This window comes from Gobio gobio, assembly GCF_949357685.1.
Source record: "Gobio gobio genome assembly, chromosome: 5".
NCBI lineage: Eukaryota > Metazoa > Chordata > Actinopteri > Cypriniformes > Gobionidae > Gobio > Gobio gobio.
This window is the reverse complement of record NC_137101.1, coordinates 10,666,608-10,810,786: the sequence shown is the minus strand read 5'-3', so window position 1 is coordinate 10,810,786 and position 144,179 is coordinate 10,666,608. Positions and strand designations below refer to the sequence as shown.

The 144,179-nt window shown below is 41.2% G+C and overlaps 2 protein-coding genes across 3 annotated transcripts in view; one reads left to right on the top strand and one right to left on the bottom strand.

Annotated features, from left to right (window-relative positions):
* Nucleotides 1-37,074: 37,074 nt before the first annotated feature.
* Nucleotides 37,075-79,958, bottom strand: LOC307126137 (uncharacterized protein). Its single transcript, XM_079816531.1, has 3 exons — nt 79,707-79,958; nt 45,546-45,894; nt 37,075-41,192 (listed from the first exon to the last, which is right to left on the bottom strand). The coding sequence occupies exon 3, from the start codon at nt 38,310-38,312 to the stop codon at nt 37,251-37,253; it is 1,062 nt and encodes a 353-aa protein (XP_079672657.1). The 5' UTR covers nt 38,313-41,192; nt 45,546-45,894; nt 79,707-79,958; the 3' UTR covers nt 37,075-37,250.
* Nucleotides 79,959-128,754: 48,796 nt separating this feature from the next.
* lrrn3b (leucine rich repeat neuronal 3b) overlaps nt 128,755-144,179 on the top strand; it is a 16,030-nt gene continuing 605 nt past the window's right edge. The window contains exons 1-2 of one of the 2 annotated variants that reach the window (XM_079818157.1): nt 128,755-129,068; nt 141,192-144,179. The exon at nt 141,192-144,179 is cut by the window's right edge and continues 605 nt beyond it. In XM_079818157.1, the coding sequence (XP_079674283.1) occupies nt 141,530-143,650 (2,121 nt within the window). In that variant the 5' untranslated portion in view covers nt 128,755-129,068; nt 141,192-141,529 and the 3' untranslated portion in view covers nt 143,651-144,179. The remainder of the gene's footprint in view (nt 129,069-141,191) is intronic. The other variant, XM_079818158.1, reaches the window with a different exon arrangement.

The window sequence follows — 144,179 nt, the reverse complement described above, 5'->3', positions numbered from 1 at the left end:
CTACAAGAAATGCTAGAGTAAGACACTCTTCTCCACTCCTCAAATACATAAAACATATAAAGTGTTTCTTGAGTAAAGAAAACGCTGACTAGTGTAAAAGCAGTGAACCAATAAAGAACCAGCTCTTAATACTTTTCATTGGTTAGATATATGCAATAACCAATAGTAATGATTTACGAAAAAAAGGACGTAAAATGGAGATACGAGAAATGGAGATTAGGGTTTCTGCCCAACAGCGACGATATTTAATTCATATATTTGTATAAAATACTACTAAAAAGCTCATTATGTGCCTCTTTGACTACATGTTGTCATATACTAAACAACCAGTACTAAACTGATTGAAATCTCAACATAACACAGTAAGAACCAACTCATTAGAATAATTAGTTTGGGAGACTATAGTTACTGTATTTTTAATTTATTAAAAAGGATAGGCGCATAATAATCATTGTAATATGATGTCACACTCTGTGGCATCTTTAAAAAAAAACAAAAAAAACAATGTATAATTCATCCAAAATCTACAAATATATACAATCTACTCGACTTTAATGCAACACTGCATTTATCTATTTATCAATCTTCTATTGGCCACCCGTCTCTATGTGATACGCATTCGCAGTTCACCAAAACGTTAACGCAGGAATACACCAAACCCATTCAGATGGTTATATGGAAGTCAAGGAACAAAAAGTGAAGTCTTTATTCATTCGGTAGTCGGATTGGTTAATATGTTCGTATTGATTCACTAAATAGAACCGACTCAGAGTCATTTGTTGGGAGTCATACTACACTGGTTGGGTTTTATGTTTCTGATCCACCAAAAAATAGGAGCATTTGTTAAGTGGACTACTCCCACTGTCATTTTTGCACTGTTGATTCTGTAACTCTGTTTTGGAGATTATATACTGTATATATTGCAGGAAACCATGTATTGTAGTACGCATCAGTGCAAAAATGCATGTGCAAGGACCATTAACGCAGCCGAATGCCATTCGGAAATGGTATTTTTATTTAAATGAATCAATTATTATTCAGTTCTTGGTTTAGGCTGTAAAACTAATACATTTAGCTCATAAACCTCAAACATTCTCTGATCAGAGAACTATCCCGTGTTCCTCTGTCTTGCTTAAAGGCAATTTTATTTCTGCCAATATATTGTCTATACAGCTGTGCAGTGCCGTTTCCGCATTTGCGGGCTGCCTCTGGCACGGATACGTCTTATAGAGCATTTTCTTTTATCACCCAGCACTTATTTCACCATGGAGTAATACACCTCAAGGGAACAAGTGTGACGTAGTGACACTTACGAGCAATTCCAATAAAGTCAGGGCCCTGAACCGGGACAGTTTTTCACCCATAATGACTGCCTTGGCTCCACAGCCGAGGCCACTGTGCCAAAGGAAATGTGTCTTAGAAGAAGACGACTTAACTTTTTTATCATGCCAATGTATATCTTTATATGTCACCTTTATCTTCTGCTCCTTGTCTTTCTCTGAAAGAGCTACATTTAAGGTGGGTGTGTTGAGCAACACGAATGTGGAGCTGTGAAACAATGTGGCGTTTCACTTTCTGTTCTTCATTAAGCTAAGTGCAATGTTGTGTTAACCTCCGAATTACCTCCCTCTTGTTTTTTATAGGACTGAAAATTGTTTTTGCACCCAACTGCTAACAATAGTTCTTAAACGGTTTGAGCAAAAAAACAATAGAGAAGGATGGCGCTTCAAGCAGCAGGCATCTTGGGACTTGGCTCTTCTTTGACACAATGCAATTGAATTTCAGATCAGCATCAAAGCCATTTGGAAGGAGCGTCGTTCTCTCTGAACACTTTGAGTCGACAGCTTCATGAGGCATTGTAATAAACTGTATGCACTGCAGCGGAACTCTATATGAGATATGAGGCGATGATGAATTTGACTGCTATCTATTCTGGCTCTCTAGACACCCCCGATTGAAAGGGACAGGGTTTATCAAAGGATAAATAGGACTCTTTTTTGAATCGTGGTCTTCTGGTTTGTCCCTTTTGCTGTTTGTGCAGTGATAATCGTGTCTAATAATGGGCCGCCGGTGTGGAAACCACTGATGCAATCAGTTGTGCACACAAGAATGTCCTTAGGGTTATTCTCATTCAAATGACGCGTCACATCACAAGATAAACATGTCCAATGAACTGATATAATATTAATACCTTTTACAAAAAGATAAGGACAGATATTATATGTGTTAAAGGGACGGTTCACCCAAATATTATGGCTTTATTTACTCACCTGTCATGACTTTCTTTCTGAAGCAGCACAATTTCTTTATGATAAACAAAGCAAAATAGAAGAGGTTGTCACTCAAAATTAAACGAGGATCCAAATTAAACACATCTAAACACAGACTAAAAGGCATGACGTCATAACACAAGCACCAATAAGGTTTCACGGTGTTGATGTTTTGTTATATGTGACCCGTGCTGGCAAGAGGATTCTGAATGCACATGGGATCATTTTGAGCTACAGGCAAAACAAGTGAAACATGTAGATTTTGAGGATATCACAAAAATGAGTTCATTAAGTCCTCGTCTAGCAATCCCATTGCTCCAAAAAGCAATTAAACATCTAAAAGTATCTTTATTTGTACGTTTTCGGAGAGGAGTACCTTTCCCATGTCCATGAAAACGATCTTACTCGTGCTCGATCTTACTAGTTCTTGGTTTAGGCTGTAAAACTAATACATTTAGCTCATAAACCTCACAGCACGATCTTACTCGTGCTGACTGACAGATCTGACGCGTGTGCACAAAGACGCTCAGACAATTGCAATTCCGATATACATATACAAAGAATTATATTATCAAAATATCTGTCTTGACGAGTATTCACGCAAACATTATCTGTATGTCTAATGTAAACGTTTGGAAAACATCTGATATGTGGCATTATTTTAGATGCGTGCGGTACAGGTCTTAATATATAGGCTGTCCATTTAATTTAAACAATTTAGGGTATCATGGAAAAAAGTTGAATATATATATTTTTCCTATAGATATTTGGTGTTATTAGCAGGGATTTTAATATATGGTTGCTAGGTGATTTTGTTTTGGAACCTTCAGAAAACTTTAACTGGATTTTTATCAAAACTTACTTTGCTGACTCTAACAACTTCACTCAAAAAAAAAAAAAGGTTCTATATGGCACCAAAAATGGTTCTTGGCTCGTAATCATAGGGGAACCTTTTTAGTGCTATATAGCACCATTTTTGGTGCTTCAGTGGTTCTTCAGCAGTTCTTCAGAGGTGCTATATAGCACCTTAGTCAAAGAACCGGTGAAGAACCGCTGAAGAACCACTGAAGCACCAAAATTGGTGCTATATAGCACTAAAAAAGGTTCCCCTATGATTACAAGCCAAGAACCATTTTTGGTGCCATATAGAACCTTTTTTTTTAAGAGTGTTCAAACGTGTAGCTCAGTCATTTTTGTCAGATTTTGAAGGTTTTGTAGGTTTTATTAGAGAATGTGAAAATAACAAGAACTTGTTTTTTTTTTTTTTGCTCATTGCGGCTCATTTTTCCAGCATGGGTCACATATTTGTGGTTATGTGTGGTTAGACTGACAAAAATATTTAAAAAAAATTTCATGAATTGCACCCAGACAGCAACATAGTGTCTTCCCACATCTGGTACGCATGGAATCCACATGTACCCGATGTGGCCCGGATCTGGGCCGTTGCTATGTTGCTGTCTGGCCATGCATTTCAAAGTTTGTTAAAACAAACAGATTGTAGTATACAGTATTTACTGCACATTATACAGTTTGAAGTACCCTGGCATTGCTTTCCAAAGCAACTGTCAGATAGAGTTTTAATGAAGCTGGGATATTTCAGGGATTAATCTGTAATAAGAAGGATTGGATATTGATCTCCTAAAAGCGCAGAAGTAAGGCCACAGAACAAGTGAGACATGTTTTGATGAGGATGTTTTTAACCTTTAACTGTCCGCGTTTTAGTTTGCCGCGTTTTAACAGTTGGAAACAAACACAGGTGGTTCATTCCACGTAATTACCCGTCTGAACATCAGGATTAACATTTATGTCATTATTCTAACGAAACATCTCCTGTAGCTGCCATTTCAGGAGCGCAAGGGAGCAGTACATCATGTGAATCTCTCTCTCTGACCGACTCATGAATAATGAGTAATTATGAGACGCTGATCCACCAGTAGCGCTCCGCTGTGATGTGATTATAGATAAAGGGGGTGACCTTCGCGTCCCTGCTCTCTTCTGCCCTCAGTTCAACCTTAATCAACACAGATCAGTTCAATTTACTCCGCCTGCCATCTCTACGTAGGCCGGGACAGCAGACAGGCTGAAGGCGAGTCTGACACCCACAGCTAGTCTTCAGTATTGTACCGCAGTATAAGTGATATCCGTGGTGCTTCCAGGGCTATTCGATTTCAAAGCACACTGATAGTTTTGTTGAAAACACTTCGAGCAAAACGTCCTAGGCAAATTCGCTTAGTCAAATGCTATTTAAGGTGTCCACCCTTGTAGGAAAGAAAAATCACGGACGAGATATTTTTAACATCTCTATTGTTTCTCCAACAATGACATTAAATGGATAGCAACTGGAGACTTATCTCTCCTGTTTCTCTGATTTTTTTCCCGTGAGAAAATAAAAAATTTAATACGACTTATCTGAAGTTTCAGAAGACATCTCAACAACTATTCTCAGATCTGCCAAGATGCCAAGATCAGAGATTTCAGTAAGAATTCAAACTTTTCTTCCTAGAGCAAATTTTTCTGTCCATCAGAGGATGTTTGATGTTTAATATACACCTATGTGGAGTGAGATTTTGGACCAATGAGATTTTACCGTGAGCGAAGCTACTCAGCACAACACTGCATTTTTAGAAACCAATCGCTTGACATGTCTTGGCACCTGCCCTCTGCCATATTATTTGTCAACAATTTTATTTCTATTTTTACTTCTCCCAAGTCATTTTAGGCCTAGGTGAAACCAGGGTGACTATTGGTAACTAAAATGAAAACCATAACAATGTTCACTAATTGAAATGAAATGTATTTTTGTCTCATGTGGATGAAAGACAACAACTCCCAGAATGCACTTGCTTCGCTGCCCTACGAGGCCACTCCCAAAGCCACGGCTACTGGTTTATCACTTGCCCACCATTACAACGCCCCCCACCGTCGTTTTGATTTTCATAGTAATATAGTCATTTCGTTCAGTTAGAGAATAAACACTACAAGTAAAAACTGAACGTGTCTTTACGATAAAGTGTGAGTGAGCCGAACGAAAGTCACAGCACAGACGCAGCAGGAGTCCGATTTCATTCATCACGAGAGCGAAGAGCTGAGCAGAGCTGAGGTAAGCGTGGCAGTCATTCCCGGAGTGTGTCCAGTCTGGCGCGTTTTCAGATCGCATATGGAAGCTTGACTTTCATAGGAATTCATTGAACAGTTGAAACGTCTTTAGCCTCTGGCCAAAAAATCCTCAGATGACGCAAAATGTCGATATTTGTCTCATTGAAGGATTTTTTCCAGAAATAAATTGCATAATTCTCTCGTCTCAGGGGGATATGAGGGGGGAAAGTTCCATAATTTGAATATACTACCGGTTTTCTACTGATACAAAGCTTAATGCTAAATCGCTGAAGTAACCCTTTAAACTTATTTTTTCAGTTAAAGGGTAACTTCAGTGATTTAGCATTAGGCTTTGTATCAGTAGAAACCCCGTAGTATATTTGAATTATGGTACTTTCTCCCTCATATCCCTCTGAGACGAGAGAATTATGCATTTTATTTCTGGAAAATTCCTCCGATGATGCAAATATCGTCATTTTGCGTCGTCTGAGGATTTTTTGGCCAGAGGCTAAAGACTACAGCCACTAGATGGAGCTGTTCTGCGTGTTATCAACCCGCCCACAGAGGAGAGATCTCACTCACAGAATGTAAGACACAGACGGCCACACGGACAATCATAATAACGGAGTGCCTTGCAGAGTAAAGTGTGTTTCAACTTTTCAATGAATTCCTATGATAGTTTAGCTTCCATATGCGATCTGAAAATGTGCCAGACTGTTGTTTAACGTTACCTCAGCTCTTCGTGATGAATGAAATCTGACACTGCTGCATCTGTGCTGTGACTTTCGTTCGGCTCACACACTTTAGTGGAAAGACACGTTCAGTTTTTAATTGTAGTGTTTATTCTCTAACTGATCGAAATTATTGTATTACTATGAAGATCAAAACGACGGTGTACGGAGTGGCCTCATAGGGCAGCGAAGCAAGTGCATTCTGGGAGTTGTTGTCTTTCATCCACATGAGACAAAAATACATTTTCTGTCTTTTCTCAGTCTAGAAGGCACCAAATTCAAAAATTATTTCACATTTCTACTGCATAAATGACCCAGTTTAAATACAAAGCTTAATGCTAAATCACTGAAGTTACCCTAATGATTTCATTTCAATTAGTGAACATTTTTATGTTTTTTTTTTTGTAAAACTATATAGGCATAACTAATAAAAATGACAAAAACACAAAAAAATGACAAATTTAACTAAAAATTTAACTAAAATTAAATGAAAATGCAAAATACAAAAATATATATATAAAATATTTCAAAATATTAACAAAAACTAAAATAGTTGCTATATGACTAATATGCTACTAGTAACTGTTAACTAAATAATAAAAAGGACAAAAGGACATCACTAAAATTAAAGTGAAAACTAAAACTATAAAAACGAAACAAATGAACACATAATTTAATAGTATATGAAGACTTCAGATGCAAAAGCCTCTAAGTCCGTCTGACGTTTTTCTTTAAAATAAGCATTTTTGTCAGGCTCCTATGTATAGGTTTCTACCTAAGTACCGGTACTTCTGAATGGGCTGAGGCTGGGATTTAGTGGGTTTGAAGTGAAAGTATTTTATGAACGTATACTATATGCGGAGAGCATTCACTCAGTATCGTTATCTCAATTTTGACCGAAGTGGCTTTTAGAGGCTTTTGCATCTGAATTCTTCATATATAAATAACACTAAATGAAATACCCATTACATTTTCTGATCAATCTCTAAGCAATACGGTATGCATTTCCATAGTTATAGCATGCTTTGGCTGGACAGTAGTGGGTGCCACATCAAATGATAACTAGCGATATTGTACTAGAGAAAAAAGCCGGGTTTTCAGCACAGCCTCGAGGCATTTGAAATTTTAATGGCGGACGAACCGCTCCTTGTAACGAGCACGTTTGCGCTTGAAATTAAAATCTGAGCATTATTCCTCCTTCCATGTTTGCTTTAACATGCCCTGTAAGTAAACAGATCAGAGGGATGATACGTGCGGCAGACGCTTATGAAGGTGCAGGCTTTTTTTGAAGCACTGAAGTCTGAAGAGTGCGAGACCCTCCTCCGTCATGTGTCTGCACACGCCAGTTTGTGTGTGTTTGTGCGTGATGCCTTCCTCTGTCACAGATAAAGTCACGCCATACGTCTGCTGCCACAGCTGCTGATAAGATGCTCGCAAATAACTCGCCTTCCTGAAGCTGTCAGAAGCCTCTGATCTGATATTGCTTTCTTCTCACAATAAAAGCAAAAATCTAGCTCATCTGAATTCATGGAAGAGGAGAGGCAACAGAAACAGAGAACTAGAACCTTGTTCACTAACACATGCTTTATTGGCTTGCAACATTTACCTGCACGCCTTTTAAAAAGGTCACATGACATGTACCTGGCACTGATAGCCAGCTGGCCTTTTGAAAATGCTTATTACTTAAATCAGATTTGATATAAGCGCTCTATTCGTCTTAACACCTCGCCTCGAGGCACCGGCTCTTTTCTGCTTACAATCCGCGACCAATTAGCTGTGTGGCAGCAAAGCTAATTAAAATAAGCTAAGCATAATGAATCACCTGCGCTGACAGCGAACTGCCACCAGTGACGAATGCTTCCATTTGACGCTATCGGCTTTAGCGTTAATCATTGTTACCTTTATCCATGGATGTTAATGGTGGGATTTAGAGGGTGTGCTCTGAGACCTCCTGGACGGGCTTAATGCTTAAATCCACTCTTTTCAGCTGAGACGTCGTCTGCCGCTTTAAAAGCGTTGAGCTTGAACGCTCGCCTCTCTTTGCTGACTGACACTAGTCTTATGAGACAGCATTAATGCATTAGTGCCAATCGAGAGAGTTTTAGTTGTATTTGAGTGAAAAGCATGAGTGCTTTTTGAAGGTTGATGCCCAGCAGTTTGATGAATGATAACTAGCTTTACAATTCAAATGTCAATTTTTGAAAAGTGGTGGCTATGATTTTGGGTGTATATAAACTTTGTTTTTTTCCCTTGCTGTCCTAAACTTTATCAGAACACTTGCTACCCAGTGATGAGCCAAAACATTATTAACATTATGGTCCACTGAAATCAAAATAAAGTTTTTTAGCCTTTAATATGATTATCTTAGCCTTAAGGTTATGAATAAGCTGGTGTGTTCCAAAACAATGACAAAATTTGCATTTAGGAGATATAAGCATTCAAAACTTACAGTCTCTCACTTCCGTTAAAACGAATCACAGATTTTGATGACATCATCGCAGACTTCACCTTCTCATCAAATCTTCTGTCCAATCAAATGCGCTCTAGAATCTGAAGTCCCGCCCCCTGCATTATAAATAGACCCTGAGCTCCATCTGAAAACGGTCAGTTGTTCACACATTTTTCTATTTTCTACATGGTGAATGGCACATAGCGCACTATATATGCGATAGGAAACGATTCAGACAGTGTGAATATGTTTTCAATTGAAGCAAATGAATTCTGGGTTCACGATAGTTTCACGCACCGCAGCAGCTCGCACACATAGTCTAGACCAGAGCCGTTGACTACATACACGAGAGCGCAGCGCGGATCATATGCGCGAGTCGGCGCAGACAACAAAACACATCGGACCCATTTAAATGCTGCACAGAATGCTGTATTTCAAGGAGATATGGAGGAGATTATGATGATAAACGGTTAGATTCGGAGGAAACTGGCTTTAAAAAAACCAGAAAGGCTCTAGTCAAACTGTGGTAATAACGGAACGCTATTGGCTGTTTTAAAAAAGGGGAGGAGCTGCTTACAGCTGCAGCCGTTTCAGGGGGAATTACGTCAACACATTGAATAATGCTGCGCGTTCCAAGGCACTTCAGTGGGCCTTTAAGGTTTTGAGCATCTGAGGGATGCTGTGCTGGACCAACAAGTTCAATCCACGGTGGCTCCTCCCAGAGACGTACAATTGGATTAGGATCTGGGGAATTTGGAGGCAAGGGCAACACCTTGGACTCTTCATCATGGTCCTCAAACCAACCAGTGTGGCAGGGCGCATTATCCTGCTAAAAGAGGACACTTCCACCAGGGAACACCATTGTCATGAAGGGGTGTACCTGGCCTGCAACAATGTTTAGGTAAGTGGCACGTGTCAAATTGAAATCCTCATGAATGGCCGGACCCAGGGTTTACCAACAGGACATTACCCAGAGCATTGCACTCTCTGCTCTGGCTTGTCGTCGTCCCACAGTGCATCCTGCGTCATCACTTCCCCAGGTAAACAGTGCACATATACACAGCCGTCCATGTGATGTAAAAGAAAATGGGATTCATCTGACCAGACAACCTTAATCCACTGCTCCAAGGTCCAGTTCCGATGCTCACGTGCCTATTGTAGGTGCATTCGACGGTGGACAGAGGTCATCATAGGCACTGCGTGTTGTGACACACTCATCCCATAACCATTATTAAAATTTTCTGTGACTTGTGCCACAGTAGACCTTCTGTTGGCTCAGATGGGATAGCCTTAATTTCCCTCGTGCATCGATGAGCCTTGGCCACCCAACACCCTGTCACCGGATTGTGGATTGTCCCTCCTTTGAACACTGTTGGTAAATTCTCACAACTGCTGACCGGGAGCAACACACAAACCCTGCTATTTCAGAGATACTTTGACCCAAGTGCCTTGCCATAACAGTTTGGCATGTATTTAAGTCACTCAGATCTTTATTCCTGCCCATTTCCCCTTCATCCAACATGTTGACTACAAGTCTTTATTAATTAAAACAATCCTAAATGCTAACATTAAAATGCAGCTAGCCATTTAATTGTGCATTGGTTATGACAGAAAAATAAATACACTCACCAGCTTTAACATTTTTTCCATTTCTTTTGCTGCTGAAGTCATAGGCTGCATTTCTGGTGAAAATTCTGCTATAAGGGAGAAGATAATCAAGGTTTACAGATGCCGTTGCATATACCTTCATCGTCAAAAACTGTAAAACAAAAGCATACAAGTTAAAAGAAAATACGTCACAGGATCACTTGCGAGTGTGCATTAACCACGATGTGTTTTAGCTGCAAATTGGTGGCTGCCGCAGGCATGAAACTATTGAATCATATCAGATGGGAAACCAGGGTTTATATGGATGCTTTTTGCATGTTCTAAAATTAAATGTTGGTTGACTCTTGTGACCCCAGGATGATTGACTTCCAAAGCAACATATGCACAGTAGCCTAAAGCCCAATCGTGTCTTAATCAGCACATATTTTTAGTGATTGCATCAAGTTCTTTTGATGGCCTGACCTCAGCTTCTATATGCTGGGTGCATCTTCACGGCATATCAAGAGTCCTGTTGATGATACATTACGTTCCCCAGAGAGCAGCAATTACCATGACTCCGTTAGAGAGGGGTGACATATCACCAAAGCAGAAGATCACATTCATCTAAATGCCTGTCACAACAGGAAATGATTGGTCATTCCTGAAAGGAGACTGGACAAATGCCACGATATCACGGGGAGCTCAAGGGAATTACCTTGCTGAACTATATTGCGCATAATGAAAAATCACTCATACTGTATGTGTGCCGCTTTTATCATGTTAACATGCTTAGGAAGATGACTGAGGTAAAGCAGGAGGAAAGTGATAAAAGCAAAGCTCGCAGATTTCTAAATGTGCCAAATTCCCATGATTATTCTTCCTCATGTCTATCTACAGATGCCAGCACTTTTTTCACTTATGTAACATCTGGTATTGTAGGGAAAAGATATGATTAATTCTGTTGAGACTTGGTTTATCCCTAGATATAGAGATAGAATAAGACATTACTGAAAGATATGAGTAATTTAAGTTTTGTTTAACCGAAAAACTTGAATAGTCAGTAGTATCATGATGGATGTCCAATGACAGAATTATATTATTCTTAATCCTTCATGCCCAACGCCCTTATCAGGCAACAGATAAATCGTAAGTCATTTGATTTATATTCTTGATGGTGTATATATGCACAGAATCATATCTTCTTACAGTACAAAGTTGTAAAGCCTTTCAGAGTGGGGAAAGTCACTCTGTGACCTTCTTTTTCGCACACTTTTCATTTTTAATGCAGAATTTAATCAATCCCCTCTCTCTCTCATCTGCACAAAGGAAATTGCCATCACTAATGAATGGGAACAAAAAATGACTAAGTTAGTTTTTAAGCCAAAGTAAACACTGTTTAATTTCTCAGTTAGATTAAGGGGAAGCGTGGACCTGCATTATAATGGAAGACAGACTGACGGTTAGCATTAACGCCTGAGGTTAAAATTCAATGCTTGAAAGTTATGCATAATACAGATCAGATTTCATGAATACACATTTCTGGGTTGGCACTGTGCTTTAGTTTGGTTTTCCCTGCTTCCTGATTTCCTGTGGGTTTTATTCCTTGTTCATTTCTGATTAATTACATCTGTGTATCTTTTAGCTCCCTTGTTTGCTTCTCTGTTTATATGCTCCCTGTTTGTTCATCGTCCGGTATCGTCAGTGTTATACATGGTTGTTATTTTTTCCTCCTGCGATCTCCTGAGTTTTCTGTTTCTTTAATAAAGACTGTTCTTGTTATCTACTCCTTTCGCCGCGCGCTTCACTGCAACAACCCACTGTGACACTCTGTATGTGGGTTGTAATATATTAGGAGAGTTACCATGAAAATTCAAGCAGTGAAAGAAGTGTTGTGTTGTATTTTAAATAATACATTTCAAATTATTAGGATAAAATTAAGTAAATTAGTAAACATTTAGACAGTCATCACACTATCAAAAGTAGTGCAATTGACCTGAATTCACTATACTTCATTTTTTAATTTGTTTTGTGCTTTTTTATGACCTCCTGATAATTGAAGGTCTACATGGACTATTTGTACAATAAACTATTCATTTAAATATATTTGTCACTCCGCAAAACTAATTAAGTACACTACAAAAGATTTAAAAACGTATCTTTTATTCATATGACAGATGCTTCTACTCAGAGTATGTCTGTTGCCTGGAAACTGAATACACGACTAGAAATAGTGACCATAATTTAGCACCTAAAATAGACACCTCATATGTTTATACATTTTTACGGAGCCCCTAAAGGTACATGACGATTGGAAAAAATATATAAGGTGGGAGGGAAAGTTATGTCAATGCTTTTGAAACTTTGAAAATGCTAGTTTCTCAGGGGAGAGTAAACATTTTGCCAACTAGCGCAATGTTTCTTGGGGAAACACAAATGTTTTGCGAACAAACGCAATGTTTCTTGGGGGAATGTAAATGTTTTGAGAATGAATGCAATGTTTCTTGGGGGAGGGTAAATTTTTTTGTGAGCGAACACAAATGTTTCTCAGGGGAACGTAGATATTTTGTGAATGAACACAATGTTTCATGGGGGAACGCAAATGTTATACAAGCAAACACAAAATTTTCTCGGGAATGCAAATGCTTTGTGAGCGAATGCAAACGTTTTTAAGGGAAACGCAAATGTTTTGCAAACGAACGCAAACGTTTCTCAGGGAACGCAAATACACTATATTGCCAAAAGTTTTGGGACGCCTGCCTTTACATGCACATGAAATTTAATGACATCCCATTCTTAATCCGTAGGGTTTAATACGGAGTTGGCCCACCCTTTGCAGCTATAACAGCTTCAACTCTTCTGGGAAGGCTTTCCACAAGGTTTAGGAGTGTGTTTATAGGAATTTTTGACCGTTCTTCTAGAAGCGCATTTGTGAGGTCAGGCACTGATGTTGGACGAGAAGGCCTGGCTCGCAGTCTCCGCTCTAATTCATCCCAAAGCTGTTCTATCGGGTTAAGGTCAGGACTCTGTGCAGGCCAGTCAAGTTCCTCCACACCAAACTCACTCATCTCATCTTTATGGACCTTGCTTTGTGCAGCGGTCATGTTGGAACAGGAAGAGGCCATCCCCAAACTGTTCCTGGCAACCACCAAACCCAGACTCATTCATCGGATTTCCAGACAGAGAAGTGTAATTGGTCACTCCAGAGTCCAGTGGCGGCGTGCTTTACACCACTGCATCCAACGCTTTGCATTGCACTTGGTGATGTAAGGCTTGGATGCAGCTGCTCGGCCATTGAAACCCATTCCATGAAGCTCTCTACGCACTGTTCCTAAGCTAAGCTAATGAAGGCTGAAGTTTGGAGGTCTGTAGCTATTGACTCTGCAGAAAGTTGGCGACTTCTGCACACTGTGTGCCTCAGCATGCGTTGAACCCGCTCTGTGATTTTACGTGGACTACCACTTCGTGGCTGAGTTGCTGTTGTTCCCAATTGCTTCCAGTTTGTTATAATACCACTAACAGTTTACCGAATGGTCTTGCTGCACAAGTGGCAACCTATCACTGTACCACGCTTGAATTCACTGAGCTCCTGAGAGTGACCCATTCTTTTACAAATATTTGTAGAAGCGTCTGCATGCCTAGATGCTTGATTTTATACACCTGTGGCCATGGAAGTGATTGGAACACCTGGATTCAATGATTTGGAGGGGTGTCCCAATACATTTGGCGATATAGTGTATTTTGCGAAGGAATGCAATGATTCTCGGGGGAACGCAAATATTTTGCGAATGAACGCAATGTTTCTCAGGGGAACACAAATGTTTTTTGAGCGAATGCAAAAGTTTCTCATGGCAAAACAAATATTTTGTGGGGGGATGCAAATATTTTGCGAACAAAGGCAAAGTGTTTTGGGGGAATACAAATGTTTTGCAAGCGAACGCAAAGATTAATATGGGAAACACAAATGTTTTGCGAACCAATGCAATGTGTCTTGGGTAGGGCTGGAACTATTTGACCTAAAATAAAAATCTCGATTAATTGAACATTTTACCTCGATTACAATTATTGAACGATCATTTTAAACTTACAAATACGTTTTTCAGGGGGACGCAAAATATTTTTTCTTCCCATCATATTTTTATCCACCGACATGTCCCTTTAGGGGCTCTGGTCATTTTAATGTAAAATACTAGTGTAAATAAAATAAATGAATGCATATATATATATTTATTTATTAAATTTTTTACAAGTTCATGTTTTTGGTCAACAACCCATTAAAATTAGAAACAGCAGGATATTTAACTCAAGACCCAACAGGTGTCCTATGATCCGCTGATCTTCACATTGTCCATCATTTCAGAATATTAGGGAGTCTGCAAATTATTGTTTGATCTCAAAATAATCTCTCATAATTTCTACAGCAATAAAAAACAAAAACAAACCGTGTGTTTTTTCTCACACTTGTCATAATCACTACAATCATCCTCATGCTAATTAAAATCCACACAAGCTTAAACACGGAGAGTCCAAACATCTTTAGCGCTCAGTTGACTAGTGATACTGACAATGGCAGCCGTTCTGGCATGGTAAGCTCCTTTTTTTCATTTCAGACTAATCAGTTAATTAACTTAGAATACAGATGTTGAAGCTTACAGAGGGTGATGAAGAGGCGAAGAAGGGTTTAGCATGTTTCTCACAGCTGTCAATTTGCATAGTTGGTCCTGTTGCACCTTTCGACCCTATTCTATTCGCTTGACGTGCAATGCATGATTTCATATGCGGCATGGCACAACAGCACACGGAACAGCTGACGGATCCTACATTTCTGAGATCAGACAGTAAGTCAGTTAACAGAATTTGTTTTCATGTGTGCAAGGTTTACTTAAAATCAGAATAACATTATGACGCATAGAGGCTTATTGTACCCCTTTGCATCTCCTCGTGAGCACGCTGTCATTGCCGAGGGTTTAGAAATATTTATCATAGGTTCCTGTTAATTAAAACAGAGAAGGAGGCTTCAAATGTCCTTAATGCTAATCCAATTCACTGAACCTCTGTCAGTGTTACAGCATCTGTCACTCACTAGTAACCTAAAGCATCATGGGTATCAGCTACGTCCCTCCATCTGAGCTTGGCAAGGGTTAGGACGGTTTGTTCTGCCTGTCGTTTGCAGTAGTTGTGCTGCAGAGAAAAACAATTTGGGGTGAAATGGCAAACTAGAACGCAAGAAACTGACTGACTGCAGAAAATAAAGTGTTGAATTAGAAAAGGAAGCCTCTTAAAGGAACGTTAAAGGGTTCATAGCAAGTTGAGCTGAACTGAAAGCACTTATTATAATATAAAAATGATACTATTTAATACATTTGAAACATTATATTACAGTATATACAACATTTTACAAAAGCTCTGTCAACTAAGCTTAACCTGTATTGAATCGGGGTAATTTTTTAGTTGTGGGCTGAGTGGTCATGTTTACAGTTGCACAGTATATACTGTATAACCTACAATTAGTTTTTTTCCCCCTTCCATTTCAGTTGGTTATGTAACTTATTTACCGCCCATGAACCCACACAACCCCCCCTGCCCATAGTAACTCCACTATATTGTGGAAAAAAGTAATTATAGATAAAGACAATCTATGAACAAAAGGTCAACACAGGATTATTGGTACAATTGTCCCTCTTTTGAGAGCAAAATGTCCCTTCAAAGGTGAATGGACATTTCTAAAGTTAAAGTCCAGGCAGACAGTAAACAGCCTCTGGACGAACTACGGATATATGTGTGAAAGAGGCAGAGAGAGAAAAGAGAACGGTTTACTCATATCCGCTAAGCTAATTTGTGCATACATCCACTTCTACGCTTTGTTAGATACGCTGCTTTGATGAAAGAATGGTCAAAGAAAAAGCGAATCACATTAACTTAGTTTCCCGCACCTCATCTTTAGAAAATATGTGTGGTGTGGATTATGAAATACTGTCATAAGCTTTTAAATGTTGGCTCTAACTTGCGCTGTACTCTTTATAAAGTAATTTAGATTATATTTACGCATTGTGTGGTGTATATCTCAAAGCCTGAAAGCAAACAGAAGAATTCGAGTGCCTAGAAATTCTGAATATTCTCAAGCTCCCACAGCAGATGTGAAGCTCAGAAACAGTTTCAAAAATTGAGATGGAAAAAAAAACATGAAAAGCTCATTTCAACTGAAATATAGAACAAAATGAACACACTGCTGTGAAGTCACATCTGCCCATCTGTCTCGCTGGAGTCTGTCCGTCCATCACTGATCTTCCACACTTGTGCTAAATAAAACTCCGGTCTTGGATCCACGAAAGTAACAGCAGTTCTAAGGAGACTAGGACATAAAACAAAAAAGCCGTAATAAAATACAACATGACAGAGTACTGAGAACTTTGTTGATTTGTCATTCACACACTATGTTATAACAAGGCATGCCGCAATAAAACATCAAGCAGTAAATCCCTTTCATATTAATTTCATGTCTGAATCATCCCTGACCGCCAACAAGGTCATGTGTCAAGGCACTTTGACAGATGTTGGGTTTCCACTCTGACATGCTGTGCTGGATCATACCGAACACTGTCACACCAATAGTATATAGGAAATGGTGTTAGATTAAATGTAAATTGATCTCAGGGATATGATTTAAAAAAAAAAAGAAAATTCTATAAGAACAATTTAGATAGATATACAGTGCTTCCGGAAAGTATTCACAGCGCTTCACTTTTCCCACATTTTGTTATTTTACAGCCTTATTCGAAAATGGATTAAATTCATAATTTTTTTTCTAAATTCTACAAACAATACCTCATAATGACAACATGAAAGAAGTTTGTTTGAAATCTTTGAAAATGTATTAAAAATAAAAAACAAAAGAATCACATGTTCACACTCAAAATTGTGCTCAGGCGCATACTGTTTCCACTGATCATCCTTGAGATGTTTCTACAACTTGATTGGAGTCCACCTGTGAGCACAGTGGCCTCCATCATCCATAAATGGAAGAAGTTTGGAACCACCAGGACTCTTCCTAGAGCTGGCCGCCCAGCCAAACTGAGTGATGGTCAATCTGACAGAGCTCCAGTGTTTCTCTGTGGAGAGAGGAGAACCTTCCAGAAGAACAACCATCTCTGCAGCACTCCACCAATCAAGCCTGTATGGTAAAGTAGCCAGATGGCACATGACAGCCTGCCTGGAGTTTGCCAAAAGGCACCTGAAGGACCCTCAGACCATGAGAAACAAAATTCTCTGGTCTGATGAAACAAGATTGAACTCTTTGGCCTAAATGGCAAGCGTCATGTCTGGAGGAATCCAGGCACTGCTCATCACCTGGCCAATACCATCCCTACAGTGAAATGGTGGTGGCAGCATCATGCTGTGGGGATGTTTTTCAGCAGCAGGAACTGGGAGACTAGTCAGGATCGAGGGAAAGATGAATGCATCCATGTAGACATCCTTGAACCTGCTCCAAAGCGCTCTGGACCTCAGACTGAGGCGAAGGTTCATCTTCCAACAGGACAATGACCCTGAGCACACAGCCAAGATAACAAAGGAGTGGCTCCGGGACAATACTGTGAATGTCCTTCAGTCAGAGCCCAGACTTGAACCCGATTGAACATCTCTCCCCATCCAACCTGATGGAGCTTGAGAGGTCCTGCAAAGAAGAATGGGAGAAACTGCCCAAAAATAGGTGTGCCAAGCTCGTAGCATCATATTCAAAAAGACTTGAGGCTGTATCAGGCAAAGGCATGTGTGGTAAACAATATGTGGTATTGTTTGTAGAATTGAGGAAAAAATTATTAATTTAATCAATTTTAGAATAAGGCTGTAACGTAACAAAATGTGGAAAAAGTGAAACGCTACTATATCTATGAATGACGGATGCCCATTCCTGCCTCAAAGCAAAAAATAAAATAAAAAAGGATTGTGAATGCAATTCATCACACTAAAATCATCATGTCTCACAATTGCAAGTTTTTGTTTCATAATCGTGACTTTACTTTTCAAAACTGATATTTTACTTCTTGCAATTTCCTTGTCAAAATGTGTCTTTATATCTTCAAACGGCAAATGTATTACTTTTTTTGAAATTGAAACTCCCAATTACCTGTTTATGAGCTTCCAAAATCTGAATGATTGTATTTATACAATGGTATTAAAGTTAAAGTTTTTGTTGGGGGTATTTCTTTTTTTGATTACTCAATAAATCAGAAAATACTGTCAACAGCCAGAAAATAAAATAAAATACAATTTCACCATATTTTTAGAAATAAAATGCTGTATAAATCAGGTGAATGTGAACAAACCCCTCTATAAAAACCTTCAGAATATAGATAGGAATACAACTGTAAAGTTTTGGTGTATGTAAGTGATTTTGAAGTGAAGTGGAGAAAAGAAAAGGTCATGTTTCACAAAAAAGCCTTTAAATATATGTTTTGTAATTGAATTCTACAGACACAAATAGACAAAGTGCAAAAAAATATGTGGCTTAAATGTGTATTTTGGATGTTTTCTTTCCACTACTCTGAAAGAAGAAGAGTGCCAATAAAGCTCAAAACTGACCAGTGCATGAAAAAAACAATGGTTTTACTTGTACACTGTCCTGCCTTAAATCAACTTTGAGTAACCAACCATATTAAAATACAACAGTATACATTATTCTACGCACATTCTGATTTTACCAAGTTAGGCACGTTCTGGGGTTAACATATTTTGTTGATCCTGGAACAATGTTCCTGTCTGAAAATGTAATCATAACCATATCCCTACCACTAAAGCTAACTCTACCCATAACTTATCCATTATGATGAATAACACTAATGTAGAAGCACCTAACTCTGGTTGTAAGCGTAAACTTGACTTAAACTGTAAAAATGTATCCCTCAATTCTCGTTGTTCCAGGATCGACAAAGATGTTGATCCAAGAACATGCTGCACTTGGTCAAATCCGGTTCTGCTCATTGTCCCAAGACACCATCACTTTTTATTGTAAGGGACTGAATGTTTCTAATTTCCTGTGATGATCATCTTGTGGTCCAATCAGATTCGGGGTTATGCTAGGCGACAGTCCGATGATAAATGTCCTTTGAGTAGATCATCTGTTACAACACACTGTATTCTCAAACTTACATTTTCTTGGACAGCAAAATAAAAGAAAGTCCTCAAAGTCACCCATTTTCCAACACAGCACCGTCGCACCCTTGATGTGGGCCGTAATTACTGCTGTGACATTTCCTATTAATTAGGTTACCGGTGAGTCCTCGCTCGGATTTCTTTGTAGCAAAGGTCAACCTCTGCAAAAGTCAAAGGAATGCCATGCTGCACTTTGCAACGGGGGCGACTATGAAGGTAATTGCTTCAATTGTCAATAGTTCTTGCAACTGCATCACAGATATACGTTCCCTCATCTGCAAGCCACTTAATGCTTCAAAGAAGCCGAATGTGTGGGTTTAACACCCTCCTACGAAGGGTCCTGCTCACAGCGAGGTAAACTTACAGCATACATCAACACTAACACAAATATATAAATAACGTCAAACAAACAGCAGGCATGATGTCTTACGCACATGAGCAACTTTGAGACACGGCGTTCATTAGCGCCATCCTGCTGCGATCTAATCAAGAAATGGTATGTGAAGACGTCTCCATCGACAGCATTTGTGTTGTACGTGATTAATGAATTTATACTTGAAAGCGCAGAGTTGTCTTTGTGATGGGAATCGAACAGACTGCGATGATCAACGCCGCTCCATCTGGCCATTAGTTATTCTCAGTGCTCTGATTCAGTCTCACTAACAGGAGTTAAACTTGGACCGTGAATATCAGATAACGGAGAACTGTCGCCGGCCTTGTTTTGCTGTCTGAATTTCCCTCATTTGCTCTCATTGTGAACAGAGTTACATGTCTATGTGTAACAAAGCCCAGTTGCTATGGAGAAACTTCTCAAGGGAGCAATGCTGCAGTACAGGCAAGACCTTTAGCAGGTAAAATTACAGGAGTGGACTGTTGGCTGCCACCAGCTGAAAGCGTCTTGATTCAAATAACATGGATAATGTGCTTTTCTCTTTAACACCGGTCATTACATTTTCTGTCTGCATAGACTGAGTATATTTGTAATTTGACTGTCGAGAACATGTCCAGATGTCAGTCATAGCTTTGTGGGCAGTGCTTCGACATATGGCGACCAGAGTTTATATTCCGACTCATGGGCTCTTTCTTCCCGATCCTGACCCCCCCCCCCCCCCCCTTCTCCTCTCCAGTCATTTCTTGTCTCTCTTCTTGAACTGTCCTTTAAATACAAAAGCAGAAAGGCCAAAATTATTCCTTAAAAACATAACATGTCCAGTTTATTCTTCACCCCCAAATTCAAAAGAGAGAAAACGGCAATGACATTTAGCAAAAGACAAAAATGAAACCTATTTTTAGTATCATGAAGATGTTTTGCATTGTAATATCATATTGATGATCCCTACTGAGTTAAGAAAATGCACAAAAAAGATTTAATTAATTTTGCCACGTTCATGCCATGTCATAATTGCCATAAGAAAGATAGATAGATAGATAGATAGATAGATAGATAGATAGATAGATAGATAGATAGATGATAGATAGATAGATAGATAGATAGATAGATAGATAGATAGATAGATAGATAGATAGATAGATAGATAGATAGATAGATAGATAGATAGATAGATAGATAGATAGATAGATAGATAGATAGATAGATAGATAGAAGATATAGACAGACAGATAGACAGACAGACAGACAGACAGACAGACAGACAGACAGATAGATAGATAGATAGATAGAGATAGATAGATAGATAGATAGATAGATAGATAGATAGATAGATAGATAGATAGATAGATAGATAGATAGATAGATAGATAGATAGATAGATAGATAGATAGATAGATATAGACAGACAGACAGATAGACAGACAGACAGACAGACAGACAGACAGACAGACAGACAGACAGACAGACAGACAGACAGACAGACAGACAGACAGACAGACAGACAGACAGATAGATAGAGATAGATAGATAGATAGATAGATAGATAGATAGATAGATAGATAGATAGATAGATAGATAGATAGATAGATAGATAGATAGATAGATAGATAGATAGATAGATAGATAGATAGATAGATAGATAGATAGATAGATAGATAGATAGATAGATAGATAGATAGATAGATAGATAGATAGATAGATAGATAGATAGATGTAAACAAATAAACATGGGGGAGAATGCACTTAACTGTCATAGAAATAATACAATGGAAACATTTGTAAGGGTATTTATGCTTCTTTTTCTTTCTTTCTTTGTTTTTTTCTTTTATTTTGAGCACTTTTGAAGAGAGATTTTAGGCACTTTTCAGTTGGTCACTCTGGAAGACCAGCTGGACCAGCTTGAACCACCTAAGCCAAGCAAACAAGTTCATGCTGTTTTTTTATTTTATTTATGAAGCCATTTCTCTGTACAGCTCCTCTGATTGGATACTTTCAGAATGTGGGTTTGTAGTGCCAGATGCTTGTACCATTTGCCTGATTTTTATGTGCTGGGTAGTGGATTTGGTGATTTTACTCAACATTTTGTTTACTTACACAATTAACTAATCAGTACAGCAGCTGTGGGAAGCGACCTCAAGGTGTTGCCTAGCAACTTGTGCGCTGTGGTCTGGCTTCACGCTTGATGTGTGCGACTTACTGCAGCTGTAAAACTGTCTCCCCAACATCTCTGATTTGTGCCTCTCCAGGCCTTACGAGTGTTTGCGGTTCATAACAGCACACGCAGCAAACAGTTCGACAGCACACTCTTAAATCCAATAGCAGGGCGCACACACATACACATGCACACAACCTCGGCATTGTCACAATTTTCCGGATTCAGCTCTGACCTTTGCATTAATAATACGAAACAAAGAGACAGCTCGAGCCGAGATGATGTTCTCATATACCGGCGAATGATTTCAGTAAGCAGTACACAATTCTGTGTTATGGAGCATAAAAAATAAAGGGCTATTATTGCATTCCCCGCAAGCCATAATCACATTTACTGGGCTTTGCTTGCAGTTGGACTTGCTTACAATGCTATATGTTCAAATTAATGAGCAACCGCAGAATCAAATGATCTGTAGATAGATGAGGTTTCAGCGCTTGGCTAAATGGCTCGTAATAAATAACCCAACCCCACAGGTTAACTGAGAATTAAAGGGCTATTTTATTGCATTTGGATGTTATGGCTGCCTCTGTCAATAGAAAATGCTTAAGTGAAGCTCTGTTGACCTTAACGCTTCTATTGAGACATTTGCCATGTACGTTTGGATTCAGTAAGGTCACTTCACCTAATTGAATTAGTTGGAAACCCTTCAGAGAACATTTGCGGCTGCCATTTCACTCAATTTACTGCAGAACGAGAACGAAAGCCCCTTGAGCGATCCACAAACCCGAGGTGATTCATTTTGAAGTTTGCATTAAGCAAGAGAGAGAAAAGAAGAACCATGCGGATACACGCAGTTTAAACCCTCTGTTTCCTGTCTAGAAGCTTCTCCTTCGATGGGCGTCCCTGCTGTGACTGGCACTGTGCTTGGACTGACAAATGGGAGTCGTTCGAGAAATTCCTTCTGGCTTTATCCCCAGTCAGCCTCGGCTGTTTTATTTGGAGATTACAGCGCTTGTTGATGTGATACTCTGTTCCGACATCAAAGTTTGACTGATCTTGCAGGCAGTGTTGAAATCCTCCTGTTAAAAAAACTTTCAAAAGCTCTTGAGTATTGCTCCGGCTGTAAGGTCCCAGGCGGTTTTGCGCCTTCTTTTCTTTTGAGGTGTTCATACGTGCTCAAACATCTCATCTTTGATGAAAACAATTACGAACGGACTGCAGAACTCACAAACAACAGCGAAATGATGAATGAGAAGACAAGAAATTGAATAGTCAGTGAATAGTCGTATTCACACTCCCACGAGTCAGTGATGTTGTATAGAGGCGGGAATGTTGTAGATCATCCCTCAATGCCAATGAACAGAAGTAGAAAGCAATGCCAACGGCACCTCCTGTCACTAGTAAATTTACCTGTACAAGAAGTCCAAAACTGTGAAAAGAGAGAGAGAAAATCACTAATTAAATATCTCAGCTGGTTCTCCTAGACAGCAATTAGGTTAAATGGAGAGCAAATGGAGATTTGGTAAGACTTTATTTTGATGGTCCTTTTTGAACATTATGTTGACTATAAGCAACTAACTACATGTCAACTTACTCTCATTAGAGCATTAGTCTGCTTAATATCTGCTAACTCTTTAGTGTGATGCTCCCCCAAAAGATATTCTATTGATTATAAGTAACTTTACAAGTACATGTCAACTTATTCTAACCATAAACGTACCAGTCTACTAATACTCTACTAACACTCTAATGAGAGTTAGTAGACATGTAGGTGAAATGTTACTTATAGTAAACTGAATGTGTAAAAGGGTTAGTTCAGCCAAAAATGAAAATTCTGTCATTAATAACTCCCCCTTATGTCGTTCCAAACCCATAAGACCTCCGTTCATCGTCTGAACACAAATACAAATATTTTTTCTGAAATCCGAGTGCTTTCATCCCCCTCCCCCACTAATAGACTGCAACGTTATTGGCTCCAGAAAGGTAAAGACAGCATTAATATCGCCAATGTGACTACAGTGGTTCAACCTTTTTGTTATGAAGCGACGAAAATACTTTTTGTGCACAAAAAAACAAAAAACACTTGTCCACTACTGAGCCGGCATTCTGACGTAAAACCCGGAAGCTTTGCACTGTGTTTACATAAAGACTGACACTGAAGAGAAGAAATTGTTGAATAAAGTAGTTTTTTTTTCCACACAAAAAGTATTTTCTTTGCTTCATAACATTAAGTTTGAACCACTGTAACTTCTACCTTTCTGGGCCTTGAAAGTGGTAATAACGTTGCAGTCAGTCGGGGTCAGAGAACTCTCGGATTTCATTAAAAATATCTTAAAGGGTTAGTTCAACCAAAAATTAAAATTAGCCCATGATTTACTCACCCTCAAGTCATCCTTGGTGTATATGACATTCTTCTTTCAGACAAATAAAATCTGAGTTATATTACAAAAGTCCAGGCTAATCAAAGCATTATAATAGCAGTAAAAGTTGCTCTGTTTTTGAAGTTCATCAAAAATGCACCTGTCCGTCAAATAACGTCCTCCACGCGGCTCCAGGGTGTTAATAAAGGCTTTCTGAAGCGAATTGATGCGTTTGTGAAAGAAAAATATCCATATTTAAAACTTTATAAAGTAAAGTTTCGGCCGACCGCCTGCATTACACACGGGACTGAAATGGTAGCTACAAAGAAATCTCAAGCGCTCATTTTGGTCATAGTTTGTCTTGAAAAACGAAGATAATTTGACAGTCGTCGTAGGAGAAGTCACACTGCAAGATTGTTCGCCAAATCTTCTGACACTGACAGAATTTCTTCTGAGGTAAAATTTGATCGCAGCGGTCATTATTCGGAGACTTCAGATTACAAACATACAAATTCTCATCCATATCCTCAAAGAGCAAATTATCTGAGCTATACACCATTTTATAGCTCTATATTCTTAATGTGTTGATAACTGTCTCATTTGTGACTATTTTAGGGGAAATGTCATAATTTTCTTTTGTGAAACAATGGCATAACAATGGCATAACAATGGCATAACAATGAAAGCCAATGGAGTCCAAAATAACATTGGGGTCCATTGACATTCATTGCATGGAGAGCAAAGACATTTTTCAAAATATTTTCTTTTGTGTTCCACAAGTCATACTGGTGAGTAAATGTTGGGAAAACTATTCCATTAAATGAAACATGACTAAAAATGACACAACATAACGACTCCTGACCTATTGAAGAGCAACGTCTGAGCAATGAAATCAAAACCTATTTAAAATTTGCTGACACTCACAGGATGCTAACTGTGTCTTTAACCTAACATCCCTGTATCAAGTGTTTCCTTGCCATTGAATTACAACACAGAGAAGATTACATGCTTGTTGATCCTCTTCATTACCGCTAATCCCAACAAACATACTGATACAATCACCTTGCCATGATCACTACAAAAATCAAAGCTGACTTTTCTTTCTGTGGCCTTGCGCAAAGGATCAGGGGTCTGTATTAAGAAATAATCAAAAGAATCGTTGTGTAAAACAATCATTTGATGGCAAACTGACGGTATGACGGGTGAAACAAGTCTGTTACTGTCGGTCTGCCAGTGCAGTCGGCACAGCTCAAGATTTGACATGTGTCATGCCGGTGCACTCTCCTCTTGTGTCCATAGCAACCAAGCACATCCTAGGATCTACTGCAGTGCTGACAGCTGATTGGTGATAGCGCTCTGATGTTGCGTTGACTCCTCTCATGATTTGAACCTGAGAATTGATTATCATCAGTGAAGTGGAAAGAAAATTCAGCTGTCAGTTTTCCCTGTCTGTGATTTCACATGCAAGCCCTCCTCACAGGTTACGAAAATATATTTTCTTTATTCACTTGAACATGGCATGAGGTTCCAGAATAATTTCAAACAGTACATTAAATGCTAATGCAATTAGTGGTGTTTGCTAAAGCTCATACTTTGAGTTAACAAACCCTACATTTGAAACCTCTCCAAACCATCTAAAACCCTCCAAGAACACCTTAGCAACCTCATAGCAACTTGCTAAAAACCATTCAGAACACCTTTGTGACCACAAAGCAATGCCCTGCCAACTGCCCACAACACTGGCACTGCGGCAATGAGCAGAAAATGTAAAAGTCTAGTTAATTATACAGAAATTCAAACGAGAGGCCAAATGCCAACCCTTCCCTCTGAGATATGACCTGTGTCTGCTGCAGACCACTATTTTTACATCATTTTCAATTATCATCTAAAACAGGCCAGAGCCCCTGAGGAAAGGAGCCCGATTTCCATGCCAAGTCCTTTTTATGGAGACACACTGCAGTTTTCCACTTTCCACCTTTTTTTTGTGTGACTGATGCAAGGGAACAGCACAGCATACATGAATGTGAAAGGTAAGCAGAGTAATGTTAAGTAATATTTAGCTCATGCATCACTATTATTATTATTATTATTATGCGGGATATTGCAAAGCGATTCCAAGGTCATGGGTTTGGTTCCTGGGAAATGCAAGGACTGATAAAACGTGTACCATGAATGCAATCCAATCCCATTGGCTAAAAGCATCTTGCAAATGCACAAATATTATTATTTAGAATACTTAAGTTTACATCGTGTCTATACCCAGTGAAAGGACACACGACTTAGGGGGGCTTTATCATTCTTATGGTGGCTTGCGGTTGAAATCGTGTGAAAGGGGGGATGGGGTGGCGAAGAGCAATTCCATCATTTTGCAAGCAATTGTTGTAAATAAGGCCACGTGTCCACCAAAGCGTTTTTATCCAGCTGAAACGCTAGGTTTTTCACTTGAGACTGCTTGTTATGATACGGAATATCGGCGGAAGTGTTACTAGTATCTCATTTCACAGATAGATTGTTTCTGTATAGCCTAGAAATCTAGACGCACCCTAGCGGCAGAACATTTATTTTGCCGCGAGTGTAGTCTAGCAACTCTCGGTAGACCTGAGAGCTGGAAAAACCAAACTCTGGTCAGGCCAATCACAGTGCGTGTAGAGTCGGTGGGCGGGCTTAACATAATGACGGCACGTCACGGCAGAGTTGCTGATGAACAGCTGTCTTTTGAAACGGCTTTGGCCGTGACTCTTGAAGACTTTGAGTTAAGCTTTTCTTTGAGAAAAGAACAAAGAACGGCACTGAAGTCATTCTTGAGAAAAGAAGATATGTTCGAAGTTTTGCCTACCGGATACGGCGAAAGTCTATCAACTAATGTTAGCTTGGCTTCACCTTCTTCTTCGTTGATTGTGGTACTAATGGCGCTATCCAATTGCGTGCGGAGGGAATTTGAAAGACAACCGTTTATCCCGCCCCTCGGATTGAGACCTGTCAATGGTGAGTTTCCAGATCCAACATCTTGATGTGGGTCTGGCTTGTCAGGCTAGTTTCTGTATTGATTCTATATAAAAATTAGATCACAATGTAAAGTATTTGCTCTGGCTCTTGTTTTAAATTATTTTTCCCCCATTATTATACTGCTTGTTGTCATCCGTTGACGTTGTACAGTACAAGCAGAATGTGGCGGTTGGTTGGTGTTGAATTTGTCCTGCTCCTCCTCCACTCTGATTGGACGGCTGGGTGAAAAGTGACAGTGATGAGCACTGCGCATTCTTCCAGTAAAAAATGCTACTCGCGCAGCGCCTCGTTACACTCATGCCGTTCTAAAAACGTGGCTCTCCCATTGAAAACAATTGAATACACCAGCCAGCCGCGTGGAAAAACACTTTGGTGGACACACAGCCTAAATCATAATAGTTATTCAGATCATCACAGGGGGAGAGAGTTGATGAGGGGGGCCAAGCCCCCCGCCCCCCTTAACACCTGGCCTGTCTATACTAGATTTGAGCTGTGCGATAGAAGCAAATAGAACCTATTATAATCAGCGATGCTGTCTACACTAGATGCAGTGTGGCATGAAACGACAAAATCACGACATGAATGAATAAGGCATTTATATAGTGCTTTACAATGTACTACTGTACACCCAAAGTGCTTTACAATCATATCAGGGGGTCTCCTCTCAACCAGCACCAGTGTGCAGCATCCACTTGGATGATCCGAAAGCATCCACAGAACAACAGCGCCAGTGCACTCACCACACACCAGCTATAGGTGGAGAGAAGAGAGAGTGATAGAGCCAACTCAAGGGATGGGGATTATTATTGATTGATAAAGGCCAGTGGAAGGAATTTGGCCTGCATGGACACCGAGGTTAAACCCCTACTCTGTACGAGAAGTGCTATGGGAACAAATGGATTTGCAACGGTTGTTTTTTCACACCCAGTGTAGGTTTCACAAGTCTCAAGATGTTGCGGCGCGGTGTAATTTCTGTATTCTGTATTCTGTATTCTGCAACTGTCACGTACGGTGTAGAGACAGTGTTAGGAATATGTTCTAAACCCTAAAGCCACCTTTCCACTGAACACGACATGACTTAGACACGATTTGGACACGAATGTCGTAATTCATCCCCTAGTGGCAGTCGTAATGAACTTTCATTATGATCTTGCTCGGCAACATGGGTTAACTGACGCTGTCTCCGAAATCCTCCCCATTTAGGCGCATCTCTTGCACTAAACGATAGTGTTTTGCCCACATTGCCTTGTAATATTTATTTTAGCGTCTCCAGTAAAGGAATGCAAAAGCAAGAGCCTCCGAACTATCACCATGATGGAACGGATAAACGTATGCAAACAATAAACAGATATGAATATAGGACAAATAACCACCAATAATTTGAGTGAAAATATGGTGCTAGACAACATGTATCAAGTGTTTCTGATAAAGTAAAACAAAAACTATTAGTAATTCTCACACTGATCTGAATGAAATACATTGGAATACATCATATCCGGTCAGCGTGTCACATACGGTGTAGTTGCTCAAATTCAACATTTTCAACATATCCGCTTCCAATGTAGACAACATCAATGATTATAATGGCTACTATTGTCTTTTGTCGCGTCGCATCGCATCGTTCTCGTCCGATGTACACACGGTGTAACACTAATTATCAATCTTCAATGTGTAATTGAAGGCATTGGACTTAAAATGTTGGATAACTACATACCTAAAGACCAGAATACCATATAATCTCTATGACTTTGACGTTCAGTAAGCAACCAAAACACCCAGAATATCCACACAGCAACATGTTAGTAATCTAATAGCAAACATCCTGGCAACCGCCCACAACATAGCAACCACTTTTATTTAGACAATGTAATAATCTACTTCTGCTGCATTTCTAATACTCACAAATGTTTGACTTATTTGCCATATATCTAACATCAATGAAAAGTGAATAGTGAGGGGATGGGCCCTCAGACCCCTTCTGCTAAATGTTTTTGAATGCTTGAATGCATAAAGGCATGATAAAGTGCCATTGTCCAGGATAATTACTTTAGAGATGTCCTCTTGTTATGCACTAAATGCTGCAAAGTTTAGTGTGACACTGCCTTAATGATTTGAGACTCAGGGGGTTCATCAAAGTGGCCAGGGCTCCCGGAATGACTGACAGATAAATTAATGTTGTCAAGTCTAGGAGATGAATGATACAATCCCCTTTGAGCCATCGCTGCAGGGCTGAAGGATGAGACAGCCCTCTTCTCTGAGGTTTTGGCCTTTCATCCCATCAACTCGACATCCATGGAACTCGCTCAAAGACGGCAACAATGCTTAAAAACAAACACGAGGGAAAAGGGACTTAAGAGATTCTAGAAGGTTTTGCCGAAGTACCTCTGAAGTGGAGCCGCAGCTATTAAGACACAGCGCACTGACTTTTGAAAAACCCCATCGATACATAAAAAAGAGATCTCGGTAGTAGGCTTGAATAGGTCTATGCACATTTATTAAAACTCCACGGCTTTCTCAGATGGAATACTAAGCAGTTACACATGGGAAATCAGATTGTGAGCACTTCCTTTTAAGAGAATAGCTGTGAAGATAATCCCAGTAGCTTCTAGCACGGCTGGAAGAGTTCATCAGCTACGCGCTACATGCTAGTTGTGCTAATCAAAGAGCTTGATGCAAGCTCTCTTTTCTTAGTTTTAGTGTTAATTTTCCCCACTCCATGGTCTTGTGATAGCGCTTCTCGTAGATTTTTAACTTTATTTGGACTCATTCCTTAAGTATTTAATAAGGAGTTCACTAGCAAGGCTGCATGGTGTGCATGTTATTCTATTTCATCTTAAAGAAACAGTTACCCAAAAATAATAATTCTGTCATCACTTTTACTCATATAGTTACAAACCTCTATGACTTTCTTTCTTTTGTGGAACACAAGGTGACAAATTCTGAAGAATGCAATACAACAATTGGGAAACAAAGCTTTCAAACTCTAGCCCAAACGACTCATGCATGCAATGTTCTGATTTGTGAATGAATCATTCTTTTGAGACAGATCTTTTCAATGAATTATCTGATCCAGTTCACAAAACAATTCTGAATGATTCATTCATGAATCGGGAAAAAAATACAGTAGCATTAGCCCAACTGATGGTGTTATTTTGGAACGTGACTACCTGTTTGTTTGAACAATGGCAGAAGTGGGAAGTGTTTTGGAAAACTGAAAAAAAGAAGAAGCACAGTACAACTTTAAACAGCTGAATTCTATCGAGTTTAAGCAGTGATTTGTCTACGTGTATGATATAAGTGTTACATTTCCATTCCTCCACTTTGAGAGTTTGTATTCTCCAGCACCAAGGTGGATAAGCAACAGTGCATTACTAATGCAATCTGGTAAAAAAAAAAAAAAAAACACTTTATCAGATGAAATGCACATTTCTCCAGACACACTCAGCACACAATTTCCTCATGCCTGGTGCTTCCCTCTAAAAACAAACCATCATAATCCAGCGTAAAACCCAGAGGGGACCATTTCAGATTTAGCACAAACTCTACGGTCAGTCCCCGAATGCCCCATTCGTCCCAGATGGCTGGAGACTTCCTTGGCGCTCCCTGTGAGTCATGTGTTATCTTTTTCTAATTGCTAGTTTATGTTTTAACACTTGAGTCGGTCACAGCTCATTCCAAACGGCTTCGCCTCTAATGACTTTACACCCCTCGATGACGACTGAGTTACACTGCGTCGTAAATCATGGTAATTAAACGTACTCGTCATCACAAATGAGATGGAGATGGAGGTTGAGGAGATGGGGAAAATGGCCATCATTTGTCGGAGGTTGCTTTCTGATTTACAGCGTGTCAAATGTAATATTGGGCGTTGATGATGCCGTGTCGAATGCAATTGAGTGTCCATTACCTCACCATAAACATAATAAAGGGGGTAACACAAGAAAATGGCTCTTGACACAGAAACATAACAATCAGTCATGGTTAAATGGGCTTGTACAGCCATGTTCTCTATGTGTATTAAATTACAGAATATTTATCTGCCAGTATATAGTGAGATTTCATCAGGATTAGCGTTCGGGGGCTCTCAACGGCAGTTCAGCACTCTGCAGCTGTGCTGAAGCCCAATATTGAAGTCCCATTGGCTCTTGGCAGGCTGGAGAGAGAGAGCTTGTGGCTAAATCCCTCCCTGGGCGACCGCTCTGCCCTCAGCCTGACCCAGGACGCCATGGTCATAATACCCCTTATATGTCTACTGCAAAGGGAAATCATTCTTTCCAGTCCCAAAAGATTGTCTAGTAAATTCACACTTGGTTGCTTGATCCAAACTAGAGTTCAATTCCATCTACTCCATCCCTACCGGCCTTGTTTAACATTGTACCTATTACATTCTTAAAAATAAAGGTTTCAAAGGGGCTTTTGGAGCAATGCCATTAAAGAACAGTTTTTGCCTCCCCAAAATAACCTTTCAGAGAGCATTATTTTCTTAGTGTAAAGAACTTTTTAATCTAGAGAACTCGTTGTGCAATGGAAAGATTCCATGGAGATTTATTAAACCATCAATGCTAACAAAGAACCCTTATTTTCAAGAGTTTATGAAAAACAGACTTTATTGAAGTGTTTGTCTAGTAAATTTACACTTGGTTGCCTGATCCAAACTAGTTCGATTAAATCTATTTCTCCCTACCGGCCTTGTTTCATATGGTACTTTATTGAGCTGTTTGACAACAAATATACCATGACAGTTGACATGCACAGAAGGGCACTTGCGTTTGTCTGCCGCAAATTGATTATGCTAATTACAAATTATAGACATCAAAAGCTTCACCTTTTCAACTGGAATTGAATTCAGAAATCAGAATCTTAAACTCAAGGGCCCTGTTTCATAGACAGGGCTTAGATTATAAGCCAGGCTTAGGCCTTAGTTCAATTAGGACGTTAAGGAAGCTTTTTATAAACATGTCTTTCAAAAAACAACATTATAGTGTGTATCTTGAAACAAAACAATGGCACTGACATACAGTATTAGTGTAATAATGTAATAATTTTTATCATTACATCAACTTAATATTGTCTGTAATTTAAACTCAAATTTCTGCGTTAATTGGCTTTTTTAATTAGGTTGTAGTAACTTAATGAAATCAGGCAGTGGGTTTCTAGTTCCCAGCATGCATAGGACTGGATAAGGAGAATAAAGGTTGAAATGAAGTGTTAATTAATTTGTTTTTAGTGAAGGGAAAGACCTGTTAGTGTTTAATGCTGTTATGTTTGACATTTAACAGAGTTTCTGTAATGTTTAAGTTTTTGGTTAGCATTGTGCTGAAAAGTAGATACATGAAGGTAAACACTACATTGACTTTAAATAAGCAATGAATGCGCTAATGCCAGTGACAAGTAATATCTTACTTTTTCATTAAATATACAAGTTAAATGTTATGTTAGCATGTGCTATGATAGCTGTTGATTTGAACTGAAATAGAGAAGATGAATTGGTTCTAGGACTTAATTTTTTTGACTTTCAACTTAAACATTTGCGTTTATGCTACAAATTATTAAGTTCCTCTAACTCAATGTAGCTTGTTGGTTGGACATAAATTCACTCAAAGAATTTATGAGAACCTTTAGTGATATGCAAGTTGCTTTTATTTGAAAAAAAAAGCTCAAACATGTATTTTAGTCTGGGACTAGCTTGAGCCTCTTGTCTGTGAAACTGAGGGAGGATATTGGTTGACAACTGAAGTAAACTGTAAATTATTAGCACCATAATTACACGTGAGAAGCTACAATAACATTCTAAAGATGTAAGAAATAAAGTTACTTTTCCCCAAATTAAATGAGCACAGCGACACCATGGGCGATTGAATCAAAGTGAAATAAAAGACAACTCATTTCTCGCATTGCAATTTATCCTGCCCACCCACAATGCCTAACTTCCCATCAGCGAGCCAAGCCAAGCAGAACAGACAGCTGAGATGAAAGTGACGTAAGAAGAAATCAAGTTAAGTGCGCTTTTCAGTTACCCAAGTTTCTGGATCTCATTACCTCCGCCTAGTCAGTGAGTGTAAAAGTTAGCTTGACTCTTGTAAAGTTAAGCTGCTTTATTGGCGTTTCTCATTGGCTGCTGGGGTTTAATGGCCAATTCCTGACCCGCGATTCACTTCCTCTCAGCAATGTCACTTCTATTGAGGGTAAAGTGAGGACGACTGCACTAATAAGATTTTATCTCAGCTTCCCTCATCAAATACTAGATCACATCTCAAAGTCTTCACTGAGGCAGAAGTACATGCAATGCACCTATATATAAAATACAAAGGGAGAGAGGAAGAGAAAGATCAAGACACGAGCATCATAAAGCATCACGCTTTGAGATGTCCTTCCAATGTCCTCAGCATTATGGCTGATGGTGTCTGAAAAAGCGTGCTTGTAAAAAGTGAAGAAACATTATAATTAATTATACTTAAAATGTAATTATAATTTGACATACTTACCATTTGATATAATTTGAGTGTAATTATATTATGTTGGTACTTTTAATGGAAAGTGACAGAATAGTTACTTACACGTCGCTTTCTGACTATCACGCTCTCTCTCTCTCTCTCTCTCTCTCTCTCTCTCTCTCTCTCTCTCTCTTCCAGAACAGCAGTGCTATGCTTTGCTTGCAAAGATCTTTATTCAAAGTGTTTTTTGACAAGTGTTTGTTCCCAAACTAAAATTGCAAGTAATGACAATCCCTCTAAAGAGGTCACGTCGCTTGCAGTACAGCTTTGTTGCAAAGTTACTTTGAGTCTGTTTGGGGACTATCACAAGTTAGCAGATATTAATATTCTAATGGGAGTTAGTTGACATGTTGACAGAAACTTATGGCTGTGACACACCATAAAGACATAAAATAACTAGTGACGACAAAAGATGGCGCCTCACGTCGGCTGCGTCTGGGCCTAAAAGCTGAACTTCAACACACCAAAAGGACTACAGGTGTGTGTGTGTAAGGAAATAACAATCTATATCAATGGGTATCAATAGCCTATATTCATCGTTCAAAAAGGAGACCAAAACTAGGGCTGCAGATATGCAAACCGTAAACAATGCAGCGCTTGCTTACCATTTTTAATATCAATCATGCTAATCACTTTCTTCCTTAAAGGCAGCTCATGTTGTTATGACAATATTTGCATATTTTAATGCGCAGGTAAGATGATGCAAAATTCTTGTCCTTCTGGATACAACCTTCTGTCTGTGGCGTCTTGACTTCTTTGCTTGCTTTCATCACTTTCGCTTTTATTTCGCTAAGCGGAACAGCCAATCAGAGTTCTGCCTCTCACCGACAGCGCAGATGCACACCAAATCAACATGCTAAATCGGACAAAATACCCCAGACGATGTCCAACTAGCTGATGGTGCAGAACACACCACAAAAACGACACTCTAAAAAGTAATTGGGACCTGTTACCACAACTTAAATAAATGCATGGTTGCAAGTTATTGCTTTAATTTACGTTGCAAACATTCTTTTGTAGAGTACTGTTGACATAATAATGTTGATCATTACATCAACTTAATATTGTCTGTAATTTAAACTCAAATTTCTGCGTTAATTGGCTTTTTTTAATTAGGTGGTAGTAACTTAATGAAATTAGGCAGTGGATTTCTAGTTCCCAGCATGCATAGGACTGGATAAGGAGAATAAAGGTTGAAATGAAGTGTTAATTTATTTGTTTTTAGTGAAGGGAAAGACCTGTTAGTGTTTAAAGCTGTTATGTTTGACATTTAACAGAGTCTCTGTAATGTTGAAGTTTTTGGTTCGCATTGTGCTGAAGAGTAGACATGAAGGTAAACACTACATTGACATATATGCAATGACTGTGCTAATGCCAGTGACAAGTAATATCTTACTTGTTCATTAAATATACAAGTTAAATGCTATGTTAGCATTTGCTATGATAGATGTTGATCTGAACTGAAATAGAGAAGATTAATTGGTTCTAGGACTTAATTTTTTTTACTTTCAACTTAAACATTTGCGTTTATGCTACACATGATTAAGTTACTCTAACTCAATGTAGCTTGTTGGTTGAACATAAATTCACTCAAAGAATTTATGAGAGCCTTTAGAAGCTCTCATCACAGCCAGACTGTGTTTGAACTATTGAATCATCATTATCATCATTCTGATTGTGCTTTGGCCACCCGAATGATTAGTCCTCGCATCTCCAGATGGCACCATGCTCTTGGTACACTGAACAAAAGAGCTTGACCAAGGGCACACAAGCTTCCTCCACTTCAACTCACGGAGAAATCTACTGTAACTCCGTGTAAACCTTCAAAGACGATCACATTACTTTTCGAAATCCTGATCTAACATCACTCATAGTATCGTCAGGCTGTTGATTCGACGACAAAAGCTAGCGCTGTCTTTTAATTGACGCCATCTGCCTTTTCAGGCCTCATTAGAATGCCATTCGATCGGACCGTTATCCGCAGCATCCTCCCTCTCTCGCAGGAAAATTCACAAGCATCCGACTTTTGGCCTGCCTTCAGGGTTGTGGATATCATATCAAATTAAATTCTTTAATTAACATCCTTCGGGGTGAACAATTAAACATAATTTCAGAACAGACCTCAGTTGACTTAACAGGATAAACCCGACGCCAAGAGCTCAAACGCAGCCTGCTGTGTTGTACCCATATATTTCAACATGCTAGGACTCAAACAGCGATAGGGGGTGCGGTTTTGGCTGGCTGTGGAGGTTTGTCTGGTGTGACACGCTGCTCTATTATCCCAGAATAGAACACTTGAAGCTAATTATCGCTGTGTGAGCACAGTGGGCCCTAAGGGGGCCGGTTCCTCTACTTTAGATGTGTGAGTAATGTAGAGGAAGGCTTCAGCTAATCTCTAAAGAACTGACACTCCGATACAGAGCAGCAGTATTTTGTGAGACTCAGCACAGCCAAACTGGGCCACAGGCGGGCAGAGCACTGAAATGAGACGAGTAAATATTTGTTCGCTCGTACTTACTGTAACCAATTAATCAAACCACAAGATAATGCAGGTTATAAAAACAGAGAAATTAGTAATGCATTAACGTTATTGGAGCTCAAGAAATGCAAAACAATGTAATGCAAAACTTCAATTTAAATGTGGCACTGTTTATATTGACCAGTTAATGTATTTGTTTTGGTATAAATATGGAACAAATTCCATGCGTTATAGTGCAGGTGTAGTTCATTTCACATACAAATGGGGATAGCCAATCATGATTTACTTATAAAAGTGTTAAGGCCTGAAACATACTCCTCTAGTTATGCAAGCTCAATTTTGTGCCGCGCTGCATTATGAATGTCCCCGATTGAAATTCATAATGCAACGCATTTTTGGGATCGACAACCGCACTTACTTACAGGTGTGAGTCTTATCACTTTTGACATGACAAGAGTCCAATCGAGCGGAGTTCATCAGTCAAATCTTCATTAACCGACAGCAGCGTTTATATCTGGTGGAGAGCGGAGCAAAACTGACAAGAGCAGCTCCGGTGGAGAACAGTGACTGGATCTAAAACATTAAATTGAGTTCTGAAATTTTACAGGTGTGAAGAATGCAGTTGTCACTCCCGTAAATACCGAACTGTGTGAGAAGGTAACCGTATTACGGACTCAAATATAGGACTGGCAACTGTATTCTGCTGCTGTCAGTAAGGTAGATAAAAAAAAAAAATGTGTTTTTTAATGTCCAAATTTTGGTCCGACTTTATATTAGGTGTCTTTTACTAATGTATAATTAATATTTAATAAAATTAACTGCTTTTACATTGACCTTATATTTTAAAAAACACCTGCATGTGTAAGTATGTTACAAAACTAGGTGTATCAAAACTCACAAAGGCGAAGGAGAACTTGGAACAGGAATCTTTAATAAACTAACTCACAGGGAACACTCAGAAACACCAGTTAACATGAACATCGACGGATAAACACTGAAGAAACACTGAGAACTAAATACACAGGGCTAACGAGGTGATTAACAGGACACAGGTGATAGACATAACTAATTATACAGACAGGGAGAAACTAGGTCACAGGGACTGAACTAAAAGCACAATGAACACGGCAGACAGGGCATACATGTAACATTAGCTCCCCCTCCCGGAAGGTGCGTCCTCGCGACGTAAAACAGTCCGAAAGAGGAGGGTGGGAGGGGGCTCTGGAGGAGGGCGTGTAAACAAAGTCCAAAACAAGGAAAACCAGTGAAAAAAAAAAAAAAAACAAGTCCATAGGGATGCGGAAGGAGGAGCCAGTGGGGAGCCTGGAGCAGGAGCCAGATGGTGCACCAGAGACCAGCCAGGACGAGGCCCCATGGTGTCGACGACTCGGTGGAAGGCACCCTGGGGACGACCGACGAGGAAGCAGCCACCGATGGAGACACTGGAGGAGCAGCTGGGTCGATGAGCCCGGGTGAGACCGGAGACCCAGGAGACCGAGGTGGAGCCGTGGCGACGAGCGTCCAAGGTGGAGCCGGATGACCACAGGACAGAGGCTGAGCCGGTGGGGCCGAGGATGAAGGCGGAGCAGAGGGGAAGGAGGAGCCAGACGAAGCCGAAGGTGCAGGCAGGTCAACGACTGACCGAGGCGGAGCCGGAGAGACGAGGGAGCCCGGGGAAGCCATATGGCGAAGGTGTCCGGTTGAGCCGAGGGAGGGAGGAGCCATGGCGAAGTCGTAGTGTCGACGGGCCGCGGTGAAGTGTAGGGTGAAGAGACTGGCGGTGACGACAGGGGATCCTCTGAGTTAGGTGGAACTGCAGGACTGAAGACCCGAGGCGAGTACACACTGCATTTGGGCGGAGCAGAGAGGCTGAAGGACAGCAGTGTAGCCAGGGCTGAGGAACTGGGTGACTGAGGAGGTGGGAGAGGGAGGCTGGGTGGGAGTTCAGAAGACTCTGGAGATACAGGGGTCGCTGGAGATAGAGGGGTCGCTGGAGAGACAGGGGGCACAGGAAAAACCTCTCCAAAAAAGTAAATCAGGTCCACCTCAAAAATGTCCTTAAGTTCTTCGATATAGCCGCCAGAGGTCCTTGTTTTCTCCACCGCGGCAGGGTGGTGGGCAGGGCTCCCTTCCCTGCCCTCAAGCTCCATGAGGACTCCCTCCACGACGCAGGATGTTGCCGGCTCATGCACTTGTCAGACACTTGCTGTGGTCCGGGCTCCGGGGCGATGACTCCTCTCAACCTCTGCCTGGGTTCGGGCACGTCGATTGCGGCAGGCCGGTCTCCACAGTCTGCGGCGGGCACAGGCAACTTCCTTGTGCCAGTCGTGGTCGGATGGCTGGTCTCTGGCGGTGGTGGAGTGGGACTGGTAACACTGTCCTCCTCAGCGGGGCCGATGGTAAAGGGCAAATTGTTATTTACCAGTACCCACTCCACGAATGCGGGGAAATCGGGATTTCATGGGTTTTATTTTTTTCAAACGCCAAATGATCGCGATGCTAACGTTTACAAGCCAGCGTCATTATAGTAGCCTAGTCTATTGGTTACCGTTTTACGAAATCTATATGATACTTCAATTCAATGTTTGAGTGGTAGGTAATAACCATATATCGTCAATATTATAATATCAAGCTACCATAGATGAATCTGCAAATTTGAAAAATCGATTTGCATTATAGCTTGAGGCAAGACAAATAAACCAATATCACAGACATGTTAGGTATCCTAAAATATGATTTTGTACGTCTTATGTATTTACTTGCAAGAATGTAGCCCCTCCTCCTTCAGCTCACGCCAACGAGCAAACACTGGCCCAATGTTGATCCTCGTCCAGCCTTTAATCTGATCACTCTCTCGTTTCCTCTTTTTGCTTTCCTCCGACAAAACCTTTGCTTCCTTATTTTACTGTGCTGCTTCGGCCATGACTATAACATTCGGCAAACAAATGATAGTTTGGCTCGCATGTCCGAATTTAAGGAAGTGGGGGTGGTGGTGGAAGTGACGTATATGCCGTAAAGCAGTCGAATTTTGTAGTTCTTTTTTTTCTCGGGTTACTACCCGAAACCCGAAGTTTAAAAGTACGATTAAAAACGATACAGACCCCGTCAGGCTATGGCAGACGTGTCATTCAACCTATTGTAAGTCGATGTATCATCACAAGAGGTTTGAAAATATATTATAAAGGTTGAAAAGTTACCTATTGCTGCTTTAAAAATATCATGTAATCTCAAATTTTTTGTACACTGTAAACCCTAACGCTCAAAATGATTTAGTAGTGTTTAATGTTTTGTTAGATTAGAAGAGTTTCTGTTATGTTGGGTTTTTTGTAGGACTACCATCATGATGACCAGTGGAGCATGAGAACAGATATATGATAAATGTATTATATTGCTGTCCTCATTCAAGTGCTAATGCTACCAAAGCATTGTGTAACACATTAGCAAGGTGGCATTTATTGAATTAGCTTGTTAAAACTAAAGTTTCCAAACCTAACCATACAAGACCTGTCTCTAACCTTAACCCGTATCTGACCTCAATAGGAGCAAATGTGTTATGCAATACAACATAAACACAATAAGTACATTATACTTATTTTTTGATGGAAGTGCATAGTAGTTTAAGATAAAGCGTGGCCAAAATTTCTATCACAAAGTCATTTTTCACTCATTTCTTCTGTTTCCAACATAACTTGTAAACACTCAAACTACAATAAACTACAATAACTACAAAAATAACTGCCACAAATGATTGTTCGTTTTTGATACATGGTGTATTATAAAGCGTGAAACCTTTACAATCTGCCAGCATTAAAGATTTAAATTTAGAAATTTAAAGTGTTAAACCCATTAACTTTGGCAACCCTAAAATACAAAGACTGAAATAAAAATTAAATAAACTACAGCTAGAAAATTAAACTAGTAAAAGTAACAATGATACTGACAATGATACTATAAATGAATAAGTGAGATCATGTAACTCTAAATTACAGCTGTTTTTGTGCACGAAACCATCCGCAATATTCTGCATGGACTTTAGGAGGAAAAACTGAAGTGTGAAAAGTGTGGAAAATGTCACGATTTAACATGAAGTATGTAATTGTGTCTATGTTAAAATATTTGATCATATGCCAGATTGACTCCCCTGAAAAATTTAAATATATGAGGTGGGAACAACAATTTAAACAAACATATGCCTTTTTAGTACACTTATTCTAAAAAGGGACAGTACAAGTGAGAGAGAAGGAGTGTGTATTTGACCTCTCTCTCATCCCAGATAGACCTCTGACTGGTAAACATTTTCAAGAGCTCTTTGTCCAATGCAGGCCTTCCTAACCGTCCATCTCACATCTATTAAAGAGCAGGGATGATGTGCTTTTAAGCCTCATTACTCCAATGGTGAAGAGCGTTCGCGGAGTAGTGCCGCGCTGACCCTCAACTCCACTTCCATTAGCATAATTGCATTTCAAACGATCGGGATGTCCAAGAGACAAAACCATCAAACTGATCCTACGCGTTGGGAAGCGTCCAGCTCACCTTCATAAACGACATCTGAACATGAGAGGGAGAAAAGAAGAGAGAATCTGGGAGGCCGCAGGTCACCGTTACCCAAAGTAACGGACTCCTCCATCTCTCCAGGGAGTGACGTCGCAGCCTTCCAGCCCTTCTGATGCTCTTTGTCTGCAAGTGTTCCTCTCCATCCATCTGTCCATCCGTGTCCCCTGTCCAAACTGTCTTTCCGATGGAGTGTATTCTCCAACCAACTGTCCAATTATCTCCCAGCCTCCCTCTGTGATGCACGCCTGCCGACCAGTCGCGGTTTTGTCCGTAGAGTACCATCTCTCTTTTTTTTGCCAGCGCCTCCATCTTTCTCTCTGAGAGTGATTGTGATAAATGGATCCAGAGGCGTGTCTGTGGGTAGGGCGGCTTTTTCCCTAGAGCTCTCAGCCATCAATCAAGCTTGTCTCCCGAGTCCAGGTGTCCATAAACATGCGCATAAAATAGGATTTTTTTTCAGCAGGTGGTAGTCTGTCCTTGGGAGGAAAAGAAAGTCAAATTGGCATACAGTATATTAGAAACATGTTCCTTATGTCCCACAGGCCGCAGTGTTTACAGTTATCTGACAGTAGTTTAAAGACCAGCACAGTCCATCATTTTGTCTTGAAATTGCTTTGAAGGCAAACAGGAGGCCGTTTACAATATGGCCATTATGCAACGTGCCTCGCTTTATACAGAAACGCATACGTTATTCTCTGGAAATATTTTCCAAAGGGAGCGAGTCATAAATAACGGCCCAACGACGTTGTTGCAATACAGTTGTGCACGGTTGCCTTTGACATTTCTGTATCTCTGATCAAAACTGAATCCCTAAACTTTACGGCTTTGTTCCAGGGAAAGGGCAGCTGGTTTTGAAGCCGCTCATAAACAACATATGCTGTGAACAATCCCGGACACCCTAGAGGCAAATCTAACCTTGAGGCTTTGAAGCAGATGTTGGAATAGAAAATACTGGAGAAAACCTGATCATAGTCGCTTTGGAAATATGGCGCAAATGAAGTACGGCATCTACCAGCAAACATTTTGTTTTCCTGTGATAAGAATAAAGCTAACAGGTCCTTATTTTGCAATGTGGAAGTAGGCTACTTTCTGTGAATGTGCGAGACTTCCGATCCATTAGCTGATATAGGTAAATAACTAGAAGAATAGCAAAGTGCAAACGGGACAAACCAGTCTCTTTGTATTTTTATGACAATACATTAAAACTATATGGTAAGAAATACCGGTTTGCAATATCAAGCAGCATAATAAGCTTTTTATTTACAGCTAAAATTAACTGAAAGCGGATGACATGAGAATCCAGGCATATTTAATTTACAAATGGTCGCACAGTCATATCTTATCAATTTGAAAACAGTTGAGGTGTTGATTAATGGAAAGCTTAAAATAACTGCATTTTCTATTTTTTAAAGAGAGAGAAAATAATATTTTGGTTTAAAAAGTGATTGTAAAGACATTTAAAATGTTACAACAGATTTTTTTGTAAAACATTAAATGTCTTTACCATCTCCATTGAGAAATTTAATGCTGAATAAAAGTATTTTAATAAAAATACTGGAGAAAACCTGATCATAGGAAATATGATGTCCATGCAGCATGGCATCTACCAGCAAATAATATTCTTTGGTGGTAACAGTGAAGCACACAGGTCTATACATTGTGAATTTTTAATAAACCTTTCCAGAGGGTTTTTTTTTATTGTCAGATGTTAAAATTTCATGTCACGTTATTACGGCTTTCAACTGACAATTTCAGCTGAAAACAATGCATTTTTAATGGAAATTCTCGTACTGAAAAGGCATTGAGGTGTAAACATAATCTTGTGCAAAGAGTACAAATTATGATACAGCATATACTGCAATACATATGAGCTATTAATTTCATACACATTTATGTTGGTCACATGAAGCACAGAAAAAAGGAGGTTGAAGGTTGGCAGCAAGAGAAAATCTGTGGTTTATATCTCAGTTGGTGTGTGCAATATCAAACTAAAATAGACTCCTTGAGTATTCACTGTGAAGGTGAAACCTCCCCTCAATACCAGAGACGTGATAGATGGATAATGACAGATCCAATGCAAAAAAAAAAAAAAAAAAAACCCATTCAAAACAACAGCACAGCTGACTATTATAGAATGGCACAGGGCCAAGTGTCAATACCCACATTTCCATTCAGACACCAGCTGTATAGTTCAGCATATATACTACGGGTGAAAAATAACTATACAGTTTATACCCACAGTTCGGGTATTCACATCTCCAATTTATTGTCACTTTTGAAATAGAAATATTAAAGCGACATGTATAAATACACGCACATAGTACTGGTCAAATTTTTGCATTTATATTGTGAAATACTAACATAATTAAAACGTTGAACAGTGGTGTGTGTATACTAATAATGTGGGTATACTGTATGCATATATATATATATATATATATATATATATATATATATATATATATATATATATATATATATATATATATATATATATATACACACTGATCAGGCATAACATTATGACAGGTGAAGTGAATAACACTGATAATCTCTTCATCACCTGTTAGTGGGTGGGATATATTAGTTAGCAAGTGAACATTTTGTCCTCATAGTTGATGTGTTAGAATCAAGAAAAAAGGGCAAGCGTAAGGATTTTAGCGAGTTTGACAAGGGCCAATTTGTGATGGCTAGACGACTGGGTCAGAGCATCTCCAAAACTGCAGCTCTTGTGGGGTGTTCCTGGTCTGCAGTGGTCAGTATCTATCAAAAGTGGTCCAAGGAAGGAACAGTGGTGAACCGGCGACAGGGTCATGGGCGGCCAAGGCTCATTGATGCACGTGGGGAGCGAAGGCTGGCCCGTGCGATCGGATCAAACAGATGAGCTACTGTAGCTCAAATTGCTCAAGAAGTTAATGCTGGTTCTAATAGAAAGGTGTCAGAATACACAGTGCATCACAGTTTGTTGCGTATGGGGCTGCATAGCCGCAGACCAGTCAGGGTGCCCATGTTGACCCCTGTCCACCGCTGAAAGCACCAACAGTGGGCATGTGAGCATTAGAACCACAGAGCAATGGAAGAAGGTGGCCTGGTCTGATGAATCCTGTTTTCTTTTACATCACGTGGATGGCGGGGTGCGTGTAGGGAACACAAGGCACAAGGATGCACTATGGGAAATAGGCAAGCCGGCAGAGGCATGTGTGATGCTTTGGGCAATGTTAAAATCAACTGCCATCCATGGATATTACTTTAACAATTACCAACTACACCCTTTCATGGAAATGGCATTCCCTGGTGGCTGTGGCCTCTTTCAGAAGCATAATGCACCCTGCCACAAAGCAAAAATTGTTTGAGGAGCACAACAAGTTTGAGTTGACTTGGCCTCCAAATTCCCCAGATCTCAATCCAATCGAGCATCTGTGGGACGTGCTGAACAAACAAGTCCAATCCATGAAAGCCCCACCGCGCAACTTACAGGACTTTAAGGATCTGCTCCTAACATCTTGGTGCCAGATACCACAGCTCACCTTCAGGGGTATAGAGAAGTCCATGCCTTGACGGGTCAGGGCTGTTTTGGCAGCAAAAGGGGGACCAACACATTATCAGGTCATAATGTTATGCCTGGTCGTTGTATATATATATATATATATGATATATGATTCGAAACATATCATACTGAACTCACGATATGATATTATAGCAATAGGACATATGGTAAAAGGTTAACAAACAATTGACTATTAATTAAAATGCTTAATTTGGGATTACATTGGGGGTTGAAATGAATAGTTTTGGACTGGTGCTGGTTACCCAATGCAAAGGACAATGGTGACACCAGAATAAAAATATTCATGATTCTGACTCTGTCACTGACTATATTTAAAATAATATAGGGCACTTTTTATTTTTTACTAGTAACAAAACATTTGGCATTATCAGGACCCACAAATATTCCCCCATTGCATTATTATACATTATATATAGTAGTTTAATATACTGACACTAAAACTCTGTAAACTTGATTTTTTTCTCACACAGTAATTTTCATTTTGGGTGAACTATACACAATACAGATTGGCACTATCCAAGATACATATTGTTGCATTTTTGTATTGTGATATATTATAACATGATATATTGTTACACCCCTAATCATATATATACAAACCTGAATATACTGTAAATGAAGTAAATTATGTGAACACCAACTTATTTATATGTGTATCCTATATATTCCAATAAAAGTCTTTGTAATTTTACAATGCATAGCCTTTTCCTGTTAGTGAAAGCACATTAAGCCATTTACTGCCGAAATAACTTTTCTGATTGGCTGTGATTTCCATTTTCACATTTGACGTTGATAGAAAAATGGCTTGTTGCTGCTATCTTAGTACACGGTGAAACAGTTCCAAGAATGTCATTGTGTCTCATATAGCGCTAACACTCTCTAAATTGCACTTCGGTCATTTGTGTAATTAGGTTGCTTTCTCACTCAGGCTCATAAAAGCCAAGAGAAGGAAAAAATCTACCATCATTAGACATCACCTAGCACCCCGTATGCAAATGTAATCTTGAAAAACAGAGTATTTATATTTCTATGTAGAGCTTTTGTTCATCTCAGCGGGTGTTTTAGAGGAGCTCTGTTTAGAAAGGTAGAAACACATCAAAAGGTGTTTAGTGCACTATTACAGAGCCTCTAACTGGTTTTACTTTACATATCAAACTCTACTTTCCGTGTTCAATTTCAAGTCTCTGAATCTACCGTGTTCAGCCTTGTCATGATCAAAAACGGCTTGTTTTGTTGTGTGAGTAAACAGTGTTGCACTAACCGGTCTGCTAAGGCGCAGAGTTGTTTGCTTCTCCTCAGACATCAGGTCATTTATCCATTGCATGATAGATGCGAGTCAGCTCTGAACCCTGATTTGCCGCGTTGCAGAATCCACCCATGTAGCTGAGGAATAACATCCTCCATCTCGCGCTGTCTGCACGCCAGACTGTTTGGCCTGCGGGCGATGTATTAAATGGTATATTGATAATTGAAATCTTTTCGGCTGACTCCGTTTTGCTGACGGAGCTTTTTGGAAGCAGATGGCCTCCATTACTCAAGGGTGTAGGTTGCTGTGCGGGGACACGGATCCAGCCTGTTCCCCAGCTCCGATACTCACTCAAACATGGACGCTAAGAGGAAAGAGGAACAAACAAGTAAAATGTCCAGTCAAGTGTTCAAGAAAAGAAAAGATAAGCTCTCATGTATTTCAGTACACTGCGAACGAGTCGTGCAGGTTCCCTGCTTTACAACATCAGGAAAATCAGACCCTTCCTGTCAGAGTATGTGGGGCAGCTTCTTGTCCAAGCTCTTGTCATTTCAAGACTGGATTACTGCAATTCTCTACTGGCAGGCCTTCCAGCATGTGCCGCTGCAGATGATCTAGAATGCGGCAGCACATCTGGTCGTCAATGAGCCAATGAAAACCCATATCACACCCCTCCTGATCTCACTCCACTGGCCCCGTTGTGGCCAGAATCCAATTTAAGGTTGTGACATTGGCTTCCAGAACTGACACTAGAACTGCACTTTCCTACATCAATTCACTCCTACAAGTGTACACTCCCTCCCTCAAGCAAAGGTCACTGAATGAGCAACACCTTCTTGTTCCTTCACAAATGAAAGTCACTCTCCAAAACTTTCACTCTCTGTGTTTCTCTGTGGTGGAATGAGTGCTAACGCTGGAGGACTTTAGCGCTCCCACCTCCCACGCTAGAAACCACGGTTTGAATCCCGCTCGGAGCGGGTCAAGTAGGATCGATTACAAATGCATATACATGTTTTTCCTTGAAAGCCACCACAACTTTCCCAAAATGTCTATAGCTGATATTGGATTTAAGTTTGTGTGCACTTTATTTCATGTTAGAACGTATGGAAATCCAAGTCCGCTAGTTGCCAGTTTGGTTTATTTGGGTAATTAAAAGTGGTTTTCCAAAATCACCAGTGAACTTGAACAGGTGTTCTGGGGTCAGGTTTAGTGTAGTTATTGTTAATTATAACTAAAACTATTTAAATTAACTTGTATTGCAATTAAGCTAAAACTGAATAAAGTATAAATATTAGGTTTAAAACATTTTGCCTTCAAAACTAAATGAAAATGGGTTTAGGTTTAAAAACTAAAATTACTAAAAACTAAAACTGAAATAAAAATCAATTAAATAATAAAAATTAAAGAACATGTAATCTAAAATTAAAATAAAAACGTACAATATAAAAACATCTACTACAATAGAACATAAACAATACTAAAATAACACTGATCCAGTTTATGTGAACTGCAGAAACATATTCACAAAATATGATTAATAAATGAAGAGTTCAGATGCAAAAGCCTCTAAAAGCCACTTCGGTCAAAAATGAGATAACAATACTGAGTGAATGCTCTCCGCATATAGTATACGTTCATAAATTACTTTCACTTCAAACCCACTAAATCCCAGCCTCAGCCCATTCAGAAGTACTGGTACTTAGGTAGAAACCTATACATAAAAGCCTGACAAAAATTATTATTTTAAATAAAAACGTCAGACGGACGCTTTTGCATCTGTGGTCTTCAAATATGTAATCTCATCTAATTCACATTCACAAACTTAATATATTTATGAAACATTACTCACAAATGTGTTTATTCAGATTAAAAAAATATTATTCACAAATTCAAAACACAATTTATCATGTTTTTTTTATTTTTTAACCTGCACTTTCAAATATTCAACAATTAATTCATACATTAAAAATATTAAAAACAATTTGCATAGTGAATAATATATATTTTTTTATGGAAATTGTGAATTGTGAAATTTGTATGTATATATTTTTTTATTTAAATTGTTTTAAATTAATTGTAGGTTTTAAATCATGTTTCACAAAAAATAGCATAAACAGTGCTTTAAAAAGTGAAACAGCTGCCACTATACTCATAGTGATACTCACCATGTTGACAAATGTATCGGACCTAAAAGTACAAGGTGAAAAGAGTACAATAAAGTTGTGGTTCAGACCAAACTGCCTCAGATTCCACTCTAACTCAGGTTCACCCAAAATAAACAATTTAAAAGGCCCTGCACTTTAAAATAACTGTTACTTGTCTTTTCTTTGATTTACAGAATATCTCCTTTAGCATTTCACTGGATGCAGTAAAACAGCGATAAAGAAAATGTCACGCAAACTGCTTCTGAAGGACAAACATCAACCACCTATTTACCTAACCCGAATGTCCTCAATGCATCCGCCATACACAAACCCAGCGGCCATTTCACCTCTGCCCTGAATCACAATGCTGAGCGAACAGATCAGAAGAAAATAGGACAAGTGTGACTATCACACGACTCAAATCTGGAACTGAACACAAGCCTGCAGCAACATCTGGCCCAAATTACCTCCTCCAAACAAATTTGCCGTTCCCATTGTTTGAAGCACTGGTATGATGAGCAGTAATGAAGCATTCTTATAGTTATATTGAGCACTCGCCATCATGTCACACTCACTCAAAGGCAGGAAAGGAAGTCACATCACACAACGCTTGGTCAGCTTTCCTGCCTGGTTTCTTAGTGACATCCACTTTAAAGTCTCTTCTCCAGGAAGACATAAACACGCCGTATGTGCCGCTTCATAATTGCAGTGCACACCTGGGTGAATCAAACATTCATTTCCAAGCCGCTTGAACAGAAATCAATGTTTACGCCCCACCCCGGGCCGCTGATAATGGCCGACTAGAGAGATGCATGCGATTAACATCTCTCAAGTGCAGAACCACTTTGAAAGGCTAAACTGAGGCAAAGTAGCCAACGCTTATTGAAAATGCTAGGTCAGGTATGATGGAGTGGTTAGGATTCAGTAATTATCTGTTTTCGTTGGAAAGGCTGAAGCGGCGTGCCTTTGCTAGATGGCTAACTAAAGTCAAGTGACTTTGCTAGCATGCATAATAAACAGCTCATCTCAAGGAAATTAAAGGGACACGCAAAAATGAAAATGTGACTTCCTTTCTTATTTGTAACAAACCATTGTAACATGTATAAACCCACTGAAGAAAATTTTAATTTAAAAATGATTTGTATAAGCAACTTTCACAATAAATGTTTGTAAGCAGCTTACGTACTGCATTAAGAATACCGCCTTACAGCCCCAGTGAGCAAGATAAAGGGGACTATAGTGAGAAAAACTCACTAGAAAGATACAAAGCAAACATATACTACAATTCTGGACCGTATGTATATGGCAAGAAAGGAGAGAAACATTTAGAAATGAAACCGTTAGAATGTTTGGTAGACTTTATCCATATTTGCTTTGTCTTTTTACTCTCTGAAATTTTCTGGGGACCCCTTAGAGCCTTCTGGACGACCCCTGGGGGTCCCCGGACCCCAGTGTGAAAACCCCTGGTCCAGTAAATATCATATTTATGGTGAACTATCTCTTTAAGATGGCTTTCTCACAACGTGCAAACATTTGAATAATCATACATCTGCATTTCCTGCATTTCCTGCCATCAAGGGCGTAGGAATGATCTGAAAAGTGGGTGGGAACATTATCGCGTTGGTCATGAATATTAATAAGGGACATGACATTTAATAGAACAGCTTCTTCTTGGTTTCTAAAGGCGTTTCTAAAAATATTTAATTGCACTCCCACCAAGCAAAATGTTATGATTGTTTACCAAAAAGTAGGGGAAACATTCTGTATTTGTACGTTCCGGGAGTGTGGAAAATAGTCCCCTTTCCTACAGTCATTTAAAACAAAGTTTTCGGTTCCTAATTCACGCTACAGTTATCATTTGTGGGATCACATCACTTTAACTTCTGAAAGCGTGAGTAAACATTGGGATAGCAATGTTATTAGCCCATTTATTTTAGCAAGGGGGCACAATTCCAATTCCTGTCATCTACCCTTGAGATATCATGGCGCCCGGTTGTTTATGAGCCCACCCAATCTCCAGCAAAGTGGCAATGTGAGAGATTCGTGCAGATGGCAATGAACTGTGTGCTTTGCCGCGATGAGAAGAGAGAAGGATGCAATCTCTGGAATGATGGCTGACTACGGCGTTGCCCAATATGCTTCACTTCGGTTAAATTTACAGCCTCTGTGTCTTCCACGTACGGCTTGGGAAGAGAGGCTGTCCACAATTTCTCTCCTCACTGCTCAATTTTTCCCCTCCCTCCCTCTTCCCCGCACTGAGACGTCCTTGGGAGCAAGCGTACTTTTATATTTCTCCAGAGATGTTTTTAAATATACCGCTGTCATTGTTGTTCTGCCAATAATACAATTTTTACCTGTTCATCTATCATCGGTGACATTGCAAGTGGAGGATCTGCATTTTGTTGTAAAAGCAGACAGGTCTGCCGACGCAGAGCATGTCAGGATTTACCAAGATGAATCAAAGGCTTTTCGACTCTTAAGTGCTCTACTGGGGAGTCAAATGGGGTGTCTGTGCAAGGGCAGGACCCCTGGACACTTATATTTGTCTACAAGAGGAAACCTAAAATAGGCAGAAACAAGTTTAAAAGTTTTAGCATTGGGACTGGCTATTGTCAACTTTCACAGGATATGATACACTTTACAATAACATGTCTGAACAGCCTGAAACTGCAGCAAATGTGAGAATTAGTCATTAAATAATTACATACAAGGACCTTATGTTGCATCCCAATGTGCATACTATCTGTCCTAAATAGTATTTGAATTTAGAATTAGTGTGTCCCAAATTGTAGTATGTTGAAATGAGTAGCCTATTCCAAAGATACCCAGATGGTCTACTTTTTCCGGTTGGAATCCGAAGTCGCCCTTTGTAACCTCAAATATGACATTATTTGAAGGGACAGCCATTTGTAGTGGTGTCTGAAACCATAGTGGGCATTATCGAGTGCACTCATTCAATCCCACGTTGCACTGCAACAACAAGTGTACAGCCGAATTACACTCAGCGGCTGTCTGAATTCACTCACTCGTTTTCATTCACTCCTTCAAGTGGACTAACATAGGGATTCGTGATTGAGGGTTTAGGGGGCGATTTCGGATTCAGCCCAGATCTATGCACACAGGCATAATATAATGACTAATATTGCCCACAACCCATTGGCGTTTAACAAGGATTTGATTAGAACTACAAACACGAGTGTTAAAAACTACAAGCATGGCGGATGTGTGAGACCTACAGTTAAGTAGAGAGGTTTAGATAAAGGGGTTTGAGGTATTAATAATCAGTATCTAACCCGACGAAGATATATTTATTCATTGTCATCCTCATTATACTTAATCTGGAACAGCATCGTGAACTTTTATAAAGATACGTTTGAATCTTTAAATGGATCATTATGCAAACGCACGAGGAGAGTTCTCAGCATGCTACTACATTTCTCACTGAAACAGTAGGAAATTTAGTTCAATTGCATGTGGAGGATTTTCACTGTGACAAGATGATAGACAGGGCAGTTTAAACAGTGAAAGGATGCACAGAGCAGTCTGTTAAAGACGCAATAATGGATTAGTCAAAAGTATGTACTTTTTCTTTACACAAACAACATACTTTTAGGGCAAAGTATAAGAAGACGAATTGGGACACAGCATTAGTGAGAAAAAGAATCACAATATGATTAGCCTATTGAAAAAAATAATAATACGGGTGCCAAAATATATATATAAGCTCCTGTACAAGTGTCATTCACCCTATTTATAAGTTAAAACCAAAAAAGCAACACAAATATATAGATTATATAAATACATAAAGTAAAATATGAAAATTAACATTTAATAAATTAGTCCTTTTTATTTCATTAATATAAATGTATCAATTAATTATTTTAATGTTATATAAATGCGTACGAACAAAGCAAAAACAACATTCTTGTAAGGTGTATGTTCTCTCTAATCTTTTGGGAAATAAAGACGACCTCCTGCTAACGTCCAGCATCCCAATGCTCACCTAAATTGGTTTATACGGTGACACATTTTAGAGGGACAATGCTAAGCCCATTTACCATCATAGTTTCATGGCAAAATGAACAGAAGAGGCAATTACTTGCATTGTGAAAATGACTTGCACTGGTTAATCACAGAGTATTAGCAGGCCTCATTTATCAAAACAGAGGACACGCTCCAGTGTGCTGTTCCAGTGCAGATATGTGTGTCACTGAAACACTGCAGTAACCGTCAGTCCCCTGGGACGACATCTCACGGGAGGGCACATGTACGGAGCAGTACGCTTTCTCTGCCCAATGAGCAATGTCGACCTTTCATGAAATGCACAATAAAACTTCTAAATGGCATTTAAGGCTGTTGAACCCAGAATGAATGGCCGGAAATCTTTCCCACAGACACATTTTGTCCTTTAACACTTAACAATGTTTTGTAAGGAGATTAAGAAAGTGGCCCCTGGAGGGCACCGGTTAGAGTGAATCATGGACAAGAGAAGCCTTTTCAGAGAGCCCCACTTTCAAAGTCATCACATCTATGTTTCATAAACCTGTGTTACATGACAGCACCGCTGCATTTGTCCTGCTCGATTGTTCACCGCAGTCAATGGAGAACGCCTACGAGCTCTTTTGATGAAAGCCGTGCACTGAACTGAGAAACTCAAGGCTAAACGCACATTTTAGTTCAAAGGGACACGCCGTTCAATTAGGATCTTGGCAGAATACTCAAGAAAACCATTTCATTTTTCATTTGAGGTTTTCATGGTTCCTTGGTTGTTGTTCTTTCATTATTAATGCACTCTATATGCAGCCTGATTTATATTGCATATGTATTACAACAATTATTATTTTTATCCTGAAGGACATAAAAGGAAAACAATGATGGGTAATCTACCAATATTATCCACATATTAGTATTTAACCTTACATAAAATTAGGTGGTCAAACAAGTCTAGTTATAAGAAGAAAAAGTTCTATATAGAACATATAGAAAAGGGTTCCATCAGGCACTTAATACAGCCTTTTTCAGACTATGTTTTCAGAAAGACCTTGCATAATAGTGTTAATTGTGTCACCTATTTTTTATTTAGTCTTAGTCTTAATCTTGTGCCAAATGTCCTTGTTAGTTTTAGTCATATTTAGTCATCGACATATCTTTTTTTGTTAGTCAAGTTTTAGTCGACTAAAAGTCTCGTCATTTTAGTCTAGTTTTAGTCAAAGGAAAACTCAATATATTTTGTGCCAAAATAAGTTATATGAAATATATATAACCTGCATAATGTGTGTGCCACAGCACCATAGCTAACTGGTTGATTTACAGCGTAGATGTCAAAAATCAGCATTAGCTTATGAGACAATGGGCACAAATATTGATTTCGATCTTGATTCAGTATGAATTCATATGTGTATAGCCTACTGTACATATAAGGAAAAATACGTTTGCCTTTTAGCACTATTTTAAACTTTTTTGAGGTTATATTATATTTGCTTGCATTCTTTACTACTCAGCACTATTATTAACATTACAAAATTTCACAAATAAGTAAGCAGTTATGATCTGCAATACTTTTTTAAGCAACTAGACTACATGTATATTTATTAAAGAGCCATACAGGCACCAGTAATGGCATTACAAATTATTTTTTTTATTTTCCCAGCCACAAAATTACTCTAATTTGCCTCTTTGCATTGGAATTCTCTATTTTAACCTTAATAAATAGACTAATTGTAATATAAATAATAAAAATATTAGAAGAAAAATGTTTTAAGTGGTCATTAATGAACCAAGTGTTGCACAAATAGTATTTAGTACCAAAAGATCTCCTCAAAATATTCAATAAATATTATTGAACTAAAATAGGCTATTTATTTTAAAAATAGTTAAGGTGTATGGTCACATTTGACCATTAATGAGTGTGACTTAATTAGTAAGGAATACCTGATTGCTAAATACAAGAAAAACATTAACATTAATGTTAACAATGTTGCATCTCTACCACTCTCCATAATAAAATGATACTGTAAATGTGGTTGACGTAATAATCAATGCACACTATGCTGTAGGCTCCTGTTCACCAAAAATTGCTGCAAACACCTGTATAGTGAAGCTGTTGTGTAATTTACGCGGCTTAAGCCATTCAAATGTATTGACACAGCACTAGAAGTATTGAGCGCTCCGGGAACCACGTGACCGCGCGCGCCGCCGCAAGATGACAGGCTTTGCTTTCGTCAACAATAATGCCTGTTAATTTAGTCTTAGTCAGCGTTTTTGGACATTGGTGCAGTCTCGTCATCGTCTCGTCTTCGTCATGGAAAAAAAGGTCGTTGACGAACATATTTAGTCTCGTCTCGTCTGACGAAATTTACACTATTAAATAATTAACCACCGCCAGTCCCCTTACAATGAAATCGCCAAACGCTAGTCCCTCTCTGCTCTCCGACGTTTTTGTCCTGTGTCGGCCCCCTAGCTTCTCTATGTGCTTCGAAAGGAAGGGGAGAACGTTGGTTGATTGCAATTCACAACCTCACCGGTAGATGCCACTAAAATTCACACACTGCACCTTTAAAGAACCAAAAAAGAACCTGTTTGTGCGGTTCATTTGATTAAGTGTGCACGCCATCCAAACCCTGGTACGCACCAAACAAGCGGACCGAGTTCCCTGAAAAGATGGGTCCCGCTTCCAAATGAACTCTGGTGGGGTTTGACTGAAATATGAACGCAACACGGACCAAAGGCATCTTAAAGAACCAAAAACAGGATGTGATGTCACAAGATGCGACCCAGAAGCATCTGTTTTTTCTTGTCACATAGGAGCTACGTTTCCCATTACAGTTTGGTAAATGCGTCAGAAACGCCGTCTCCTTGCAGCAGATCTTCATTTGTGTGCAACAGAGGAATTTGTGCCATTGATTTGACTCCATTACACATTCTATAAACTCTTCACGAGTTCTTAGCTGGTCAAAATACCATCATATGTACGCACACAATGAGCGCATTTAGCCAATAACACAGCATTGTTTTGGATGTTTGTTAAGTTACGTCGCAAAATAAATTTTTTATTGTATCTTTAGCTTCGGTCTTAAAAATGACAGTGTGAACGCTATAAGCGAACCAGGACTAAATGTATTATTTTCTTCTTTTTTTTTGGTCCGGACCGAAATAACCAAGAGAACCGAACTACAATCATCAACACACCCTAAGACATTTCTCCTTATATAGAACCTTTTTGGCATAAAGCCCTATATAGGGCTCTACAACCCCAATTTAACCTTTTTTTTTCTAAGAGTGTACCCTTTATTTTTTATATTTATCTTACATTATGGTTCATGTTGTTCTTGTAAGTTTAAAGGAACTTGTCTGGTTTAGAGTTTGCAAAGAAAAAGCAACGGAAGTATGATTTGAGGTACGGTATATGTCCATAAAGCACAAATAGTGCGTAATATGGTATATACTGTATATATCTCTAACCCTAAAAATGAGCAATAGTAACAATGAGGCTTGCCTTGACAATAACCATTTATAAAATGTATTTATTTCATAACAGACACTGTTTATGACTTGAAAATGAAAACATATGATAATGTCAATGCAAATTATAGAAGGGCCTGAACATCCTGGGATTAAATGTCCTGCTCAAGGGCACAACAGTGACAGAGTAGGATTGTGTTCATAGAAAAGTCACAGACTACTGAACACTGAACTTGCTTTGTTCATGTCATTACAGTATGACCAATAACGTTGCCAAAAAAAAAATTCTTGAAAACAAGCATTTGGCCAATTGGAAAACCACTACTAACCACCCAGAACATCACATAGCAACATGGGGAAAACACCCTGGCAACCACTCACAACACCCTAGCAGCGAATTTTGCACGACACAAAATTTCCCCATAAACCCTCAATCACTATTTCTTAAATTAGTCAACTAATACGGTTCACTTGAAGGAGTGAATGAAAAGGAGTGAGTGAATTCGGACAGCCGAGTGCAATTCAGCTGTACACTCGCTATTGCGGTGCATTATGGGATTGAATGAGTGCACTTGATAACGCCCACTAAGGTTTCGGACACCTCTACAATGCCCTATTTGAGGGTATAGGGGCCGTTTTCGGATTCAGCCCTGCACTTCGGATAGTTACCATAATCACTGCCTCCATAACAATCACTTCTTTATACATTAACCAGTATTTCAAGACTGTTTAATTAATATATTTGCATATAAAAATGCATCTTTGTCATGCTTATAATTCACAGTAGCTTCAGTGCATTAATAGCTTCATCATCATCTTATATAACTACATTTTGAATACATTCCAATTAAGGCATGTATGAAATGCATTTAGTCACATAACATTTTTGTTGCCTTCATTTCTTGATTAATTACTGTATCTTCATTGGTTATTTTGTAAACGCTCTTTTATGATGATGTTCTGACTAAATTCCCTCTTGTAGACAACTGAGAAAAATCATGTTTTAATGTAAAGTAACACATTATGTTTTAATTCCCTGAACAATGTAAATCTCGACAAACACCACAGCTTTCCGTCCCACATGCAGAGAAAAGAGACAACTGTCACTTCCTTCACAATCTGAATAATGCATTTAGTGTGGAGTGTGTGGAGTGTGTGTGGACCACCCCCCTCCCCCCGTTCCTTATTCTAGTGTTGTGATCTCTCTTTCTCGAGCACATCACTCAAAGTCAATCAATCATAAAGAGTGGTACTGCAGCATATGAAGAAGAATATTATAAAATGTTTCTTGTCACTTAAAGCAGTCAAGTATTAAAACACTGCTTTTGCATTATATACAGTTTGGACATCTGTGACTGTTGTGTTACCAGTTGGAAATGTAATCGCAACAGTCGGATTGCATACGTCCAGAATCGCTCATATTTTGAATGAGTAATTACTTCATGACCTCTAAAAAAGTATGTTCTATATAGAATACAGTGTGAATGTCTGGACGCACTACATTCGCCATTTTGTCATTATCATGTGATCTACCAGCGTCAGTTGTGTCACTTCTCAGCCGTTCACAAATAGTACAATGTCCATCATATGCACATTTCAAAATCTCACCGGAAGTAGTAGGTCATCCGGGTACTGTTTGCCAACTCTGTACTATGAATTAACCCTCTGGTGCTCTTCGTTTAGGGGTTGCATTTGTTGTCTTCACGGTCATAAGTGACCGGACACCTAAAAATGAAACTTCCTCCATCCCAGTAAAACCAATGCAATTTATTTTTCTTCAATAATATTTTTTCTTTTTAATTTTGTATTTTGAGATGATTTGATGTTATTTTTTAATATGTATGCAATAAGTATGGTCTATTTTTGCCATTGAAAAGTATATAAAAAAATTTTTTGTAATTGTTTTTTTTTTGTTGTAATCATTGCAGTATTTCAGGTTAAAATAGAGACTAGGCCTTCAAAATAATTTTTTTTGAAGGCAGATTAGCGCGCTCTTTTTATTTTTGATGGATTTGCATATATATTTAAAAAATCTCAAAGACTATTTATTATAAAGTTTTAGATATTTTTTTTTGTTAGAAATATAGATTTTTCTTTGAATTTGTGTTTTTGAAGATTTCCCATTCATTTCCTATAGTGTAATTTCCGTGTAAAAGTATTTTTTTACGACCACTTAGCATGCTCGAATCATGCCCTCAATTTTTTTGTGTGTTTACATACCTAATGCTAGAAAAGTCACAAAGTAACATATCATTCTGATGAAGCTGTGATTTTTAAAAATTCCAAATATGGTTCATAGGTGTGTGTGTGTATAAGTGTGCGTATGTGTATATGTGTGTGAGTGGATGTGTCAATATCACACTCTTGATGCTTTAGAGTGTCACCCCTTTACTGCTGTGTACTTTTTTTTCAGCATTGTGGCCGATTTGTAGATTGTACAAACAAATATTCTGAGAATTTTTGTGTTTTTGCCGATTTCCCATTCATTTCCTATGGTCAGTCATTTATGACCGAAGAGCACAAGTGGGAGTAATTTTTTACGACCACTTAGCATGCTCGAATCATGGCCTACATTTTTTATTGTGTTAACATACCTAATGCTAGAAAAGTCACCAAGTTTCATATTTTTCAGATGAAGCTGTGATTTTAAAAAATTAATTGTGTGTGTGTATAAGTGTGCGTGTGTGTGTGAGTGGATGTGTCAATATCACACTCTTGATGTTTTAGAGTGTCACCCCTTTACTGCTGTGTACTTTTTTCAGCATTGTGGCCGATTTGTAGATTGTACAAACAAACAGAATTCTGAGAATTTTTGTGTTTTTGCCGATTTCCCATTAATTTCCTATATGGTCGGTCATTTATGACCGAAGACAATGAACGCTACTTTTTTTTTTACGACCAATTAGCATGCTCGAATCATGACCCCAATTTTTAGTGTGTTTACATACCTAATGCAAGAAAAGTCACCAAGTTTCATGTCATTCCGATGAAGCTGTGATTTTTAACATTTCAAAACAGAAAATTTTCCGGTCAGAAATGACCGAAGAGCACCAGAGGGTTAAACTACATTTTTCACCTACTATATAGTATTGAAGTATGCCCTTCATCATCGCTGACATCATTTCCTGTTCACCAGCAGTTACCATAGACACGAGAGACAAAAATACAGTTTCTGTGTCTTCACTGTGAGTCAGAGGTATGCGTCTGGGGTAAACGGTTCTAATGGAAAAGCATCTTTGCAACTTATTGGGAATATTCTGTGCTTGCAAGAACAGTGTGATACTGATACCCTGAGCCCACATCCTTTTCTAAAAGCCCTCCTGAGTGTACTAGACTAAATTAAGTTAGCTAGGCTACAGATTAAAACAATGCAATAACATTTAACTGTGATAACAGTTGACTCTCGCAACAAAGAAGACGAGGCAAACACAAACATGATATGCAATTGACTGTAAACGATGAATAAAACATACGGAGTAAGAAAAACTTTAGGTAACAGAAGATGGAAGGGAAGTAATTTTCTCCGATTAGCATGATGGAAACCACACACTGTCAGATTAATGCAGCAGCAAAAACTGTAATGTTATTACTTGGCAGTGAGTTCCATGCCACAAATCCCAATCAAATACACACCCAAAGTAGCAGCTGCACAATGACTTGCCTTTATATTCTGGTGGGAAAATGTACCAGCAGATTTATAAAGAGAAGAAACATTGCATTAGCAGGGTATTGAATTATGGCACATAATATAGCTGAATGGCTTTCAATTCAGTGAGGTGACAGAACAGGAACGACGCACCACTAGGTCGGACTCGTTTTCATTTTTCATTACACAAACAGAATCTACTTTCCCAGGTTCAATAGTTGTGCACATCACACTAGCACGGATGAAGGACAATAAAGTTGTGCCTTAGAGTCAGTGTTGTTTTGGTATCATTGAGGTACTATTATAGTTTTCATACACTATGTAACTTTCGACCCTCTAGCAGTTAAAAAAAAAAGCGTAATGCGCTTTGCGGATGAATATAGTTTTGGTTGTGCAGCGCTACAACAAATGACCATTCACAACAGATAATGCTTTACAATGAGCTCTGTTAGAGAGCTACATATGAAAATGTATCTGTTTAATAAGATACCTTAATCACCTGTTGAGTAATAAAAACACCATCTCCGCATCCCTTTTACAACATTTCAAACCCTCAGCTCTCGCCATCTCTGAAAAGCCAAGCCAATGTTGATTCTTGTTTTATTACGAGCTCTGTTGCGGTCTCCTTTTGCAAACATAAGCTCCTCTGTCCTGTTCCTGGGAAGTTTGAGATTTATAGCGTGCTCCATGTCAACTTTTTCACGCTCATTGGGACAACTATCCTATCCCACTCCCACAACGTACACGCATCAAAGTAGCCGAAGCATCTTTTCTCTATTTACAGATATGACGAGACATGCACAAGCTATTAACGTATGCATGCAATTTGCCCGTAAATACCATCCCGAAAATATAAACACGTATAATAGGTTTTCCATAGTGAATTAAGGTATTGGAAGGACTGATAATGAATTGACCTATGGTCATGAGCTTTGGGCCATGACCGAAAGGACAAGATCCCGGATACAGGCGGCCGAAATGAGTTTTCTCCGCAGGGTGGCTGGGCGCTCCCTTAGGGATAGGGTGAGAAGCTCAGTCACTCGGGAGGAACTCGGAGTAGAGCCGCTGCTCCTCCACATCGAGAGGGGTCAGCTGAGGTGGCTCGGGCATCTGTTCCGGATGCCTCCTGAGCGCCTTCCCGGGAAGGTGTTTCGGGCATGTCCAACCGGGAGGAGGCCCCGGGGAAGACCTAGGACACGCTGGAGGGACTATGTCTTCCGGCTGGCCTGGGAACGCCCCGGTGTCCCCCCGGAAGAGCTGGAGGAAGTGTCTAGGGAGAGGGAAGTCTGGGCATCTCTGCTTAGACTGCTGCCCCCGCGACCCGGCCCTGGATAAAGCGGAAGAAGATGGATGGATGGATGGATGATAATGAATTGAGTCATTATTTAAAATTGGATTAATTTTGAAAAAAAAAAGTTTCCCTTTCGAAAGGGAACTCGCGCTGCGTCAGTTTGACGCTACGGGGAACGCCTCCAGCGTGACTGGTGCCTGAAATCACAATCAAAAAACGTCAATCCTATTGACCGGCGACAGCCTATGATGTCATCAAGGTGCGACCAGGAAGTATATAAGGGCACCTTGCCAACATGACAGTATCTCTTCGTCTTCAGGGACTGTTTTGCCTGTCTTCACGTGAAACGTCTACAAAGAGGATAGCAATGAAGTGTGCTGAGAAGCAACGCCACTTCTGCAGGCGTGTTTTGAATGTGTACCAGGTAGCTTTCGCTTTGGATACACACACACTTTGCTTTTACTGTCTGGGAGAAGAGCATGCATGAGAGGTTCGCGAACCTCTTGTGGAAAGTTTTGCGAGCGTTTTCCTCTGGAACGCTCTGCTCTCGTCTGGACCTCTTCTCGAGGGGAGAGGTTTCAGCATCTGGGAACGACCCTGCTCGAGCTGAGGCTGAGCGGCGTCTAAACATAAGCATGTGGTTCCTAGATGGATCTGGCTCGTTGCTTGGAGACAGACGTGGTTCTCGAGGACGATCAAGATTGCGAGAGGCGGACTTCGGAGGAGGAAAAATAGGATTTATGTGTCTCCTCCTCGTCTGCTGCTCTTCCACAAGAGCAGAGGATGGGTGAGTCAGTTTAAGATGCTGAAGTTTCTCAAACCATCCTGTCCCATGTACGGGGAGTTGCTGGAGGTCATGGAATGCGCGGCGGGTAGACTGCAGCTGCCTTGGCGGCGCATAGGAGAGAGGCTGAGCGTCCAAACAGTTCGGACGATCGGTTTCTCTCCGCCCATGACCTCCCAACTCCTGGGAGTCTTCCATTCCTTCCAGATCTCCGTCTGCAGATCTCGAGGGGATGGAAGAAACCATACTCGGCCCGCATTTGTCGACATCATCTAGCGAAGTTTCGCTGATGTAGGGGGACTGCCTAGGCTGAGTATGTGTCGGTGCCGCCCGTGGACGAGATGTTATTTTTATCTCGCCTCTGGGCGGCCGGCATGACTGAGAGCTCCCACCCTCCCGGTCTCTGATTGACACGGCGTACATGTCAATGGGTCACGCTGCAGCGGCTTCGCACACCACAGCGGTGTTGCGGGCTTACTAGGCGGACCTGTTGAGGGACCTCGATCAGGGGGAGGGACCCCCTGAGGCGGTAGTCGAGTCGCGCCGGACCGCGGTTTTTCTCTCTCCGGGCCACCGTACAGTATAGCGCCGATGGCGGCGACGGTGGCCACGGAGAGACATCTGTGGTTTAACCGTTTGGGCATCGGGGAGAAAAATAAGTCCTTTCTCCTTGATGCCCCGGTTTCGCCATCTGAACTTTTCGGCACCTCCGTGGAGGTGGTGATGGGAAAGTTCGGAGAGGTGGAGGCGCGCTCGGCGGCATTCAGAACATGCATCCCGCTGAGGTCCGGGACCACGCACAGGCAGTCGGGTGTCCCTGGCCCGTCCCAGTCTGAGGGCTGGAGACGGGAATAGCGAGCCAGCGTCGCCTCTCGAGCGCCCCCCGCGGAGGACTGGGGTGCAGGGGAGGCGGGACACCCGCAACAGGAAGAGGAAGGAAGCCGGGGCTGGTAACTGGAACCAGCGCAGGCAGCGGACTCCACCCCCCGAGGAGCACAGAGATGAACGCTGCCTTTTTTCCCTTCCTCTGGTTTTCCCCCGGGCGCTTTACATCAGGCCGGTGGACCTTTGATGAGCAGAAAATGTGAGACTCTGCCGGCCCGCCTGGCTTGTTTTTGTTGAAGAGCGCCCCCCTCAGGGTGGCGGGCGGATACTAGCCCTATGGCTGGCTTGAAGCACCGCGAGGAGCGATTGGTGAGCCCCCCTCTATGAGGGCGAAACATTTTCAAAACTATGTTTTTCAGAACTCTTATACCTTCGCTCGCCTGAGAGGTTTTTTTTGGGAAAATTTGGATCGCCGCTGGATCTTCGCAGGGCCTGCAGCTCCCCGTGAGTAAGCTAAGAACGATCTTCTTTGCAACATTTATGTGGTTGTGTGTGAATACCTCGCTTTCTGCTAGTAGAGTTTGCTGCCTCTCCGTGCTATGTTTTCCCCACTATGTGGGTAACTGAATCGCGCTCTCGCCTGAGGGCTTGTAGCGTAGGGGGCGAGCTGTGTTTTTCCTAGCATAAAGTGAGAAGTAGCTGAAGACCGGGTACGCGCTAATGCACGAGCTGTAGTGAGATCTGCGCCCAGCTCTGCGGGGCTTTGGGAAAAGGGTTTTTGGGGCCTCATTGTGTAATATTAGAGGTGATAATATTTCTTTCCCGGGCCCTGAGTAGATCTAGTGCGGACTTATGTCGCACCACTTGGCTTAGGCTTTGTCAAGGATGGGGGCGTTCCCTTTTAATGAAGATGTTCGCCCCTGGCCTGTCTTTTTATTTAAGAACATGGCGTTGTTTATGCATCCTTGTTTCGGCCTCCTCTGTTACAGAGTCGTCCGGCCAAGGCCCGCCCCCTTCTCTGCGTTCTGGGGTCACAAGTAATGCAGACGAGGTGGTGCAGGAGACAGCGACTTCGCCAGTGGTCGTGGGGTGGAACTAAGCGTCTTTGCGCCAGTGGCGATTAGACTTTATCCGCTGTTTCCGCCTTTCGGAGCTTGGTGGCCGCCATCTGCTGGCGGCCCCCGGCCTTTTCCTGGAGGATGGTACAGCCGGTGGATTTCACATTTCTGTGATATTGTTCCCTTGCTTTATGTCTCTGCTCCACCTCCTTTAGGGCCCGGGTCGAGCTGAACATCGGATAATCCTTCTGTCAATACGGTTTGGTCGGATGCTCCCCTGAGGCCCGAGCATTGCCAATGGCTGACGCCCTCGCAATCAAGGTTGGCCGCTGCATGGAAAGTAAGACAGCCGCCCCGATGCAGGTGACGTAAGTTGTACTCCCCTCGCTTTAGAGGGTCTTTGTTTAAGCACTTCCGCTGAGTACACTGCTGTTGGCAATGTGATTAGGTCCATGTTTGTAGGCACTGCCCAAGAGACTGCGCGGTCCTGGGGGCCCTAGGACACGGCGAAGCAGGTTGTCCCTAGCTGCCTCTGGGATGGAGCCAGCCCCAGGTGCGGGCATAGGAGCCAGCTGGCTTTGAGTGGCCAGCTTGGACGGTCTGGGCAGTAGGACTTCAGGACAGGTAGTAGGCGCTAACCGGCCTCCTTGCAGGAAAGTCCCGACACCGTGGCCCACGAGTGGGCCTCTGAGGCTTTTCTCCACTGGTGTCGACGTCAGCAGTGACCCGTCATTTGGCCCTGGGGATGAGTCCCCAGGTGTTAACTGGATTTCCAGGCCTTCGTCAGCAGCAGACAGCTGCCGTCAGCCCAGGTAGCAGCAGACAGCTGCCGTCAGCCCAGGTAGCAGCAGCCAGCCTTCTTAAAGTCTCGGCAGGATCCTTGGAATCTGCAGACCCCCTATTCGGGGGATAGGTCCTGCCAGGCCTCCCTGAGGGGTAGGCTCCCGGTCTGGGTTACCTTCGCTCAGGAGCTAGGCCCTGTTCGGCCTCCCTGAGAGCCTGCTGTGGTCAGCAGGCACTACCTGGTCTCCCCCGAGGGGGCACCATAGGCATTAAGTCCCTCGACGGCTGGTACGAGCTGCTAAATAGGTGGTAGGCCCTACCGGGCCTCCCTATGGGCCTGCTGTGGGGAAAGCAGGCTCACTCGACATCCTCTGCGGATGGCGTTCCTGGGCCCCAGTCACTGGATGGCTAGCATGAGTGCTAGTGGGTAGTAGGCCTCATCCGGCCTCCCTGGGTGACCTCCCTGGAGGCAAACTCCCGGTGCCCAACCACTGTGGCGGTGAGCATGAAGTGCTATGAGTAGCACCTTCTGCTATCAGGTGGTAGGCACGGATGGCCTCCCTGACGACGAGCTCACGGTTCCCGGTCGCTGTGGCAATGAGCGTGAAGTGCTACGAGTAGCACGTTCTGCTTTCAGTTGGTAGGCACGGTCGCCTCCCTGAGGGCGAGCTCCCGGTTCCCAGTCGCTGTGGTAATGAGTGTGAAGGGCTACGAGTAGCACGTTCTGCTTTCAGTTGGTAGGCACGGTCGCCTCCCTGGAAGCGAGCTCCCGATCCTCAGGCGCTGAGAAAGCGGGTGAGACGGTTAGCGAAGCGCTACGGACGGCATGTTCTGCTACTAGGTAGAGGCATTGCGCCTCCCTGGAATCGTTCCCTGGTCCCCAGTTTCGGTAACGGAGCATAGCATGGGCTGCGATCAGGCAAAGCTGCACGGGCTTCCCTGAGGGGATTCGCTTGGAGTAGTAGGCCCACGTGGCCTCCTCTAAGGGCACGCTCTGGTCTCATGGTTTTCTGGAGGGTTCCAGTCACTGAGCAGAGGCCGGCTCCCCGGCCGCTGTGGTGAGCATGAAGTGCCGTGAGCGGCACGTTCTGCTGTCAGAGGGTAGGCATGGTACCTCCCTGAGAGCGAGCTCCCGGTCCCCAGCCGCTGTGGTGAGCCTGAAGTGCTATGAGTAGCACGTTCAGCTAGGCTGTGAGTGCCCGATGTCGTGCAGTTGGTAGGCCTGCTTGGCCTCCCTGATGAAGCGAGTCCCTGGTCTTCCCAGCTACCTCGAGGGTTAGCACGAATGCGATCAGGTATCAGGCCCGTTTGGCCTTCCTGAGGACGAGCGCTGCTGTTGGATGCGCAAGTGGTCTATCAGGTTACCTGGTGGAGGCCTCTCTCGGCCTCCCTGGGGGACGAGTTCCCCAGGTGGGAACACATAACTGGCTTTACGCTGACAGCTAGTGGCCACCCGCTATCAGGCGCCGGTCTCTGGCCGTTTGCGAGACCTGGAGGCGGTGTTCTTACCCTAGCATGACGAGGTGTCACTGCGGCTATGCGGTCCCGACAGGACGGGACCTTCATAGTGTGCCTACGGCATGGTTACCTACCGGGCAGGCTTATGAGCTCCTCTCAAACGAGGGTCTGTTATGAGCTTACGGCCGCTTGGCGCTGATCTGTTGGTGGTAGGTCCCGAGGGGCCCTCCCGATACGTTCAGCCTGTAAGGCCTTTGGCCTCCTGAGCACGTTTTAAAGTAAGTGCTTGGTAGATCCGAGGATCGAGCGGCTTGACTCCCCTCGCTAGCAAGGGTTTGAAAGCACTTCGCTGAGCGCTGCTCTCTGGGATAACCCGTCTCTGAGGTCCGGCTAGTCGGTGACGCTGCCTTTTCTTGCAGCACCCTAGCGGGATGTCTCTTCGGAGGCGAGTACCAGAGGCTCTGTACTGTACAGACAGGGTTGACCGTATTACGTGTCCCATACTAGACTGGGTCACCTGGTCAGGTCTCCCTGGTGGCATTCGGTGATAATCTCCCGAATAGTGACTGGCATAGGGTTCCCTCGTAGTTCCCTTGCCACGCTCCCTTAAAGGAACCCCTTCTAAGTCGAATGGGTTGGTTACAGGCCTTTGAGCAGGACCTGGGGAGGAACTCATGTGTGTGTGAAGGTTTCCTTCTCAGGTGAGAAGCTTGGGCTTTGACCAAAGGGAGCGCTGTCACTGACAGCCTAACGTGACCAGAAGGGGAGTGGTTCAGGCATTTCAGCAGAATTTGCTTGTCTTGACAGTTGTCACTGCCAGTAGGCATGCACTCCCGTCGGCATGGCGGCGTGGGTATATCGTTCCCCGTAGCGTCAAACTGACGCAGCGCGAGTTCCCTTTCGAAAGGGAACGTCTCAGGTTACGAATGTAACCATTGTTCCCTGAGAACAGGGCACGAGACGCTGCGTCGCTTTGCCATGCCGCAGGGCCCGCCTGCCGAAACAGTCCCTTCAGACGATGAGATACTGTCATGTTGGCAAGGTGCCCTTATATACTTCCTGGTCGCACCTTGATGACATCATAGGCTGTCGCCGGTCAATAGGATTGACGTTTTTTGATTGTGATTTCAGGCACCAGTCACGCTGGAGGCGTTCCCCGTAGCGTCAAACTGACGCAGCGTCTCGTTCCCTGTTCTCAGGGAACAATGGTTACATTCGTAACCTGAGACGATTCCTTTAATATTTTGAATCAGATTTACTGTTATATTTCACTTTTAGTACAAGTAACAAACAACATTTTTGTATGGTTTATTTGCATCTTTTGTTTATATAACTATAATAACCCTGCTTAGAGTTTAGTTGCACAGGAAAAAAATGAGTGCATGGAAGAAATGAAATCATTTGCGTACTTTACCATTGCAATATCCCCATAAGGAAAGCGAATGCCCCTGTTTCCTACCATCAAACTCATGTAACCAATTCCATCAAGGTGAGGGGCGGAGCTTTTCTCCACTGACTTTCTATGATGTTCAAAGCATTTCTAATGATGTTGAATTTTAGAAGGCAGCTGTCTGACTCTGAGATGGCAAACGAGAACATGGTTTGTGTAACATTAGCAACTCATTATTAGCTGTTTGATAACATACTCAAGCCAAAGGCTAATCATATCAGTTACGGTAATGTGTCTGAAGTTGGAGAGAGAGATACATAAAACGCATTACCATCCTGATACATCGATTTGTAGATGAGCCTGTATAATTCACTCTTCCTCTTCTTCTTCTGAATCAGTTTCTGGTTCAAACATATATGGCTGAATTAAACCAATATTTCCACTTGCAATTGTGTAGCGTTTACTGCAGTTGAGTGAGTGCATCAGGTAGTTCGAGCCGTTGTGATTGAGTGGAGGCAGGGACTAATTTGTTTTTATTATATTACTTGTATTATGTTTTTTCATCTGATTAATTATTTCAGGGTTTGGCAGTATCTCCAAAAACACTTCAGTCGAGGAGCCCATTAAAAACACACACAACAACATCAACATTACTCGCACATTGTCCGCATCCTTATTGACATTCCGTCATGTAAATGCTTTATAAACTGCCCACTCAGTCAACAATTAGCCTTTGCTGAATCCCCAGCGCCTCAGAACGCAGAAAGACTACAATCCTAGTCAAAGACTGACCTTGGCGCAGACACAGGATCTATGAGCAATACTAATGTAAAGACGCACACAGAAATGAATGAGCCAAACAAACCTATAGTGTCTTATTCCCAGGCATGGAAAATAAACCTTTGAACACAACGTTCACAGAATATATTTACCCTTTTTAAAGCATTTGAATAATAAATATTACTCCCAGCTTTGCAAAGATGTCAGATGCTTCAGTATGTGATTATAAAGTGGTTTTAAAACAGGGTGAATGAGAACACAATCTCAATGATTGGCGTGTGATGGACAGAGTTAGAATGGGGAGGCGGATCCTGCGGCATACATAGCGATTATGACAGTTTCGCACGGCGGTGTGTTGATGAAACATTACTCACTGATTTTTAGTAAAGTGCTTGTTATTTTGTAAATCTGTGGTAATGGCCAGATAGGAAAATTTGCCTCTGGTAATCACACACGATAGATATAAAAAATTCAATCAAAAAGAAGGACTGACATTGGGAAGAATGAAATTAATATCAGACTTCAATGTTTCACAATGAAATAGATTAGGTAATTTATACTTTTTGGGAAAATATGTGAATCCCAAGGAACACACACCAATCAAAAATGTGGGATCTTTTATTATTTTACTTTTTTAAGCATCACAACTGTTTTCAACATAGATTATAATAACAAATGTTTCTTGAGCAGCAAATCAGCATATTAGAATGATTTCTGAAATTCAGCATTGCCATTACAGGAATAAATAATAATAATATATTAAAATAGAAAACAGTTATTTTAAATTGCAATAATATTTCACAATATCCATGTTTTATCAGCCATATCACCCTTTAGCCCAAGACTGGTTTCCCACTGAAGCTAAGCAGGGTTGAGCCTGGACAGTACCTGGATGGGAGACCTCCTGGGAAAACTAGGTTGCTGCTGGTAGAGGTGTAAATGAGGCCAGTAGGGGGTCTTCACCCTGCGGTCTATGTGGGTCCTTACGCCCTAGTAGAGATGGGGACACTATACTGTCAAAGAGCACCGTCCTTCGGATGAGACGTTAAACTGAGGTCTTGACTCTCTGTGGTCATAAAAAATCCCAGGATGTCCTTCGGAAAAAGAGTTGGGGTCCCTCGGCATTAGGGATGCAACAATACAGTTAGTCCACGGTTCAATACATACCTCGGTTTTTAACCACGGTTTTCGGTTTGGTTCGGTTCGGTTCTGATGGCTTGTCACATCAGTTTTTTGCTATTCTATTCTTAGGCGACAGGAACAGCAAGAGTTTAAGGAGAAAAAAATACTATTTAATACTATAACCTTACTTAAACTTAAAACTTTACTTAAAAACCCTTGTACACATTCCTATGTATTGTATAATATAAAATAAATGTATATAAAGATTTACACTGGCAGCTCAGAGCTGTACAGCAGTATTTAAGTATGAAATTGTATGATTAAATGTAAAAATAAAACTCTAAATAGATTTCACTATAAAATAAACATTGATTCTTATTAAAGCTACTGTATTAAAGTTCTTCAGTCAAGAGTAGTGAGGGATTTTCTCTTTGTCTTTTGTTGTTGTATTAACATGAAAGTGATAGTTCACTCAAAAATGAAAATTCTGTCATCGAGAAATGAAAACAGGTTTGGAACAACATTAGAGTGAGTAAATAATTACATAATTTTAGAGGTGAACTGTCCCTTTAAGGACATCGTGTTCACTAGGCTGCTGCTGTCAATTTAAGACCTGCGTGTATCTAATATACAGACACGCCGATTTTACTTTCACTTTAGACATAACCGACTGTGTTTATGTTAACCTTGTGTGTATTTGACAGCATTAGCGCAGTAAGACTACTTAGTCCAGTAATCGCGTGTTTGACAGGCGTTTAGTGCACGCGCTCGGAGAAGCACATGTTAAAACACTGCATATGCACGCAAATGAAGGCTTTAAAACGCATGCAAATAATGAACTTTCGTGATTGTGAAAAACTCTAGTGTTCCGTGAGTATAACTCCACCACTAACGTGTGATGTGAATGTATGTCGCGTTGTTCAGTATATTGGGATGGAGGCAAATGATAGAATTTGTAGAAAAATTATTAATTAAATGCAAAACCGAGTGCGTATTGAACCGTGAATGCCGTACCGAACGGTTCAATATTATATTGAGAATTGTGGCATCCCTACTCGGCATCCTGGCCAAATTTGCCCATTGGCCTTTATGGCCTCCTAATTATCCCCATACTGATTGGCTTCTTCACTCTGTCTCCTCTCCACCAATAAGCTGGTGTGTGGCGGGCGTTCTGGCGCAATATGGCTGCCTTCGCATCGCCCAGATGGATGCTGCACATTGGTGGTGGTTGAGGAGATATATAAATGTAACAAATTATCACTGTGTTTTTGATCAAATAACTCAACAAAAAAAAAAGTAGTGTAAATGCGTAGTTTACTGCAAATGCACTGGAAGTACTTTGGATAAAACTATCTGCTAAATGTGTAAGAATTGGCAACTAAAAAATATTTTTATGAATTTAAATATTGTTTCAATAGAGGTCAATAGACCTGTCATATGGCCCAGACACTGGCATCAATTACACTGAACCCTTTAAAAAGTTTATCCTGGGTAAGCAGTGTGGACTAACACCTGGGTCGCATTTCAAAACAGCACTACGTCTCGTGGATCTGCGGGTGCAAAAAGGATCTCGGAAGAGCTTCCTCAGGCTGTTCTTTTCCCAGATTCCCTTCTGTCACAGTAAACACCCAAAACTCGCCTCGTCGGCTGCTTAATCTCCCCGACAGCCCAGGCATGACATCCTTTCCCTCGGCTCTCGTTCCTGACATTCCTGTCAAGCCGTCCGCACGCTGTTTTCACAGCTCAGGAGTTTCAGGCATTACAAACGAACTCTCGTACACCGTCCTGCCTGGCCCTGTCTCTGGAAAAAAGTGAACGTCCCTGCCATGACCTTATTTGGCAGATGCCATCGTCCCATGTACCACCATGTATCCAGGACAGGCTGTGAAAAGAGGTTGTTTTGCCAGCAAATGGCCTGCTGTTCCACTCAGCGATGTGAAGGCCCTGATCCCAGGCTGTGGCTCTTGGCAGACGGTCTGGCAACTTCCTCACCCATTTCCAGTGCCTTTCTGATCAACATCGTTCCATTGGCTGGGATACAGAGCCGCTGAGACCCCCGGCTTTCATGCACCGTTAGGCCGATCCCTGAGATGTCCAACTCTCTTATTCCCCTATTGTCCGCCGAGAGACTTCTGGACTCATTCAGCCTTGAAAGGTACTGAGAACAGTCCAGTGGGACCAGGGCTATATTGTTCTAAACAGCAGATTTATTTATTTTCTTCTTCATTAATGATTCGGCTGACGTTTTTTTGAAAACAGTGCCGCAGAACAAATGATAAAATGCTAAAGATCTGGTGCTATTCTGAATAATTTTTTAATTAATTTAGAATGTGGGCAAAAACAACAACAACAAAAAGAATTTCTAACTACACTAAACTTAACTAAAACTAAACCTTCCTTGCTGTCTAATATATATATATATATATATATTTATATATGTGTGTATGTGTGTGTGTTGAATTGTGTATCAAAACCACAAAATTCTGAGTTAAAAATATAATGTGTACAATTTAGATTTGTAAAAAAGTTTTGTAAAAAGTAAATAAGATAAATTAATATAACAACAATTAATAAATATAATAATAAACATAGATTTAAAATAAACAAAAAAAAAACAGCAAACTATAACATAGGGGAAATAAATATAATAATAAAAAAACATAAAATGAAAACTAATAATGAATACATTTCATAGATGGAAATGTAAAATCAGTAAATATGATGACAAAAGTAGATTTAATATATATTACACAACCCCAAATCAGAAAAAGTTGGGAAAGTATGGAAAACGCAAAAAAACTAAAAAACAAGGGAATTGTGGAGTGTATAAGTGAGGAGACTGGAGACAGAGATGCGTCGAGTCGACTTTACTATCCACTTCAAACATGTAATCCTTTACAGCGTAATGTAAAACAACAGTCACACAACGTTAACCCGGAAGTGCTTAACTCGAAACCCCGCTCCCTTAAAGGTACAGTCTCTAGGTGAATGTCTCTCTATTTAACTTGTGGGTCACCACACAGGCCCCCCCAGAATTCACCCATAATAACAGGCCCATACCGAACAGGTACTCAAAATAGAACAATCCAGCTCATAACAGTCCCTAAGAGTCAACGCATAGGGGGGCGGACCAGGCGACCGTACCGGGTGCGCTTAACAGGAAAAGGGCAAGGGTCAAGGGGCGGGGCAGGGACCGTGCCAGGGGAGAGGGCAGGGGCCGAGGCTGCTGCTGGAGGTCGCCCTCTCCGTGGGGGCTGGGCCAGCTGAAGCGGTTCGCCAATGTCCACATGAGCAGGCTTGAGACGGTCTATAGCCACCCGCTCAGGCCTGCCCCCCATATCCACAACAAAGTTCTTAGACCCTCCGGCTAGGACACGGAAGGGCCCATCGTAGGGGGGCTGCAGCGGGGTACGATGGCCATCGTGGCGGATAAAAACGTACTTGGCTGACGGTAAATCCTTGGGCACGTAGGACTGGGGGAGGCCATGGTGAGACGTTGGAATGGGAACAAAAGCGTCGGCAATGTTCCTGGACACAGCACGATGGGCGGCAACCGACCAAGGGGCCGTGGCACCTGGAAGAAACTCCCCCGGAACGCGCAGGGGCTGGCCGTACACCAGCTCGGCTGATGAGGCTTGAAGATCTTCCTTGGGGGCGGAGCGAAGGCCAAGCATAACCCATGGGAGGCGGTCAACCCAGTTGTTGTCCGTAAGGCTAGCCCTGAGCGCAGCCTTCATGTCCCGATGAAACCGCTCGCAAAGTCCGTTGCTTTGTGGGTTGTAGGCTGTGGTACGGTGGAGCTTCACCCCCAGAACCTCGGCGACCGCCGTCCAAAGCTCTGATGTGAACTGTGGACCCCGGTCCGAAGAGAGGTCGGACGGTGTTCCGAAACGGGCCACCCAAACCATAATGAATGCCCGGGCTACTTCGGCTGATGTAATGGAGGACAGGGGAACCACTTCTGGCCACCTAGTTGTCCTGTCCACCATAGTGAGGAGGTAAGTATAACCACGGGAGGGGGGCAGTGGGCCCACCAGGTCCACATTCACGTGATCAAAACGTCTCTCTGGCACTTTGAAGGGTGCCAAAGGTGCCTTAGTATGACGAGTCACCTTTGCGCGCTGGCACGCCACACAGGCAGCAGCCCAGGCCCTAACGTCCCTCCGCAGGCCTGGCCAGACGAACTTGGCCCCCACCAGCTTGGTAGAGGCCTTCACCCCGGGGTGGGAAAGGCCGTGGATGGCGTCAAAAACCTTTCGCCTCCAGCCAGCAGGTACCATGGGGCGCGGTTGGCCAGTGGAGACATCGCAGAGGAGTGTAGCGTTGGCTGTGTCAAACGCCACATCTTTCATGAGCAGCGCCGTGGGGGCCGTCCTGTAGGCTTGTACCTCCGAGTCCGCAGACTGATCCTCAGCCATGGCTGCGTAGTCGAGACCCAAGTGGACGGATCCAGTGACTGCCCGGGAGAGGCAGTCGGCGACTAAATTATCTTTGCCGGCCACATGCTGAATGTCAGTGGTGTACTCTGAGATGGCAGAGAGCTGGCGCTGCTGTCGACCAGACCATGGCTCCGAAGACTTAGCCATGGCGAACGTCAGCGGCTTGTGGTCAACGAAAGCCGTGAACCGCCGGCCCTCCAACAGGAAACGGAAATGACGGGTAGCGAGGAAAAGACCCAGGAGCTCCCTGTCGAAGGTGCTGTATTTCCTCTCATTGTCACGGAGCTTCCTGCTGAAAAAGGCCAGCGGCTGCCAGGCTCCTCCTACCCACTGCTCACACACAGCTCCCACGGCATAATCAGAGGCGTCCGTCGTAAGAGCAACTGGGGCGGTCGGAGACGGGTGCGCCAGCAGAGCAGCGTTGGCCAGCGCGGTTTTGGCAGCCTCCAGGGCCCCATTCATCTCCGGGGACCAATCCAACACGTCCGCCGGTTTTCCACCCCGCAAGGTGTCGTACAAGGGTCGCATTAGTTGGGCCGCATGGGGGAGGAAACGGTTGTAGAAGTTCACCATGCCCAGAAACTCCTGCAGGGACTTCACGGTGCGTGGGCGTGGAAAACTGGCTACGGCGTCCACCTTGGCCGGGAGGGGAACAGCCCCTTGCGGGGTGACGTGGTGGCCGAGGAAGGTGATGGACGACTGGCCAAACTCGCACTTGGCCGGGTTAATGATGAGACCATGCTCACTAAGCCGGCCAAACAACTGCCGGAGATGCGCCAGGTGGTCGTCGGCGGATGCACTGGCCACGAGAATGTCGTCCAAATAAACAAAGAGGAAAGGCATGTCCCGCAGCACAGAGTCCATGAGGCGCTGAAACGTCTGTGCTGCCCCCTTGAGGCCAAAAGGCATCCGTAGAAACTCAAAAAGGCCAAAGGGTGTGATGACTGCTGTCTTGGGGACATCCTGCGGGTGGACAGGCACCTGGTGGTAACCGCGAACCAGGTCCACCTTCGAAAAGATGGTGGCGCCGGCTAGGTGGGCAGAGAAATCCTGTATATGCGGCACTGGGTACCGATCGGGGGTGGTGGCATTGTTCAGGCGACGGAAATCACCACAGGGACGCCAACCGCCATCAGCTTTGGTCACCATGTGCAGAGGAGAAGCCCACGGGCTGTTGGAGCGTCGCACGATGCCGAGGTGCTCCATGGTGGTGAACTCCTCCCTGGCGATCGCGAGCTTGCCGGAGTCGAGGCGCCGGGCCCGTGCATAAACCGGGGGGCTCACTGTGGTAATGTAGTGCTCCACGTCATGCTTAGCCACCGCCGATGAGAACGTGGGCGTGGTGATGTCAGGGAACTCAGCCAGTAGGCGTTGATACCGGTCTCCAGTGGCCAGCGTGTTTGACAGACAAAGCGCCCCCGCCCCTCCAAGCGTGCAGGGGTATGAAGCAAAAGAAAGGGCGTCGATCAGGCGGCAGTTCGTTACATCCACCAACAGCCTGTAAGCGCAGAGGAAATCCGCCCCCAGGAGAGACGTAGACACAGCGGCCATGACGAAATCCCAGCCAAAACGCCGCCCGCCGAAACACACTTCCACATACCTCGTGCCATAAGTACGAATGGGTGTGCCGTTAGCGGCATCCATCGGGGGGCCATGGCCGCCAGCCATGGTGTCCACAGGCTTCGCTGGCAGGATGCTGCGCTGAGCCCCCGAATCGACCAGCAGCCGCCGGCCAGACAAGGCGTCAGTGATAAATAACAGCTTGCAGTCGCGGCCAACGCCCATAGCTGCTAATGAGCGCCGGCCCTGGCTTTTCCCTGGGCTCCAAAACTGCAAGGCTGGCGACATTGCTTGGCCTTGGCCCCAAACCTGGAGTGGTAGAAACACCACCCGTCCTCGCGCTGTCGGCGGGCCGTCACAGCAGCTGCGGTGTCCGGGTCGTCCACCGGGGGTGGAAATGGGGCAGACTGGTGTTGGGGAGGTAACAGCGCATGAACAAACTGCTGCCGGTTGGCGAGGAAAATCCTGTCTGCCTCCACAGCCATCGCCCGGTAGTCTCTGGAGGAAAGGAGGGGGGAACTGGCCAGTGCGGTGCGCACGGGTGCTGGAAGCTGCCGCAGGAAAATGTGGGCGAAAAGGAATGATGGATCCGCCGAACCCAGCACAGCCAGCATCCTCTCCATTAACTCAGATGGCTTGCTATCGCCCAGGCCATTCAGGGACAGCAGGCGGTCTGCTTTCTCCAGCTCTGACAGCTCAAAGAGGTTCAGCAGGAATGTTTTAAGCGCGTTGTACTTGCCGTCAGCCGGAGGAGCCTCTAATAGCGCCATAGCCCTGGCTGTCGTCGAGGCATCCAAAGCCGCTACTACATGGAAATATTTTGTAACGTCCTGTGTTATCCCTCTCAACTGAAACTGAGCCTCGATGTGCTGAAACCACGGCCGTGGATTGTTCTGCCAAAAGTCCGGCAACTTGATGGTGGCCGCATAGATCGCGCCGACATTAGCCGCGCCGCTAACAGCGGCCGCATCATTTTCACCACCGCCGTTGTGTGACATATTTCAACTCGCGTCGGGGTCACCAATGTGGAGTGTATAAGTGAGGAGACTGGAGACAGAGATGCGTCGAGTCGACTTTACTATCCACTTCAAACATGTAATCCTTTACAGCGTAATGTAAAACAACAGTCACACAACGTTAACCCGGAAGTGCTTAACTCGAAACCCCGCTCCCTTAAAGGTACAGTCTCTAGGTGAATGTCTCTCTATTTAACTTGTGGGTCACCACAGAATTCTAAATTTACTCTGACTTGTATTTCATTGCAGACAATATAAACACAAAGTATTTCATGTTTTGTCTGGTCAACTTCATGTAATTTGTAAATATGCATCCTTTCCTGTCATTCAGACCTGCAACACATTTCAAAAAAAGTTTGGACAGGAGCAATTTAGGGCTAGTAATGAGATAAAATGGTTAAATAATGATGTGATTTGAAACAGGTGATGTCAACAGGTGATTGTAATTATGATTTGGTACAAAAGCAGCATCCAAGAAAGGTCTAATCCTTTAGGAGCAAAGATGGGCCGAGGATCGCCAGTTTGCCAACAAATACGTAAGAAAATTATTGAAATGTTTAAAAACAATGTTCCTCAAAGAAAGATAGGAAGAGATTTGGATATTTCACATTCAACAGTGCATAACATAATTAAAAGATTCAAGGAATCTGGAGGAATTTCAGTGCGTAAAGGACAAGGGCGCAAGCCTAAGGTAACTTGCACTTATGTGAAGGCACCATTAATGCTGAAAAGTACATAGAGATTTTGGAGCATAATATGCTGTCTTCAAGAAGACATCTTTTCCAGGGACGTCCATGCATATTTCAACAAGACAATGCAAAACCACATTCTGCACACATTACAAAGTCCTGGCTGTGGAGGAAGAGGGTACGGGTACTTGACTGGCCTGCCTGCAGTCCCGACCTGTCTCCAATAGAGAATGTGTGGCGCATTTTGAAGCGCAAAATGCGACAACGAAGACCCCGTACTGTTGCCCACCTTAAGACTTGTTTGCAGGAAGAATGGGACAAAATTACACCTGAAACACTTCATCACTTGGTGTCTTCAGTCCCTAAACGTCTTTTAAGTGTTGTGAAAAGGAATGGCAACATTACAAAGTGGTAAATACTTTACTGTCCCAACTTTGTTTGAAATGTGTTGCAGGTCTGAATGACAGGAAAGGATGCATATTTACAAATTACATGAAGTTGACCAGACAAAACATGAAATATTTTGTGTTCATATTGTCTGCAATGAAATACAAGTCAATGTTTAGAAATCACTTCTTTTTTTTTTTTTTTTTTTTTGCGTTTTCCATACTGTCCCAACTTTTTCTGATTTGGGGTTGTATATATATATATTGAGCAAATACTCAACCTTAGAAGTGAAATTTGACTTTTAAAGAAGCACTCCTAGATGCACCTCCATTATGAGCATGTGTGCTATTTCCAGAGAGATCATGTATCTTGGGTATTTGTGTCTCTGGTAAACCCTGACTGACAATATGAGACGACACCTTTGATCATCCATCAGGACTCTTACACATGGACAGACGCAGGACGTATAAGATGCCTGACTGGAGGACTAGCATTTCAAAGGAACACAAGCTCATGAAAATACAATTGCATTTAATGGAATGCAGCAGTTGTAAGTCTGTTTGTGGCATCCAGTAGCCAGGTAATAAGTTCCTCTCCAAAATGGATTTATTTCCCAATGTTACACAGCTATCTTGGATCTGAAATTATTTAATGTAATGTCCTACTTCTTTTTTTTTTCCTCTTCAAGACCACTTTTAATCAAGAAGACAACCAACAGAGTGTCAAAATTACTGCCAAGAGAAAGGACATTAAGAGGCTTTCTTCGGAAGAGGAAGGAAGAAAAGAAAATCAATATTCAAACACAAAATGAATCTGACTAGACTGTGAACTTCTCTTCAAATGGCGAAGGAAATGGGATATGAAAGATGACCTGTCATAAAAACCGATATCCCACAATGCCATCTGTCAGAGCAAAGGAAATAATGACAACGACTAATGAAAGTTGAAGCTGGATTCAGCAGAGGTTTATATCAACAGAGAAAAACTTGATGGCGGTGGCTCTGCTGACTCAGTGGAACAGCACCGTCCTGATTAGCTCTGTGCTACTTAAGCACCGCTGGCCGTGTGAGAAACAATTGATTCCACCAGAGCTAATGGGGAACGTGAACAGTCTGAGGGCTGCAGGTAATCAGACAAACTGGAAATCTATTTTATAAAGAGGCGACCCATTTGCATTATGACATAAGAGTCTACATTTCTCCAGTCCGACACTGCGATTGCAATAAACAGTCGATCGATCTATCTATCTATCTATCTATCTATCTATCTATCTATCTATCTATCTATCTATCTATCTATCTATCTATCTATCTATCTATCTATCTATCTATCTATCTATCTATCTATCTATCTATCTATCATCCTACCTACCTACCTACCTACCTACCTACCTATACCTACCTACCTACCAACCTACCTACCAGTTATAGTGGTTGGTCATCCATCCATCCATCCATCCATCCATCCATCCATCCATCCATCCATCCATCCATCCATCCATCCATCCATCCATCCATCCATCCATCCATCCATCCATCATGGAAAATGTCCTCACCAGTTATAGTGGCCATCCATCCATCAGGGAAAATGTCCTCACCGGTTATAGTGGTTGGCCATCCATCCATGCATCCATCCATGCATGCATCCATCCATCCATCATGGAAAATGTCGTCACCAGTAATAGTGGTTGGCCAGCCATCCATCCATCCATCCATCCATCCATCCATCCATCCATCCATCCATCCATCCATCCATCCATCCATCCATCCATCCATCCATCTATCGAGGAAAATGTCCTCACCAGTTATAGTGTTGGCCAGCCATCCATCCATCCATCCATCCATCTATCGAGGAAAATGTCCTCACCAGTTATAGTGGTTGGCCAGCCATCCATCCATCCATCCATCTATCGAGGAAAATGTCCTCACCAGTTATAGTGGTTGGCCATCCATCCATCCATCCATGCATCCATCCATCATGGAAAATGTCCTCACCAGTTATAGTGGCCATCCATCCATCAGGGAAAATGTCCTCACCGGTTATAGTGGTTGGCCATCCATCCATGCATCCATCCATGCATCCATCCATGCATGCATCCATCCATCCATCCATCATGGAAAATGTCGTCACCAGTTATAGTGGTTGGCCAGCCATCCATCCATCCATCCATCCATCCATCCATCCATCCATCTATCGAGGAAAATGTCCTCACCAGTTATAGTGGTTGGCCATCCATCCATCCATCCATGCATCAATCCATCCATCATGGAAAATGTCCTCACCAGTTATAGTGGTTGGCCATCCATCCATCCATCCATCCGGAAAAATGTCCTCACTATTTATAGTGGTTGGCCATTTTTAGGACGTTAGTTAAAGGGATAGTTCAACCAAAAACGAAAATTCTAACAAAGCAGATCGAGCAACCATTGACTACCATAGTATTTTTTCCCCTACTATGGTAGTCAACGGTTGCTCAATCTGCTTGGTTACAAACATTCTTCAAAATATCTTCTTTTGTGTTCAGCAGAACAAAGAAACTCATACAGGTTTGGAACAACTTAAGGGTGAGTAAATCAGGACAAAATTTAAATTTTTGGGTGAACTATCCCTTTAAGATTATTATAGTTCAACTTTGCACAGACCATCAGGATTTCCAGTAAAGCAAGAACTGAATAGAGCAAATGCCAAATTCCAAGGTCAACCCTATTATCAAAGTAGAAAATTGTTGCTTCAAATCAATAATTCAGACACTGGTATTACGCTAAACGCTCAAACTCTGCAAGGAGAGGACAACTCTTTAGATCATTTAGAGAAGAAAGAACAAAATGCTACATTTCAAGGTCAAGGCCTAAATGAAGAACAGTTGACGGTAGCTATTGACTTCCGTATAGTATTTTTTCCCATACCCTGGAAGTCAGTGGCTACCGTCAACTGTTTGGTTACCCACATTCTTCAAAATATCTTCTTCTGTGTTCAGCAGAACAGTCCCTTTGTCCCTGTTTGCATTCAAACTACAGTATGTAAACTCATCCATCCACCTTGTCACCACAGTGAAGTTAATCACCACGCTTTGAGAAAAATACCTGAGTCTCCTGTCTGACATTATACAGGCTGAGATAAGGTGATTCTGAGCAACGGCCCTCCAGGGTCTTCACTAAAAGCTCTATATTTCATTTTCCAGGTGTATGTAAAGTCAATGGCCTCTAAAATAAACTGTCAATCCACAAAAATATCCTATGTCACACTGCAGCAAACACAAATCCTTTCTCTTTCTTTTTTGTCTCCTGCTTTTCCTCAGATGGAAGATAAAAAGCACCTCACATGACCCCCTCTTCCTCCTCACCTTTCTCTCTGCCACCATCAGAACAGCAGATTTCAAAATTGATCCATGTCATCCAGACGATTTCCATTTCAATCTATTTTTACACCTCATGGAAGGAAGGCCATTTGCACCAGGGAATCACTCATGTGTTTCGCTCCGAATGATGATAAATTGAAGGGCGGCGGTGAATAACGATAAAAAAGGATTTTATAAGTTACCATTCTATTCACATTGGCTTTCCTGTAATGCTGTCAGGCTGAATCATGGCTCTGTGTTTTCCACAGAGTCACATGTGGCATAAGCTTGATTTAATCTGCGCATTAGATATTAAATATTTGTGATTCCAAATCGGCTTTTACAACGTGGAGGGGGAAACACAGATGCTTAGTTGCATGCAAAGTTTAAATCACTTTTCCAAGGAATAATCTCATCTGTGAACCAATGTCAAGGTTATAACATATTTTTAAATACACATTCACATCTATAAAAACAAAAAATAAAAAAGTTTGATGGATGAGTGTTTGTACAAACCCAGTGTGTGCTCACATACCTGTTCAAGAGATTGAAAGATATCCATTACACAAGAGTACATTTGGACTGCTCATGAAATAAATATTCAAACCATCCCAGAATCTTAAAAGCAAGAAAATGCCAAATACATTAATATTGTAAAGGTAATACATAATTAATGTAACTGTAACACAGTGGTGCCTTAAAGTGAGATTAAAGGTAAATATTCTAAAGAATGTATGAGAAGATTTTTTTTGTTATCTAGGTCATTGTAGGTCTAGTTAATTAAGCTAAGTAATCGCAGTCTAGATGAATGTCTCGATTGGAATGCAGTTCAATTGAGAAACATGTAGTTCATGCGAGAAACTACCATGCAAAAGCAAAATGCAATGTACTCAGTTTCAGTGTTTGAGTAGTTACTGTGTTTCATTTGTAGGGCAGTGTGGTCACAACATACCATGTTCCATTAGCTTAACTGGTAGAGCATACTAGTAGCAACACCAAAAACATGACATTTATTTTCAGTGAAAACATACACTAAATGTCCTCCTTGAATGCACTGTATGTTGGAGTCACTGTGCTGCTGGGTTCAAAATCAATGCAGAATTGTCTCAAAAATGACCAAAATTAATATAAATGCCCACAAAATTCTGAGATTTTGGTTTTTTTATATAACATAGGATATAATTAAGCAAAATCACAAGAGCAAGAGAGCTGTTTTCATGGATATAAGCGTGATTGCAAATGATATTGATTCATTCAAACATTCAATAAACAAGAAGTAAATATTAAATGACACATTTTTAACTGTGTCTTTGCTAATTCGACAACGATCCGTTATTAAATGAATCAGCTGCTTTGAACAAATCGGTTGAATAAATTATTCCGTGACTGTTCAATAATGTTAAAGTTAAATGAATCTGAACATTATTTATGCAGGTGTAATTGGACCAATTCAGATGCAACTTCTGTGCCATGAATTTTATTGTTAGTGATTTGATTGGTAAGCGCTATAGTGTCTTGCTCTAATTGTATTTATTCATTAAAAAGACATTTCTCAGACAGTAGATATGAATCTTTTAGATTTAAGGAGTGCTGGTCTTGGTCTTGGTCTTGACTCAGTCTCACCCTGCCTTGGTCTTGGCCTTGTCTTGGTTTCAACCCCACAAAGTCTTGGTTTTGGCACATGCTGGTCTTGGTCTCAACCAGTGATGCCAGTAATGCGTTACTTAGTGACGCGTTACTCTAATCTGACTACTTTTTTCCAGTAACGAGTAATCTAACGTGTTACTATTTCCAAACCAGTAATCAGATTAAAGTAATTTATCACTGTGAGTTACTATTTTAGTAATTTTCCTTAGTAAAAAATAAAACGTATATTTTTGCTTTCTTCCTGCGTCTCGGGGAGAGGATTTATATTAAGTGAAGTCAAGGTCTTTTTACCTTTTTTTATTAAAATTTTTTTTTTTTTCAGGAAATATTTTTTAATTTGTGAGGAGATACATTGTTGACATTACTGTTAAAAATGCACTTCCAATAAAGTGAGTTATGGCAAAAACGGTTGTCATTTCTATGTTGAGGCGGCAGGGGTGTTGTCGGCAACTGCTGAATGTAACTAATAAAAGTAACTTGTAATCTAACTTAGTTACTTTTAAAATCAAGTAATCTGTAAAGTAACTAAGTTGCTTTTTAAAGGAGTAATCAGTAATCAGATTACTTTTTCAAAGTAACTGTGGCAACACTGGTCTCGACTTAGTCTCAGTTTTGGTGGTCTTGACTACAACACTAACTAAACTGTCTGATAGCGCAAAGACAAAGTCACATAGCTCAAAACATCCTGGCAGCAAGACTTAGCCAAAAATATGGTACATTTCAAATCATGTACTCCTGTGGAATCCTGTGCAAATGAATGGGAATGCTAACGGACATCTTTCTCCAGGTATTATAGACCTCCTTGTGCTATATTAAATCATGTTTTAATTATGGGAGGATGTACAAATTCTCTTCTTCCCCCATCAGAGCAGTATAGTCTCCCCAAGGACTGAATTCAAATTCCACAGAAGCAGTTCCTCAAATAGCTAAAGAAGATGATAATTGGATCCATAGTTAGCCGTGAGGAGGGAAATAGTCTTAACCTATTCAGTCTTTAAAGCATTCGGGCCATTTACTGTCTTTCCGACCAAAAGAAGAAAATTAAAGAGAGAATAAGATAGAACTTAAGACAAAGACGATAAGATGAACTTCCGCTTGCTCCACAAAAACATGAACTTGTCCCATGAAGCTTACCCTTTCAAAAGTGACTGCCCTCCAAATGTTTTTTACACAATTGCCTACCAAAAACGGGCAAAACCCCTCAAGTGCAAATCAGGTGGTTACAGAAACCGTGCCAGATTGAACTGCATAGCAATGAAAGGAAGAGTTTGCCAACATCGTTGACGGTACACAAACATTGATGCATCGTCCTCTTGTCTGTTTGGAAGCATTCAGAGAAAATGTTCCCATGCTCTCTGTTTGTATGCCGAACGGACCGTGTTGTCTGGTTAAATTAATGAATCCACATTGGTGCATTTATTGGAGGCAATAACTTTGAGTGATCCTTGCAACGACCCTGTAATATTTCGGAGTTGATGTAAAGTTCAAATGAATGATGAACACATCAAGGCATAAATAAAGAGCATCTGAATTATTGATTAACCCCACAAGTCCACAAGTTTTCAGAGATATCTAGACTTTTTTGTTTAGTTTTTTGTAGGTCTGTAATGTTGACAACTATAACAAACAAGAATGATTACAATTATGCTCAGTAGCCTTATTACTATATTTAAATATAATATTTCAAAATTATAACACATTAAACATTTTACACAAGTAATGAAAACAAATCAAACAAAAAAATCATTAAAATTAAAAATAATTTGCTTTATGCACATTACAACAGGCAGTTAAAATAGTTAGCACCATCTTATGGCAAAAAAAGAGGAAATATTTCTAAATAATTTAAATGAATGATATTATTCTTCAGTTTCTACCAAAAGATGGCAGGAGATTTGTAGTAGTGTGTAAGATGACGTTTGAGATGATGAAAAATCAATATAAAAAATGTTACAATTGCCCCCGCAATCACCTCCATGGTAAATAACTGTGACACACACATTCACACTCTGCCAGACAGTTCTGCTGAAGTAGACAACATCTTACATATATATGTGAGATTATGCCTGGAAATTGTCACTATTTTTCATTCTGTATGGGGGAGAATGGGGATTGACACACTTTTTATTCCAGTAATGGTCGATTTTGTTTTGAAAGTCTTGAAAGTCTTGATTATGTAAAAGATATTGAACATTAAAGTGCCCCTATTCTGCTATTTCAAAGGTTCCTAATTTAGATTTGGGGGTCTTCTGCAAAAGGTTTACATGCATCAGAATTTTCTCATAATATACAGTACATTGCACATCACCTAATTTTTCAAAGAGTCTGAAAACGGTTAGTTCAAAGATTCAGCTGCTTTAAATCCCTCCTTTTAGGAACCTACTCTGCTCTGATTGGTAAGATAACCATATCTGAATTTCAATTCCAAAGGCCTCCTCAGCTTGAAACACAGTGATACGAATGCCTTTAGTTTTTTTTGTATCAATTCCAGCGTGAGTACTCATCCTTTTAAAGTGCATCAAAGTGGATTCAAAGCGCGGAAAACAGCGTCTTCTCAACATGTCAACAACACAAACCAAACTCTTCCAGGTCTCAGCTGTAACTACAGTGTTTAACTCTTTCCCCGCCAGCGTTTAAAAAAAAGTTTCCAGCCACCGCCAGGGTTTTTGATCATTTTCACAAAAATTGAATGGCCCTTAGAATATTTTGTTGTATGAATATCTGAGTATGCAATATATCAAAAGAAAGAGCAGACCCTCTGCTTTCAAACAAATTATTCTTGCTTCATGCATTCCTTTTTTATCAACACTTAAATATGGGTAGTTTCATAAAAAAGCAACATTTTGAACAAAAAGCTGAGAAAATCATGTTTTTTTCAAAGACTACATCCAGGTCAGATTCTGAACGATGAACAAACACAGATGGAGTAGATAGAGTCCATCAACACCCCCAAGCTTCACAGTCCTAAAGCTCATCCTGGGTCGACATTTCATTCAGTGACATTAGGCAGTTTTGATTTATATGATGTTCAATGCCCCCCCCCCCCCCCCCCCCCCCCCCCCCCCCCCCCCAGCGTATAACAGTGAAAACACGGAAACCATGGAAAATGTAATGTTTGGCGGGAAATCGGTTTCTCACAATTAACGGAAAATTCTGTGTTTGGCAGAGAAAGAGTTGAGGGTCGGTCAAAGTGGACGTTGTTCGCCGGCAGCCTGTGAAGACCATAGGCTGGCATTATGCTATATTAATGACCTGCTGTAGTACACACTACATAAAAGGTTACATTCGAAAAAGCACAATACGGGCACTTTGAATACATAATTTAATTAATTCTTTCAAATCCTGGTTTGGTGTGGTCTTGCATAACACATTACTCCAATGTGATAAAGTACATTACCAGATGTTTGCAGTGTGTGAAATATTTCAAATGAGGACACGGGCCTTTAAATAAACTGTCCAATGGAAGTCTAGGGAATGCGTGACTATTTATTCTGCCGGTGTGGGAAAGTTTGCCACTAATGAAGCTGGGACTAAAGCCTCTCTGTACTGTGAACACCTCCTTTAATCTTTATTTATTTAATGAGCGCCTATACGCCGCAGTGTTAGTAATTAGCCCTCTTTCTCCTTCTAACTCCTTGAACATGAAATCACCGAGCAGAGGCCACACTCAGTGCTGAGGGCAGGGAATACACAACAGCAAAGGAGAGGAAGAGAAGAGCAAGCGTTCTCTGGAAGGCAAAAACAACGCGCCGAGATTCTGGCGAGCAGCTTGTCTGATTAGTGCTGATTAGGGTCTAATTGGAGTTCTCCAAAACAAGATGACCTCTGCTTTGTTTACTGATGGGATTAATCGTGGCCTGGCAGAATTAAAAATCCCAGCTGAATTAATTCCTTCCTCATTAGATTGAAGCTTTTTAAAATGCAGACTGCATAAAATGTGTTCCGTGTCCCCAAGGAGTCCGATTAAAGTTCAAAGGTGTTTTTGAGTCGTTCTGATACTTTTTTTTGTGTGCCATTGACGAGCAAACAGTTCACAAATCCACAGGGGAGAACTAGGGCTAGACCTGACATGGCACAAACAACATCAGAGCAACGGCAAAATAAATAATTCTAATGAGAACTCAGCAGATATTTTGAGATGATTTGTATCACTTGGCTATACAGTCAGTATTAGCACCACATTTCTCATAGTCACGCTGGACAGTGTACCATCCACAGCCTCAGATTATGCATGCTGCACAATAATATGTCTGAAATAGGCAGTATAAATCTGATAAATCTGATTGCTGGCTGCAATGCAACAGAGTGCAATTATGGTGGCCGCACACTTTTTAGCAGCCACGCTAGAAGCATTTCTCCTTTTTATTTGCTCCGTCTCACTTCCTGGACAAACCTACATAGGTTTGTCACAAATGCGCATAGCTTGGTTCATGTTGTCGACATGTCAAGAAAATGCTGTTTTCTTTGCATGCACTTCCAATAAAACCCGACTCCATCTTTACTGTTCGTGTCATTGTGTATCAAGTGCTGAAGAAGCCTCCGGACCTGCAATTCAAATATGGTTTCAAATAATGGACGTTCTGTTTCTGACACGCGCTGTAAGCGGTAGACCAATGGTCAGTTTGATTTTGCCAAGTAAGAGATGTTCCTGTGGGTTATTCCAGAAAGCTTTTTTGGGTATATTTAAGAGTAAGTGGGGATAACCTCAACTTTCGGTTCCAAAAATGGAGGTAACTTTCAGGGTACACAGTATGCAATAGCAACTCACGCTCTAGTGGGCATGATCTGCATTCAAATGTTTTTTGAAACGTGTAATTTTCTATGCTATGATGTGTTTCTATAATAAAATACATTTGTGATATATGTCTTATTATATAATTAGCATCAAACAAACAATATAATTCATATTCTCAGTGATTAAAGGTTAAAAATTAAACGAAAGATTGAAAAAATTATTGCATGACCACCAAATGGTGGCGATATCCACTTAGTATGTAAATTGCCATGGTGCAATGGTGCACTTTTCCTTAGCCTCCGTTTCTATTGTGACTTGTTGATTTGTCGCTCTGTTGAGAAAGTCTTGTGTGTTAACCGTGAGCATACTCTGGGTTGGCTGAACTTACTCCCGAATGCGCATATCTCGAGTAAGCTATAATTTTGGGTTAATCAACCAGGAGTTCAGGGTATATGTGACAGTAAGTCAACCTTGCTTTCTGGAATATCCCCCTGGATCAACCTATTTTGTTGACCTTGGAACAACATTCCTGTCTGAAAATGTAGTCCTAACCATATCCCTACCACTAAACCTAACCCGATAACTTGAGGAAATGATGGGTGAAGAACACTGATGTAGAAGCACCTAACCCTGGTTGTAAGCCTAAACTTGACATAAACTGTAAACTTGTCCCTCAAATCTGATTGTAATTCTGCTCCAGGATCAACAAAGATGTTGATCCAAGAACATGTTGTACTGGGTGAAATCATATTCACCTTTGACCAATCACAACAGACTCTGGCCCATCTGACCAATCAGAGCAGAGTAGGCTCTCAGAAAAGAGGGGTTTAGAAAGAAAAACTGTAAGACACTGTGAGAAAAGAAGTGATGCTGTAGTCAGGGCTTAAAAACGGAAAAAATATCAATCGGTTTACTCCGAGTAGAAACGATATTTTAACGTTTCCGTTTTTGCGTTCCTCATTAAACATTACTGTTCCGAAAACGGTTTGATTTGAAAAAATAACGGTTGATAACGTTATTTTAATTTAGCCTATACTTTAAACAAATATGTATAAATAAAGACTTATTTTCACTCAGTAATAATATAACGCATGATAATTAAACTTGAATATTTATTTCATTACATTTTTTAAAACCACAACAGAAATACATGCATTAATTACAAAGCATAAACAGCGGGACAAATATTGACCTGTTTTAATGGAGCGGAAAGTGGCCCTCTATATGCCTAATTCTTTTCAGAAGCGTGATAACATTCTTTGTACATAACTTTTTTTTCAACATGACTTGTTTTAAAAATTGCATGAATAAAGAATAAATAAACTGGATAACCATTGCTCTTTTAATGCACCGTCAACTGCTAATTTCAAAGCAAACACTGCGCAACACGTCCTTGCATCACATAATCAAATTCAGTCAGCTAATAAAGCTTGATCATTTAATGCAATATAACATACCATTTAATACGAAGCATCAACCGTCTATATAGAAAACATTGACCTGTCCTGTATTGGCAATCTGAAAGACTAGGAAAAATGTTTGATAGATGCTAGTAGCCTACTTGGATAGGCTTAAACGAAATCCACAAACTAGCCTAAATCAGACTATTTGAGCTTAAAGTCCGTACTACTTATTTAAACATACGAAAAGAATGTCCTCCAATACCTGCGCTTTCATTGTAGACCTAAGTGGGGAAAGAAATGTACTTTAGGCATGAAAATGCGCGCTCTATACTGACTTGCGTTACCGGTAGATTCATTGGTGATGGTGCGCGGGCATTTCACTCACGCTTGATCCATCAACGTCACATGCTGTAGCTACTACTCTATTCATTATTGGTCACTGCCAAATTAAAATATTAAAGAGAACGATAAAATAACGTTATTAACCGGTTAATGGTCATTTCAAATTAACGTTTCTGTTCAGAACGATTCAAATTGATTTTGATTTCGTTTTCGTTTTTGTTCCTCTTAAATTTTTGTTCGTTTCCGGTTTTCATTTTCGTTCCTTGAACCGGTTCAGAGCCCTGGCTGTAGTGTTTATTAGGAGAAAATTAAAGTGTTTTTTGACCTTGAATACCTGTAAACCTATTTTAGCAGACCTCCAAAACAAAATTAGGAACCTTTAAAATAGCATAATAGGGTTACTTTAAGCTCACAAATCCTTCCTCAGCAAACATTCCAGCAGTTCCTTTAAGCTACGGACATGGCGGTCTTCTCCTTCACGGTGCATAAAAGATCCCCGTAAATGCCAGCAAAGGGACCTTAATACTCTTACTATATCTGAAAGTCCAGCTGTTCCTGGTGAGCAAGGGGGATTGTTTGGATCAGGACAAGTGCTTATTGTCAAGGTTTAAACCGCAGACAGGTTTTCTGATTGCCATTGATGTGTTCCACCACGGGGACCCAGTAAGTGAGCTGTCCTCAGCCCGAAGAAATGTAGGACTAAGTTGTCTAAAAGATTCTCTGTAGGGACATGCTGTCCCTCAGCATGAGGTATGGATTTAATCACTTAACCTGTCAGAGCACGAGTAGTAAATAAAAAAACAGCGCTCCCACAAGCCTTTTCTCCGAAACATACAGAAAAACACACACAGGAACATATTCCCATTAGCACTGACAGCCTTTCTTAAATGTTTAATTTCACTTCCCTCAACTAGCATGAACACTGACCTAAGAGTGTAAGAGAGTTTATTACTGTACGGCTAATGGTCTAGCACTAGCGCAGCATCTTTTATCTCGGCACATCAGCATTAAGGGGATAATAAACAAACTCCAAATGTGACGAGACAGTTAATAATGATGTTGCAGCAGCCACACAGATGCACATTAACATTACAGTTGGCATCAAAGACACGGTACCATAGCAGACGCCAACAACACAATTGCACATTCCTCCCTTTATCCTACACAGACATCATAACATATGACAATGTACTGTATAATTAAGATCAAGATCATTAAAACCACAAAACCAGTGATTGCTATGGAAAAATGTTCGATTTATATTGCGATTGTGTGCTTTTAATTACTCCAGTCGAAATCACATTATCGGTATCTTATCAAGACGGGAAAATTCATCTTGCTGTCAGCACCTGGGACTCCTGCGATTGTTGCTGGATGAAAAGGTGGAGACAGAGTTTGCTGACAGGGCATCCAAATAGCTGTATTTGCTCGAAATCACATGGGAACTATTATTATTCTAGTGACAAATCTGACAGATCTAAGTGACAGCCTTCAAATGCACTGCGGCTCACTGAAGAACATTTCATCGTGCATTTAATTCAGGCTTTTAACAAGGATTTTGCAGTGTGGTCACGAAGACTTTAGGGATTTAAGTTGTCATTCTGGAAAAAGTACCAACCCAAAGTAGTGTATTTTTTATATATTTAAAAAAAAAATCACTCCCATGTTTACTTAATATTGCTACAAATTACAAGTCGGTAATACTTTACGGAAAGGTTCAAATAGTTTTAAAGGGGTGGTAAACCACGATTTCACTATTCTAACTTTAGCTAGTGTGTAATGTTGCTGCTTGAGCATAAACAACATCTGCAAAGTTACAACATTCAAAGTTTAAAGTAAAGGGAGATATTTGCTTTTGATGAAATCCATTTCTAAGGACTACAGCAAACGGCCAGCAGGCGACTACAGACATACCTCCAGGGTTGGTGACATCACCAGCCTCAATATTTACATAAACCCCTCCTCCGAGAATATTGAATAATTGCACATTTCACGGAGGAAAACATCCACAATCTACGCGAGTTCAATGCAGGATTTGCACGTCAGCTGCGCGAGACAAACATGGCCAGTGCGTGGATGCACGACGCGCGCGCGCGCTGCACATTTCACGGAGGAAAACTTTCACAATCTTCGCGAGTTCAATACAGGATTTGCACAACGGCTTGTCCTGAAAGCTGTATTTACAAACAGAAGCTGTTTACGGGCCACAACCTGTAAGTCTGATTTATTTTTCATCGATGTGTTTTCCTGTAATAGGTTAATTGTATGTTGTAGCAAGGAAGTAAACAGATGACAACGCTGTTCTGCAAACCAGTCTGCTAAATGCTCATTCATACTTAACGTTATCCGACGAACACCTAACGTTACAAACACTAACGTTAAAATCTCAACAGCGAACTTGGCATTAGTGTAAATGATTCTTTGATTAGCGCTTTTATGTATTGTTTATCTACAGGCATGCTAAACATGGTTCTGTGTGTGATTTGGCTAACTTACTAGTAAGGCCAGTGTTTAGTGTTCGTTTTGGGTTAATAGTTCTTGCGACAGATATTTGGCTATAATCGTTCTAAAAATACAAAAGTAACAGTGCCATTCAGCAGCGATCACTGTAGATCCACAGTCTTTACTCTTGAGGACTGAACAGGTTCTGCTCGATCTTCTTCACTCAAATGTTCTGGGTCTGATTCGGGCTCAGATTGGTATGGTTTTATTGACGCCATTGTTTCTAATACTGACCAAAGCACAGCCTCCAGGTAAGGGGCGTAAAGTTTCCGACAAACGTGCACTAGGAATCACAACACACTGGGCCAGCTAACCAATCTGAGCCCATCGCGTATTTTTGAGGGGCTGGCTTCATACAACCCGGAAAGCATCAGACCGTTTTACAAGGAGGGACAGAGCAGTGTAGAATAAAGGTCAAATATATGAAAAATAATGATTTTTAAAAAAAAAAACAAAGCATGAACACATGTTACAGTGCACCCCACAAACACAATCAAGCCTTCAAGAATGTGTTTTACCACCCCTTTAACATTTTAAGATGTACATATTAACATATTAAGATATTCCGAATCAACAATAATATTTTTGATTAATTTACATAACAGCATTACAAATTATACATGAACAGTTACAGTGTTGGGTAAAGTTACTTTTTAAAGTAGTGCATTTCAGTACTACTCACTAAAAAGTAACTAATTGTGTTACTTTTTATGGAACGTCATGCATTACATTACGTTTGCTTAACATTTTCTCACCTGGGCTGGGCTTGCTTGCTTGTTTTTTGAGGGGTGGGGGGTTAAGAATGAAGCATTAGGCAGAAGGAAATGTAAACGTATGCCTGTATAATGGAGGTCAATAAATGGGAAAACAAATTAACTTCAGTTACATATTTGAAAAAGTAACTCAGATATTCTGTTGCAAATTTAAAAGTGTTACTTTACGCGTAGTTACTTTAAAAGTAATCTGATTACATTACTTGTAATCCGCAACCCCCAACTAGTAACTAATGTTAACAAAATGAGCCATATTGTAAAGTGTTACCCTGAAAACAAATCTAATTTCAGTCTTTAAAAAAAAGTCCAATATTTTCAGACCGTTATGATGGGAACACGAAAATGTACATATTAGTGTAACCCATCTCGAGGAAAAATATTAAGCAACAAAGTCACCCCAAATCAAAATGTTTGCCAACCATTTTGCAGTATTTGGCACAAAACCCAGACCAATGCAAAACTTGTACTTCAGATATTCCCTTCATTGCAAAGTTGGAAACATCACTTTATCGAAGTGCATTTTGAGAACATGTGCTTTGTGAGGCTTAAGTCAAGGAATAAAAAGTGACGTTTACTTTAAAGTGCAATGGTTAATCTTCATAAAATGTCAATATCCCTAATGTAAAACAAGGCAAAACTCAAGCTTGACATCTTCAATCTTTCACATAGTCTGTGTTCTCACAAACGCATAAATTAATGTTGATTATGGCAATATAATTGAGCTCCATCCTTTTATAATTACTAATTTATCTGTTTAAATGTTAAGTTCAGGGCATAATTGCCGAAATCGAAGCCAATAATTGTGCATTTTAACGTTTTGTCACTGCAGCAGTATGGGAAGAGCGTTATGGTGCTCATTAAATGCCCAGCATGACATTAATCTTCATTTAGAGGGCCAGCGAGACAAATGAACTGAATATTTCAGGCTTCAGTAAAACAATGCACAAAAACAACACAGAAGAAAGCAATATTGCAGAAATGAAAGTGTAACATCTCCCGAGTGGTTTTCTATTAGTGGAACTGGTTGTTCTGTTTATGCATATGTGAGTTTTCATTGACTGTTAATAGTCAGTGTGTTCTGGATGTGAGCAATGTAGAAATTAAATTCATTTTCAGTCCTAACATAATTACTGCTATGACTACTTCCTGTGTGTATCCGGGGGGTCTATCCTTTCTCTATACAGTGCTGTATCTATAAAAGGGACCTGCAACATTCAGCCATAAACAAAAGCATTAGCTATTGGAATGCAACATATCTGGTAAAAAAAATATCCAATAGTAGAACAGCACTAACATGTTATTGAAATAGCCCTGTTATTTAGCTGTAATGACATTTTGAAGAAAACATGTTTTTGTGCCTCTGGGATGACAAAGACTTTGTGTGGCACAGATTGGACAACAGCTCGATTCGCGGATGCCTGCGATTGGGAAACGAAGGAAAAGAGAAACAGATTGAATTATCATCACATCTGAAAACAATGATTTTCTTTCCCCATTCCTGACAGGATAAGTATCCCAGTGTGAATCTGGGCCAGATGCCCACTGTACTCGAGTTCATTCGAAAATTTGCACGCCATATTAGTGGCGCAGCTGCGGTACACATCAGAGGAACATCAGAGGTGATGTCTTGTGCCACACACTAAAAAATGAGAATGGCTCGAGTAATTGGCCTATAATGCGAAATGATTACTTCTCTTAATAATCATGTCCTTCGGCAAAAGCTCTTTACATTTTAGATCAATGTAAGTGCATTTTGATTGCTTTTCATTCTTTATCAGAATCTTTTAAGGTTGCCAGTTTCCTGTGAACTATAGTGAACCCTTGTAAAAATAGGTTGTGCATCCAGGGGAAGCACAACCTGTTGAAAAAATTGTGTTTCAGCATTCAGAGCAGAATTAAAGAGATACAGTAGTTCACCCAAAACTAAAAACATCTGTCATCATTTACTCACCCTAAAGTTGTTCCAAACCTGTATGAATTTCTTTCGTCTGCTGAACACAAAAGAGATATTTTGAAGAATGTGTGTAACCAAACAGTTGATGGGCCCCATTGACTTCCATAGTTTGGAAAAAAAAATACTATGGGGCGCATCAACTGTTTGGTTATAGACATTTTTCAATGTTATCAATGTTGCTTCTTTTGTGAAATTCGTTAAAGTTGAGGTTTTATTTGCATTTAATGTGAAATGTGCCTTAAAATTTAAATGTGGTATTTTTATATAAAATAAATTGGTAACACTTTACAATAAGGTTTCATTTGTTAACATTTGTTAACTATACTAGCTAACATGAACTAACAAGAAAAATACTTCTACACCACTTATTCATCTTAATCTTGATCTCAAGATTTGCCAATACATTTTTTATTAACTAATATCAACGAAGGCTAATAAATACTGTAAGAATATTGCTCATTGATAGTTCATGTTAGTATTAACTAATGTTAAAGGGTTAGTCCACCCAAAAATTAAAATTCTGTCATTAATTATTCTCCCTCATGTTGTTCCAAACCTGTAATAACCTGTAAACCTAATTTTTATGAAGCAAAGTGAGTGCTTTGTTTGCACAATATTTTTAAAATGTATTTTTCAAAGTATTAATCGTTCATGCAACAATGTCTGCTCTCACATCAACACAACACGCATACATCCTGGTGCTCTTGTGAATGCGCATTGGAGATTAAAGGCGTCATGAACTGGCTTTTTAAAAAATGTTTTACTGTTGTATGAGGTCTACTTGTGACATCTGCGTGGTTTTTCCATTCAAAAACATCATAATGAATAAGTAATAGGCTATTTTCTGCCATGGTTTTGAGTCTCTCTCAAGGCACGCTCGGTTTTGATGGGCGTGCCGCACTGAAGACTTGGAAGTAAACGCCCACGGCTAGGATTGGATAAGATTTGCATATTTAATGAGCTTCGGCTCCTACATGAGTATGCGTGAGGCATTGTTTTGAAAGTGTGTGACAAACGGCAACCAGAACACCGGAACAAACACAATGATTGATCTCTCATCCACCCGCAATTAATATGAATGTTATTTTATATTACTTGGCCCGCCCCATCGGTGGATATACGCGCGCGCCAACGTTGCAGACAGCATGATCAAAATTTTCGCGATTGTATTTTTCCTTCAAACATCAAGTCAAGAGAGTGAACGCACATGAAGAAAAGAATGCTATTTCACTATTTATGATGATATGTATTGGCAGGGGCGCTGCTAGCAATTTTGGGCCCTAGGAAAGAATATGATGTTGGGCCCACTACCACACCAACCTAGCTATCCAAAATCTGTCTGCAATTTAATAATACTGACCAATTAAGCTCCGCTCGCTCAACCCAGAATGCCCCAATTGGCTGATGAAACATTGATTAAAATTAAGAAACAATTTATACAAAACAAAACTTAAAGGGTTAGTTCACCCAAAAATGTAAATTCTGTCATTAATTCCTCACCCTCATGTGGTTGGACACCCGTCAGACCTCCGTTCATCTTCAGACACAAATTAAGATATTTTAGTGTAAATCTGATGCTGAGAAAGGCTTCAGATAGGCCTCCATTGGCATTCAGTACATTCACACTCACAAGACCCATAAAAGGCGCTTAAAACGTCGTTACAAAGTCCATCTCACCACAGTGACTCTACAATAATTTTACGATGCGACGACAATAGTTTTTGTGCGCAAAAAAAAAATCTAAATAACGCCTTTATTCAACCTCTTCTTGTCTTCCGTGTGTGCCTCCATGACGCATGCGTGAGAATATGACGCAGATCCGGCGTTCGGGAATCCATGAAATGCACACTTAAGCCCCATTTTGAGCACTACACCGAGACCTAAAGCACGATCAATGTAGAATTCAACAGCTTAGATACGCGCGTCTAGCCTGGCTCCGCCCTCCTACGTACTTCCGCTCAATTTTCATTTTCCTTCAGTACTACGTCTGGGACTGCGGTGTATGCTTAGGTTTTCCCTCGAACAATTTTTTACCGGTCCAGTCAGCGAACAGAGGGAGTGGCTGAGAGCGATGACGTTGATGTTGTGCGCTAGTTTGAGTTGTAGTTCAGTAATGGCGGCGGAGAAAGATGCGAGTGTGTGGCAGCGCTGACGAATGTCCAGAAGTTAAAACCCGAGTGTGGCGAGGTGAACGAGCGAGCGAGATCGGTGTGCGTGATTGAGACACACCGGTCTCGAGTCCTCTCATGAGGGAGCACGGAGGCATATAAGGACGAGCGACACCGGTGAAGGACGAGAGAGGACCTGGCCTGGATTTTAAGTTGTGTTTTGTTATGTTTGTGCGCGGCAGTCGTCCGTGAGGGGCTGCCGCTTTTACTTTCATTTTGTGTTTATTATTTGATTAAAAGTTGTTAAATGTTCGCCGGTTCCCGCCTCCTTCTTCCCTGAACAAACGAACTCCCGTTACACGGAGCAAGAACAATCACTGCTGTACTGCTGATGTTGTGGTCTGGGAAAAGTCTTTCAGTTCGCTCCGTTAGTGGTGAAGGAGTTGCTGAAGCCGTCCGTCTCCCACCACCCGCGAGAAAAACCCAGGCTGAATTATCGACTGCTTTTGACAAACCACAAGGTCGTGTGGTAATGTAATTGCTGTCCGAATCCACATCGAATCCAGTTTTCAAGAATATATCACTTCAAAACTCACTGTTTATATCCTTTATAGACCCTTTCAGAGCACTGTGCGGTTGCGTGAGCTGTAATTTGCATTTCTAGACTTGTATTTCTTTAAATACTGGCAAGTGTTTACAAGAGCAAAATATTTCATCACCGCTCAAAAAATAAAAGAAGAAAAGCACGTAAACATTTGAATTGGGCTGTTATTCACGGCAGCATTTATTCTTATCATACTAAGCATATGACATTTTATTGACAGCATACAATCATGTTATGATTGCACGAGATATGCACCACAAGAGCAGCGCGTTCCGATCACAAAACTCTCCTCTCCACCGTGAATAAATCACAATCCGAATGCACAAGGTTTTATCACTGACACTGAGGTGGTGTGCTCAGTTAATGTGAGAATCAAAGGCGAACGGCGCGTGACATACGTCACGACCAAACGTAAGTGATTGGTTAGGCAGATCCAGAGTGACTCTTGGCAGATCTAATAGTTTTAAACTTCAACAGAGGACCCGCCTTCAAGGAAGTAAACGCTTGTCAATGGAGAGTGGCCAGACTCTCTGTACAAATGAAATGTACGAGAGTCTGGTAAAACCAGGCTAACGCGCGTCTTCCTCTGCTTGTAAACAAATCTCTTCTGGGTCATGTGTCAGAACGCCGGATCTGCGTCATATTCTCACGCATGCGTCGTGGAGGCACACACGGAAGACAAGAACAAGTTGGATAAAGGTGTTATTTTGATTTTTTTTTTGTGCACAAAAACTATTATCGTCGCTTCGTAAAATTATTGTAGAGTCACTGTGGTGAGATGGACTTTGTAACGACGTTTTAAGCGCCTTTTATGGGTCTTGTGAGTGTAAATGTACTGAATGCCAATGGAGGCCTATCTGAAACCTTTCTCAGCATCAGCTTCACACTAAAATATCTTCATTTGTGTCTGAAGATGAACGGAGGTCTGACGGGTGTCCAACGACATGAGGGTCTGTCATTAATGACAGAATTTTCATTTTTGGGTGAACTAACCCTTTAATGAAGTGATCATGTCTGATCAACTCCATTCATCTTATGATGTGTCCTATCTCATGCTGTTCACTTTTCATAATCGACATAGATTGACAGATTGACAACATAGACATAAAAAAACAACATTATAATATTTAAACATAAATATAAAAATAAATACCTTAATGGCTGCAACAATTATAGCACAGAGAATGTCATGTCGGAGTGGCATATGAGTGAACGTAGTTTTACCGGTGAGTGTGAGCGGTTCATGAGTGCTTTGCTGGATTTTGCCGGAAATGCGCCATCATTTTTTAATATTTGTCACACTTTGGTAGATTATATATTTATAATACATTACTACTAGACCTGTTACTACTATTAAAACCGATCTCTGGGGGCCCCAAAAGTGTGTGGGCCCTTAGAATTGTCCTAACTTTCCCCCCCTTAGCTGCGCCCCTGTGTATTGGTAGCCCGTCTGGAAAACACATAGCCCCGGGACGTTGGGCTGCCCTGTGACAGTGGTAAGTTATGTTTAGTTAGACATGTACACAATGTAACATTGTATTTGATCTGTAACAATGTAATACTATCACATAAACAGTTTTACTCACATTAGTGATTAGCTTCATGCATTCATGTAATATCATCCTGTCTGCAAATCCAGTCTCTTATTTACAAACGAATACGGTGAAATGAACATACGTGCAATGTCTTCCCCACGTGAGCTGGGACTTCATTAAAAATAAAGTTTAACCATTCATTCCTAATATTATAATCCGAAGGAAGCTTATGCAGGGACTGTATTCTTCCACAACCAGGCACAGCGCAATGTATTAATGTCTTCGGCATGTTTATAGCTTGGTAGCCCGATCCGTTTAGCTCCACGAGTCGGTGGGCGGGGCTACAGAAGCAGACGTACATAGAGGCGGTGCTTCTGTATCCTATAGAGACAGAGCGACACGCGTCATAATCTGAAGACCACGCCCACCGGGGGGGGAAACAATCGAACGCTCTCCATTGACTTTGCATTGCGTGAGGCTGCATCCTTGTCATTTCAGACTTATTACAAAAAACTGAACAATGTATTAAAGCTGATATGTGACAAAGTGAACGGCAAACAAGCTAAACAAAACCCAGAAGCAAAAACCCAGACGTTTTTATAAGCTGTTGACCCAAAAAACGAGCGTTTAAGGACAAAAAAGTGTATTCAGGCCATTGAGACAGAGCGCTACAGGTCATTACACTGATAACTACGGCGACTAGAGGGGAATGTAATCAACGACAGGAAATATCATATATAAAACGGACATTTGGATATTTGACTTAACAGTGACAAAATGTTTACTGCACACATAGACATATTGAGGCATACTGAGTGTCAGGATCCCAAAATTTACCCATTCTTCCTGCTGAAGCTACACTTCGTATTGCCTGTATCCACTTTTATCTTCTTAAACGCTCGTTTTTTGGGGTCGACAGCTTATAAAAACTTATTTCTGTGTTTTTTAGCTTGTTTGCTGTACACCTTGTCACATATCAGCTTTTAGACATTGTTCTGTTTTTTGTTATAAGTCCGAAATGACAATGAGGCAGCCTCCCGCAATGCAAATGGAGAGCGTTGGATTGTTTTCCACCCCGGTGTGGGTGTGGCCTAAATACGCTCTGTCTCTATTATGTCAGTGGCGAACATATTCTGAGAGCTCTCGTTTTCTGGGCCTGGTGTCAATAAAAGCTTTTCTTTGACTAAAAAGGAAGTTTTCAGCTCTGAAACTTACAGGATATTCTTATATCACGATGAACTTTTATATATCAAAGACTCAAGGAAAAGTTGATTTCTCAGTTCATCACCCCTTTAATATTTAGTAAATAAAAAAAAATGTGTGTGTGTGTGCAAACAAAGCACTTGCGTTGCTTCATAAAATTGAGGTTAAACCATTGGAGTCACATGGATTACTTTAAAGCAGCACTAGGTAGTTCCCTTTCGAGGGAACTCGCACTGCATCGGGACGACGCTTTGGGGATGCTCCCTTAGCATCAGCGAATCTGAAACCAGAATGCCAACTAGGCCAATCCGATTGGCGTGCGTGATGACGTCATCGTGACGGCATACCCGGAAGTATAAAAGGGTTGCTGGAGCGTAATGGCGGTAGTTATTGCTCTTCAGCATAGCGCTATCTGTTACTGTCTGTCTATTTACTGTTGTTTGTCAGTGAAAGTGTGTGATTGAAATGAAGTGTGAAAAAGTGAGAGAGTTCAAGCAGTGTGTGCATCCTTGCCCTCGCTACATGTCGGGCTCGGATACACACCTGCTGTGTGTGCACTGCCTGGGCGTTCAGCATGCTCGAGCGGCTCTCGAGGGAGCCGCTTGTGAGCATTATGAAAGCTGACGCTCAGAGTGCTCCGCTCTCGGCGTGAGCCCCGTGGATCGGTCCCGCATCCGCCGAGGCGGTGCGGCGAGGCTGGTCATGGGGCTCACGGATGGACTGTCAGCGGGACTGGGACTGCTGAGGCATTTTCCCAGTCTTTATCTGACAGTTCAGATGTTCTCCTTCCCCGTGTGGAAGCCCGCGCTGCGGCTTCTTCCCCCGGGGCGGAGGACGCGATGTGTGAGAGGTCTGATTCTGAGGAATTAGACGTACTCAGCATCGAGGCAGTCAAAGTCATAAGCACTTCTTAAATATACAAGATTCCATCCAAAACGCGATTGCTGGAAAAAAAGGAAAAAAAAAGGCAGCGCGCAGGTTATGAGTCTGCAATTAATGTGAACACACGCGATCGGTGTGCATGAGATACTGGTTGGCTTAACGGACGAGTCCGTATAGTAAAATAAATCAGTATTTGTCTGATATGGCTGCATTTAAGTCTGAGGATTTAAATGAGATATTATCTGACTCTGAGGAGTTAGATATTCAGTCATTTCAGACCATGTTTCACTGTATTGTGTGACACTGTTTGGCTTTTTTTCTCGAGGGATGAAAGCCAATTGTATTATGACGGCTTGAACCACGTTGCTGAGGCAACGCGGGGTCTATGAGTCCGTATAAATACAAATAAAACAGTGTCGTCTGATTAATTACGGCTACATTTAATTCTAAGGAATTAAAATTAAATATAATCTAACTTTGAGGAGTTAGATATTCAGCCTATCATTCAGACTATGTTTCACCTTATTGTGGCTGCATTTAATTCTGAGGAATTAAATTAAAATATTATCTGACTTTGAGGAGTTAGATATATTTTTTATTCAGCCTGTTATTCAGATCAGGTTTCACGGGTTTGGTGATTATGATGGCATTTAATTCCGAGGAATTGAGTGTCATGTTATCCTACTTTGATAAGTTGGATACTTTAAATTCTGTCACCCAAGCGTGTTTTACTTGTGAACTGGATATTCATCTAAGATGGAGCCCTCCTGAAGTTGATGTCGTTCTCGCCGCCTTGTGGCCTGCGGGACACATCAGTTTCAGGCAATTGCTAATCGCAGTGTCCGCTCTAGGGTTGTGGCCCTGTTGAGCTGCTCCCTTAGATGAGGCCCCCTGCTGGCCAGCCCCCTCTCCCGGGTAGGAGCGATCGAGGTCGCCTCCCCTGTGGAGTTTTCGGGAATCGACGCTGTGTTCCCGCCGTCTAGTACGCTTCGGGCCACATCGTTTCCCCGTGCACGCGTGCTGCACCAGCCGCCTCTAGCAAGACTTGCGGTGGTCCAGCAAACGCGTACGCACACCGAAAATCTTCCTCGATTTCGCCCTGCCGGTAAGCCGCTTCAGGGGGTCGGGGAGGAGGCTCGGTTGACACCCAAGACCGGCCTCGAGAGGCTGGTTCCCTTAGCAGATTATCTCGGCGCATGGTTATGCCTCCGAATATATCAGCTTGGGGCCTGCGACTGTAGGAAGGGGCATACAGACTGCAGTCCGGTTACCTTCCCCTGAAGTTCAGTGGGGTGGTCTGGACGGCAGTGGTCCCTGGGCAGGTTCGGGTAATGGAACAGGAAGTTCACTCCCTGTTGGTAAGGAGGCCACAGAATGTGCTCCTCCGCCAGACAGGGAGTCCGGGTTCTACAGCCAGTACTTCATAGTTCCTAAGAGGGATGGCGAGTTGCATCCAACTTTAGACCGGAGGTACTTGAATCGTTCTCTGAGGAGATTCAGATTCAAGATGCTTAGCATTTCCTCCATTGTGATTCAGATCCAGTCTGAGGACTGGTCTGTCACGATGGGTCTGAAGAGGACGCATACTTCCCTGTATCCATCCTTCTGTGTCACAGGAAGTTCCTGAGGTTCGCTTTTTGGGGCAAAGCGTACCAATATCGGGTTCTTCCAGGCGGCCTGGTCTCTAAAATGAAGCTAGGCCACAGCATCACTGTGAAGCAGTTTAAGGTCTGCTGGGGCTCATTGCGGCTGCGTCCAACAGAATATCTCTTGGCCTGCTGCATGAGACCCTTACAGTGGTAGCTGGGAATCAAGGGGTTTTCCTCTGGGGGAAAACCATTCTGTATGATCAGGGTAACGCGCAGATGCCTTCGTTCCCTAGTCATATGGAAGAAACCTTGGTTTCTGTCCCAGGGGCCAGTGTTGGGAGCGTTCTGTTGCCGGGAATCCGTTTCAACAGACGCCTCCCTCACTGGCTGGGACGTGGTTATGGGAAGTAAACCAGGTGGCTTTCCTTGAGGGGAAATCCATTCTGTATGATCAGGGTAACGCGCAGTGGCCTTCGTTCCCTAGTCATATGGAAGAAACCTTGGTTTCTGTCCCAAGGGCCAGTGTTGGGAGCGTTCTGTTGCCGGGAATCCGTTTCAACAGACGCCTCCCTCACTGGCTGGGACGTGGTCATGGCGGCCGCTTTGCGAGAGGTCTGTGGGAGACCAGGCATTTCTCCTGGCACATCTACTGCCTGGAAATGCTGGCGGTCTACAAAGCTCTGAGGAGCTTTTTCCCGGACCTCCGCAGCCACCATGTCCTGATATGGAAGTAAACCAGGTGGCTTTCCTTGAGGGGAAATCCATTCTGTATGATCAGGGTAACGCGCAGTGGCCTTCGTTCCCTAGTCATATGGAATAAACCTTGGTTTCTGTCCCAAGGGCCAGTGTTGGGAGCGTCCTGTTGCCGGAAATCCGTTTCAACAGACGCCTCCCTCACTGGCTGGGGCGCGGTCATGGACGGCCGCTTTGCGAGGGGCCCATGGGAGGGCCGTCATTCCTCCTGGCACATAAATTGCCTGGAGATGATGGCGGTCTACAAAGCTCTCAGGAGCTTTCTCCCGCACCTCCGCGGCCAGCATGTCCTGGTACGGACAGACAATACGTCTGTCGTAGCGTACATCAACCGCCAGGGGGGACTGAGGTCGCGCTTTCTGTACAGGATAGCACGCCGAGTCCTCCTGTGGACCCAAGGGAAACTGTTGTCCATCAGGGCAATGTATGTCCCGGGGGTCCAAAATCAGGGAGCAGACATCCTGTCGAGGCAGGGGCTGAGGCCCGGGGAGTGGCGACTCCACCCAGAGGTGGTGGAGGCCATATGCAAGAGGTTCGGCCCAGTGGAAGTGGATCTGTTTGCGTCTCGAGAGACGTCCCACTGTCCACTGTGGTTTTCCCTCACGCATCCAGCTCCGCTGGGGCTGGATGCCATGGTGCAGACGTGGCCGAGGCTGCGTCTGTACGCATTTCCCCCGATTGCTCTGCTCCCGGGAGTCCTGGAAAGGGTCCGTCGACAGGGGGTCAGTCTACTTCTGGTAGCACCCCGTTGGCCGACTCGAGTTTGGTTCTCGGATATCATAGCTCTGCTAGCAGGTCAGCCGTGGGAGATTCCTCTGAGGAGGGATCTCCTATCTCAGGCGGCGGGTACGATATTTTACCCCCGCCCGGAGATTTGGAACCTGTGGGTCTGGCCCCTGAGGGGACCAGGTTCATAGAGGCTGGCCTATCGGCAGACGTGATAGAGACCTTACTCAGCTCCAGGGCTCCGTCTACGAGGAGACTGTACAGCCTCAAGTGGAATGTATTTTCCACTTGGTGCAGAGAACGTGAGGTGGACCCAGTTAACTGCCCAGTGGCTTCAGTGCTGGGGTTCCTCCAAGATCGTTTCTCTGCAGGGCTTACCCCGTCCACACTCAAGGTGTACGTGGCTGCCATTGCGGCTTTCCACACTCCTTTGGGTGATGGGCCTCTGGGTAGGCACCAGCTGGTTGTACAATTCCTCCGTGGGGCTCGGAGGATGAGGCCTGCGGCTCGGTCCAGAGTTCCAACCTGGGACCTGGCAGTGGTTCTCGAAGGATTGGCTGAGGCCCCCTTCGAACCATTGGAGTCGGCTGGACCAAAGGATCGGACTCTTAAGGTGGCTTTTCTCCTTACCATTACCTCTCTCAGGAGAGTGGGAGATCTCCAGGCCTTGGCGGTAACGCCGACCTGCCTGGAGTTTGCCCTGGGAGGAGTAAAGGCCATCTTACACCCTAGGCCGGGCTACGTGCCTAAGGTGCCATCAAGGGTGGTCAGGTCATTGGTCCTGCAGGCATTTCATCCTCCGCCTCATGTGACGGCGGAAGAGGGGAGACTTCACCTACTCTGCCCGGTTAGGGCGCTCAGAGTTTATTTGGCGAAGTCTGCACAGTGGAGGAGATCACAACAACTGTTGGTGTGTTTTGGCTCACCTAAGAAGGGATTGCCTGCGTCTACTCAGACAATCAGTAATTGGATTGTCTAGGCGATTACCATGGCCTATCAGGTGCACAGTTTGCCTTCACCTGTGGCTGTGAGGGCTCATTCCACCAGAGGCATGGCCTCTTCGGTGGCCCTTCTTTCTGGGGTCCCCTTGCAGGATATCTGCGAGGCGGCCGGGTGGGCTACCCCACACACTTTTATCAGGTTTTATAGCCTGGATCTCCCTACGACGCCTGGTGCGAGGGTGCTCCAGTCCTAGCTGTGCCCGGTTTCCGGCTTCACACTAGGGCAGGCGCTACCCTTCGGTGTGGCCTAGTGGGTACTCGTTCCCCAAAGCGTCGTCCCGATGCAGTGCGAGTTCCCTCGAAAGGGAACTGCTCGGGTTATGTATATAACCCTTGTTCCCTGAGAAGGGGAACGAGCACTGCATCCCGACGCCACACCTTGGCGCGCCTGGAGCGCATGCTTCAGAGCAATTACTACCGCCATTACGCTCCAGCAACCCTTTTATACTTCCGGGTATGCCGTCACGATGACGTCATCACGCACGCCAATCGGATTGGCCTAGTTGGCATTCTGGTTTCAGATTCGCTGATGCTAAGGGAGCATCCCCAAAGCGTCGTCCCGATGCAGTGCTCGTTCCCCTTCTCAGGGAACAAGGGTTATATACATAACCCGAGCAGTTTTTGCTCTCGGGATCCCCCTACAGTTGGGAAACAGTATTGTCCTCTACTACTGTCGTAAACTCTTGTCATCTTACATCAGGGGATGCATCGCACGTGCATTTGTTGACATGACAACTATGATAGCCCTGAACACTGCAGGAGGAGTTCACCTATCTATGGAGTTCACATGCAGGTGTTCTGCTTGCGTCGCGTGTGAAATGTCTTCATCCCAGGTACAGTGGCATATGTTTCAGCATGTCATATGAATATAATTTCATGGGTTTTATTTTTTTCAAACGCCAAATGATCGCGATGCTCACGTTTACAAGCCAGCGTCATTATAGTAGCCTAGTCTATTGGTTACCGTTTTACTGAATCTATATGATACTTCAATTCAATGTTTGAGTGGTAGGTAATAACCATATATCGTCGATATTATAATATCAAGCTACCCTAGATGAATCTGCAAATTTGAAAAATCGATTTGCATTATAGCTTGAGGCAAGACAAATAAACCAATATCACAGACATGTTAGGTATCCTAAAATATGATTTTGTACGTCTTATGTATTTACTTGCAAGAATGTAGCCCCTCCTCCTTCAGCTCACGCCAACGAGCAAACGCTGGCCCAATGTTGATCCTCGTCCTGCCTTTAATCCGATCACTTTCTCGTTTCCTCTTTTTGCTTTCCTCCGACAAAACCTTTGCTTTCTTATTATTTTTCTGTGCTGCTTCGGCCATGACTATAACATTCGGCAAACAAATGAGTTTGGCTCGCACGTCCGAATTTAAGAAAGTGAGGGTGGTGGTGGAAGTGACGTGAAGCAGTCGAATTTTGTAGTTCTTTTTTTTCTCGGGTTACTACCCGAAACCCGAAGTTTAAAAGTACGATTAAAAACGATACAGACCCCGTCAGGCTATGGCAGACGTGTCATTCAACCTATTGTAAGTCGATGTATCATCACAAGAGGTTTGAAAATATATTATGAAGGTTGAAAAGTTACCTAGTGCTGCTTTAATGATGTCTTCTTTCGTGTTTGGAATGACATGAGGGTGATTTCATTTTTGGGTGAACGAACCCTTTAACAACTGAGACCTTGTTGTAAAGTGTTATATGCATTGGATAATTTAGTTTAAATTCCAGCTCATGAATTCAAAGAGAGCCTATTGTTAAATTCAGAATTCTGTCTGGCAATCTGGCAATCCCACCTCTCTAGCTATGCACATTGCCAAGGGAACATGGATAAATGCAGGGCCCTGCTGCCGACCTCAAATCCACAAGCAACCCAACGGCGTCTCATCAGCATGATACTTAATGCTCTACGCTCTGTATGTCACTGCATGCTGGGCTAGCCCTCTTTTCTTCTCTCCCTCCAGTGCATCACTCAATCTCCATCTCCAACCTCACGGCTGTCTGTTCTGACTCACCCATGCCAAACTTCCACTGAAAAAGTATTTTTACATTTACATTGATGTTTTTGTATCTGTGAAATGAGGTAGAGCATCATCACCATCGTCTTATTAAAAAATAAATTCACGCTGTCCCCTCCACAGATGACAGCACATGCATATCTCCAACAACGCACGCTCTTGTTCTCTATTACAGCTGATACATATCATGTGACTTTCTTGGGACGTGGTTAATGAGGCAGTGCTTCATGCTGTTTCTCTGTAGAGCATCTCACTCCGCTGTTGCTGAACTATGTAACCACAATGTGTTTCTTCTCTGTAGGAAGGAAACAGGCTATGTGGACATATTTATCACTATCTTTCTACCGCGCTGATACAATATAGCTCTGCCATGGTGAGGTAATTCTGGACACAAATACAGTAGCAATGATCTATACATTTGAGTGGTCAGGCACATAAAAAATATAAATGCAGGTAAAGTGGGAAAAATGGTTTTCTGTTTGGTTGTTTTCCCCATTTGTATCTCTATTATGAACTGTATATGATATGCCCTAAAAATGATATTGTAAGTTATTTAGCATCATATTTTACAGCAGTGGCATTGTCAAATTATCTCAAATTGTCCCACTTTACCTGTATTGACCCTATTCATTGCTCATTGTCAATTGTTATGATTCATCTGTGATGGTAGTTATGCTTGGAATGGCATAACACCATATTCATTCTATAATTTGATCAGACTTCTAAAAGATCTTGGCACAAAATTGGATAAAAAAAAGCTAAATAATATTTTTCCCAATTTTGAGAAATGTGTCCGAAATACCCTTAAAATAGGGCAATATTTGAGGGAACAGCCATTTGTAGTAATGTTCGAAACCATAGTGTATGTTATCAAGTGCACTCATTCAATCCCATAATGCACCGCAATAACGAGTGTACAACCAATGTACACTCAAAGGCTAGAAAATACAATACACTGTGAGGGTCGTGCCGAATGAATTCCCGCGCCTCGCCAGAAGTTGCCACCCGCAGCTGAATCATCCATCCATCCATTTTTCAAACTGTTGGTCAAATGTGGCTATAGCGTAATATCATACAGGTATAAATTCCTTTTTAATTAATTAATAAATTGTTTAATTAAGGTTTATACCAAGTGGCAGCCTCCCCCTCTTGAAGCCAATACAATACTGCAATTCATCTACTGGCCGCTAGAGACAGGCTCCAGAAGGGAGCAGAATCTCATTGAGCTCCATGTTAAAATGCCCAACTTTACAGCAGAAAAAAACTAATTGTGCTTTTGGTCTATACAGCTAATTTTGCTCTTCATGACAACTGTGAGGGGGGTGAATTAAGAGCTTCAAAACTGCTCTTCAGATCCCTATGGGTGACACTACATCCATATTTTTTTAACAGTCTATGGTTTATACATGCTTGTTTCCATGACAGAGTTCAAGATCAATCATCTCATTTACTACTGGAGCTGCCAGTTTTCTAAAGTTTCAAATGAATATTAATAAACAGCGAGCACGAACAATGCAAACAATTCATTCACACCTTCAAGTGGACTATATTAGTGGAGTAATGTAGGGAATAGTGAATGGGGGTATATCTAACACAGTGTGTATCATTAAATACACCATGATACTATTTAGAAATATGCATAAAATAAAATGAAATATGTTACAATTTCTTAACATTGGGAAATCGGAACAAAGTTTGTGGCTCATCTGTCACACAGGAAATGAAGGGTCAGGTCGAACACAGTGCATTGTGGGATACGGTTTTAATGGCAGTATGCTTTGTCTTATACTTATACCGTGGATAAACTGGGATTTTGGAGGTGGGTCAAAAAAGAATAATAATTTAGCTACAGGCCAGTATACTGCAAAAAATAGTAAGAGTACGTTTGCGTACCATTTCGAACACAGTCTCCTCTTTGATAACAGTACAATGAGCATGTGAAGGTATCACTTTTTCTCCAATATGCCTAGCAACAGATTAGCAGGAATGCAGCAGGGAGGTGGATTCAGCTCATGTGCGGTTTTAGCCATCTCGCTCTGAAGAACTGATAAAGAAGTTCCTTTATCCAGCCTCTTTAGGGATCCACGAAGGACGTCTTCGCCAACCATGTTTGAGCTTTGCTAGGAGCCATGATAATGACTTCATTTTAGGGACCAGCTCTGAACAGATGATAAAGGAGCAAATTACGCACTCAAAAAGCAGCGTTCATCGGGATGAGTTTTTTGGGGGGGTTTTTTCTGACTGAGGATCGAGTCGGTATGAGATGAAGGCAGATGGTTATGAGCGAGAAGAGGATCTCTAGAGGGATTATGCTGTATTTCTGATTCCCGTCCCTGGTCTCCCCATGGTTTAATATGCGCCAGAACTCAATCTCACACCCTGAGTGCTGTTGATAAGCCTGAGCATGGTGGCATCAGACCCCAGAGAGGAGTTTATGTAGAGCTGGCGCATGGCAGAAAATCGAATTTCTCCATAGACAATGAGGTCCATTTGTACAGTCAGGCCGGATGAAAAGAGCGCGCTCCGCATTCAGTGTTTCCCACAGATTCACACATTGTTCTCCCTAGACTGAAAAACATTTTTAATGGAAGTTAAGGAACTTGTTAAGGGCCGTTTTAAATAAATGGCAAAACTTGCCACATGTTTTGTATCTATCTTTATTTGCAGAACAGCCTGTTTTTTTTCTGGATGTTTAAAGACAACGTGCAATTAAAATTGAGCCTACTTCCTTAATAAAGATTCCTATTCTTACTGTGAACAATGCATCGGTGCACATTTTTTTAAATGAGAAAAACATTTTTTACTTGAAATAACTTGCAGAATAATCAAGTCCCATTTTTTCTCTCAGGATAACTCTTCTGCTGTTATAAAAGTAATGGAGTTGCTTTAGACAGCAGATGTGTTACTTCACTCAATATTTGTGTGTGCTATGTGTTTGTTCATCGAGTATCAACTTGTTAGCTTACCTACAGTAGTTGATGTCATGTTAACGTCAATATCAGCTGTGAGAATTTGATTGGTTTCTGCGGGTTTCACATTATGACTGCTGTTTTCTCGACGCATGGCTGTCAATGAAGTCGGTGCCTGTGAAGATCATCTCCAAACAGTCACTGATACGTTTCCATTACCGTGGACAGCTGTTCGTCGAGGCGGCAGACAGCGATTCAGCTCACGGGAGTCTACATAAAAGATTGGAAATTGATTCCATATTATTCTGTGAGTTATTTGCAAATGATTGACTATAGGACCAAAAATTATGCCAATCAGCTTTAAAATTACTCATAAACATGAACCTGAAAACAATTTACTCCCTCAATTTCTTTGTCAAACTCAACTCAAAGAGGGCATACGTTTCATTTGAAGGAAAATAACAGCTTATATGTGCTGTTATTTAATGTAATAGCAAATATAAACTAAATGGCAACATCTTGATGTCTTTAGTGTATAGGGGAGACTGGTGCTAGTTGTCTTTCTTTTCACTCCAGGTAAGTTTATTTTTGAAAGTCAGTTTTTTGTAGACATACACCTTAAAGTCTCTTTTGCATTTTTTCAAACACACTTTGACTTTCGAACCAATAGTGAAAATGTTTTACTATAGGGCAGCAAAACAATTACATTTAAATAGCAATAGCGTAAATTACGTAGAACAAAACGATGAAAAAATGGAAAAGGAAATTTACAGTCCCGGCTCTGACACATCCTTTTTTATCACATTTGGTATTCATTGTGAATTTTATCTCACACATCCTCCCAGATCCGCACAAAAAAAAGCGAAGAATAACGTGTGTACACAACAATGCAAATTCAGTGCGAATAAATGAAAATTTCACACATTAAAAAATGGCCTGTGCAGCCAAAAGAAAGTCGATTCCCAAACACTACGGCTTGTGTAAATGTGCCTGTCCACTCGCGCTCCATCTCTGAGCTGATGGATTAATGATAACTAAACCCGCTGTTTGAGAATCACTGTGGTATAATTGCGTGGCAACACAATCTGCTTTCAGGGATGACGTTAATGGGCAAAGAGCCTCGGCCAGCCTTTTATTTGGCTGTCAGCGTGTAAAAGGTTCCCCACGGCGCAGACCCCTCCCTGACAACTTGCCACCGCCGTGTCACATGGACAGACGCCGGAGATTCACTGTTTTAACAGCCCTGTGAATCGCCAGTGATTCAGATCAATCTCTCAAATGTGTTTTACCCGCGCCTGCGTGAAGCGTGGGTGTCACACACATGGCGTTATGCAAGCATCGGTGTCTCTGTCGTAATCCAACATCTGAGATCTCAAGTCGCAAGACTTGCAAAAAAAAAAACGGCCTAATTTTATTATCATTGATTTGAACATTATGCTGTGGATCTTTGGGAGATTATTGCATTAAGAGGGGCATGTAATTCAATTAAAAATGCAAGGCTGAGGAACGCACAATGTCATAATCCCATTTGATATGCGATCAGACGCAAGAGCTGCAACACAAGACTCTGGCCGCCTGCCCGTGAGCTATGAACTCTGCTGACTGCCCCGACAAATGCACTTTTATTTTCCTGAGGGAGCTGCTTTTCAGGACATGATTTATGTGAGCATGTTCTCCACAGAGACCCGCACGTGTGCTTTTCGGAAGGCCTGCACCGTCGCCTCTTGTCACTCGCCGCAGATTTGCAGCTATTGTTTTCCACGAACAATGGGGGATATTTTTAAACCAAACTTTACTCTGCAAAAAAACCTGTTCAATTTCCGGCAGCCGATGTTCGGTTAGGTGTGCAGCGTTAGCACTGCAGCACAAGAGTCAGGGCTAAATGCAGAGGGCAGAAGCCAATTTCAAGAGGTAGCAATTTAGCACCAGCTACTCTTCCTATTGACCTGCATTAGTTTGTGCACAGCAGGACCAGGAGACAAACTGACTTACAGACTGAGACAATATATTCTCCAAATAGAAAGGGAGACCTGTACTGGCCTTCTGTTAACCCAGTCACAGCGTTTTGGCCCTCTGTTTCTACATTTTCAGGTTGGTTTGTTCTAGTAACACAGCATGAGGATGGCTTTCCCCCACAAGCTCTTGACACCCTCCACTGACACAGATAATGATCTAGGTATTTCAGTCAACATTTTCTGTCAAGTTTCAGACATGAAACTTGCTTTGTAAAATAGATTAGCATGCGTACTCTATGATTTTACACAGCAGCACACAAACATTTTTAAATATTAAAAATAAAAGGATTCCTCTCTGAAGAAACGTTCAGTCTTTCCGCTCGCAAAATCTTCACTATAATTATGTAAATAGCGAATCCACCATGGCGCAAGCGCAACCAGAGAATGGGAGATGAGACTATGATTGGTTTATTGCACTTTATGCCCAAAACACACCCATGTTGTTAATGATTTTTAAAATAATTTTAAGATACCTGCATTCTTTTCCATCCCTTTTCCACTTAGCTATTTCCAGCGATGCCAGTACAGCTTCAGACAATCTGAGTGTAGAAAGAAATATATTTTTTTTTGTCAATGTTACATTTAAATGACATATTTCAAATTAGGAATGAAATATAACAACAATAGTATCATAAATTGTTTAATAAATTGCACTTTATGCCCAAAACACACCCGTGACTCAATAGACCAGGTACAACCCTTTTGGACCATGCGCCTGGCACGACGACAGTTTTTTCTGTCGTTAAACTAGCAAAAGTGGATTTGGACACACCCTGAGTGCACCTGCGCCATTCGCTTCAGACCATGCGCTCAGATCGTTAAAATAGGGCACTCTGTCTGAAATTATCTGTTTATAAGTTTATGAAAAATATGTTTATTAAAAAAAATGCTGTGATCCAGAGTGCCATTAAAATAAACCATCCACTTGTTTCTGATGCTGGGATCCATCTGCACAGAGCTGTTTAAACTAGACGCGTCAAAGGAAACGTTTTTTTCAATTTTCCAGTTGTCGGCAGACTTAAGTGCATGGAGTATGTCAGAAACTGAATCATCTGTACACTGCATCCAGTGTAGACAGCATCAGTGATTATAATGGGTTTTATTTGCTTTTGCAATAATGCTTTGTTTATAATGAGGACGTTTTAAGCTATAAGAAAACTTGCAGGATGTTTTAATGATACGAAGACCTCTTATTTGTCAAAAGATCAATGCGAATTTGATTCTCTTGTCATAACCCCTTCAAAGGTGCACTGTGCAAATTTGAGCTGCATCTAGCAGTGATGTTGCGAATTGAAACCGCCCACCGTTCACCCATTCCTTTCGAAGCACATAGAGAAGCTACGGTGGCCAACACAGGACAAATATCTCGTCATTTGAGACAGCAGAGAGTTGTAGAAACATGACGGTCCCGCAGTGTATGTAGATAGAAATGGCTCATTCTAAGGTAATAAAGACATAACGGTACATTATGTAAGGTCTTTATACATTACTGAAATCATAGTTATGTATATTATCTTGCACTTCTGTCATTAGATCCTCATAAATATTACACACTATACCTTTGAATAATTGAATGGATTTTCATTAAATAGATATGGATGGAAGTCCATCAATACAGTACATAAGGAGACCACATACATCTTTCCAGTTGCTACTCTAAAGCTGTTACTGTTGCATTTTGTTCTTATAGTGTCTCTATGGCAGAAGGAGAGCCCCCCCCCCCCCCCAAAGCCTATCCACAACTGTGATAATTACCCATGCTTCTTTCCTCTGGCTCATTTGCATAATCAGCACCAGTCATTCACTGTGGTGGCACAAAGGATTGTAATGAAACAAAAGAGTAACAAGGGAGATTTCAGATGCTGGCACATTGCTGCCACATCTCCGTATTCGTTTGTTCGTATGGTCCCAAAGTCATAAAGATTTTCATTTCACAATAGCATTAATGCGAAAACTTTGGGATGTTCCCACACATCAACAGTTCTAGAGTTTAATTGTTATCTTTCTTTCTTATTTGGTAAGCTTGAATATTTTTTTGTCATAAATGGACAGTCTGAGTGGCATTTTCCCAGCACAATCAGTGTTGAAGTGTAATAAACAAATCTGAAGGTCATTGCTATGTCTGTGCACTTCAGAAATGATCTTTAAAGAATAGTTGCTCTTTCCAGCACATCAAAGGGAATGAAGAGAGCATTGATCTGCAGGGTTTCAACATCTGTTATGAGTGTCATACACAATGCATGCCCATTTTAATGCATCTATTGAGCAAACTGACATACATGCTGAAGCTGGAGAGGGTGAAAACATTTAATAGTTTCTATTGTTCAAACGGCATTGAATTACTCATGGCTCCAGAAAGATAAACAGGCTTATAAACAACATACTGCATGCGTCAGGTCAAATTTACGAGATAGAGATGAACAATTTTAAAAACAGCAAAATCAAAAAAACAACAAAAAAAACCTGACAAATATTTAACTTAGGAACAAAGCAAGTGACTTTCTTTATGAGTGAGTCACTGAATCAATCACTTAACCAATTTGTTCAATAACAGGAAGGAAATCGGGTCCCAATTTATATTAGGTGGCTTTAACTACTATGTCCTTACATCAAAAAATAAGTACAATGTAAAAAACATGTGTGTACACAACAAGTGCATTGTATCAAATTATTAATTTAAATGTTATACATAGTAGTTAAGGCCACCTAATATAAAGGGGGTCCTGAAATGCTAACCACTGAATGAATGAATGAATGAATGAATGAATGAATGAATGAATGAATGAATGAATGAATGAATGAATGAATGAATGAATTAATTAATTAATTAATTAATTAATTAATTAATACGTATGGTGCATAATATTTCTTTTGATTTCTCTATGTATTTTGTCAAATTATGCATAGCTATTATTTGTTATAAGTAATAGTTATACATAATAAATTAACTATTTTGCTTAATAAAACGTACATTTGATTTACTACAGGATCATGATTTTAGATACTTCAGTATGTACAAAATGAGTGGAACTATACGAGAAATGAGAGGACAGAGCTAATAGTAAAGAGCAGAAAAAAAGGAACTAATCAAAGAGCAGATATGCGAGAAACCTCAAAAGATAAAGAAACTGACAAAAGAGAACTGTGATAAGAGAAATACAGAGTAATATTCAATATTGTAAAATTGAATATTGGAGTTGAACTCGAGCTGTCCGTGCATAAGCTACACAGGGCAATTTATCAAAGCACAATTCAACATGCACCATATCCCATCAGGCTGTATCGCTTCCTTTCAAATAGCTGAAAAAGAGGTAAAGGGCCCAGAATTTCAAGCTATGGGCCTGGGTGGAAATCCCAGGATTCAATTTCAAAACCATTCTGCATCTATTGCACACAAGCATAAAAAAGGATTTCAACAATGGACAGCCAAAGCCTGTCATGAATCTGTTATTGAGCTTTTGTAGTCTATGTATGCAATAAAATCTGAAACTCCAGCTCAATACACTCAGTCGTCACACTAAGCCATTTCACTCGACCAGGACGCCACCTCCAACAAGAAGCCTATCTTCTCTATTCTCTTTTCTGTCTCAGTTTCTGTCTCTTCCCAAAATTGAAGTCATATTTCACTGGAGCGGACGCTCTGGTATATGCCGCTGCCCTCTCCTGGAGCCTGGCCTCATGATCGGCTGAGACAAGAGAGGTTAACCCCTACACTTTTACTAGAAACTCTCTCAGAACAACCAGGAGAGACAACATAACTCCTCAGAGAGGCCCTTGAACATCCCGCGGCTAAAACCGCAGTCTCACTCTGCTTTTTTTGTAGAGACCAAAAAAGAAATCTATCCTTTTATCCAGTCAACTTTTGTTGCATTCAGAGCAAAGCTTGCAAAGATGGTCTTACACAGGTGCTGGTAAGAATACTAATACTATTGACTTTAAACCTAGGAAAGCTGGATGTGTATGAACGTTTGCGCTTTTAACAAGGACATTTAAAGAGCATTGAAAGTCCGGTTGAAGATACATAAACTAAACTGCAGGCCTAGCCAATGTGCTGACACAAGCTTCTAATCACCGGCTAATAAATCTCCCCTTTCTCACTCTTTTACTTACAAATTATGCAGCCTTTAATATGTGAAATAAATTTTCCTGTGCACCTGGCTCATGAAAGAAAGAAAGAAAGAAAGAAAGAAAGAAAGAAAGAAAGAAAGAAAGAAAGAAAGAAAGAAAGAAAGAAAGAAAGAAAGAAAGAAAGAAAGAAAGAAAGAAAGAAAGAAAGAAAGAAAGAAAGAAAGAAAGAAAACAAAAATTAAAGAAGAAACAAAAGAAACAAACAATGAAGAAACAAATGAAGAAAGAACAAAAACACAAAATGGATAAACACACAAACAAAAGAAAGAACAATCGAACAAAAGAAAAAAATGAACAAAAACACAGAATGAATAAACAGATGAACAAACAAAAGAAAGAAAGAACAAAAGAACAATTGAGCAAATGAACAATCAAACAAAAAATGGCTGAATTAACAATCAAAAGAAAGAACAACCAAAAACAAAAGAAAGAACAAACAAACAAAAATGAATAAACAAAAACAAACGATAGAAAGAACAATCAAACAAAAGAAAATAAAGAAACAAACAATTAATAAATGAATGAACACACAAAAGAAAGAAAGAAAAAAAGAAAGGAAGAAAGAGAAGTGAGTGAATTAACAAATAAAAAGAAAGAATGAATAAATAAATATGAAAGTAATGAAGAAAACAATTACTGAACGGAAGAACTAACAAACGATAGAAAGAACAATCGAACAAACAAACGAAAGAAAGAAAACATTTAAAAAGAAAGAAAGAACTTATGACGAGATCATGAAGTTGTGGCCAAGTAAGTAAATAAGTAAATACATAAATAAATAATGCATGCTCTTTTAGGATTTCTGTAGAATATTAATTGGCAGAAGAGTAGTTTATAGTTCATTAGCCTGGCGGTGGGCAGTTTATCACTGACAAGCATTGAATAAATTTAACATATTAAGATATTAATAAGAAAATAAAATCAGAACCGTTTAATAATACTTACAAATGTGCAAGCGCATCTATATTGGCCGTAATGGATTAATGGTGGTTTCAGAATCAATATGCACTTTAAAATGACTTTTGTTAAAGACTGTTCAGAAAACATCAAGCTTCTCTGTCTTTGTCAGAGGCTGTAAGAGCAGACAAGTTTCTTGTAGAAATATGTAGCTATAGCTATTTTTTAACTTGGCAAAGTAACTTGAGCATCATGGGCGTGTGGAGGCCTAATGAGGAGAGTGAGAGGTGTGTGCGGTTGGCTGGTGGCAGAATGTCTCTACATCAGTCTTAACTAAACAAACCCCCACCTGGCAGCCTGTTAGCTGCACTGCAGGCACAGACCGCCCCATACTGCAAAAACTATACCGTTTGAGAGGCGTATATTCTCAGGAAACTCATGCGTCAGGCATGCCAGTGTCACGTTATGCCACGATGAGTCACTTTCTGCCTGAAAACCAATGTGCTGATGCAGTGAATATTGAGGAATGGGATTGTTTAGGTCAGTGGCTTATGTCATATATATGATATATCAATGGAACACTGGTTTCACCAAACAGCAGCAACAGCAGTGTGATAAAAGGACAGCAACTAGTTTCTATTTAATCCAGAGGTCTTCAACTCTGCTCCTGGGGACCCACTTTCCTGCAGAGTTCAGCTCATTCCCTAATCAGACACACCTGAATCAGTTAATAAAGCTCTTCAGGATCGCACAGGCAGCTGTGTTGGAACAAACTTTGCAGGACAGTGGGTCCCCAGGAGCAGGGTTTAAGACCTCTGATCGAATCTATTAATAATCGGAATAATAGAGGGAAACCTAAAAGGCCATGCATCATTACTTGTTGTTACATGATTTGGTTGTTTTCCCTCCCCCTTTTGTTATTGGTTGCTGTGTTTCTCCCCTTTGCTATGTTTTGTTGTCTTTGTTTTCCCCTTCTTCCCTGTCGCTCGGTTGTAGGTGCTGTGATTGGTTGCTTCTCGAGATCAATCGTTGTGATGGACCTGGAAATTGACCAATCATCAACTGAGCTTCACAATAAAGGACATCTGGTGGAACGGAAGAGGGGGGGCGGAGCTTGAAGTGTGTTTGTTGGCTGTGCCATTTGTGTCGCTGTCTTAGTGGTGGTTCGCTTTGCTCGTTGTGTTTCTTTCAGAGAACGTCGTACCTGCTCGATACTTTGCCGGCCCGGAGAGTAGAGAAAAGGGAAGTATGTCACGTGACTTACACTTTACATACACGTAGAGTTCTCTGTTAAACACATTAGGTAAGGAGCGGGTGCAACTCTTTGTATGTTTTTGTTTTAGTTAGTGAAGTTTAGTTATGGCGTGTTGAACGCTGAAGATTTCTTTTGTTGCTGTTTTGTTTTCAGTTAGTGTAGAGGGCGGGGATTTGTTAGTAACGGGCTTTGGTTTTGTTGTTTTGTTTATTTAGCACCGCTCGTTTTCCTTCTCTCTGTGGTCTGGTTTAATTCACTATATCTTGTTTTCTTTTTATTTCTTTCTGTTTGTATATAGTTGTAAATATGGGTTGGATTATGTTTTCCATGGTATAAAGTTATCTGTCTGTATAAATAAAGCGAACCACTTATAGTTACCGCTACCCCGTGTGTCCTTGGTTTATTCCTCCTCAGTTACTCCCCAGAGTCTAAAATAAAAGAGTGTTGACACGGATATTATGTGCGTCAGTTCTACCTCTATGCCAACATGAGACGTAACATAAATTGGGGGCTCGTCCGGGATAACATCTCAGTATCCGGGAATTTCCGGTAGTTAACAACTTGTTGTTTTGCTCTGGGGACGTGTGTTGGAGTGAATCAATTGGCTAGTAAGTATCGTACGCTGCATTGAGCTTTGTGTAACGTGAAGTCGCGTACTTAGGTTTTTGTTTGTAAGCTTCGTTATGTCACTGAATGTACGTGGGTTTATTGAGAATCCGACATTGGATCTTCTTGAGAAATGTCGCAAGGATGATCTGTTAGCAATAGCTGAACACTTCCAAATCTCAGTTAGTCGGCAATCATTGAAGAGAACGATTAAAACTGTCGTGTTGGACGGTCTTTCAGAATTAAATGTTTTGAGTTTGCCTGAGTCGGTTAGAGACGCAGATCATATCAGTGAGGGGGTGACGACTCGTGAACGCGCGGAGGCTGATGCTGAGGAGGTTAGGCTTGTTGAGGCGGAGGCTAAAACAGGTTTACCTCCATTTGAGCCATTTTCCCCGCCTACGCCGGGTTCTAGAGAGAACGCGCAAGTAAAGATTCGACTGGCCCGACTCCGTATGGAGGCGGAAGACAAAGCACACGCCCGACGCGCTGAATATGATCTGCGGCTTGAAATCCGGCGGCTTGAGATTCAGGCTGAGAAAGAGGTACAACTACGGCGGTTGGAGTTAGAGGAGGGGAAGCTGTCTTCTAGGTCCACTGGCCGGTCTGCTTCTGAGTCACCTGGCCAAAATTCGACGGAGCATGGCTTGTCTACCACTGCTTTTGATGTGAGTAAACATATTTCATTGGTGCCGCTATTTAGAGAGATGGAAGTGGATAGTTATTTTGGTGCATTTGAGAGAATTGCGGGGTCGTTAAAATGGCCAAAGGAAGTGTGGACGTTGCTGTTGCAGTGTAGGCTTGTGGGTAAGGCTATGGAAGTATTTTCTACTTTGTCTATGGAAGATAGTCTAAAATATGAGACTGTGAAAGCAGCTATCTTGCACGCTTATGAATTAGTGCCGGAAGCTTACAGACAAAGGTTTCGTAATCATAGGAAAATTAGCAACCAGACTTTTGTTGAATTCGCACGTGAGAAGGGAGCATTGTTTGATAAGTGGTGTGCTTCAAGTAATGTTGTTGATCTCTCGTCCTTACGCCAGCTGCTGCTTCTCGAGGATTTTAAAAGGTGCTTGCCTGAACGCATTGTTTTGTATCTGAATGAACGGAAGGTTACGGAAATGTCTGCGGCTGCGGTACTTGCAGACGAGTTTGCATTAACCCATAAAAATGTGTTTAATACCGCGCGTTGTGATAGAAACATTTCCGTAGGTTTTCAGCCGCAAACTGGTAATGTTACACCTAAAACAAGGGTGGAAGTACCTAAAGAGAAACGTGAGTGTTTCTACTGTCACAAAATAGGCCATGTAATTGCCGATTGTATAATGCTGAAAAAGAAACAGCAAACTCCCAGTGCACAGCCTGTCGGTTTGGTAAAAACCATTTCAGCTCCCGTTGACTCTGTTTACCAACCGTTTATGTTAGAAGGTTTTGTGTCTTTCAGTGCCCAAGGAGATGATCAAGTGGATGTACGGGTGTTGCGAGACACTGGAGCTGCGCGCTCGTTCATTTGTGGTGATGTGTTGCCATTTTCGGAGCAGTCCAGTGTGGGTTCTAGTATCCTTGTGCAAGGTATTAGTATGGAGGTATTGAAAGTGCCGCTGCATCGTGTGTATTTACAGACTGAGTTGGTTGCAGGTTTCGTGGATGTGGGTGTGCTACCTAGGTTGCCAGTGCCTGGTGTTGAGTTCATTCTGGGCAATGATTTGGCCGGAGGTAGAGTGCTGCCAGTATTAGAAGTACTGGATAAACCGGTGGTTACTTCTGGTACTGAGGAGTTAACTCTTCAGTATCCTGATGTTTTTCCCGCTTGTGTGTTAACTCGGGCCCAGATAAAGAAGATGGGGACCGAGTTTACGTTGGATGACACGTTCATGTGCACAGATGGTGATGTTGCAGTGGAACACGTGCATCGTGAAACCGTAAATGAAAAGGTTAGTGGTACACTGACATCTCTGCTACCTGTAGGTCGTGAAAAGTTAAGTAAAGCCCAACGTGATGATGAAACTTTGACAAAGTGTTTTGATGCTGTGTCTGAGTCCCCAGGAGATGCATCATATTTTATGGAAGATGGTTTACTACTGCGGAAGTGGCAGCCTAGGGTGGTCGAGGATGCAGAGTGTTCCACTGTTTGTCAGGTAGTCGTGCCTTCAGAGTATCGTGTACAGGTGCTCTCACTCGCCCATGACCATATTATGTCAGGACATTTAGGGGTGACCAAGACTTACAATCGGGTGTTGCGTCATTTTTTTTGGCCCAGGTTGAAAAGGGATGTTGCGACTTATTGCCGTACGTGTCCTACATGTCAAGTCATGGGGAAACCAAATCAAGTTATTCCTCCTGCGCCATTAGTTCCAATTCCGGTGCTCGGAGAACCTTTTGAGCATGTGGTGGTGGATTGTGTCGGACCATTGCCCAAAACTAAGACCGGTCATCAGTTCTTGCTTACGATGATGTGTGTAGCAACGCGATACCCGGAAGCAGTGCCATTGCGAACAATTACTTCTAAAGCAATCATTAAGGCATTGGTTAAGTTTTTTTCTACTTTTGGTTTACCTAAGATCGTACAAACAGACCAGGGCACAAATTTTATGTCCAAGCTGTTTTCACAAACTTTGTGCTCGTTAGGTATCCGTCACCGTACATCCAGTCCATACCATCCTGAAAGTCAAGGGGTGCTCGAGAGATTTCACCAGACACTTAAATCTATGTTGAAGAAGTATTGTTCAGATACGGGGAACGAGTGGGACGAGGGTGTGCCGTTTGTTCTCTTTGCAGTTCGTGAAACCACTCAGGAATCGTTGCGCTTTAGCCCAACTGAGTTAGTCTTTGGACATAGTGTCCGTGGGCCACTGAAAGTTCTTAAGGAACAAATGCTTGGTCTGGATGACAGTGTAAGTCCTACAAGGAATATTCTTGATTATGTGGCTCGTTTCCGTGAACGGGTACAGGAAGCTTGTGCTTGTGCTAAAGAAGCCCTTTCTAAAGCTCAGTTTAGCATGAAACAACACTTTGATAAAGCAGCAGTGTCACGATCGTTCTCAGTGGGTGACAAGGTACTTGTTTTATTACCAATTCTAGGTTCTGCATTGTCTGCACGTTTCGCTGGTCCTTATGAGGTGGTGGGAAAGAGAAGTGACACTGATTACATCATTAATACACCTGACCGTAAGAGACAAAAACGTGTGTGTCATATTAATATGCTCAAAGCTTATCATTCCAGGGAAGAAGCATCTCATTGTTCAGGGGAAAACACAGGGCCCGTGGTTTCATCTGTTGCTGTGAATTGTGAGTTAGTACCATCATCCCTTGAGGATGCTGAGCTTGATGCTGATGAGGTGAGATTACGTGTTGACCCGTTGCCTTTTACACCACTGTCTAATTCTGAGATTTTAGCTGACCCTTCAACGTTGTTGTGTCATTTGCCAGAGGATCAGCGTGCAGACATCGCTAACCTGATTCAGTGTTGTCCTCAGATCTTTGGAGATGTACCCAAGCAAACTGACTTACTTTGCCATGACATTGATGTTCACAAAGCTGCTCCTATCAAGCAGCACCCTTATCGGGCAAACTCTGCAAAGCGGGTTGCAATGAGGAGAGAGGTTGAGTATTTGTTGCAGGAGGGTCTTGCAAAACCCAGTGTTAGTCCATGGAGCTCTCCATGCATTTTAGTTCCAAAAGCGGATGGAACTGTCCGATTTTGTACCGATTATCGTCGGGTTAATTCTGTAACAGTGCCAGATTGCTTCCCTCTGCCAAGGATGGAGGACTGCATCGACAATGTTGGTGCTGCTAAATTTGTGAGCAAGTTGGACATGCTCAAGGGTTACTGGCAGGTGCCACTTACACCCCGGGCATCAGACATCTCTGCTTTTGTAACCCCAGACTCATTCCTGCAATATAACGTTATGGCCTTTGGCCTCAGAAATGCACCTGCTACTTTTCAAAGATTAGTAAATAAAGTGATGGCAAACGTACCTAACTGTAGTGCATATTTAGACGATTTAGTGGTCTATACTTCTACCTGGCCTGAGCATGTGTCAGTACTGACGACGGTGTTTCAACGACTTGCCGATGCGTCATTAACATTGAATTTGGCTAAATGCGAGTTCTGTAAAGCCACAGTGACTTATTTGGGTAAGCAGGTAGGCAAAGGACAAGTTCGCCCGGTGGAGGCAAAGGTTGATGCCATCAAAGAATTCCCTGCCCCCACTACCCGTCGCGAGTTGAGGAGGTTCTTAGGCATGGCAGGGTATTACAGAAGTTTCTGCAAGAATTTCTCTTCTGTTGCGAAACCCTTGACCGACTTGCTTAGCCCTGCAAAGGAGTTCATTTGGTCAGCTGAGGGCCAGAGTGCTTTTGAAGTCATCAAGCATTTGCTGTGTAGCTCTCCGGTGCTGTCCGCTCCTAATTTTTCTGTGCCGTTTAAGTTAGAGGTTGACGCGAGCGCAGTTGGAGCAGGGGCTGTGCTGCTGCAGGAAGACGAGGAGGGTATCGACCACCCAATTTGTTTTTTTTCTAGGAAGTTTAACAGACATCAGTCTAACTACTCTACCATTGAAAAGGAGGCGTTGGCTTTATTGTTGTCATTGCAACATTTTGAAGTTTATGTCGGGTCAACTTCGTATCCTGTGGTGGTGTATACCGATCACAATCCTCTCACATTCCTGGGTCGCATGTACAACCAAAACCAAAGGTTAATGCGATGGGCTCTAGTGGTACAAGATTATAATATCGAGATTCGGCATAAGAAGGGAGTGGATAATGTGGTCGCGGATGCCCTTTCGAGGGTATAACTCCTGTGAGTGGAAATTGTGTTCAAACATTATAATTTCTATAATGTTTGATTATAAGGGTGGGGGTGTTACATGATTTGGTTGTTTTCCCTCCCCCTTTTGTTATTGGTTGCTGTGTTTCTCCCCTTTGCTATGTTTTGTTGTCTTTGTTTTCCCCTTCTTCCCTGTCGCTCAGTTGTAGGTGCTGTGATTGGTTGCTTCTCGAGATCAATCGTTGTGATGGACCTGGAAATTGACCAATCATCAACTGAGCTTCACAATAAAGGACATCTGGTGGAACGGAAGAGGGGGGGCGGAGCTTGAAGTGTGTTTGTTGGCTGTGCCATTTGTGTCGCTGTCTTAGTGGTGGTTCGCTTTGCTCGTTGTGTTTCTTTCAGAGAACGTCGTACCTGCTCGATACTTTGCCGGCCCGGAGAGTAGAGAAAAGGGAAGTATGTCACGTGACTTACACTTTACATACACGTAGAGTTCTCTGTTAAACACATTAGGTAAGGAGCGGGTGCAACTCTTTGTATGTTTTTGTTTTAGTTAGTGAAGTTTAGTTATGGCGTGTTGAACGCTGAAGATTTCTTTTGTTGCTGTTTTGTTTTCAGTTAGTGTAGAGGGCGGGGATTTGTTAGTAACGGGCTTTGGTTTTGTTGTTTTGTTTATTTAGCACCGCTCGTTTTCCTTCTCTCTGTGGTCTGGTTTAATTCACTATATCTTGTTTTCTTTTTATTTCTTTCTGTTTGTATATAGTTGTAAATATGGGTTGGATTATGTTTTCCATGGTATAAAGTTATCTGTCTGTATAAATAAAGCGAACCACTTATAGTTACCGCTACCCCGTGTGTCCTTGGTTTATTCCTCCTCAGTTACTCCCCAGAGTCTAAAATAAAAGAGTGTTGACACGGATATTATGTGCGTCAGTTCTACCTCTATGCCAACATGAGACGTAACACTTGTGATCTCACCTAGAAAGAAAAAAAACGTCTCTGTTCAGCTGCAAGTCATTTCACCTTCTGTCAAACATCATTCAGTAACCACACGAGCTGGCTGGCAACGAAACTGACCACATGTTCAGAGTCACTACAGTGTCTGTGAAAGTAGTAGTGCACTTCGGACATTGATTTTTAAACAGTCTTTCACTGACGGACGTAGAACGGTTTCAGCTTGGGTGAGTCCCTGATCAAAGTAAAAATGTATTCGCTCGTCCGTGATGCAGCACTATAGGGCTTTGTCTTTCTAGACCAAGCAAAAACAAAAAAATTAAAACAACTTGAGATCTCGAGAAAACAACTCGAGTTCAAGAAGTTCAAGCCAAGTAGCAAAAAAATTTAAAATTAAAAAAATAATGCATGTTCTTTTTGGACTTCCATGGAATACTACTTGGCATAGAATATTACTTGGCAGAAGAGAAGCTTATAGTTCATTAGCCTGGCGGTGGGCAGTTTCTTGCTGACAAGAATTGAATACATTTTACGTATTAATATATGAATCAGAAATTGAAATCAGAACCTACAAATAAAGCTTATCCATCAGTTTGATTGAATGAGTTGTCAATTTTCCTTGATGTTTTATTTTCAGACATCATGAGAATAACGTAACGCTTTTCATTTTATCACATTTAAAATAAGAATATACATTATATTGGCAAACGTATTGGGACACCCCTCCAAATCATTGAATCCAGGTGTTCCAATCACTTTCATGGTCACATGTGTATAAAATCAAGCACCTAGGCATGCAGACGCTTCTACAAACATTTGGGAAAGAATGGGTCGCTCTCAGGAGCTCAGTGAATTCAAGTGTGGTACCGTGATAGGTTGCCACCTGTGCAATAAGTCCATTTGTGAAATTTCCTCACTACTAAATATTCCACGGTCAACTCTTAGTGGTATTATAACAAAGTGGAAGCAATTGGGAACAATAGCAACTCGGCCACAAAGTCGTAGGCCACGTAAAATCTCAGAGCGGGGTCAGTGCATGCTGAGGCACACGGAGCGCAGAAGTCGACAACTTTCTCCAGTGCCAATAGCTACAGACCTCCACACTTTGTGTGGCCTTCAGATTAGCTCAAGAACAGCTTCATGGAATGTTTTTTTATGGCCAAGCTGCTGCATCCAAGCCTTACATCACCAAGTGCAATGCAAAGCATCGGATGCAGTGGTGTAAAGCACCAAGATTACACCAAGTGTAAAGCTTGGTGGAGGGGGAACTATGGTGTGGGGTTGTTTTTCAGGGGTTGGGCTTGTCCCCTTAGTTCAAGTGAAAGGAACTTTTAATGCTTCAGCATACCAATACATTTCGGACAATTTCATGCTCCCAACTTTGTGGGATCAGTTTGGGGATGGCCCCTTCCTGTTCCAACATGACTGCGCACCAGTGCACAAAGCAAGGTCCATAAAGACATGGATGAGAGAGTTTGGTGTGGAGGAACTTGACTGGCCTGCACAGAGTCCTGACCTCAACCCGATAGAACAGCTTTGGGATGAATTAGAGCAGAGACTGCGAGCCAGGCGTTCTCGTCCAACATCAGTGCCTGACCTCACAAATGCGCTTCTAGAAGAATGGTCAAAAATTCCCGTAAACGCACTCCTAAACCTTGTGGAAAGCCTTCCCAGAAGAGTTGCAGCTGTTATAGCTGCAAAGGGTGGGCCAACTCCATATTAAACCCTACGGATTACGAACGGGATGTCATTAAAGTTCATGTGCATGTAAAGGCAGACGTCCCAAAACTTTTGACAATATAGTGTATATGGCAAGAGCTCTTTTCAGTCGCTGCATTCTTTTAAGTCTTTTATTTGTTTCCCCTTTGCATTCCACTGTAATAGTATGAAAAAGAACAACATATATTGTACATTTGTGGTCTGTTCTCCCAAAATAATTTCACTGGAATGCACGAATAATCTCTCGTTTTTCTCCTCAAATCCTCAAGTCTCTTTCCAGATTTGTTTTCACAGGTAAATACAATTTACTATCTATCAAAATGATGGAAATCACTTTTAAATAGTATCACACAATGCTGAAGTCAATGAACATTTTTGATTAGGGCAACGTATGTTACATAATATATAGATATTACTACAGTGATATTTAACCCGTCCATTATTGCTGTGGAAAGAATCGCACTTTTGGGGTTATTCAAGGTCTTTTGCAAGTACCTTGTTGATGCTTTTACACTTTTAAATGTCCTTTTAATTTTCGCCGGTTGAAGGGTGAGTGGAAAAATGTCATCAGTATCATCCAGTTTAAAAAACGTATTATTGCATTCAGAGGGCGAGCCTTTTACTGATTGTTTACAGTTTAACGGAAGTTACACCCATAATTCGCGCAAAGTGTCACGGGGCGTAGGAAGAAGGTGGATAGCTTTAAAAAGACTCTTCAGAAAACTTTACAGGTTCTATGTCTTTGTCAGAGGCTGTAAGAGCATCTTCTCTAAGTCTCTTGTAAAAATATTTATAACTGTGGAACTCCGGTCAATAAACTGCACTGCCTCCAAGTACTCATCTATCAAAAAACAGATGCTGTGATATGGCACGAAGAAACCACCTCACAAGTTCTGAATAGTCCTCTATATTTTTCATAAACTGATGTAAAGCACGGTACTTGCTGACATCAACCAAAACCTAGATTTATGCCTTCATAGTACATGCACATTTTTCTTTGGCAGAGCAGTCTCTTGATGCCAGATGTGGAAAAAATGGACCAGTGTCCGACCCTATTGGGAGTCTTATTATAAGTTATATCCCGGTTTTCTCAAGGTGTGTGCAGTCCCGAGGGTGAGCTGTGCCTGTGAACGACCTGGGCATGGGCTGTAAAGCAAGACAAGTCCGCTTCAGGAAAGCACCTTCACAGTGAATTCATCCCTGAAAACAGGGTCAGCTCACAGCAAAGAGAACGTACTTCTGTCAAAGTCCCTGAAACAATGAAAGGACTGGATGCATGGAACATGTGCCGCCTTCTTAACAATAATACTAATTTTTGTTACATTTATATAGCGCTTTTTCAGGCACTCAAAGCGCTTTACATAGAAGAGGGGAATCTCCTCACCCACCACCAATGTGCAGTCTCCTCCTGGATGATGTGACGGCAGCCATATTGCGCCAGAACGCTCACCACACACCAGCTTATTGGTTGAGAGGAGACAGAGTGATGAAGCCAATTGTATATGGGGATGATTAGGAGGCCATGATGGACAGAGTCCAATGGGCAAATTTGGCCAGGATGCCGGGGTTACACCCCTTCTCTTTATCGAAGGACATTGGGATTTTTAATGACCAAAGAGAGTCAGGACCTCGGGATTCTTAACGTCTCATCCGAAGGACTGGATTCTTGATAATTTTCTTCTTGGGCAGTTCTGGTCCTAAAATCAAGCTGCTACACCTTGTCTGCAATGGTATAAAAATATATCTCAAAAGACACAACCGACATTAAGCAACATCATACAAGTAAAGAGTATTGTTACACTATAATATAGTTGTATACATGTATAGCAACACGCTGATATTTTTTTCATGAATGATTGATTTGAATTATTATAAAATGCAAGGCAGTTTAAATTGCAGTTTTGATTGACAACATACCCGTGAATGACACTTGCATGTTCTGAAATCTGACAGAAATAAACTTTATAAACGCGATGGAACTTCCACAGTCGTGCTGTTAACACAGTTTACGAGCACAAAGATGAACTGGTTAAAGGGTTAGTTCACCAAAAATGAAAATTCTGTCATTAATTACTTACCCTCATGTCGTTCGACACCCGTAAGACCTCCCTTCGTCTTCGGAACACAAATGAAGATATTTTAGTTGAAATCTGATGGCTCTGAAAGGCCTCCATTGGCACAATGCACGGTTCACTCTCAATGAATGAATCTCATGAATCTTCGAAGCGTTATGAATCAGTGAGTCGAATGAGCAGTTTGGATCGCCAAATTTCAGCAGTTTGGCGGTTTGACACGCGATCCGAATCATCATTTGACTCACTGATTCATAACGCTTCGAAGCTTCATGAGGCCGTGTTTTGAAATAGTCATCACTATATAAGTCGTTATTTAGGGTTTTTTTGCGCACAAAAACTATTGTCGCCGATTCATAAAGTTATTGTAGAACCACTGTAGTGAGATGGACTTTGTAAGAACGTCTTTAGTACCTTTTAAGGGTCTTGAGAGTGAACCGTGCATTGTGCCAATGGAGGCCTTTCAGAGCCATCAGATTTCAACTAAAATATCTTCATTTGTGTTCCGAAGACGAACGGAGGTCTTACGGGTGTTGAACGACATGAGGGTAAGTAATTAATGACAAAATTTTCATTTTTGGGTGAACTAACCCTTTAAGTGCTTCCAAACCATTCGAGACAGAGGTGATTTTGATGCCATATCAAAGAGAGAGGCTGGGGGTTGTATGAGAATGTTGGAAGATGAGGTTTTCTGTTTCATCCTGGCTTTATTCCACAAAATCATGCCACATGTAGATATGCTGTTTAATCATCTGCAGAAGAAGAACATAGACTCTGTCTTCATCGCAGGGATCACCCAGAGGTTCACTCACAGCATACAGGCTATCAGGTAGGCTATGATTTTGCATATTGGCTGAAAATATGCTTATAGCTTAAACAATAAAAACATACATCCACATGGCTGGGCATAATAGAACCTATCATAAAGGTCACAATTTTGCCACCATGTTAGACTAGGGAATTTATTTGTGATGAATCTAGATAACATTGACTAGGCCCAACACAACAATAGCACACATTTTAATACAGTTTTATTAAAATATTTTTTATATCTCTAACAAGTTGGTTTCTGATACAGTAAATTCAGGGTGGACACTGACTTGTGAAACTTATTTTGGGTCAGGGACTCCGTTCCTTCTCTAGTTGAGGATGAGGCGTATAGGGGACCTGTACAGGAACCGCCCCCGAAGAAACGGAGGGCAATGGGAGAAGAAACCCAACAGCATCTGGCAATAGAGGTAAGCAGTAACAGAAATTATATTTCTGTATTCTATTAGCCTATATGCATTTGTGTTTGTTTGCTCATTTTTTGTATTCTGAATTCTGAATCGTTTGACATTTCTACTGGAGAATGCATAAATTATGATTTTTTCCCCCACATTTAAGCTTTTAATAATTATTGTGTGTGTGTGTGTGTGTGTGTGTGTGTGTGTGTGTGTGTGTGTGTGTGTGTGTGTGTGTGTGTGTGTGTGTGTGTGTGTGTGTGTGTGTGTGTGTGTGTGTGTGTGTGTTAGAGAGAGAGTGATAGAGACCGTATACAATACACCAACCCTCAGAAATATCCATTGGTTTAATTGTAAGTAATTGTGTTTTGTGACTAACTAACAAAAGCCTTATATTGTGTTGTAGCCTAACTAAACTTGAGTTCATTATTGTAGAAACTTTATATAGCCTATGCCTACAGCATTGATTTCTCCTAGCCTACTACCTGTAACTTACACATAACGTCCCCAAAAGACAACCCAACCCAACAAACTACGCAATCAGAAATTAATACCAGCATATATCCATTTTCTTTTCTCTCATTTTTTTCCCAACGGTTTTTGTCTGACAGACGTTGCTGTGTAGCCAATCAGGTGCGAGGGTTTCTCACCACCCCGCCGCTATTGGTTGTTCTCTGGAGACTCGGAGGCTGTTCCGATATTAATGACCGCTGGGCAGACAGCGGCATGTCAATGTGACAACCGAACGAGCGGCTGCAGATGCGCCTCTGAACGCGGAGGAAGGAGGAGGTTGTCAGTGCGAGGGACTCTAAAAAGCTTCCAGACGGCTCTCACCTGCTGGATTTTGCCTCATTCGCAAAGCAAAATCTTAACGTTAGGACCGCTGCTTGTTTCTCCACCTGCGTTAAAAGAAGAACACGCGCGCGTATTTTCATTTGCGTGGCGCGCGCTTCCCGCTCTCTGGAGCACTGCGCTATAGATTAACGGAATACATGTCGCTTTATTGACCGGGATGATTTACGTTGAAACGGTAAGTTGGAATATTTGTCAATTCAACCTCATCTACTGTGTGAATAAATGTACATTTCAGTCGTTTTACTGCATGTCCAGCCACATTCAAGTTGAGAGAATATGCGTCAGAGTGATTCTTCCACTGCAAAACGAGCGTGAAGGAGCAGAAATGGAGGGAAAATGAATAACAAGCACGTAGGTAGTTGAATAAATAGGCATGTCAACCTGGAGCACCGCGCGGAATTCCTGTTGCTGATGTCGCGGTCGGAGGACAAACGCATGTGTGCATCAGCAACAGCAACAGGAAATCTGTGCTCCAGCTTGGCATGCGTATTTTTTGGACACAAGGCACGTCCTGGACGGATAGCCACAGGCAGTCTTGCATCTGGCTGTTCTCAATCTCCCTTAAATCACCCTGTTGCCGTCCAAGATGTTCTACAGCACCCCTATAGCACATGCATTTCAAATGCAGTCGCCTTGAGCATCCACTGTACAGTAAGTATCGTTAAATGAATGTATATCGCCTTGAATGGAGTCATTGTGATTCTGATCCATTCGTCTGATCTGCATTCATTGCTTCAGTCTAATTTATACCATCCACAGCTCAACACCTCCAATGCAGATGATGACATTTTTTTTTTTTTTTTTACCCCAGTTGTTAATCACACAACCAGGGAGTTTGTCCTCCCACATCTCTTTGTAGACGGAGGCGGTGAGGAATCGTTGTAGACTGGCTTCATACTTTCTGATACACAAGTCAGAGATTGCAAATAGCATTTTATGTGCTTGCATCATTGTAACAAATGTTAGGTAGTGCATCAAATTAAAATAATACGTTAAGATTAAAATAAAATTGGAAGGAGATTAATGTAAAGTGCATGCATCCATATATAAATGACCCTGAGCTACTAGTACATATATACCAATTAGATCAACTGGTTTCAGGGGCAAACGTAATAGGGCCTGGAAGAAAATTATGGAAGGTTTGGGCTAATGTGTAGGCTTTACCATAGAGGACCTTAGTGGGACCACCCCGATCACAGGTCCTGCGGGACAACCATTACCGGGCCTGCGGGTTCACTGACGCTTTACAAAGCAAAAATTTTGAGGAAAAATGTTGTGCGGCATAATGGCATACAAAACACTTGAACCATTTTGTGTCCTTTGAGTCTCTTTCATGACAAACTCTCCAAACTTGGGGCTGAGCGGGCAATTCTTAATCAAAGATGTAATCACATGGGCCATTTGAAGCCTGCACTAATTAACAGACAATTGATATTAAGGATCTCTTAGACATGGCTTCTGTGTGCACACTGATTTTATTCCCTCTTTATATGACGAGGTGCTGGAAAATTGCTTTCTCTGATCGTTACCGAACAGTTTGAAACACAAAGTAATGATGAATGTGCATTTGATATGCAGTTTATGCAATAAATATGTTTTCATGTTTTGGCAGATCACCAATATCATGGGCGGTCAAAGGTTTGGAAACATTGAGGTTTTTAAAGGTTTTTTTTTTTTTAAGTTGTCTCTTAATCTCACCAAGGCTGCATTTATTTGATCACAAATACAGTAAAAACAGTAATACTGTGAAATATTATCACGATTTAAATGAACTGGTTTCTGCTGTAACATATTTTAAAATTTAATTAATTCCTGTGATAGCAAAGCTGAATTTTCAGCATCATTACTCCTGTCTTCAGTGTGTCATGATCTTTCAGATCATTCCTTATTAATATCATGATAAACTGCCATTCAAAAGTAAAAACAAAAGAAATTAATACTTTTATTTAGCAAAGGCACATTACATTTATGAAAAAGGTATGAAATTGATACATATTATAACAGTACTCGTTTATAATAAATGTTATTCTTTTGAACTTTCTATTCATCAAATAATCCTGAAAAAAATTAGTTTCCACAAAAATATTAAGCAGCACAAGTGTTTAACATTAATAATAAGAAGAAATGTTTCTTTAACACCAAAGCTGCACATTATAATTTCTGAAAGATCATGTGACACTGAAGTAATGGCTGCTGATAATTCACAGGATTACATTTCATTTAAAAATATTACAACAGAATCCAGTTCATTTTAATTGTATTATGTTAATTTAATTTATCTATCGTTAATTTAAATTGCATTATGTAATATTTCACCGTATTGCTGTTTTTACTGTATTTTTGATCAAATAAATGCAGCCTTGGTGAGATTAAGAGACTACTTTCAAAAGCATTAAAAAACCTCCAAACTTTTGACTGGTACTGTATATATCACGATTAATCGCACCTCTTTTCGCACACTTATGAAATTAAGCATACGCCATTATTTAACATGTTTATTTTGTATAATTTGCTATATCCAGTAATATAAACCATCATATTCAACAACTTCAGTTATTTCCTTTAATTGCAAAAACTTAAGACACAGCACAACTTAATCTGACATTTTAGGTCATCGTACTTTTCAAGTAAACATTTAACCAGTTGCTATAGCGCACAAGTTTGCTAAAATAACAGGTGCCAGAGAAGCTCTCTTCTTGTGCACTCTGTGTCCTGTGAGTAAAAATATTCTCTCACACGGGACAGTTGAAGCAGGAGTTGCTACATATGTCTGTGCTAGAGATGAAACATACAATTTTGATTATAGCGAACAAAATGATCATGGTTATCAATATTATCCCAGTGTTGTTAATGCGCTGGAAATGTTCAAAAAGTACTGATATGCAAATAAAATTAGGAGCACTATGCACTTTTTGTATGCATAAACATTAAAATAATTACATTTACAACAACGGCCAGATTTTAAATGAACAATCAATTTTGCTTGGGTTCCTGTGTGAGATTGTTGCTAACTTTGATTAATGGTGGACAGTATTTACCGTGAGGTCATCTAGCTGTGTTACGTAAATTACAATAATAGCGCAATTTGCTTTGCGTGCTTCAGTAATTTATTTGCATTATTTTCATAAAATTATTTTAACGGGTTTAGAATCAATCACGTGTTAACGCTGACAGCCCTATTTTTATATATATATATATATATATATATATATATATATATATATATATATATATATATATATATATATATATATATATATATTAGGGCTGTCAAAAGATTAATCGCGATTAATCACATCCAAAATAAAAGTTTGTGTTTACAAAATATATGTGTGTGTACTCTGTTAATTATTATTTATAAATAAATACACACACATTCATGTATATATTTAAGAAATATTTGCATGTATATACTGTATATACATTTATATAATCTATAATATATATAAATATAAATGTTTTATATTTATATATATTTTTTCTTAAATATATACATGCTTGTGTGTGTATTTATATATAAATAATAATTAACAGAGTACACACACATATATTATGTAAACACAAACTTTTATTTTGTATCCGATTAATCGCGATTAATCTTTTGACAGCCCTAATATATATATATAAATAGGGCTGTCAGCGTTAACACGTGATTGATTCTAAACCCGTTAAAATAATTTTACGAAAATAATGCAAATAAATTACTGAAGCACGCAAAACAAATTGCGCCATTATTGTATATAATATATATATAAATATAAAAGCAAAAAAGATAACCCCCTATAATGACTTATCTCTTTTGTCTATTGAAAAGGTCACCACACTCCACATTTTCTTTCACCGTTTCAAAAGCCTAGATCTTTTTCAAAATATAGACTTTAATAAGAGAATATGATAGCAGCATATGCTATCTGTGCTTTCAGGAGTAAACAGAGCAGAACCATCTGAGGAGCACTGCTGTGCTCTCCATCTGTTCTTCGATTAGACTGATACCTGTAAGAGGCATCCGGTGTGGTATAAAGCGCATACTGGGAGAACTGGGATCTCATTATGCAAAAACAGTCAAGCTAGAAATGTTTAGAACACAGTAAACCATGCACTGCTACACCAATAGATTGACACTTGATGTTGGGAACGAGCTTTCAATCAATCAGGCCCAATTAGAGTGAAACGCTGTATTTGTACCCTGGGGGATTTCAATGGTTTTCATAATTAGGTTCTTCATATAGAGTGTAGCTTAGTGATGCAGTTATCCTGTGCGTTGTGCACGGTATCCTTCCCTTAGGCTAGGTTATGTATGTTAGAGCAAACAGCAATGTTACATGTCTCTGTATGAGTAATTTGGTGGTATCAAAATAACATCGTGGATCAACTGTTTGGGTTAGATGAGTCAGAATGTTCTTACAGCATATGTAGGACTCCGGGGAAATTGCTGGAAAACTTAAAAAAGAGAATGCTCGATTAGAGATGTAAAATTATAATAAAAATGTCTATCTGATGTAAAAATGATTATAGGGGCATCTAAATGTTCTGCATTCTAATTCATGTCAATGTGTTTTTTTATTTTGTTTTTAACTACAAACCACATTTGCACCCAGAGAATCAGTTGAACCCAGACTCAATAGAAGCAGTAATGCCTTCAAATGAAGACTAGCTTTATAATAGTCAATAATAGGAATGAGAGATAAATATACACTTTATTGATCCTTGATGGGAAATGTAGTAACTAAATAGTTTGCAAACTAGTTTATAAGTTTTGCAAGAATATAGGCACCTTTTAAGCATATTTAAAGGGGTCATGAACTGGCCTTTTAAAAAAAATGTATACTGTTGTCTGAGGTCAACTTATGACGTTCGCATGGTTTTTCCATTCAAAAACATCATAATGAATAAGTAATAGGCTATTTTCTACCCTGGTTTTGAGGCTCTCTCAAGAAACACTGGGTTTTGATGGGCGTGCCGCACTGAAGACTTGGAAGTAAACGCCCACGGCTAGGATTGGATAAGATTTGCATATTTAATGAGCTTCAGCTTCCCTGTGAGTAGGCTATATGAGGAATTGTTTTGAAAGCGTGTGAGAAACGGCAAACGAAATGATCAGGCTCGCAAAATATCTTTATCAAACAAACACAATGATTTATTTCTCATCCACCCGCGATTGATTGGAATGTAATTTTTTTATTCCTTGCCCGCCGGATCGGTTGATATAAACGTGAACCGTGCATCACACACACACACACACACACATGCTAGCGCCAAAATACGTTGCAGACTACATGATCAAAGTTTCCGCGATTGTATTTTTCCTTCAAATATCAAGTCAAGAGAGTGAACGCACATGAAGAAAGGAATGTTATTTCACTATTTAAGATAGCCCGTTTTGGGTTAACGTTTTGGTAGCCGTCTGAAAAACACATAGCCCCGGGACGTTGGGCTTTGCCAGCCCTAGCCCACAACGTTACATGTCTGAGTCAGATCCCGATTTGCAATGAACCAACAACACCACAAATAAAGGATTCTGCAGCCTTTGACAGCGTGCTAATGTTCAGTTAGACACGTACACATAATCCATAGATATCAAACGATCTGTAACAATGCAATACTATCACATATAAAAACATTTTTTCAAGTGTGTTGCTTCATTCATTCATGTAATCTCATCCTGTCTGCAAATCCAGTCTCTTGTTTACAAACGAATCCAGTGAAATTAAAGAACAGACGCGCAAAGTGTTCCCCACGTGAGCTGGATATTCATTAAAAATAAAGTTCATCCATACATTCATAATATTGGAATCCGAATTAAACTTATGCGGTATATTTATAAATTATATCCGGTTTAGCTCCATGAAGGCCTGTGTTGTGTTAGTGGCACGAGTCGGTGGGCTGGGCTACAGAATCAAACGTTGTTCTTCTTCTGTTGAGGCAGTGCTTCATTACACTCTGATGTAATAGCCTGGCATATTCTGAGATTGATCGTTTGCTGGGCCTGGTGTCAATAAAAGCTTTTCTTTGACTAACAAGGAAGTTTTCAGCTCTGAAACTTACAGGATATTCTTATATTACTATGACCTTTTATATATCAAAAGCTCAAGGGAAAGTTGATTTCTCAATTCATCACCCCTTTAATGACATTCCCCTACTTTTTCACTCTTCTTCTGCACAAGTTTTAAGAAACATAATATTAAAATATATTAAAAAATGATTTATGTTTACTGAATTGTGATTCCTTGTATTTATTTGCATAGTGATTTGTAATTTGTCTTTTTGTTCTAGATTTATTTAACAGTAAGTCACTCTTAGACTGCAAAGACAGTGTTTTGTTGGGTGTGAGGTCTCATGCACAGCCACTAGAAAATAAGATGCATGCTGAGTGTCATGACAACAGCAAATCGGTTCTGATGTGGCATTTCATTTACACAGAACCGAAGCCTAAAACCTGTGTGTATCTAACTTCACAACTGTTCTTTTTCTTGCAAGCATTATTTCCTTCAAACAATGCCGTTCTAGATAGAAAACAAATTCAGCATGAATTTGATTTTGTTAAAGGATTTTGATTTTTGCAAATCAGCATCAAACAGTCAGCTACAAATTTCAGAAATTGTCTAGGTACACTTGTGTTCTTTGAGGGAAACAAACAATGGCGGTGGAAAAGCTGAAACCTGTGGGGTCCATTGGTTAATTTGGAACATTGATTCTGCATTAACCGTCGACTCGACACTGATTTTGTGAGCACATAGGAGCAGGTGCAAAGGGAAATGTTCCTTGTGCATTGCACTGGAAACATTATGCACACACATTGCATAGCAAAGCCTGTTTAATGGACTCGTCCCTTACTTTGTAATAGCAAATCAATGAAGTAAAGGGCAGGGGGAGGAACAGCAAAACAGACTATGCCACCCACTGAGAAGTCTATGCAAACTAGCTGGCAGCTAGGCCCTTTGCGTCTCCTCCGGGCCTGATAGAGCGGCATACACTAAACATAAACGAGGAGGAAACAAAATGAAAGCTGCAGTGCAATACAAAAAGGAGAGAGAGCATGGGTGTAAGAGAAGGGTGTCTTTCCGTAGATATTTGTATGAATGAGCGAGAAAAATTCTCGAGTTCATTTGAGCCCTTCCCTCTGAGCCGTCTCTATAACACAAAGGGCTATTTCTAAAGGAAGCAATTCCACCTCTGTCCTACTTTTCTGTACTTGTGATTTGTATGACAGAAGTTTTACTAGAAATGAAATTCTACAGCTACAACTGGCATTGTGTATATGTATAAAACCACCCATGTAAGCTTGCTGGTCATTTATAGGCTATGTTAATTTGATGTTCTTGGCAGATATGCTCTAACCCCCAAAAATAAGTATTGACAATTAAAGGTGGGGTAAGTGCTTTCTGGTAACCAATGTTGATCTAGTTACACTAAATAGATAGATAGATAGATAGATAGATAGATAGATAGATAGATAGATAGATAGATAGATAGATAGATAGATAGATAGATAGATAGATAGATAGATAGATAGATAGATAGATAGATAGATAGATAGATAGATAGATAGATAGATAGATAGATAGATATTATTAAATAATATAGCAGTGAATGCAACTTTAATTGCGTGGAAAGGGGCAATTAAATGTCACAGGATATTTTTATTCCATTGCAGTACTTTTTTATATCGTTTTTAATGTAAACATCATCCTAGACCATTAGACTATTGCGCTCGCATCTATTCCATACTTTTGCAGAGTATCGTTCGTGCATGACGCGGCTTTAAATGCGGCACTCAAGTTAACAAAAAAATAAAAAAAGAACAAAAAAAACACATCTCTAGACTTGCATATCATGTTTTTAACAGCAAAAACGCGTCCTGTGTGAATGGCCCAAACTGATTAAAAGATAAACAGCGCATTTTTATTTCAGTGCTGTTATTTAAAAAGTTAGCTTGTCTCGTACATTTAGTTTACAGCATCAACAGCAAGCCAAAGAGGGCAAGGTTTCAACTGAACTATGCATTTGCTTTTTAAACACTTAGCTACATTATGTTAGCTCTGTCATGCAATAAATGCACGTTCTTAAATGAGCAAGTTTTTTAAGCTAATTTCAACTTGCCATGAATAAAAAAAAAAAAATCAGAGCTGCATATTAATATTTACAAGATACATATTCACGAATACAACTCCTCGTAATAACCTTAATAGCAAGCAAATATTTCTGCCCGTTTTCGTTTGTGTGACTGCAGCTGCAGCCTCTGCTTTTCTGCTACAGACTGAAGCGTGCGCGCTGCCTATGACGCGCCACGTCGTTTTTTTCAATTAATAAAGGAAAAAATACTGCACATTTTTGGTGTTATTTTTGTGATTGTTTGGGGCGTTCTACAGCCCTTCATCACAACTTTCAACACAGATTCAACACAGAGGCCACCTCATATTGTTTTAATCAATGCAAAAATTGTAAAAACAACTAAGTTCCTAAATTCTGATTGGGTGGGCAAGGCAGACGTTTGGGTAGGCTCAGCCCACCCCTGCCTATGCATAGAACCAGCCCTGTGAACAACTCGATAGCACGAGCACGACAGTCCAACTAAGGAACATATTACAATTATGACAAGATTAGAGGGTTATACTGATCAAGAAAAGAGTAACCAAAGGAAACAAACATATATTAGGAGTATCGTTATAATAACCCGGACGTTCCAGGATTATACAGTGTGGAAATGAATGGGTAATTATCATCGCTGAAGTGAACGACAATGCGATCGCAAATAGACAAGCAAGCAAACATGACACATGAGCATATTCAAGCAAAAGCCAGCATATATTAGTTCTGTGAAACAAAACAAAATCAATGTTACTCGCCTATCGAGAAGAAATAAAGCAACCTCGGCCTTCGCTCCTTGAGTTCTCTCCAGCTCTGGAAAGCTGATCCGATATTTACACGGTCCTACTTCTTGCCTGATCGTAAGCATTCTTTTGTTCCACATTTGTTTTTTATCTGCCATCTGTCTCTCTTTCTGTCATCGCTCAGCTAATGTCCGTCCTGTGTCATGTCTTTTGAATAATGACGTGCACTGAGTGCTCTCTTCTCCTTGTCATTAGTAGACACGCCCCTTACTGCTGATTGGCTATATGTTTGTTTTGGTACTTGGCACGAGACACTTTTCTAAAGCAGTTTTGAAATACTACTTACCCCAGCTTTAATGAAAAATTACCTTTAGCTGAAGTAGTATGGATAGGAAGGGGAAAACTGGTTGTTTGAGACCTGTAAGAAATAAAACATCATAAAATCAAAATACATTCTTTCTAGAAATGTGTATAAAACTCCAATTTAGTGCTAATATAACTACTTTACAATGGGGGGGGGGGGGGGGGTTGTGGGAATAGATATCAGTCAGGTACAAAGACAGGGCAATACTGCTTGTTTCAACACATCTAACAGGTTTACCACAAATTAAAGTACAAACAAAACACACAATGATGAAACAGATGCAATAAATAAATAAATAAACCAAAAACAATGTTATTATCCCAAGAGCAGTTTGCACTGAGTTGCTACAGCTATTTTCCAATACCCAGAGGCGCTAGTTTGAGCTTTAAGAGGACCTCAAGCTTAGTAATCAGTCCCCAGCCCAAGATTTACAGCCCATCTCAAACAACTCGGCCCAAAGCAAACATTGGAGCCTGGCTGCCACCGTTCAGCCTGAGTTACTTCCCAGGGTCAGCAGGCCTTCTGCCCACCGGACACATTTATTCAAACATGCCCCTATATTTCACAGGCCCAATCAAGATGATGCTAGCTCTGTGATATCAGGTCTGGCAAATTACGACGGGCAACGATTCTCCAACTCCTCTCCCTCCAATTCCGTTGACTGACTCTAGTACATCAGGATGGTGATTAGAGGCATCCATCTTGAAATTCCATTTTCTCTGGTATTAGTTGCATTTCTCTCTGTCTCTGAAAGTGTGCCGCACTATGCAAGGTATTGCCACTAATGCCTTATGAGACACGGTGTTGTTCCAAGTCCTTACGTTTGTACGTTCTCACCTACACTTAACTGGGTTAAGCCTAATTTCCTTCATTTGTCTTTGACTGGAGTTTTTAATGGGTGTGACATACCTTTATTGCTGTTACAGAGTCAGTGGAGGTTAATACAGGTTTAGTTGTTTTAGTGTGTCTCCTCTCCTGGGAGTGTTTTTTTGTGGATACTCTAACAGAAACGGTTTCCGAAACACAATTATGAGCCAGACATTACATGCAAAACAAGACATTATTTACCAGTGCAGAATCTAGAGCTTTAACAGGTTTATTTCCGGTGGATAGTGTAGCAGTTTTGTAGTCTTAAAATGACTAAAAAGTTCTTTGATTTCCTCTCACTTCACAATATGCAATTTGTTACACAGTTTTAGCTGCCTTTTTAACTGTAGCTGAATAATAACTGTGTTCTTAAACAATGTGGACAAATCAAACAGTTGCAGATAATGCTGTGGAACTATTGAAACCTGGATGGAACGCACTCACAACAGTGCCAAATTATTCATGCCCAATTGAACTACGCCTTTATTGTGCATTGGTAAATGGTCCTATTCACTATGTGAAATTATTGAACACTGAAACTCTGGCCCTGCATCAAAAACATAACCTTGTCTAAAAGGGTAAGACAATAAAAACAATCCCGCAGAACAGAAAGCTTCAAAAGTCCAAAAACATTGAATGCAAACCGCCTATAATAAGAGAAACAGTTCACTTATTACCCTTACATTTCACTTAGCACCCTTAATTGTTCTATACTTAAATTAAATGCTAAGTACTAATTTAAATCACTATTAATATCTTGTAAAATATCTGGGAAAATCACAGGTCCTGTGTAACTATCACAATATAGAAAAAGAGACTAGAAAGATCAAAACGTATTTTTGCACATTAACACTACGCTGTCAACAGTAAGCATACCTACACACTGCACTATTAGTGAACCAGCACTACTAGAGAGAACATGCAGGTACTGAAGGAGCAGTGCTCCATTTAACACCTCAGGAAAATAGGCTATTTGTGTCAGTCAGGAAAACTAGATGCATTTTCCAGTATTTATGGCTGACACAGGTATTGTCAAGCATACATTTTCCAACCACTGTGAGAGCAGCCACAGACCTGAGGTGTAATAAACAGCCAAATTTAATAGCACTCATTACTTGCTAGACTTTACAATTTGCAATTAACAATTTGAGTGTGTCTATGGGAAGAGTTAGTGTAGTTCCTTGTGTCTCTGTTTACAACAAATATAGTTCAGTGATGGAGACATTAATACTCTTGTAATCATGATTACCAGAAAGAAAACAACTGAAACAGAGAAGGCCCTGAATGCCATTTTCAGTATTTCAAACAGATTCTGTTGCCACAAATATTAGTCACCATGAAGATCCCTGTATTGAAGCTTCTTCTGAATGTTCTTGGCTTTATGAAGAATCTTGCTGCCTTGGAAAATCACACATTTCGCCCCCTCAAATACTCAACACACTCTCACCTCCACAGAGCATTGAGGGATGAACTCTGGGTTTCTCCTTGTCTGCAAAGCTTACTGCAGACTTTTTGTGGAACCCTCACTTCCTCACCACCTTCTTTAGCCACTGAAGTTGAAAAGAGGGATGATGATGTGATGTAACATTCTCTCTCTCTTTTTGTCTCGCTCGCTTTCTTTCTGGCTATGGCTTCCATGGTAACCCTGGTGATGCGAAGAGCTCTCACTGATTTTTTTCAAGGCTCTTCTGCATAGCAAAACAAAGAAAGTTGCTTTCAGCAGTGAAAAAATAACAAAAATTGGTATAGAAAATACAGTTGAGACATACCCAACATGACATTTGCAGATAAAAAATCTTGTATTCAAGGCCATGGTATATGTTACTTATAGGCCAGTTGCATTATTTTCACTAAACTGGAGTGTAATGAGAATATTTTGTGTACACAGCTATATTTCATCATGGTGCGCTGCATCTGGGGAATGTACCCTTTTGAAAAATAAGCAGCAATATTAATGCCTATAACAAGTCAAACACGCTAAGCTTTGTAATTCCCACATTTTGGGAACTTCGGCTTCAGAATCCCAAAATAATATCTAAGGTGAAGGACACCCATATCCATATGTCAAAGGCTTAGCGTGCAAGGTACTGCTGAATAAAATGTCAGCAGACATCAGAGTGCTTTAATGTGGCTTTTGTAAATGTCAGCATGCCTCTGTCTTGCCTTAGTGATGCCCTTGCATTTTCCGGTAATTATATGCTAATATTTTCCATCTCTTTCTTCTTATTTTCCTCAGGTAGAAGTGGATTAGGATGAGGATGGCACCATCTATAGTATTAAATGAAATGAACAGCATTGCTTCTGCCTAGCTGAAACCACCACTACTTGAGGTTTAATGGTGACCTTTTCACCTTTACCTGCCCAGCCAGTCAAATTTCATATACCACCTTCAATCTGAATAACGGGAGACTTGGCAACTGGACATTGCATCTGTTGACAGCACATCGGTCAGGGCCTAGAGAAGGCCCTCTGTTGGATTCAATAGTGATCACCACAAATGGTTGAATATTTTTGAAGTGCTTTTGCTGCAAAATCTTTAAAGACCAACTACTTACTGGTGGGAACTGTGCCAACATGAAGGACATATCAGTTGTGGATTATTTGCTAGTGGGCCTTGCAGTGACTACCTTTGTTCTTGCTGCAGAAGACAGAGTCAGTTGTCCCAAACTTTGTACATGTGAAATAAGACCCTGGTTTTCCCCTAGCTCTGTCTACATGGAGGCTCCCACTGTTGACTGTAATGACCTGGGACTTTTTAACCTGCCCATGAGATTGCCATCTGATACACAAGTCGTTTTACTTCAGACCAACAACATTGCTAAGATTGAGCACCCTTTGGATTACCTGCCCAACATCACTGAGATTGATCTCTCACAAAACAACCTGTCATCTATAAGGGACGTCAACATTGGCCACCTCCCTCAACTCTTATCCCTACACATGGAGGAAAATTGGATATGCACCCTACCAGACAACAGCCTTTCTCAACTGACCAACCTTCAGGAGCTCTACCTGAATCATAACCTCATCTCCTTTATTTCTCCAGAGGCTTTCCGTGGCCTTCAGAGCTTGTTGAGACTGCACCTTAACTCCAACCGGCTTCAGAGTATAAGAAGTGAATGGTTTGAACCCTTACCGAATTTGGAAATTCTAATGATTGGGGAAAATCCTGTCCTAACAATTCAGGATATGAACTTCAAGCCTCTAAGAAACCTGCGCAGTCTGGTACTTACAAGAATGAACCTGTCACAGATACCAGATGATTCACTCCTGGGCCTTGACAATCTGGAAAGTATCTCATTCTATGATAATACATTTCCTAAGGTACCCCATGGTGCTCTCAAGCATCTTAAGAGCCTGAAGTTTTTGGATCTTAATAAGAACCCCATTGGGCGAATTCAAAGGGGCGACTTTGCGGACATGCTCCATCTTAAGGAGCTGGGCATTAACAGCATGCCTGAGCTGGTGTCCATTGATAGTTTTGCCCTCAACAACCTCCCAGAACTGACCAAAATCGAAGCCACCAACAACCCTAAACTATCGTATATACATCCAAATGCTTTCTATAGGCTGCCAAGGCTGGAAACTCTAATGCTAAATGGTAATGCTTTAAGTGCCCTGCACAGGATCACAGTGGAGTCCCTCCCAAATCTTCGGGAGGTTAGCATGCACTCTAACCCTATCCGCTGTGACTGTGTTGTACGGTGGATGAACATGAACAAGACAAACATCCGTTTCATGGAGCCTGACTCCCTGTTCTGTGTGGAACCTCCAGAGTATGAAGGTCAGCATGTGCGGCAGGTTCACTTCAGAGAGATGATGGAGATCTGTCTGCCTCTCATCTCTTCAGAGAGCCTCCCCACACAAATCAACGTGGATAGTGGGAGATCTGTGTCCCTGCACTGCCGTGCCTTTGCTGAACCTGAGCCAGACATATACTGGGTGACTCCATCTGGGAGAAGGGTCATCCCAAATGCTGTTTTTGAGAGATTCTACATGCACCCTGAAGGCACCCTTGATATCTACGATGTAACTGAGAACGAGGCTGGATTGTACACGTGTGTGGCACACAATCTTGTTGGGGCAGACCTAAAATCTGTCTCAGTGGAGGTAAATGGATACTTCCCACAGCCTGTCAATGACTCACTGAATGTCAACATCCAGTCTGTACAGACCAACTCTGTGTTGATATCCTGGAAGGCCTCTCATGGTAGCCTGGCACCAAACATTAAGTGGTATACAATGCCCAGTGTAAACCATCCAACTGTGGCATTCACAGCTAGGGTACCATCTGACGTGACTGTATACAATCTTACACATCTCAACTCTGCTACACAGTACAAAGTGTGTGTGGAAATTCACAGCATCCATCATAAACAAGACACCAAGTGTGTCAATGTCCTAACTAAAGGATTAGAACAGGCTGTAAAGAACTCTGAGAGGTGGGACGTGGCACTGATTGCTGCTTTTGGTCTGCTTTTCATTGTGCTCTTAGTGGCTTGCTTTCTGATTTATGTCTTTATGAGGAACCACTGCATTTATGGAGAACTGAAGAAATGCCCTTCTAAAACTGCTCTGATGTCTGAGACCAGCCAGCAGTCTCCTTTTACAAGGCTCTGGATTTCTGGGAAAGGGATGCCAGCTGCTGTGGAGGTGAAAGCTACAGTCATAAACGTGTTGGACAATGCCTTTTAAGCTGCACATGCAGAGGACCACAAAAACTACAAGCAACTGACAAGGCAAGAGCAGCAAACTTACTGTTTCAACTTGCCATTTATCTTTTTGCCTTGACACAGACATCAAATTCAAAATGGAAGGGATGTCTGAAAATCTATAACTAGCTCTATAGCCCCTCATCATGAGCTGTCAGATGTGGCAAGTGGCAATGGAACAGTGGTAACTAGCGAGAAGTAGAGGGAAGGAGTTGCTGCCAAAATATGCAGTGTGATTTTTGTAGGCCATTCACTGAAAACAGATGAAGTTAAGACATCAAAAAGGTGTTGTTTCTCATACCTGACTGTTACATGTGTAAAGAGTAGTGGAACAGTCTTTGTGGTCCCAAGCAATACCGTCTGTGCTGTACGACAACCATAGGCGCGTTAGAGACCCGACTGTTTGTTGAGAAGGAAATCTAGTAGAATAGAAGATCACGGTGATTATGATGTGAAATTTTGATGAAATATGTTGTTTTTCTATTTAAAAGCAGATCTGTCTTTTCATGGCT

What these genes read in the sequence shown, in the direction of transcription:
- LOC307126137 (XM_079816531.1), bottom strand. Translation starts at nt 38,312, where the DNA reads ATGGAGCTTGAGGGCAGGGAAGGGAGCCCTGCCCACCACCCTGCCGCG.